This window comes from Eucyclogobius newberryi, unplaced genomic scaffold (assembly GCF_026437365.1).
Source record: "Eucyclogobius newberryi isolate DKJ021-1_F unplaced genomic scaffold, fEucNew1.0.hap1 SCAF_1, whole genome shotgun sequence".
NCBI classification, from domain to species: Eukaryota; Metazoa; Chordata; class Actinopteri; order Gobiiformes; family Gobiidae; genus Eucyclogobius; species Eucyclogobius newberryi.
This window is the reverse complement of record NW_027315723.1, coordinates 7,070,004-7,207,896: the sequence shown is the minus strand read 5'-3', so window position 1 is coordinate 7,207,896 and position 137,893 is coordinate 7,070,004. Positions and strand designations below refer to the sequence as shown.

The 137,893-nt window shown below is 42.7% G+C and overlaps 12 protein-coding genes across 15 annotated transcripts; 3 read left to right on the top strand and 9 right to left on the bottom strand.

The window, feature by feature from the left end:
* Positions 1-706: 706 nt before the first annotated feature.
* On the bottom strand, positions 707-4,582 carry creg1 (cellular repressor of E1A-stimulated genes 1). The gene is made up of 5 exons (XM_072453356.1): positions 4,283-4,582; positions 3,403-3,594; positions 2,188-2,307; positions 1,908-2,021; positions 707-1,810 (listed from the first exon to the last, which is right to left on the bottom strand). Exons 1-5 carry the CDS (start codon positions 4,427-4,429, stop codon positions 1,715-1,717), a joined length of 669 nt encoding a protein of 222 aa, XP_072309457.1. The 5' UTR covers positions 4,430-4,582; the 3' UTR covers positions 707-1,714.
* A 655-nt stretch (positions 4,583-5,237) lies between these two features.
* On the bottom strand, positions 5,238-16,885 carry setdb2 (SET domain bifurcated histone lysine methyltransferase 2). Its single transcript, XM_072453232.1, has 11 exons — positions 16,710-16,885; positions 16,338-16,451; positions 14,754-14,840; positions 14,164-14,225; positions 12,936-13,181; positions 10,863-11,200; positions 9,851-10,065; positions 9,596-9,768; positions 7,765-7,947; positions 7,602-7,690; positions 5,238-5,510 (listed from the first exon to the last, which is right to left on the bottom strand). Exons 1-11 carry the CDS (start codon positions 16,741-16,743, stop codon positions 5,321-5,323), a joined length of 1,731 nt encoding a protein of 576 aa, XP_072309333.1. The 5' UTR covers positions 16,744-16,885; the 3' UTR covers positions 5,238-5,320.
* Positions 16,886-17,345: 460 nt separating this feature from the next.
* Positions 17,346-24,269, top strand: LOC140366634 (uncharacterized). 4 transcript variants are annotated; one of them, XR_011928085.1, is made up of 10 exons: positions 17,346-17,446; positions 18,279-18,477; positions 19,236-19,355; positions 19,455-19,687; positions 21,696-21,830; positions 21,951-22,138; positions 23,292-23,371; positions 23,567-23,650; positions 23,883-24,140; positions 24,190-24,250. XR_011928085.1 is itself a non-coding variant. In XM_072453019.1 (9 exons), the coding sequence occupies exons 2-9, from the start codon at positions 18,294-18,296 to the stop codon at positions 24,032-24,034; spliced, it is 1,176 nt and encodes a 391-aa protein (XP_072309120.1). In that variant the 5' UTR covers positions 17,346-17,446; positions 18,279-18,293; the 3' UTR covers positions 24,035-24,268. The 4 variants fall into 4 exon arrangements, 3 of the variants coding, with proteins under 3 accessions (XP_072309120.1, XP_072309207.1, XP_072309133.1); XM_072453019.1 differs by having other exon boundaries at positions 23,883-24,268; XM_072453032.1 differs by having other exon boundaries at positions 17,361-17,436; positions 23,883-24,268.
* A 569-nt stretch (positions 24,270-24,838) lies between these two features.
* Positions 24,839-39,314, top strand: f7l (coagulation factor VII, like). The gene is made up of 9 exons (XM_072453004.1): positions 24,839-24,981; positions 25,430-25,623; positions 28,594-28,618; positions 30,872-30,985; positions 31,644-31,793; positions 31,870-31,958; positions 38,123-38,243; positions 38,326-38,627; positions 39,044-39,314. The coding sequence occupies exons 1-9, from the start codon at positions 24,915-24,917 to the stop codon at positions 39,308-39,310; spliced, it is 1,329 nt and encodes a 442-aa protein (XP_072309105.1). The 5' UTR covers positions 24,839-24,914; the 3' UTR covers positions 39,311-39,314.
* A 7,603-nt stretch (positions 39,315-46,917) lies between these two features.
* Positions 46,918-49,547, bottom strand: LOC140364477 (putative claudin-24). Its single transcript, XM_072450623.1, has 3 exons — positions 49,341-49,547; positions 48,327-48,703; positions 46,918-47,432 (listed from the first exon to the last, which is right to left on the bottom strand). The coding sequence occupies exons 2-3, from the start codon at positions 48,678-48,680 to the stop codon at positions 47,106-47,108; spliced, it is 681 nt and encodes a 226-aa protein (XP_072306724.1). The 5' UTR covers positions 48,681-48,703; positions 49,341-49,547; the 3' UTR covers positions 46,918-47,105.
* Positions 49,548-55,210: 5,663 nt separating this feature from the next.
* On the top strand, positions 55,211-64,319 carry pcid2 (PCI domain containing 2). The gene is made up of 15 exons (XM_072452989.1): positions 55,211-55,277; positions 55,669-55,718; positions 55,789-55,878; positions 56,649-56,722; positions 56,797-56,862; positions 58,647-58,688; positions 58,806-58,860; positions 58,935-59,038; positions 59,142-59,217; positions 59,296-59,437; positions 59,534-59,634; positions 60,282-60,355; positions 62,142-62,267; positions 62,797-62,920; positions 63,708-64,319. Exons 2-15 carry the CDS (start codon positions 55,683-55,685, stop codon positions 63,795-63,797), a joined length of 1,200 nt encoding a protein of 399 aa, XP_072309090.1. The 5' UTR covers positions 55,211-55,277; positions 55,669-55,682; the 3' UTR covers positions 63,798-64,319.
* Positions 64,320-65,671: 1,352 nt separating this feature from the next.
* LOC140363234 (coagulation factor VII-like) lies at positions 65,672-70,117 on the bottom strand. The gene is made up of 7 exons (XM_072449683.1): positions 69,894-70,117; positions 69,080-69,222; positions 68,810-69,005; positions 68,105-68,236; positions 67,908-67,993; positions 67,107-67,245; positions 65,672-66,780 (listed from the first exon to the last, which is right to left on the bottom strand). Exons 1-7 carry the CDS (start codon positions 69,979-69,981, stop codon positions 65,672-65,674), a joined length of 1,893 nt encoding a protein of 630 aa, XP_072305784.1. The 5' UTR covers positions 69,982-70,117.
* Positions 70,118-72,485: 2,368 nt separating this feature from the next.
* LOC140363226 (uncharacterized) lies at positions 72,486-93,231 on the bottom strand. The gene is made up of 20 exons (XM_072449672.1): positions 93,097-93,231; positions 92,460-92,623; positions 92,306-92,330; positions 87,981-88,094; positions 86,347-86,484; positions 86,135-86,247; positions 85,936-86,056; positions 85,501-85,820; positions 84,693-84,995; positions 84,523-84,575; positions 83,718-83,908; positions 83,094-83,284; positions 82,927-82,951; positions 82,733-82,846; positions 82,493-82,624; positions 81,479-81,870; positions 79,423-79,540; positions 77,909-78,096; positions 74,750-75,178; positions 72,486-72,586 (listed from the first exon to the last, which is right to left on the bottom strand). The coding sequence occupies exons 1-20, from the start codon at positions 93,167-93,169 to the stop codon at positions 72,494-72,496; spliced, it is 3,297 nt and encodes a 1,098-aa protein (XP_072305773.1). The 5' UTR covers positions 93,170-93,231; the 3' UTR covers positions 72,486-72,493.
* Positions 93,232-94,148: 917 nt separating this feature from the next.
* On the bottom strand, positions 94,149-100,707 carry LOC140366113 (coagulation factor VII-like). Its single transcript, XM_072452821.1, has 9 exons — positions 100,430-100,707; positions 99,871-100,115; positions 98,370-98,394; positions 98,180-98,293; positions 97,182-97,322; positions 96,919-97,034; positions 95,339-95,459; positions 94,806-95,083; positions 94,149-94,706 (listed from the first exon to the last, which is right to left on the bottom strand). Exons 1-9 carry the CDS (start codon positions 100,482-100,484, stop codon positions 94,164-94,166), a joined length of 1,638 nt encoding a protein of 545 aa, XP_072308922.1. The 5' UTR covers positions 100,485-100,707; the 3' UTR covers positions 94,149-94,163.
* On the bottom strand, positions 100,603-104,640 carry LOC140366219 (phosphomevalonate kinase-like). Its single transcript, XM_072452918.1, has 5 exons — positions 104,429-104,640; positions 103,971-104,034; positions 103,758-103,910; positions 102,274-102,403; positions 100,603-100,867 (listed from the first exon to the last, which is right to left on the bottom strand). The coding sequence occupies exons 1-5, from the start codon at positions 104,536-104,538 to the stop codon at positions 100,707-100,709; spliced, it is 618 nt and encodes a 205-aa protein (XP_072309019.1). The 5' UTR covers positions 104,539-104,640; the 3' UTR covers positions 100,603-100,706.
* A 9,390-nt stretch (positions 104,641-114,030) lies between these two features.
* Positions 114,031-125,919, bottom strand: cd59a (CD59 molecule (CD59 blood group) a). Its single transcript, XM_072452590.1, has 5 exons — positions 125,873-125,919; positions 118,381-118,449; positions 118,182-118,283; positions 117,133-117,206; positions 114,031-115,137 (listed from the first exon to the last, which is right to left on the bottom strand). Exons 2-5 carry the CDS (start codon positions 118,433-118,435, stop codon positions 115,015-115,017), a joined length of 354 nt encoding a protein of 117 aa, XP_072308691.1. The 5' UTR covers positions 118,436-118,449; positions 125,873-125,919; the 3' UTR covers positions 114,031-115,014.
* Positions 125,920-127,317: 1,398 nt separating this feature from the next.
* On the bottom strand, positions 127,318-133,460 carry eef1b2 (eukaryotic translation elongation factor 1 beta 2). The gene is made up of 7 exons (XM_072452467.1): positions 133,282-133,460; positions 132,324-132,446; positions 131,313-131,448; positions 130,292-130,358; positions 128,862-128,987; positions 128,242-128,309; positions 127,318-127,427 (listed from the first exon to the last, which is right to left on the bottom strand). Exons 1-7 carry the CDS (start codon positions 133,398-133,400, stop codon positions 127,341-127,343), a joined length of 726 nt encoding a protein of 241 aa, XP_072308568.1. The 5' UTR covers positions 133,401-133,460; the 3' UTR covers positions 127,318-127,340.
* Between the last annotated feature and the right edge of the window lie 4,433 nt (positions 133,461-137,893).

Here is a 137,893-nt window from a genome sequence, read left to right as displayed (position 1 = left end):
GACACTGTACTTGAGTGTATGAAACATTTACACAAAATTAAGGAGTATAACAATTAAAACTAATAAACTGAACAAAAGCTATACCGGATAAAATGACGATAAACAAACGACTAAAAATAGTTTAGACTCAAAGAGATTCTGGTGATTCTTAAATATGAAGTAGATTCTACATGTGACAGAGCATGTGTGGGGTATATGTAATTATGTATACGTACAGTATGTCACCGGGGGTCCGCCGTTACCATGGCGACACATGCCTACATTATCAATACAGGCTGATGTTTTAGATGGTGTCATTGGCCATTTTGTCATAGTTTTTTATACTTTGGCACAAGCGCTGAAGTTGGTATTTTAACAAAACTAAATCTTTGAGATTTGTTCGACCAAATTGACTCTTGGAATATACAATTATATATAATATAATAGTATATAACTATTTAACTGTTGACTAATGCTTACATGTATCTGTGATGTAATGTGAATCAACCCAAATCAGTTCTTCATGGTCAGATAGTGCTAAAGCTCAAATTAAAGTCTAACTTGAGTAACAGAGCCTCAGAGCAGTGCCTCCAGTTATGACATTACAGGAAAAGGATCTTTTCTAGACCTTTAGTGTTGAATTAGGGTCTGTTTTATATCATTTCAGGTAGAAACTAGGCTGAAAACGCTGAGAATAAACCTGTCCCATTAAAACACGGAAACAAACTAAAATGCATAATTTTATTTAAGAAAATACAATCAGCACAAAATCAGCACAACCAAACACTTATTATAATCCCTTTCCCTTCTAATTCACCCTCTCCAAGATGAATTTGGAGTGATTCATACATGTTTGAGTAGTATTCTTCTACATTCAAGAGATCATTGCTCCGACTATCACCCTTCGCACCGAAGCCCCAAACATGCCCACTGCTCTGGAATACTCTGATCTATGAAGCATGTAGCATTCAACAGGATCGGAGGCATCTACAGTGATCTGCTGCTCTGTGTTGTTCATGATGACATACAAGACTCCTCTCACTGAGCTGCTCCACAGAAAGGCTGAGGAACTCTTTTTTGAGTCTCGTGCGATCACACTGTATAATGCAGCCACCTCAGGGAGAAGGAGAAGGCTGTCTTAGACAGTGGCTTCATTCAGTGCCTTTAAACCCTAGCACATTATTAACTCCAAAGTATTTAAATTAACTATTTGTGTAGTTACAATTTTGTGGCATGTGTCAACTTCCACTTTTAAAAGTCTTTAAAATGAGGTTTTCTTCATGTGTGACGTGTGAAAGTGAGCAACAGGCCACACTACAAATCCCTCAGGATCAATAAAGTATGTATCTATCAAATGAGACAAGAACATCTACACTGCAGTTTTCAACTGGAAGTCAGCGGACTTTTCTTTTATTGAGTAGTTTTAGATCAATGTTGTAATTCAAAATGTCAAAAATACTATATATTGATCCACAGGTGACGTCGAGTTTAGATCAGAGCAAACAAAAGCATAAATCTTCTTAAAGGTATTTTTAAATTACATTTATTACTTGTAGCTGTTGTTAGCTGTTAAATTAGGGGACATTTACCCAAAAATGAAAGACAAACAAGTTAAAAACATTCCAAAAATGTATAATATTCTAAAAGTCAAAAGTCAAAAATTCAGAAATTCAGAAATTTAAAGTGCTGGAGGTTGGCTGAAGAGCATTTCCCATAATCCCCCTGCACTTCCTGGTCAGGGCCAGTAATTCCTGTTGGGCACCGGAGATGCTTTGAAATATTCCTCTGGACTCACTGTCTTCACCCCCCCGAAGTAATCCAGCACCCAGACCTGAAACAAGACCAGAAACAGGTCTAAACTGGGTCTAAAACAGGACTAAACCAGAACCAGTCTAAGCCAGGTCAAAGCCGGTCAATGTGGGTCTTACCAGGGTGATGTTGAACTTGGCGAAGAACCAGCCGTGGTCGGAGGGCCAGTCCATCATCTCCGGGTGTCGACTGAATAGGGCTTTTTTGGCAAAGTTTGCCTCTGATCCATTAATCTAAAAGACCAGAGACCGGGTCAGAACCAGGACTAAACCATGGATAAAACTATGACTAAACCATGTCTAGACCGGCACTAAGACCAGGACTAGACTTGAGTACACTGTAGGAGCCTAGTGAGTGTAACAGTCGTTAAGGAAATGATAATAATAGTAGTATTTGTACCTGTATCACGGCTCCAGAGAATATAATGTGAGCACACAGGGGGCTCTGAGGGTCGTACCCAGCATCTCTGCAGAAGTCGGTCTGAGCCAAAGACATGGACATGGACGACACCGGATTTACCTGAAAATATCACAGAAAATCTCATTTGAATGACATAATAATTCATCAGCAGGCAAGAGTCAAATCCGGGTTCACCTGCCTAGCTATTGTGTATGTCATTGTACCACGAGATCATACCATGTGATCATGTGAGCAGAGAAATGCTGAGTCGCTGTGACATAAGCTTTTTTAGAAACCTTCATAAAAGCTGAAGCAGATTAGACAGGCTGCACTTGTAAGTTCATGTGATAATTAACTCTCTATTTAAGAGAAAGCCTATGGCATTCAGGGAAAAAGGACACTACCGCCGCCTCCTCCACAGAGCTGTGAGGTCTGAACTGCACTCAGTACTTTTAATGCTTTGTGATTCTCGTGTTCATTTACCTAGAGATGCGAGAACAAGAACAAGAACATTCATTTAACTCACATATTCAGACTTCAATGAAAGCGCCGCAGCCCGACTCCTCTAGACCACGAGCCCTGTGATTTCCTTGCTATTGCTATGAAGATTATCACTGACCATAGAGCATTTAAACATACAGAGCAAAGTCGATGGACAGAGTAAAGTTCTGCTCAGCTAACGTGTTAAAAACAAGCCACGAGAACTGCCAAACAAAGAGCGTTTTGTTCTTACAGCCCGAGATGCACAAATAAACAAACAAACAAACAAACTTCTTATGAAGTATGAATCATAGGCCGTTAGTGTTCAGAACCGCTGCTTATTAAAACAGTTCAGAGAATACAAACTCATCAACAGCAATAGCTATTAACAATAGCGATAGTATTTATCCCTTTACTTTTCATTTAAATGCCTTGGCAAACCCTTCAAACACCCATCAACACGATTATATTTACACAAACTAACATCACAACTCCAATTCAAGACTGGTTCATACAAAAGCCCCTCCAGTGCCTCCTTTTCCTTCACTATAAACAATATGATTTCTGATGTACATGATGTATGTGCAAACTGAATATTGTGTATTGGTTTAAAAAAAAACAGAAAAAGAAAAAGCAGCTGAACAAAAAAGGAACAAGTCCTGGTTCGGTCCTGGGTCGGTCCAGGGTCGGTCCAGGTTCGGTCCAGGTTCGGTCCTGGTTCGGTCCTGGTCTCACCTGCAGGTCCTGCACAGAGATCTCCATTGGGGTCAGGTAGAGGTATGGGACCCCGGAGCTCTGGTCACTGGGTCCGTCGCTGATGGAAAACACATTTGAAAATGGCTGCCCCACAACCGGAACCCGACTGGAGACGGTGGCCAGAGTGGCCCAGTCACACAGGTGGGCCACAAAGCGGGCCACACGAGCCACCTGTGCAAGGACAAAGCAGAACATTCATGATTTACTGTGGTAAGTGGTACAAGGTATAAAGAGAAAAATCTGATTTCAAATGTGGCCTATATTATTTTGGCAAACATAAGGAGAAGTAAAGCTGCTGTTGGAAGAACGGACTAACAAACAGTAGCATTTGTTTGAACTCTTGAGAATTCCCTTTTCAATGCTGAACCAATTTCACTAAAATTCTGATTTACAGAAATGAAAACAGTCCAGATGGAATGCATATAAAAGACCAATTCGACTTTTAAAAATGTTAGCCATATTTTTTCATTTATAGGTCTGGAGTACAAACTGTTGATTGAGGAATGGTTGATTTGCAAGGAAATGATAATGTTACGTCTTTCGCAATTATGTTTTATCAACACCTAGTGGTAGCAGTAAGCCAAATATATTATAAACACACTTTTTCTGTGGTAAACAACAACTCCCCATAAACGTGCTAAACACATTAAAAGGTACAGTGCTCACCTTTTAATGTTTAACATCCACATAAAACTCCTGTACAATATTCTGAAGTCTGGTTTTAACATTTGTTTTGGAACTTTGCAGATGACGTTCCACCTCGAGCAAGTTACACACTTGCAATGAACACAACAAAACATTTACCAAATCAACTAACGAAACGAAATATTTCTAGAATTCAAAATATTTAAATCCAAACCTCTTGGTGAGGGGGGATCTGGAGCCTGCAAGAGGGGACAGAGGGGACAGAGGGGACAGAGGGGACAGAGGACACCCATGATCCGGAGCAGAACCAACACAAAACCCCGAGCAGCAGCGCGAGCCGAGGGCGGACAGGAGCACTCATGATCCGCTGCGAGTCTGAGGACGAGTCGGTGAAAAGAACCGCCGCCGGAGGTCAGAAAGACCAGTGTCCAAACGCGGAGAGAGACGTAAACAAGTCCCACATGTGTCCTCCTGATAAGACACGGGAAGCAGATAAGCACACATCACACTTTCAATGTAAAAGGACTTAAGAGCGCCGGAGAGCGGAGAAGAGGACTGAAGCCGGGGACAGGACTGAAGCCGGGGACAAGACTAAAGCCGGACACAGAACTCACAGTCTAGGGAGGAGTCGGTAAAGAGCCGGACACAGACGAGTATCATAGAGATTATCTTTAACTTTAGCCATAGCAGGGGCACCGGAAATAAACAAAGATGACTTCAAAATAAGAGTGTTATGAAATGTGAACTGCGCCAATTTCCTATTTGGCCATGAGGTGGCGCTAAACCTCCTGCTCCATTCATTCCTCGTGGATAATTAGCGGAGTTTCGCTCAAATAACTCAATCATTAATTAACACAAAGCAGAGTTACAGAGGGATGATTACAGGCAGAATGTTAAGACCTTTACATACCAAGTAAATATGTCACCCTTTTGTGTTTTTGTCCCAAAGCTAAAGGCTAACATACATTAACTTAAATATAAAACAAACTTGATGAAAGTACATAGAATGCAAATTATTTTTTACTCAATCCACTTGCCTACATAGATTTATATTGGATGGAGTTTTCGCAAGATCCATTTTCTTCTTACAGTAAGTAGTACCTGCCGGGTTCGTGTAGATTGGTTAATTTGATTTTCAATTCAAAAAGCAAAATTAAATTAAGACAAGCAGTTCTGTATTGTATTTAGTTTTATTACAAAATGAAACCGTTCTGTCACATGTAGAAAAATAAACTGTATTTTATTCTATTTTTTAGTTTGTATGATTAAAATGCTCTGATTTCTTCAGCTCAGAGACATAGAACCGCTCCTGGCACGTGGCGCTGCGGCATAGACACGGCACTTCCTGGATCCCAGTCTCCATTTCCTGTCCGCTACCGTTTACTTCCTGAGAGGAGGTGGGGTTATAGTCCCAGGTGAGTTCTGTACCTGCCTTCAGAGCGCTGTGGAGAAAAAAATACTTTAGATCTGGTTTAGTCTTACTTTAGTCTCAACTGAGTTATTTGTTTAGTCACAGTTTAGTCCTGGTTTTATGCTGCTTTCATGCGCTTCTCGGGCAGTTCGAATGGGAGATTTTCCTTGGCAAATATATTACAATCTATCTTATTCGTTATTAACTCTATTTTGTCTTCCACCAATCAAACACCACATGAAAGCACCATCGGTTCTGCTTTAGTCTAGAGGCCTGTACTTTGAAGCTGGATGAACCAAGCCTACATACATTTTTCTTACCCAGAGAGACTAATCCAGACATGAGTGTTTCTGGATAATTCGTACACAAAATGGGTTCACAACACAAGATTTTCTGACTGAATCTGTGCGCATTTACAGAGCAGGGGATGATGTTTGCACAAACCAACCAATCAGAACAATAGAGAAGAAAAGGGCAGAATGTTTCCCCATACATTAGGAACTCTCAATTATAATCACGATCATATACGAGGAAATAAGGTAAGGCTGACAGCTTTAGGTCGCTTAGTTGACTAATTAGACTGTGATGTCTTGGCCGACCAAAATTTTAATTGGTTGATTAGGTCAAGAAGCAGGGACCTTCCCTTTCAGCATTAAAAACACATGTCCCTTTTATTATTTGCAAAACACCAAACTAATTGATTGCAAATGTACAGTTATAAGCAATATAATTTAGTATGTATAAGTTTAGGGAGTAGTGTTTTAATGCCAACTTTTCTTACATTACGGTCATTAATGCTCCGTCACACGTGGCGTGTAGCTGCAGCACTGTAGTGATGTGCGGGTCCTGCAATTTTGCAAGGTAGCTTAATTTGGACTACAATTTTTAGTCGGTCTGAAGAAGCACCTGAAAGCTCTTAACTGGCAACACTAGGATCTGCAGCTGAGATGATGATGAGACATTTTAACAAAGGAATCAGCGACAACAAATGATCAATTAAAATGAACAGGGAGTTTGCGTCTTTCCTTCGCATCCTCCCTTTCTTTCAGTGCAGCCGCTGGAGCAGAGCCATGTGGAGGCAGACACAGGTAAATCTGCTCACACAGAGATCATAGACAATGGAGACAGCACAGACATATTCTCTAGATGTCAACAAACCCACTAAAATTCATGGAGAAACGAGTCTAATGAGGAACTGAATTTGGACGCGATGCAACGAAACGAGAGATATGACCAGCCCCAATCCGACCCGCGGGTCAAACGAAAACCCACGAATTGCTACAATGGGACGTACAATGTTTATTTGCGTTTTATTCACATAGTCATAAAATGCAAAGAGTTTAGGTGGATTTGTGTTGTTTATTTGTTTTTAAACTGTGCTGCCAATGTAGGAATCCACGATAATTTAGGCTTAAACGGATGCAGAAAATAAAAGTTTAAAACGTCAAAAGGCCTATAATGTTCAAGCGCAACAGAGTGCAACGGCAGAGATTTACTAGAGACTACTCTCTTCTCAAATAGAATTTTACCATTACAATGTGAATTTTTAACAATATATACTCAAATTTGCTTAATATTTAAATATTGCACAATGTAGGATTATATTTTACTACAAATAGCTCACTCTTTATTAATAATAATGTATATTTTTTCAAAGTCTTACATTTCTACAAGTAAAAAAAGCGTGGACAAAGCGTTGGGTAAGGCATGCTCTTGGTTGACTGATCAACCAAGAGCATGCCTTGGTTGACTGATCTCCAATCTGAACTGCTCAACAAGCACATGGAAGCAGCATAACTGAAAGCTGCATAAGACTGACTGGGAAAGTTCTGAGTGAGACTGGTGAAACACACTACGCCTGAACTCCTGTTTATGCTCAGTCAAGAGTCAAAAAGTCTGGCTTTACTGAAAAAAACCTCTGGGTTCAGTCCAGTTTTAGTCCTGCTTTAGTTCAGTTTTAGTCCTGCTTTAGTTCAGTTTTAGTCCTGCTTTAGTTCAGTTTTAGTCCTGCTTTAGTTCAGTTTTAGTCCTGCTTTAGTTCAGGGTTCAGTCCATTTTCTATAGCCCGAGGTCCAGTCTAGTTTAAGTCCTGTTTAGGTCCTGCTTTTAGTTCTTGTTTTACCTCTTGGTAAAGAAGGCGATGTTGGGGAATTTTTTGTCGTGTGAATCGGTGAAAACGTTTTGTACAAAGAGCGTTGGGTCACACGAGTGCTGCAATAAAACACAAATATTACAACAGGAGCAGAGGAGCAGGTGCGATCTACAGGTGCGAGGTATGTCCTTACATTGAAGAAGCGGCTGACATTTCCCTCTTTACAGGCGTCAATCAGGTAAAAGTCCTCTGACCCAAAAGTCCTGGTCTGGTCCTGCATCTGGTCCTGGGTCTGGGTCCGATCCAGAGTCACTTTGGTCTTGTTCATTGTAGTTTGCTCTGACCCTGTGAGCCCAGATGGGGGCGATGTCTGCTCCTGGAATAGAGAAACGTCACATTTAAATTCAGGACCTCTGCATTTCACTGGATAGTGCATATTTGTCACAGTTTTTAAGGCTGCACCTGTCAGCGAGGCAAGCGCTGAAGTTGCTACCCTATATTAACATACTTCAATTCAACAAAACACATTTTGGAGATTTGTTTGATTTTCCTGATAAATACTTGCTTCAAGTCAGTTAAAAATATTTAGACACATTATGCCATTTTAATAATGTTTTACCGTGGTTCCCTGATCAAAAACATACATAGAGAAGCATTTTGCTTCAGTCACACTAGTTTGAAGAATCTTAGAAAGTCCACTCCCCTCCGAGCGTCAAAAACACTCAATGACTTGCTTGATCTGTGATGTGGCTGTGAGAATCTTCTGGTGAGTCTGGCATAAATCATCGTCATACCCGTACTTGGAATTTTCTCCCATGTAATCACAATCAGTACAACAACAAGATGAATTCTCGCAATTTTTGAAAGTTCACTTGAGAATCACTGATTCGTTTACTGTCCGCACCAGTGGTCGGGCCAATCACATGGCATTTAGAGCCCACAGGCGGGACTGGAGCCAATCAAAGAGCAGCATTGTGGTTTGGGAGGAAATCAAAACAACCAAATCAAAACAAATATGGCGGCACCAACGGCCATACTTCAGAAGAAATTTAGATTCTTTTCTTGCTGCTTTCGCTGTTGTTACAATTTGACCAATCAGCGTGAATTATTTTTAAACCACTTTTTTAACTGATTAACTGTGCAAATGGGTCTAAAATAGAAATACCAGTAGATACACATCCCTGGCCTTATTTTGTCATTTTAGTGCATATGGTAACTTTTTGGTCCAAAAGCTGTGCCTGCATTTTCCTCTTTGGTTTCAACTGCAGCCACTACATTTGAAATTTGCAATTGAACTACGTCACGACTGACCCCCTGGGAGCCCCGCCCTTGTGTCGGATGTGGCGCAGAGGGGGATGAGAACAGAGGGGTCCGAGCGAGCGGAGAACGTCGTGGAGGCACTAGCATTATTATTAGCATGTTAGCATAGGGTGAACGTCAGCTCCTATCCAGATTAGGCAGTCCGACCGTGCAATGTTTCCAGTCGACAGCTGCTGTCAATCACCGGGCTAGAGTCCGCCTCTTCACCTGCCCCCAAACCACCTGCCCACAAAAGGAGCATTTTTCAGATTTTGCTTTTGGCTGAAGAAGGCTCTACCTCGGGTGTTAGTGGCACTTTAAGAACTCAATTCAGAGTGAGCAAAGTTATAGCTTTCTAGCATCTACGATCTTCCATCTTCCAGTTATTCATGAGCCAGTAGATGAAAAACACATTAAGTGCCCAGGGAAACAGCAGAAATACAAATGTAACTTTGTTTTTGTTTTTTACTTTTGGGGTATTTTAGTTTGAAAACATGATACGCCAAACTAAAGGTACACAAGAGCATGTTTAAAAGCTGATAACAATACAAATAATGCCTAATATTTGTTCTTTAATACACATAACTAAACAGGGCAGAGCTGCGTAAATTATGACTACAGAAATAAAAATGGCCAACTTTGATGATCATGAGCTAAAATGTTCTGATATAATTACATTCAAACTGAGAACTAAAGACAGACAGACTGAATGAAGGAGGTTCCACCTGTGCTGTGACCTCACTTCCTCTCTGGATCACAGGTACGTGGGTTGAGTCGTCAGGAGCAGACAGCAGCCACTCGGTGACCAGTTGCACCTCATCGTCTGAGGCCAGCTCCGCCCTCCTCTGCTTCAGGGGCGGGGCCTCAGGCTGTCTGTCACTCTTCTGCAGGACCACACCTTCACAAAAAAACAGGATTAGAATAAAGTGCCCCGACTCAGGTTCAGAGCAGCTCTAAATCAGGTCTAAACCAGGACTCACCAGCGTAGACACAGATGAAGGTTCCCTGGTCAAGGTCATCTTTACAGCGAACGCCCCAGCCCAGCTCCGGTCTCTGGTTCTGGTCCAGTTCTTGTTTCAGGTCTGGACTCAGACTGGTCCTGTAGACCTGAAGGCGGACCCTCAGACCCCTCTGGACTACTCGGTTCTGACACAGACCAGGGTCACAGCCGCACCAGGGTCCACACTCAAAGATTCTGCAGTGACAATTGTAAACTGTTGTTTCAACCAAGATTCTTCACCCACTCCCTTTCGGCGGGACTCGCAGAACTCAATCAAAGCAAGAATAATCTCTGTAGTTTTTATATAAAATTGCCTTCTGTGAGGAAATCCAGGAGCAGAATCTAAACTTTAAAGACATAGGGGCGTGGATAATTTTTTATCTATTTTTATTTATTTAGCCAGAAAAGTTTGAGAAGCTGTGCTCTAAATGGTAAGTCATGCATGTTTTTTGTTCTTTTATAATGTTTTTGACAGCAAACACATTCTCTGGTTAGAATGGGTATATTACCATAACACTAAAAATAAGTGCGTCAGATAGCCTGTACATGTGCGTCACAGTGCTTTAGTTGTGCATGAAGGCTCGGTCTAAATGTACCATTAGGCAGTGGTTCCCAAAGTGGAGGTCGGGACCAATCGGAGGAACTGGAGGTCGCAAGATGATATGAAGCTGTAATGTTTTTTTCCCCTATTTATATTTTTAAACATACAGCAACAAAAACATACATAAAACAAACTGACCTATGTAAAGAAAAATATGCAGTACTAATAATAATAATTAATCTCTCTTAATTGAAAACAGTATGTTTTAGTGAAATTGGGTCAAATAACACAATAAACTACTAAAATAAATACAATTAAGTGGTTTATAGCTTGACATTTTGCTTGAGTTAGTTACAGTTATCTTGGGTCTCCCGGCCTGAAAAGTTTGGTAACCCCTGCCATAACTTATCCTCATTATTATTAAGAAGAGACAAGACAGCGTTTATCGTACCCGTTGTGGTTGGGCATTGGCAGACGCCCGTGCATGTACCCAGGCCCCTTGCCCAGGCCCACACAGGGACAAGCCCCGGCGCCACAGCGCCCCCTACAGTCGCAGAAGGCAGTATACAGGTCTGGAGTACGCGACAGGAAGCAGCCGCGTGGCCAACGCTCACGCCGATATCTGAACACTGGGGGACGCTGTCCCTCGCTCACACACAGCTCCACAGGTGTCAGCTCCTGCCCCCGACTCAGGTCCAGACAAGATACCGGACCAGGCTCTAGAACAGGATCTGAACCAGGACAAAGGGGATCCACAGAGACACAGGGGCTGAAGGAGAACAGGTCCAACTGAAACAGAACAAGACGTGAACATAGTATAAATAACTGAATTCATCTGACAAATGATACGGTACGGCCGAGTAGCGTCCCTAAATGTAGAGCAGCATTTGACTGTCTGCATTCTCATTTAAGACCGTTTAACTAATGAGCTTAACCAACATAACACACTTTTCTAGAGTAGTGGTGATTCTCAACAGTATGCTCAAAATGGTAAAGGAGCATTATTTTTTCATGTTTGATTTTGTTTCAGGACATGGGTCTAGATAAATTAATTTGGTCGGCCAACAAATAAGACTCTACATTTCCCATTGCATTTTAATTCACTTGTCGTGTCGAGGCTTGTTTAAGACGATTGCATCCATTTTCAGTTTCCCTCCATAACATCTGAGCCCCCCCTGAAATCATTTCGCGACCCCCAGGGTGAGAACCACTACCCAAGTGACGTGTTTTTTTTAGACGTTATGAGTAAGTTTGAATCTGTCGGTTCTATCGCAAAGTGATGATTTAAAAGCTGAACTGTAGACTCGCCTCGAGTAAACAAAACGCTATGTTCCATTAGCCCGTACCATTCCAGGAATTAGCCCTAGTGCATTTGCTATGGGGTTAGCATTATACTCAGTAGCATTAAACATCACAAACCATAAAAACAGGGCTGTTTTGGTTACTGACGCATATGTGAGGAAACCAAAGCCCTGTTAGAAAACATTATCTCATGTTAAAGTGTTTTGTATAGATTTTTACCATTAGCGATTAGTTACGAAATTAGCATACATGCTAATAACCTTGTAATAAACATTTATTATAATTTTTTCCATCTATTTTCTACTGCTTGTTCCCTTTCGGGGTCGCGTGTGACTGGAGCCTATCCCAGTGACTTTGAGCCTTAGGCAGGGTACACCCTGGACAGTGGCCAACTCGTCGCAGGGTTAACACAGAGACATAGACATTACAGACAATCATTCACTCACATTCATTCACTAGGGCTAATTTAGAGTCACCAATTTTGCCTAACACATGCATGTCTTTGGACGGTGGGAGGAAGCCGGAGAACCCAGAGAGAACCCACGGTAACACGGGGAGAACATGCAGACCCAGAGAGATCATGTGATGTTGGTCTGGGCCGGGATCTCCTTCTTGGGAGCACTAACCGCCTTTGCCACCGTGCACCCAACATTTATTATTTAATATGTGAACTTTAGAAAGTGGAGGTTGACGTTGGCAAATGTGATGAACATATAAATAACTGTGTTTGTGTTGACTTCAAATGACAAAATATCAGATTCTGCACTTTGAGCACTCCCCCCATGAACTCACCCCCCAAGGACTATGGAAATGAGCTGTTAAGCTACAGTCCAGAATTCCTAAGTCCGCTTATTTACATTGACTTTTTCTCTAAACCGCTTGCAAATTTTGACTGTTGCATATTGTATTTTTTGGGGGAGGGGGCTTGCCTTCTGAGCTTCATACAGGCTGTTATTGTTTTAAAGCTGTTAAGCTGTTATAAGTGCATTTCATTAGAGCTCAATCAGCAACGACACAGCAACTAATGAGATTTTTAAAATTTTGTTGTTGTGTGGCTTGTCACTTGTTGCTCTGAAAACCAGGAAACTCTGTTATAGTCTGGTACAAGCATCTGCCTTTATGCTTAATTAAACATTGTCCTGATGAATAAATAAATGAATGAGACAAGTGATCCAGAACTGAACCAGGAGGGTGTAGACCTGGCTTATACCCGGTCAGGTACCTGCAGGAGGTGGAAGTTCTGAGTCTGAAGCAAGAAGTCCATCACAGCGTCAGGGTCACAGAGGCGGAGCCCGCATGGCGCAAAGTACACCACACTCTGCTCCGATTGGTCCATCTGGTCCACGCCCTGCTCTGATTGGTTGGCTCCAGAATTGGAACGGTAAAATCCGAACACCAGGGGAATCTTCAGAGGGTTCAGTGCCCAAAGCCGAGCCAGAGGCATGCTGGGTAATGTAGGTACACAGGACTAAAACAGAGAGACAAGAGATTAGAAACTGGTATAAAATCTGGTACCTGCGGTAATCACCAAACATGAAATGGTCAATAGGCCTTGATGTTTCTCTGCACTGATCTGTTTGCCCAGGTTTATTAACAGTTAGTCATATCAGACTGTAGACTGTAGTCTGAAATCAATGTAGAGACGCCGTACAGCTTGACAGCCAATTGAAGCCAATCGAGGAGGATAATGTGGAGCCGTTGCCATCTAATCTATTTTGAAATCCATAAGAGTTTTACATGGCAAGCAAAGAACCAATAAGCAATCAGGTTGTTGAAGGTACATGCCCTTTTCCACTTAGCAACAAGTCATGCTTGCCATCAGTTAAAGCTGTTGCTAGCGGAGCAGAAGCAGACCTTGAGAAAGAAGGCTCCCAATTGGTCAGTTATTATTTATATCTTGACTTTCAAAGACAATAAAATTATGATACAAATTCAGTTCTGACTTAAAGGTTGAATAGAGGATTTCCTCATGGCGCGAGTTATTCTCCCACATGTCAATCGTTCCCTGCGTGCTACCGCACATCTGAAGGCTCGTTCTGGTTTGTTCCCAGGATAGTGGCACGTTTCCCTGGCTGCGCATGCGTGGTTAATATGCCGGTGTGTGTTTAGCAAAGCTAGCAGCAAGTTCCTTTAGTGTATCTCCACGCTTCGGACCACTAAGTACAAAAATGGCTGAGGGACAACAGAGAAAGACTGTGTTCCAAGCTGGCTCAGAAGCGACGGAAAACTGCTAATAAGTCACGCTAATAAAGAAACGCACATGTAGCAGCGGGGCTGTTGCGCGAGGTTTGATTGGAGGCAGCCTCTTGGAATGAACGGGAAGGATGGAGGTGAGAAAAAAAGAACTACAGTCGCTCGAGTTCTCAAATCGGCAAAAACTCCTCTATTCAACCTTTAAATTGGGGTTAGGGTTAGATCTTTGTGTGTCAGAAGCCCTCCCTGAGTCAGACCTGGCTGCAGCAGTGTTCCTGGTACACTGGGGGCGCTGGAAGGTCCGGGGCAGGAGGAGCATCTGTGGGGTTAGAGGGCAGAGTGTAAGTTTAAAAAATATATATCATTAAGGGGAGACACTCCCAGCAAAAAAGGTTAGTTTGTCCTCTCCACAATAAACTTTAACCCAAATACATAGGTTCAATCTGTACCTAAAGACATTTTATTATCTAATCCAAGCAATTTCCATCCAAAGATTTATAGGGGTCATTGTAACTTGATAAGGATTTGTTGATATCAAATTCTATGCCTGATTAAGTTTTAACTATTTAATATGTCAACAAAATGAAGTAAGAAATTTAGCACTGGCACTGTTTACAAATTAAATACATTATTTTGATGATTTTTTTTCACCTGCAGGTCTCACTTCAACAAGACAGAAAATACTGAAATAATGAAAAACAAATAATAAAAAATAATAAATGCAGTTTTTTGTTTGTTTTTCAAACAAAACCAAACAAAAAACAGGAAGTTTTCTTGTTTCTATAAATGACAATGTTTTTATTGATGTTTTATTATGAGTCTTTAAACTGACACAGGCGAGACATACCTGAGCCAATCACCACCTGTACGACAGAGGGCGGGTTCACAGACGGCCAATCAAGGGCCTCCAGCAGCTTCAGACTCTGCACCAGATCTGAACAATCACAAGTCCAAGTCAAGACACATTATTCATGAGTTTGAGCATTTTAGTTAGACTTTTTTAAGTATGAGAATAAAATATAATGAGGAAAAAGCCGGGAAAGTTGTATTATTCATAAATGTACACTCAAATATCTAAAATCTTTGTTTCTTGTTATTCTCAGAGATTTTCATTGCCTCAACAAAAAATTGACCTTTTAAAAGTTTGTAAACAAAAACATTCTAAATTCAAGAATGGAGCAAAATGGATTAAGCTCAGAATACCACAAAATTTGGAAAATTCAGACAAACAAAAATCACTCAGACCAAGGTTAAGGTACACTTGTTCTCGTAAGCGAACACGCGTCCTCTGTATGTGCCCCATCCCTCAATGCCGCAGGGGCAAAACCTCATCTAGAGATCCTTGTGCTAGGCTCGGTCAGGACTATTGTGGATACATGCGAGAGAGATCCGAGCCCAATTTAAATACTTATGATTGAATTTTACATAATTTGTTTATTCAATAGGGGAGTATGACAGACACTTTTTTTGAGCCCACAATAATTTTTAATTTTGTCTTCAGATATATTACATACTTTACCAAAAAATATACTTTTTGTGAAGCTCAAATACCATTCTGAAGCTAGAAGGTATTTTTCCATCCTTTGCAATAGAAAAGCTAACTTTGGAAATTCAAACCTGTAACCAAGACTTAATTATTAATTGTGTCCAGTTGCCTCCATTCCAGAACTTTGAATATTCTGATGGGTAAATAGAAAAGCTTAAGGTTAATGTTTGTTATAGTGTATTTACCCCCGGCTCTATCATCATCATTATTCACTCTGATTCTTTCCACCCTTATTCCCTTTATTTGTATGTAGGTTATTAAACTGAAACTTGTGTAAAATACTGGCTTTTGGTAATGTTGAATATTTTTGTAAGTGATATACAGCCTTCTTTCACAAAAACAACTGGAAAGTTTTAGAAGTGTATAAGTAATACAACTCCTTTCCCTCACACAGTCAAAATATGCCCCATATGCAAGTTTTTTATTTCAAATTTCATAAACTTGACCTATGTGTCCCCAGATATTCATAATTTATCAGAATTTATATATAAACCTAACAAATAATTTTACCATTAAGAATTGTAATAATTATTTATTCTTTGTTACAAAAACATTGGACATGATGCCAACATTGTTTATGTTGTAATTTGGTGTTTAGGTTCTCAAGACGATTATCCAATCAGAAAGCAGAATGAGCCTAAAATGAGTTTCTTTTTTTTTAGGTTGCCAGTTCCTACACTAAATCCATTCCAAAACCTGCCTAAACACAGCACCTGTAGCCTATCATGAATCTGTGCTAGTGCAGCCTGATTGCAGTTCCTTTTTTAAACCAATAATAGCGCAGGCTATTAAACATGTTGTGGTTGTTTGAAAAGTGCATGTTTCTAATTCCTAATATAACTTCACAAATAATAATGAAATATATGTTTAATTAAAGTCGTGCACCTTTCTCTGAAGCCGGGCTGGTCTTCAGTCGGGTTTGGAGCAGGTTCAGCTGAACCTGGATCTCAGAGAAGACCACGTCCACATCCTGAGTGGACCAAAACAGTCTGGCCCGGTCTGGACAGGGACAACTCGGGTTAAACAAGAATCAAAAATAAAGATTAAGCAAAGTCTAAAATCAGGTCCAAACCAGAACTAAAACCAGTACTAAGGGTGCATTTACATTTGTTGTTATTTATCCTGATGTACACTTGGTTTGGTCCTGTTCAAGCCCGTTTTCTTGTCAGGGTTTTGTCCCATTTTTGATGTGAGAATATGCAAGTGTGACCGCACCCTAAAATCTGGGGGCTGTTTCATAAAACTTAGATTTCTTACCCATTTGTGACAGTTCTGAATCAACCTCCTCCATGTTATTAATATTAGCAGCTGATGCTAAAGGCTCTTAAACAGTCACAGAATCCGGATTTCAAATGAACAAAAATGACTTAAACCCGTAATTACAGTTTATAGAAACAATTCCAAGCTAAATCGTGTATTAAGCTTGCACAAAATCGTTTACGGAGGTATGGAAAAGGAACAAAACAAAGAAAAACCGAGCCACATTAGAAATCCTCCATTCAGAGCTTGGCCCGCAGCGGCCTCCGTACACCACAGAGAGCCGATTTTTCACAGGATTTTTTTTTAAAAGGCATAACTTATCATTTATGTAGTATTGCCAGCAACCAATGGCATTGCTTTGCATAAATCTAGCAATTAAACATACAATATTACTTGTAACTTTAATTACAATATATAATATTACAATATGGTTATTTGTCACGTTTACGCCTGCCAGTCAATTCACAGGGCAAAACATACACTTTATTGTGGGGGGGAAGGTAGCATTTGAATAGCAAAGTGAAAAGTAAAACACGTTCCTATTGTAATTAAAGAAACGTGTGTCACTGTCGGATGCAGCTTACATGAAGGAGGATTTTAATCTCTTTTTTTTAAACGAAGCTAAAATCATCACAGGGCTCATTTCCTGTCTGCTCAGTCTGAACTTCCGGTGTTTTATAAGATTGAAACAAAAGTTGTGTAACAAAGATCGGGACCTCAACAGGTACGATCAGGTGAGCAATTTTACATCTACAACTCTATATGTACATGTGTAACTGGAGGAAACTAGGGAGATTTGTTTAATTTTAGTGTTCGTAATGTGTTTTTGACGTAATGTGATTGACGCAGACTCAGCATTTCAAAATAAAGAGAAAATATCACAATAATAACACAGCAAACATGCCAGGCTCCTAGTGCCAGTGAAATCACTAAATGAGCAGAAACATAAAGACTTAATCATATATTTAAAATAATAATAATCTGATTACAGGTAGGTTATTGCATGTTTAGGATTAGGAATAACTGTGTCTTTATCACAGATTTAGGATTAGGAATTGTCACTCTTTTTCACAGTTTGAGAATAGAATAGAATGGCTTTATTGTGTACTGAGGTAGACATCTTTACATCAATCTTTAACTCACCACCACATTTGATCACAGATTTAGGATTACCGTATTTTCCGGACTATAAATTGCACCTGAGTATAAATTGCAGTATATATGAAGAAGTATGAAATAAGGTTGCAAGTGTGAAAATAACAAATAATATCACATATAAGTCGCTCTGGAATACAAGTACTACGCCAAAACTATGAAAAAAGGTGTGACTTATAGTCCGGAAAATACGGTATTTAGGAATATATCTAACTTTATCAGATGTTGGATTAGATCGAGGAAAACATCTATATAGAGAATTGTAATTTTAGTCCTGAGCCTGTGTAAAATAAATTTAGCAATAAGAGATTCAATTATTTAATATATTACATTTGTGCATTATTTCAATAAATGTTCAGTCACAATTACTTTCATTTTTCTCTGCTCTTCTCTCCTCTGATTGGCTCACAGGTCTAGCTCGCAAAGATGTCCCTCACTCGCTCGGTTTGCTCTGCCTTCTGGGGCATGTGTGCGGGTGATGCCATGGCGATGCCCGTGCATTGGTTCTATTCTGTTGACAACATAAAATCCCAGTTTGGTACCTGGATCTCGGACTTCAGAGCCCCCAAAGAGACTCACCCCTCCAGCATCATGAACCTGTCCAACGCCGGTCAGAACCTGTTTAGTCCTGGTTTAGTCCTGGTCAAGTCTTGCCTTATTAGTCCTGGCATTGTGCTGGTCACGTTCTGGTTTAGTCTGGTGCTATAGGCCCTTTAAAATACTCATCAGAATGTTTAAATTTCCAGAATGAAAGCAACAGGAAGCAAAATTATTAATCAGACCATACCATTTTCAATAATTAACTGACATTAGATCTAAATGTTAATGATTGTAACTGTTTCCAGAACTACCTGTTATGCATATGATTCCCCAATTTGAGGTGCTGAATTTGCGTCAAAATTACATCACAATTACATCTGCACATGCCCAGATGCTTCAAGTTCAACAAACAACATCTAACATGCAATACCAATCTTTGATCTGTAAACATTTAAACATTTTTAAGTTAAATCTTGAAAACATCTCATTTAACACCTGATAAACTATTTTGAGGTCAACATGTCTGTAAGTATTTAATTATAATGAATTTTGCCTTTATCAAGCATGCCAGATCAGAATTGTCTATAATAATCTCATATTAGATAAACAACCATGTAAAATACATTGACATCTTTAAACCAGGCTCTGACATCACTCACATTACATCATGTTTCACTTCTTAAATGTAGCATGTTTTAATGTAAAAGCTTTTAAATGGTCAATAGTTCCTGATATGGATCGTTCTTAGTGTTGTTTTAAACTTGGTCAGAAACAGACCTTGTTTAGTCTTGGTTCCAACCCAAGTCTGACCCGGTCTTGTGTTTCCAGCGGGCAGTGGTCGAATGTCCTTCAGGTCTCAGAAAGAACCAGACGTCATTGGGACCATAATCCTCCACAACAAGCTCCACTTGTGGAAGAACCAGAGCGGAACTGTGCACTACCACCAAGGTGTAGTCCTGATTCAGTCCTGGTTTAGATCTGCTCTCCTCATGTTTGGTTGTGATTTAGCTCTGCTTTTGTCCTGGTTCTGACCCTGTCCTGTCTCAGGTCTGAATGCGGGAGACAACACTCTGAACGTGCTGGTCTCTCTTCGGGCCGGACTCAGTCTGGTCCAGGGCAAGTTCAGGGACTGTTCTAGTCCTGAGGCTCGGGGCGCAGTTCTAAAGGACTACGTGGACTTCATGACGACTCCAGGGTCTCATCGGGACTCTTATGCCGAGTCTTGGCACCGGGACTTCTTCAAGGACTGGAGCCTGGAGAGACCAACTTCACCTGAGCAGGTAATGAGCTAAAGTTATCAACCCTTAAGCCATATTCACGCAAAAGGATTAGCTTTTACAAACTTGATTGCGGAAATTGCTGACTTATAACCTGATTGATATATACATTTAAAACAATTTAAAAACCCTTATCACTACGGCTTACTTTCCTAAAACACCTGAAAAACGACATCCTGAGCCTAGAGAGATCAGAGTTAAGCAGGGACTCAACAAACTGTGAGGCCGAGCTTTATGCTGCGTTCCAATCATCCTCAGAGGTCGGATTGCCCACTTAGAAATTTGGAACAGGATTCATTACCTGGAAACGCTGGAAACATTTCAGTACTTGAGTTAGAAAATCTAGCATGGCTGCTTTTTGTGCTTTGATAAAGTTTGATATTTGACAGTTAACCTTGAGTGTACTTCAGTTATTTTCCCTGTAGTTGCTCTCTATAGTTGTTGTTATCTGTGAACCTGCTCCTGCACTGCCGCTGAGCTTCTGCAGTTGTAAATCTGCCTCTAGCTTGATCTACAATGAGGAAAAGCGAACACAGAAACTCTGAATAAATGTAATTGCAAGGTCTAAGTTTTGACCTTTTAGGACAACTGAAACCCAGCATAAACCAGGTTCAATTAGTCCAGCTGTAAAATCAGTTATATCTACGCATCTGCAGTTTAGTCCTGGTTCAGTCCTGGTATAGTCCTTTATAAAGTTGTGATGTTCCATAGTCATAAACCATAGTCATATCTTTTCACTGTAGAAAGATTATTAGGCCTGAGCACCACAAGCTGGCGAGAGGCCTATTAATCTCGTAAGGCCGTGCGAAGCACGGCTGCGAAAGTGCGCACATAGTGCGCACGAAATCGAGCACGAAGCGCTCGCCCACTTCCAAACACTCACTAACGCACTCCTTCACTCACGCACGCCCTGTGCATACTAATTAGTAGTAGGAAAATGGAACATTACCGTTGTAAACGGGCGAAGCCCGTGCAAAAGTGCGCACTAAACGAGCACTTTACATTGGCGGTCGTCATCCCCTTATAAAGCACTCATTTGCGCTAAGTAGCTCACGAATATGTTCCCCATCTCTTGCATGTTCTGTGCATATAAGCATGTAATGCAAAAATTGAACATTATTACTGTTTAGAGGGCCAAAAACACAAAGTGGGCGGAGCCCACTCAAAATTAACGAAAGTACCCGTCAGTGACCAGGGACCCACACCATGAGGTAGGAAAGCGCGAGTGCTTTCCGAAAATGTATAGTTTATGATATTTGAAAAATGGGAAACATAGTTTTCGCATCAGAATATTATTCTTTCTTCTTTCTTTCTTTCTTCTCGGGACCAACCCCCCTATTTTTCACCCAGTGAACATTGACGAAAAGTCACAAAAATTTGCACACCTCTAAAAATTGTGCCTCTCTACATTCTGGCTATTTCCCTTTTCTAAAATAAAAAAAATTGGCGCGTCAGCGCCCCCAAATGTACCAAAAATGCATTGAGAGATAGGAAATGACCCAAAAAAAATCTGATCGTAGAATCATGAAATTTGGCGCAGAGGTAGATGGTGACAAGAGAAGTAGAAAATATTATTACGGCAACGCCGTCCGCACAACCAAATATCGGCCATATTGCTTCAAAAATGGCTAAGCATGACTTGGGAGTTTTTCCAAATGTCGTACTTTTACGAACTCCTCCTAGGGCTTTAGCCCTATTATCCTGAAATTTGGTGGGACTCATCTTCAGCAGTGGACCATCAAAAGTTATCCACATTTTTATTCAAAGAGTCACGGTCTCTGTGCGGCAAAGCCGCACATTTTGCCAGGAATTCAAAATAAAATTGCTTTTTGATGGTAAAACAAAGGGGAGAAGATGTGACAGCGTCACAGATTCAGCAGTAGGCGTAATAAAAGGACAATTGGGGTGCGTTTGCGGCGTGGCGGCGTAGCGGCGGCGGCGTGGCGAGGGCCGATCATTGCTGCTTGCGGCTTTAATTATTATTGCATTACCAGCTCTCTGTCTGTTCCAGATCCTGAGTTTTGCAGAGGCTCGGAGTCAGAGGAAGTTGAAGTCTTATGCGGACTCACAGCTTGACGCCATCGGCTGCTTACCCATGATCCTCCCCTTCGTCCTACTAGCTGCATCCGCTAATCAGGAGACAGCGGTGAGTCTCTCCCTCAGTGCCTCTGGTCCGTAGTTGCGTTGACTTTGCTGTTGTCTCTGTGATGGACAGTCTAGAGCAGATTGTGCATGATCCGAACCTGCCTCTATCTTTTGTCCACAGGTGCGCGCGGCGGTCGAGATGGTTACGCTAACCCACCCTCATCCTAATGCCCTCAAAACGGTGGCGCTGTTTGCCAGAACCCTGCACGCCGTTGTGGGCGGAGCCTGTCTGAAGGCGCAGTCTGAACATGCACTGAAGGCTCTCGGCCAATGGGAAACCAGTGTTAGATACAGCAAACAAGCCCAGAGGTAAACCAGAACTGAATCAGCCCTAAACCAGGACTAAACCTTTCAGTTTAACAATTGCCCCAACATCTTTTTTCTCCAAGCTGCTTGCCAGTTGCCCATAGCCCTTTCCAGCCTTGTTGAGGTCTACAATTTTGACAGCTCTTTGGTCTTGATTTGGTGGGTGGACAGGTGTCTTTATGTAGCAAATGAGCTCAAATAGGTGATATTAATTTAGATTAATGGAGAGATTTTTATTTTGTCTCTGAAAGTGGAACTGCCCCTGCGATGAAAATGTCAGACCCCTCCATAAGTTCTAAGTGGGTGAACTTGCAAAATTGCTGGGTGTTCAAAAACTTACTTTCCTCACTGTATAAACATACAGTACATATACGGTTCATGGAATACACACAAGTACATACATATGTAGTACATTATTATATTTTTTATTGTTGTTATTATTTTTATTACATTTTCTAATTACAAATCAAATAAATTAACCCTCATTCTGTTTCACGTTTTTGGTCCAAGTGGAGTTTAGCTGTTGTCCATGGGCCAGCTATTTTATCTCTGGGTCAATGTCCAGAAGAAGAGCAGCTTGTCCCATAGAAAATAGGTCCTGGAAATCTATTTGTTGTTGTTGTTGTTGTTGTTGTTGTTGTTGTTGTTGTCTTACGTTAATATTAATACAAGACCAAGAAACAGAATATTTTCTATTTCTTCACATGAGTCTTGGGCTCTTATTCCACTAAGACAGAACAGTGGACACAGGGGAATCTGTATATAAAACATACTGGACATTTTTTCAATTACAACATTCCAAAATAACTTCCTTTTACAATTAAAAGGGGAGCATAGCCTAGGAATACTCTGTTTTTAGTTCTTTATCAATTCAAAACTAACTCTAGGACTATAGTGTTGCAGTTCCTACTCAAGTAGCTTGGGGGCACCATTGACATTTCTGCTTAAGCCACATAAATGACTTGCAGCGGCCCTGTCTACAGTTAAAATCTTATTGTTCCACAAAAAATAACCAAAATTATGATTACAAACATAATGTACACAGAATGAATATTGACTATTATTTGTTGGACGATGATTATCGTGGCAGGCCTAGACTCAACCAGTACTGAACCAGAACTAGGTCTGAACATGAACTAACCCTGGTCTGGTGCAGGTTCCCGGTTGGGTCCGAGCAAAGACTGAGGGTCCATCAAAGAGCTCTGGGAGAACTGGGCCTGGCCTGCTACAGCTCAGGTAAGTTTGGACCCTGTAGACCAGGGCTTTGCTTTACTCCTGCTTTAGTAATTAGTCCTGACTCTGTGTGTGTGTGTGTGTGTGTGTGTGTGTGTGTGTGTGTGCGCGCGTCTGTGCGTGTGTCTGTGCGTGTGTCTGTGCGCGTGCCTGTGTGTCTGTGCGTGTGCGTCTGCGCGTGTGTGTGTATGTGTGCAGGAGCCCTGAGCAGTCTGTTCCACCTGGCTTATGAGTTCCATGACGATCCTTTAGGAGGCATCCTCGCCAACACCAACTGCGGAGGTCAGAATGTTGAACAATTATTTCTATTGTACATTGAGATTTTTAAAATACATTTTTAAAGAAATAAAGGTTGAAATATTGTGACTGAAGGCTTCAAGATACAGAATATTTATGAATTAAGAGGCTGAACTTTGTGCCAGTTTTTGTTTTGTGTGGATAGGTAATGTCATTGAAATGTTTTGCCATAAACCAGACCTAGATGTGGTTCTAACCCTGGTTTCCGGTTCCTCAGGGGAGAACTGCAGCCGCGGGGCGGGACTCGGGGCTCTGCTCTGGGCCTCAGCCGCTCATAGAGACCAGATCTTCCCCCAGACCTGGACCAGAGCCATGAAGGACGCACAGGACCTGATACCAAGGATCCTACAGGGACTGGACCTGGACTAAACCTGGCTAAACCGGGACTGAACCTGGACCAAGCCAGGACTGGACCAGCACTGAAACCGGACTAAAACGGGACTAGACCTGCACTGAACCAGGACTAAACCTTTCAGTTTAACAATTGCCCCAACATCTTTTTTCTCCAAGCTGCTTGCCAGGAGTGAAGTTGTGCATGTTTACATATAACTACTGTATATTTTTGCTTTTCCTTCACTCCATGTGTTTTTATTCATGCCTGATTGTATATCATTCATATTTATTCAATTAACCATGTTCAGATTATGGATAAATCTAATTAAAGAACTTTTGTTTGTCTGAAATCTTTTGTATGAATTTTAGTGTGTAGTCCAAATGGCATTCCTGGTTTAGGCCCTGATTTTAATCCTTATAACCAGTTTTAGCTCTGGTTTGGTTAAGGGGGAATGAACATTTAAACAAATATGAATCTGACAAAACATTCGACTGATTTCGATCTGCAGGTTATTACAGAAAGTAAGGACTTGATTAAGGCTGTCTTTGGTTTGTTTGGTAGGTAAAGGGTTAAGAACATAGCTAAATAAACAAAGCTGTTTATTTATTTATCGTCATTTGAACATTTGAAATACTGCACAGACAGTAACATAAAATCCCATTTTGCACACCCTTGTTTAGCTGTAAACCCTTGTTTAGTGCAGTGTTAGTCCTGGTTTAGTTTTTGTCACTTTATACAGTGCAGTTTGTTATGAAGTTTGATTGACAGCTGATGAAAGCAGGAAACCGCATATCTTCCTGTTTCTCCATATAAGGCAGTTGGTCCATCTCCTGTGTGCTTGTGTTTGGGCGTCTGTGTCCATATTTGGGCGTTCTGGTGTTGTCTGTTCTGGACCCGAACTTTGCTCATATCAAAATGGCCGTCTCTGTCTCTGGAGCTGTCTGCTTCGTCTTCCTCCTCCCAGCATGCACCTGGGGCTCAGGTGAGTCCTAGTCCTGTGGTTAGACCTGGTTTAGTCCTGGGATTAGTCTTGGTTCAGATCTAGTCCGTCATCAAGACCAGTGTTTACAGTTTTGGGTTCATCTATAACTACTTTGCCGTTTCTGCCAAAGTCCAAAAAAATTGATTTTCCTGTTTTCCCCAGGTTCAAACGATGTCATTGCTGTTATAAGTACTAGTACCTTTACTGCTGCTGCTAGTACTACTACTAATGCAGCTACTTTCAACTTGGTTTCTTTAACCGTTACAAGGTTTAGATTTAGAGCTGTTATAACTATTTCACCATATAAAATCATCTAGTTGAGGTCCTGACCAGGATCCATGTTTAACCCTCACCCAAAGACACTTGTAGAAGCTGTATCAGTAGTATATTATTTAGTAAATCATCTACCTTCATTGACTATGGGAGGTTCTGTCTGGTTTTGTTGCAGTCTTCCTGGATTCGGACCAAGCTCACTCGGTCCTGGGCGGTGCCAGACCTGGCTCAGACCCGGTTCTGGTCCGGACACGCAGGGCTAACTCGTTCCTGGAAGAGCTGAGGATGGGAAACCTGGAGCGAGAGTGTGTGGAGGAAAAGTGTTCATATGAAGAGGCCAGAGAGATCTTTCCTCAGAAGCAACAACTGGTCAGAACCAAGGGGAATCAATCACTACTAAAACCTAACTAACCCACCATAAACGTTAAATACAACTAACCTGAGAACTAGCAGTGTATCATAGAGAGTCAGGGGAATGTGGTCAGACAATGAAGGCTTCCTCATTTATCGTCTAAAACCGTAATTACAGTTGCTTGTAAAAGTATTTGTATCCCTGGAACTTTTCATAATTTTGTCACGTCACAACCACAAACTTAAAGTCTATATGACAGGTTATCCTGTTTTTATAATTATGATTTAGTGTGGTATGATAGCACATGTGGTAAATATTTCTCACAGTTTGACTTCCATTAATTGGCAGTGTGAATGAAAAAAAGAAGAAGTTTAGAATAACATGAAGTGGACTTCTGGGATGATGGCTGCTTAGATCGGACATGTAATTTGGGCTGTGGTTGTATTTGTGGAAATAATCCGTATTTATTACAAGTTCACTAGGGGGGACGTTCACATGGGAGCAGACATATGAAGAGACCCAACACTTAGTTTGTGAACATGTCTAAGAAAAACAAGAAGAAAAACGAGACAGAGAATCAGACTAGCAAATGCTGCATCTAAGCTAAATGTTCGCTCTGCTAGGGCACTATCCTCCACGCACTCAGGCGGGGATTGTGCCATTGCTGCCCCGGCCGCCGCGTCACGCAATCCCTCCATCTCCAGATCAGATTCTCCTGCAGAGAAGACTTGGAGCGGGATAGACCCGGTGAATACGAGAGATTACTAACAAGTTTACAAAGACAGTGGATGCAAATGTGGACGCGGCCCTAGTGCAAATGCATGATTTGAAATCCAAGACGGACGAGCTGGACACTCGGGTTGTGGCAGCCGAGGATGACGTCTCTGATCTGAGGGACACAAACCAAAGTGGCAGAATTGACAAACCAGGTGCGTGTTTTGAAAGACAAACTGGACGACCTGGAGAACCGAGAACGCAGACGTAACTTGCAGATATTCAATATTAAATAGGAGGGCAAGGATGTGGTCATCCAATATATGGAGCCCTGAATCCCCAAATAACTCAAGATTGACCGTGCGCACCGCTCTCTGGCTCCTAAACTAGCCCCGAACCAGCGTCCAAGGCCTATTATACTGAAGTTCTGCAACATCAGTGATAAACGCGCTCTGGATCAACCAAGCCGTAAGTCTCTTTCTTTAACAACCACTCAGCGCAAGTGTTCAATGAACGCAAAGCTTCAGATCTGGTGAAATCCCGCCTGAGAGAGGAAATAAATAAAAAGATACACTTCAGCGGAAGAGGCATTAGAATTTGCCAATAAAATCTCCCCCTTTATTTTCCTTATTTCAATGAAAGGGCCCTGGGCTGTATTGGAGACATGTGAGTTTTTGCCCATTGTCTGCACTTTTTTGGTTAATTTCTTCCTTTTTTCTTTGCAATTTCTTTGTTCAATTCAATTCAATTTATTTTTGTAAGGCAGGGCAAGGCAAAAATGTAGAGCACAATTCATACACAGACTTACTGACTTTAGAGACAGGAGTAAGGCAGGGTTGTGCTTGGTCCGCAGTTTTTTTTGTTTTGTTCATGGAATAGGCCAATATACAATCTGAAACAATCTATCTTGTCTCAGTTAATGGGCTGGAGCATAACATTGCCTGATAAGCAGATGATGTCTTACTATATTTAACCAAACCAGATATTTCTATTTCTAATGTGATGCATTTCCTCCATGATATTGGTCAAATGTCTGGATACAAATGTAATGTACAATAAACTGAAATTCTCTCTTACTGGTGACCCACTCTGTCCTTTAGAAAGACGCATTTAATTGGCAAGCGGAATGCCTTAAATATTTCGGTGTCGTCCTCCATGAAGGGTTTAGGTTAACAATCTTAGAGAAAAAACTATACTCCTCTTTTCTCCACTATTAAGAAAGATCTTGAAAAATGTACTCTTATCCCATACTTAAGTCTAATTCAAAGGATTTAAATTATAAAAATTAATGTTTTCTCAAAGGCGGTTAGCGCTCTTGCCTCCCAAGAAGGAGATCATGGGTTCGATTCTCGGGCCAGACCAACATCACATGATCTCTCTGGGTGGAGTCTGCATGTTCTCCCCGTGTCACCGTGGGTTCTCTCCGGGTTCTCCGGCTCCTCCCACCGTCTAAAGACATTCATGTGTTGGGTAAAATTGGTGACTCTAAATTGGCCCTAGTGAATGAATGTGAGAGTAAATGGTTGTCTGTAATGTCTATGTCTCTGTGTTGGCCCTGTACCCCGCCTAAGGCCCGAAGTCACTGGAATAGGCTCCAGTCACCCGCGACCCCGAAAGGGAACAAGCGGTAGAAAATGGATGGATGTTTTCCCCAGATTTCTCCATCTATTTCAGGCTCTCCCAATTTCCATTCCCAACCAGCTTGTGCACAGGCCTTGCTGGAAGATGACAAGCGGTTGAGTCGTTTGGAAAAAGTTAAAATCTGTGCTTACTACATGACAAGAGGCGCTAATCAAAACTAAACAAAGATGTAAATTTTTCTTAAGTTAATAAAAAATAAAATTACAAATTACTACAACGAACACTAGTACTTATCCAGATGCAATCAGAGAGAAGGGCAGATATTATCCAATCTCCACTCTGGTTCTAAAAGCTCATGTAAGAGAGTGGAACATGAACAGGTCTCTGAATAAGGTCAGAGACTGCGCAGCTGCGGAAGAAGGAGAATCAAGCTTCCCAGTTCCAACAGTACTGCTCAGCGGCCTGTAGAGGCCACTGAAAACACCGTGACTTCCAGCCAAGCTTCGGCAGCACAAGTGAGGGGGAAAACAGGTCCATTTGGATATATTTTAACTATTGAATTGAACAATATTTTTTTATATTTTATTGGTCAAGCAATGATCACCTTGATTTCCCTGACTAAGCCACACCTTCTTTGATCCTCAAAGAAGGTGTGGCTAAGTCTTTTTTCTCTCTCTCTTTGTGTTTTTCAGGAGGCCTTCTGGACCAATTATCAAGGTACCTCTCCACAATGCGACCACTCTGCCATTACGCCATAAAAAAAAAAAAAAAAAAAAAAAATATATATATATATATATATATATATATATATATATATATATATATATATATATATATATATAAGATAAGATAAGATAAGATATTCCTTTATTGTCCCACATGGGGAAATTTCATTGGTGCAACGCAGGTAGATACAGAGGTAGATACAGAAGAACAGATCACTTATAGGAAGTCTGAAAAACACTTTCAGTAGAAGATCTCCTATAAATAAATAAAAACTCTCATAGACAAATAAATACATAAATACCATTGCATGTGATCCCGACGGTAATATATATATATAATAATAATAACTTTTATTTATATAGCGCTTTTCAGTGACCCAAAGACGCTGAACATAATAAAAAAGGGGGGGTATTTACAGACAGGGGGGGACAACACGTACAATACACATTAATATACAGATAAAATGAACAAGACAGAAGAAGTAGAGAGAAAAAGATGGGGATGTAACAGGGGGTAGAAGAGTAGGCAATGGGGTAGAGGAGGCTAGGGGTAGGGGAGGTCATAGGCTTGGGTGAAGAGGTATGTTTTTAGGCGGGATTTGAATGTGAGTGAGGGAGAGTGGCGGACAGGTTGGGGGAGGGAGTTCCAGAGTCGGGGTGCTGTTCGGGAGAATGCTCTGTCGCCAAAAGTTTTGAGTCGGTATGTTGGTGCAGTCAGGGTGAGAGAGGAGGAGGATCGGAGAGCTCGGGAGGGGCGGTGGGGGATGAGGAGGTCAGACAGGTAGGGGGGGGCAAGGTGGTGAAGAGCTTTGAAGGTGAGGAGGAGTATTTTAAAGTTTATGCGCTGCTTGATTGGGAGCCAGTGGAGAGAGCGGAGAACGGGAGTGATGTGTTCACGGGACCGGGTGTGGGTGAGGAGACGGGCAGCGGAGTTTTGGACCATTTGGAGTCTATGGAGGGAATGGGAGGAGATGCCAGTGAGGAGGGAGTTGCAGTAGTCAAGGCAGGAGGAGATGAAGGCATGGATGAGGGATTCAGCAGCGGGGAGGGTGAGGCAGTGTCGGATTTTGGCGATGCGGCGGAGGTGGAAGTATGAGGTCTTGACGATGTGGCTGACATGGGGAGTGAAGGAGAGGGTGGGGTCCATGATGACACCGAGATTGCGTACCAGGGTAGAGGGGGTGATGGTTGAGGTGTCGGTGCTGAGTGAAAAGGGACCAGTTTTATTGAGAGTGGATTTGGTGCCAATGAGGAGGAGCTCTGTTTTGTCACTGTTCAGTTTGAAGAAGTTGAGAGTGAGCCATGATTTTATTGTAGAGATGCAGGTTTCGATGTGGCTGAGGGGAGGGTTTTGGGTGGATTTGGTGGTGAGGTATATCTGGGTGTCGTCGGCGTAGCAGTGAAAGTCCAGGTTGAGTTGGCGGAGGATGTGACCAAGGGGGAAGATGTAGCAGATGAAGAGGAGGGGGCCGAGGACTGAGCCCTGGGGGAACCCTGCGTTACTGGGGAGAGGGTGGATGAGTGACCGGAGAGGGAAATGAACTCTTGCCTGTTGGTGAGGTAGGATGTGAGCCAGTCAAGTGCAGAGCCCTCAACACCCAGTTGGCGCAGCCTTTGTAGGAGGTTTTTTTTTACTATTTATCCTGCCTTTTCCAATTCCCCCCAAAACATTTAACAGATTTGTGCTGTATTATTATTATATATATATATTAGATATAAGATCATTTATTATAAGTAATTAACACGTTTTCAGTACCCTACTGCACCAGGCTAGACAGGGTGTCTATTTAAATTCGCAATTGCCCAGGTAGGCAACTTTAGAAAAGAAAATGGAATTCTAACAATTGAACATTTTAAGGTTGGATTCTGGTCTACAGATTTGTAAAATTAAATATTATATTACATTAAATATTAACAAGAATATAAATAATACATATTTAAATTGGACAAATAGTTTAAAAAAAATATTTTTGAAAATAGATTTGAATAATTTTTAATTTGTTATTAATAATACTGAAAATAATTGTGAAATAATTTACTTATAGTCTTGAAACTAAAATACTAAAATAATATTGTTTCAATAAATAATTAATCAAACTATTCTTTTTTACTTTAGTCAGCTGATGCTCATTTATCCAACCGAGCTTATAACAATTTTTAATTATTATATTTCCTTTTGGTCTATGTGTGCAGAGTCTTGTTCCATGTACACTAAATGCATGTAAATATGTTTGTATCTCTTAAGCTGGAAACCCATGTGACTCAGCCCCCTGTCAGAATGGAGCCACATGCACACGCGTCGTGAGCAGCTTCAGTTGTAAATGTGCGCCTGGTTACCACGGACACCTCTGTGATAAAGGTACTAATACTATTTAATACCACTATGCTTCAATGTAAAATTATTTCCCCTACTGCACCTGTATTTTTCCTGTATTTCATCTGTGTTTCACACAAGTGTTTTGCTTGTGTTACACCTGTACTCAAATATTCCGAAGCTATGCCATCTGCATTTAAGAGACGATTGGCACAAATTAGCAGTTGCATTTGAACAGAAACCAGGAAGAGGAATTAGATTTTTTTGAGTTCACCCAAACAACACAAACCAAAACATGGTGGCGTAGACAGCCGCCGTACTTTGGCCCATTTTAGGAAGAATACCAAGTATTTTCTTTTTCAAAAACGTGCATATAATGACACTTTGTACATTTTAGGATAAGAAAAAGGACTGTGCTTTTCTGAACCCTGTATATAACACAATTTTGATCTGCTGTTGTGACGCTTTGATAAATCAGCATGGAGTATTTTTTTAAAGCCCCAACAGTTTTCAGCAAGAGCCTTCCCAGATTCATTCATGTGAAGAACTCAATTCATGGTGAGACACGGATCATTCGACTTGGGCCTGGTTCGAAGGAACTGGCTGCTCAGGCAACTGTGCGCTCATGTGTCATGCTCCTCTTTGGATGTATTTGTGTCATAGTATATTTGTGTTTTATGTTAGTTATATTTTATATTTCCAGCAAGGTCGTCATCTTCGTCGTCTCAACGGTGCAGACACAGAAATGGCGGCTGTGAGCATTACTGCACAGAGTCCCCTGAGCATGCACTGATCTGTTCCTGCGCAGACGGGTACAAGCGGGACCGGGACAACACCAGCTGCATTCCTAATGGTCCGAACTACAGCCAAAAAGAGCACAGCACACAAAGTAAACAATGTAAACGATGTCTGTGTTTGTTTCCCTCTAGTGGACTTCCCGTGCGGCCGTCATCAGGAGTTGTTCGCGCCCAGAGTTGTAAACGGCCAAGTGTGTCCCAAAGGACAATGTCCCTGGCAGGTACTACTACTACTACTACTACTACTACTTCTACTACTAATAATAATACTAATAATAATAATAATAATAATAATAATAATAATAATAATAATAATAATAATAATAATAATAATAATAATAATAATAATAATAATGATAATAATAATGATAATGATAATAATAATAACACTGTTGTTATTATTATTATATTAACAACGATGGTAACTTGGTAAATTCAGGCAAGGCAAGGCAAGTTTATTTGTAGAGCACATTTCATACACAAGGCAATTCAAAGTGATTCACACAGCAGGAAAAATGCATTCAAATCACAAAGAAATTACAGAAACAGAAATACAATAAAATTAACAAAATTAAAAAATATCAATCCAACTGATTGTCTAAACTAATAAAATCACAAACAAAAGAGAAGAGTGCAAAGAAAAAATCCTTTCAGTCATATGCGCAGCTAAACAAAACTGTTTTTAGCTTAGATTTGAACATTGTCAGAGTAGAAGCCTGTCTCACATCTTCAGGAAGACTGTTCCAGATTTTAGCTGCATAAAACTGAAACGCAGATTCCCCATGTTTTGTCCTGACTCTGGCACCAGCAGGAGGCCGGTCCATGTTTTGTCCTGACTCTGGCACCAGTAGGAGGCCGGTCCCTGAGGTCCTCAGAGTCCGAGATGGTTCATATGGCACTAACATATCCAAGATGTACTTTGGTGCTAGGCCATGGAGAGACTTGTACACAAGCAGAGCTGCTTTAAAGTCTCTTCTCTGAGCCACAGGAGCCAGTGCAGAGACCTGAGAACAGGACTAATGTGATCATACTTCCTGGTTCTAGTCAGGACCCGAGCAGCAGCGTTCTGGATGTACTGCAGCTGTTTTACAACTCGTTTGGAGAGGCCAGTGAGCAGGCCGTTACAGTAGTCTAATCTACTGGAGACAAACGCATGGATAAGTCTCTCTAAATCTGGTTTTGACACTATTTTTGATTTTGGCAATGTTTTTTAGATGGTAAAAAGCTGCTGATGTTATTGAGAGTAAATCTGTGAGCTGTTGGTAAACAACCTTTCCAAAATGGCAGATTAGAGATGGGCCGGTAATGACTCAGTTGTTGTTGTTGTTGTTGTTGTTGTTGTTTTTGTTTTATGGCGGTTGGCATCCAATTGTTGCATTACCGCCAGACTTTATTCCTCAGACTTTTCGTAGTCCTCAGACTGTCATAGTCCGTAAAAGTACTCCTACCATTGCTTTGGTGTTACAAAGCCCATGAGGTCATGATATGTCTTTGTGACTAGAATAGTTGTTGTTGTTGTTTCAGAGACCAACCGGCTTTACACCGAGGAGTCTCCAGTCTGGAGAGACGGGAGATGGCGGAGGAGAGTGGATCGGTGGTCGAAGACGTTCTGGACGGCGTGGAGGAGCAGCCTTTTCTGGCTGCACGTGCCCGGAAACGTAAAAAGTCCCTTAGCTCGTCCGAGGGTTCTGGGAATGAGCAGCAGGATGAGGCTGAAGCTATTGATATCCGGGGTGAGAGCAGAGACTGTAAGGTGATCATAAAGCTTGGACAGGACAGTGCATCCTTTAAGGAGTGGAATTCAGTGGCATTGTCAAAGAGCCTAACTGTAGCTGTGGGAGTGATCAAGAGTGCGAGTGTCCTTAGAGATGGCTCGCTGCTGGTCGTGTGCAAGGACGCGGCTCAGCAACGGAAGGCGATTGGAACTAAACGTCTGGGTGTATGATGCTGAAAGAAACACGGACCCCACTAGGCAGGCACCTCCCTTCAAGTGTTACCATTACCGACAAGCTGTCACATCTTACCCCAGACCGGGTCACCTTCAACCGCCTAGCGTCCAGCACCTTAGCTCCAGTCAAATTCTCCTTAACTTCATCCACAGACGTCGCCGTAGGGACACCTACGATAACTCCTCTGACCGTGTTTCTTTCAGCATCAGACACAAGAATGTCCTTTCCACCCAGATGTTTAGTTCCAATCGCCTTCCGTTGCTGAGCCGCGTCCTTGCACACGACCAGCAGCGAGCCATCTCTACGGACACTCGCACTCTTGATCACTCCCACAGCTACAGTTAGGCTCTTTGACAATGCCACTGAATTCCACTCCTTAAAGGATGCACTATCCTGTGCAAGCTTTATGATCACCTTACAGTCTCTGCTCTCACCCCGGATATCAATAGCTTCAGCCTCATCCTGCTGCTCATTCCCAGAACCCTCGGACGAGCTAAGGGACTTTTTACGTTTCCGGGCACGTGCAGCCAGAAAAGGCTGCTCCTCCACGCCGTCCAGAACGTCTTCGACCACCGATCCACTCTCCTCCGCCATCTCCCGTCTCTCCTGGCAGTACTCAGTACTGCGGCATCAAGACTGCTCTTCTTTAGGAGAGGCTTTATGACCGCAGTTTTTAAAGACATTGGGAATGTTCCAGATTGAAGCGACATGTTAACTATGTGAGTGAATGGTGCTAACAAACTGTTCAACACAGACTTTAGAAATCTGGTGGGTAACACATCGAGGCAGCATGTAGATGAACTCAGACTGGTGATGATCTCATGGACAGTTTTGTCAGTTACTGGTGCAAAGTGAGTTAGCTCTAAGTGTCTTGGTGGTTTTAGGGTAATTTTTTTGCATTGTGGGATTTATAGCATTTTTAATGCCCTGAACTTTGTCATTAAAGAATAATGCAAACTCATTACACTTGGATGTGGAAATGCCGTTAGAATGCCGTCAGTGCATTATATCAGTGGGTTAAACCTACCGTCACTAGTCTGGATACTGATTCTGATTTTAACTTCAAAGCTTACAACTTTTTACCGTTTAGGAAACATTATATTGTCTCTAAATGATACTGAAATAAAACAATTCACACTCTTAATGTCATCAGACTAAGAGCAAAAGTGCTCACATCATCAATTTTAGCCTCCTTACACTGGCTCCTGGTGAATTTTAGAATACAATCTTTTAATTACTTACAAGGCTCTCCATAGCCTTGCCCCACCTAAACCACACCCTATCAAGAATCATGTGTTGCAGGCAACAAGAATTTCCAAAGGACAGAGGAGAAAGGATTGATAATGTTGTCCTCATAATTCATGGACCAAGTCTTTGGAATATTAGAGAAGCGAGCTCTCTCAACAATTAAAACTAAAGTCAAGATTGTGTTTTAGTTAATTACATTTTAAATACTAAAATGTTTCTTTTTTATTTTTTTATTTTTTATTGCTCCATTCTATTGTATTCTGCTCCTCTGGAAAGGTAAGGCAAGGCAAGTTTATTTGTAGGCCGGTCCCTGAGGTCCTCAGAGTCCGAGATGGTTCATATGGCACTAACATGTCCGAGATGCACTTTGGTGCTAGGCCATGGAGAGACTTCTACACAAGCAGAGCTGCTTTAAAGTCTCTTCTCTGAGCCACAGGAGCCAGTGCAGAGACCTGAGAACAGGACTAATGTGATCATACTTCCTGGTTCTGGTCAGGACCCGAGCAGCAGCGTTCTGGATGAACTGCAGCTGTTTTACAGCTCGTTGGGAGAGGCCAGTGAGCGGCCGTTACAGTAGTCAAATCTACTGGAGACAGACGAATGTATAAGTCTCTTCAAGTCTGGTTTAGGCACTATACTTTTGATTTTGGCTATGTTTTTAGGTGGTAAAAAGCTGCTGATGTTATTGATTTGACGTGGTTGTTAAAATTGAAGTCTAAGTCTATTGTTACCCCCAGATTTCCAACTGATTGGTAGGTTTGAGTACGAGACTCTGGCGGTGACTGCTGACACTTTCTCTTTGGTTTCCTAACTGTGTTAGGACCTTAACCAATTTGGGGCAGTGCCAGTGATGCCCACCAGTCCTCTAGTCTCTGTAAGAGGATCCCATGATTGACAGTCTAAAACTTGACTGAAAAACATGCCTGAAAGTGGCAGATTAGAGATGGGCCAGTATTACTCAGTAATGCGGCATCAAGAGTGCCCTTCTTTAGGAGAGGCTTTATGACCTCAAAGACATTGGAAATGTTCCAGATTGAGGTGGCATGCTAACAAACTGTTCAGCGCAGACTGAAAAAAATCTGGTGGTTAACACATCGAGGCAGCATGTAGATGTACTCAGATTGGTGATGATCTCCTGGACAGTTTTGTCAGTTACAGATGCAAAGTGAGTTAGCTTAGTCTATGTGGTTTTAGGGTTATTTTTTGCATTGTGGGATTCATAGCATTTTCAATGCCTTCCCTAGTTCTACATAAAATGAGGTTGTACATGTACAACTTCTCTTTGTAAATCTGTTTTTGAACCTGGAGCTTTGACTTGTGCCGTAACCAAATCATCATTTCTCCATGGTGCCTTCTGCTTATTTTTTTTTAACAATTTTAGCCTTTATAGGGGCAATGGTGTCCAGAACATTCAAAACACCAGATGTAACAACAAATCAAACAAATCAGATGTTCAACAAATAATTTATATTAGAACAAGAGACATTTTCAAAGTTTATTATTTACATAAACAGTGCACTTGTGCATTTATGTGTCTCCTCCGAACAACTGGGACCAGCTGTTGGTGTGGGAAAAACATCTCAATGAAAACACAGAAATGATCAGACACAGCAGCATCGACTACATTGACATTTGAAATATTTACCCCCTTTATATTAGGAGATCTAGAGTGTGTTCTCTGCTGTGGGTGGGGCCACTCACATGCTGAGTAAGACTGAAGGTTTCAAGGACAGCGTCAAACTCTTTAGCGTTTCTGTCACAAATATTATCAACGTGAACATTGAAATCACCTGTAATTACCAAACCATCAAAGTCTGTGCATACAACTGAAAGCATCTCTGTAAAATCATCAATAAAACTTGGGCAGTGACTATTTTAGCTCCATTTTAAAGGATACATACTCAAATGATGAAAACACCCCAAAGGTGTCTTTATGCCTGATTTGATCAAACATTCAAGATGGCTGGGAAGGCCCCTAGGTGAGAGTGGAGATGGGAAGGAGAGTGAGGTATCTGTAGTGGGAGTAGATGGTGTAGGGGGGACCCAGGGTCGCTCTGAGGGCAGAGGCAATGACAGCGATGGCTGTCCTAGATGGGTCCAACGCCTTTGGTGAGGGCCCTATGGGGAATAATTGTAATGACCCCTGCGCTGGCCGCGGTCAAGATTGTTAAATGTTGAATCCTTTGCTGGTAGTGGTGGAGCGGCTGCTGATGAATCCTTTGGGTGGAGGCTGTGATTGTGGTGCTGCTGATGCTCGGTCTTTGGCTGATGGAGCAGCAATTCTTCTCTCATTCTCTAACTATCTGCCCAGGACCCTGTCCAGGCCCAGTCCAATGCCTCAGAGGGTGGCGCAGGTTCTCTGTCAGCACCCTCACTCCACCTCTGTATAGGTGTGGGCCATTTCTCTTAAACAGGTCCTCTCGTTTCCAGAATAGATGTCTCCTCTCTGTAGGCGCTCCTCTCTTAACGCTCCTTGCTGTCTCCTCGCTGTAGACGCTCCTCTCTTAACGCTCCTTGCTGTCTCCTCGCTGTAGACGCTCCTCTCTTAACGCTCCTTGCTGTCTCCTCTCTGTAGACGCTCCTCTCTTAACGCTCCTTGCTGTCTCCTCTCTGTAGACGCTCCTCTCTTAACGCTCCTTGCTGTCTTCTCTCTGTAGACGCTCCTCTCTTAACGCTCCTTGCTGTCTTCTCTCTGTAGACGCTCCTTTCTTAACGCTCCTTGCTGTCTTCTCCCTGTAGACGCTCCTCTCTTAACGCTCCTTGCTGTCTTCTCTCTGTAGACGCTCCTTTTTTAACGCTCCTTGCTGTCTTCTCTCTGTAGACGCTCCTCTTTTAACGCTCCTTGCTGTCTTCTCTCTGTAGACGCTCCTCTTAACGCTCCTTGCTGTCTCCTCTCTGTAGACGCTCCTCTTTTAACGCTCCTTGCTGTCTTCTCTCTGTAGACGCTCCTCTTTTAACGCTCCTTGCTGTCTCCTCTCTGTAGACGCTCCTCTCTTAACGCTCCTTGCTGTCTCCTCTCTGTAGACTCTCCTCTCTTAACGCTCCTTGCTGTCTTCTCTCTGTAGACGCTCCTCTTTTAACGCTCCTTGCTGTCTTCTCCCTGTAGACGCTCCTCTCTTAACGCTCCTTGCTGTCTTCTCTCTGTAGACGCTCCTCTATTAACGCTCCTTGCTGTCTCCTCTCTGTAGGCGCTCCTAACAGAAAACCATGTGTTCTCTTGTGGGGCTGTGGTCCTGAGTCCTCGTTGGGTCCTAACCGCGGCTCACTGTGTGTTCCCCAAACCCAACAGTGTCTTCCACATCACCGTTGGTAAGTTGTGCTCTAGTCCTGGTTCAGTTCTGTGTTAGTCCTTTTATTTGTCTCAGTATAATTCCGGTCCTGATCTTCACAGGAGACCACGACCGGTCTCTTCCGGAGAACACAGAACAGAAGTGCCGTGTGGTGAAGGTGGTGGTCCACGCAGGTTATAACCAGACTTCTTCAGACTCGGACCTGGCCCTGCTCAAACTGGTCCGGAACGTGAAGCTGAGCCGTTTCGTGATTCCGGTCTGTCTCCCTGGACCTAAAGAACAGAACTCAGGTCCGGTCTCAGGTTTGGCCCGGACTCTTGCCTCGGTCCGGGTCTCCACTGTGTCCGGGTGGGGACGAGTGGTTCAGCATGGACAGGCGGCTAATGTACTGCAGCGAGTCAACGTAAGTACTACTGTAGTATTGTTACTACAATACTGCTGCGCTGCTACTTCAAACTGAGTGCCCAGTGAACATACGGCTATACTGCTGCTAACTATATTGGCACCTGGTAAATGTGATTACTAAATATTAATTCGGTCCATCTTTAAAATATAGCACACACACAATGAATTATAAAGCCTGGAATAAACTTGAAATTATAAAATTACACAATTCTCATTTAAAAGAGACCCAAGGTCAGCTGAAAGGGCAGTCTTTATGTGTGTGCGTTTCCGTGTGTGTGTGTGTGTGTGTGCACATGTGTGAGTGTGTGCGGTTTACTAATACTTACATAATATACTACATAACAATACATAATATACTATAATTTGATGCTAGTTTAGTGGAAGTATTTAAGTATAAATACTCTCTCTCCTCAGGTTCCTCGGGTCCGCACTCTGGACTGTCGCGCTCAAACTGGTCTGAACATCTCCAAGAATATGCTGTGTTTTGGGGCCCGCTCCGGGCGCCAGGACTCCTGTGAGGGTGACTCTGGGGGACCCTTGGTGACCCGCTTCAAAAAGACCTGGTTCCTGACCGGGATTGTGTCCTGGGGTCGAGGCTGTGCCCAAAGGGGCCAGTACGGAGTCTACACCCGTGTCCCCAACTACCTGGACTGGATCTACAGCACTATGGAGCGTAACTAGGGCACCAAAAACATGCCGTTTGTGGTGCGTTTGTTGTCAAGTTGCATGTATTCATTTTAGATTCAGCAAAAATATTACATTATTCATCAAAAAGTTGTTTTTTTCCTTTCTTTCTTTGATACCAAAATAATGTCCATCATAACAAAGGTTTGACTGTCCTGGAGTTCAGACGAAAGCTACATTTGAATACTGGTCAACAGAGCAACAGTCATAAGCAGCATAAGTTAGAGACAAAAATTTTGTCTCTAACTTATGCTGCTTATGTCACATGAGAGTCTGTCTGCCCCGAGGCACCAGAGGCAGACATTTTGGATCTGTTTAGCCCTAGTATATAGGTATATGTAATTATAAGCTATATTTACTTATTGTGCTATGTTATTAATTATGTTTTATACATCATACTTAAAGTGAAATGTTTTTTCTAATTATTACTCAGTGAAGTGTGATAGTTCCTGTGATAAATATTTATTATCAGTCAAGCTCATGAAGAACAGTTGAAAAGAAAAATACAATACAAAACAATACAATACAATACAATACAGACAGAAGCATTGAGTTTTCAAATGAAATCTGTGTCATCAAAACAGAAAACTCCAAAATGCAGGGACTTTATTTTCAAATATCACAATATTATAAAATACAACAATAACACAATAGACACAAAACAAAACACAGAGAGTTGGAGCTCAAAAGCAGTCCTAATTTTGTAGTCCGGCATAATTTTCCCATTTGACAAATGTGTCCATTTTCAAATTTTGTCAGAATGTATTAATTTTTTTAATCTCCATTATAATGTCGGTCCCGTCCATAATCGTTTCTTGGTGATGGCTTTTATCGTTGCAGAATATATAGAAGGTATAATGTATAGAAGGTATAATAATATAATTAGTATAGCTTGTTGATTGTTGATGCATTTATATAATTTTGATATAATTTCTCTTGTAATCTCTGATTAAGCCTTAATAAATACTTCAGTCAGTGGATTACAGTGGCCGTTGCTTTGTTTAATTTCTTGATGACTCCTTATTTATCAATACCTATAAAAGTCCTGTTTCTCCAAGCCAAAGGATTCCTTCAACCCATCAAGCTTTTCATCTGATTATCTTTTACAATCTGGAAGAAAATCTATACCTTTTGTTATACAGACTTTAAATCTTAAGTCTGTGCTGTTAGGTGTAAAACTTTGATCATAAACCAAACAGTTTAAGACATCTTTGTTTAGGTTATATGTTTTGACAAGTTCTCTCCAGGTTGTAAGTATAGATTTTACCCAAGGATTGTCCACATCCTCCAAATGACTTAACTGCCAGTAAAGCCTGTACCCCGGCAGTACAGCAACGCTCTGATTTGAGCTTAAATAAAGTAATTTTTCTGACAAGGCAAACCTCAACCTCCTTTTTCTTTTGATAATTGTAACGTTTTGATTCAGATAAGAGGTTTTCTGCCTTGTCATACAATTCTTGAGATTGTTTTATTCTACTCCTCAAACAACCGGTTGTGTATGGAAATTGGAAGAGTCTGGAAGAGATAGAGAAATCTGGGCAAAACAATTATTTCTATTGTTTTAATCCTTCAATTTGGACTCAAGACTTAACAATTTTTTAAGATTTTTTTTTTTTTTTTTTATGGTAGGAAAAAGAGGACCATAGCTAAAGATCTTACATTTAATTTGTATCCAGGCATTGAATCATTTTTTTGAAGTAAGTACATCACATTAGGTATGGGAATTTCTGGTTTGAACAAACACATAATCAAAAACATCATCTGCATAGCAGGCCAATTTATGTTCCGTCCCATCAATACCGTGACTTATTTTCGTCTAATATATTGGGCCAATGGTTCCAAATACAAAACAAGCAGGAGGAGGACCAGGCACAGTGTGATAAAATGTAAATATATGATTATATTTCTGTGATGTGTTTTATCTGCATAATAGTGATATGACGATATTTGTATATTATCTGCATCATTAGTCTAAGAGAAAAAAACGGCATGTGTGACAAACTGCATTTGTGAAAGTGTCGTAAAGATGGAGCAGAGGAATGTTTACTCCTAGGGAGGGGTGTAGCACCCCAGGGGAGTTTAGGTAAACATTACCCATGCTTTATCTCTAAGGAAAATACCAACTGTTGTAAAAGACAAGTGCCTTGATGTGAAGCTGACCAATGAGAATGTGACCGGCCTATTTCATAATTTGTAATAAAACCAACCTGCAAGAGAAAAAACTTTGTGAGACCAAGGAGGGTTGCCAGGCTACTTACAACAGCCTTGGCGACCCGGCCCGGCGGTTTCTCCCATGCATGCTACACAAAAGTCTGACGTTTCATATTCTAAGTTGAATTGTGTTCTAAGGAATAGCATTGGTTTATGTCAAATTTCTTGACACACAGTCCTGTCCCCCCCTCTTTCCAGAGACAGTGGAGCTGTCAGGTGACCATTGATTTTAATTCTTAATTCATGTTGGGCCATCGTAAAGAGCCCCAATATCCTTTTAATAATTATGTCATCCATTTTAAATTTGTTTTGCACTTAAAATAAACATGGCCAGCTTACAGTAAAAAGCTTTCTCAGCGTCCAAACTAATTATTACAACTTCTGTCTGTTTTTGTTTATGATTCATTATGTGTAGGAATTGTCTTAGGTTATCTTGTGTTTGTCATCTATTAATAAATCCTGTCTGATCATTGTATATTGTGGAAATTTTGAAGCCCACCCCACAGTCTCTGTGAGCGAGCGCCAACACAGTGGTGGGCATCAAACGTACTGGATTGGTGTCGGACAAAAGATCAGTCACGAAGAACGTGCGGAACAGCTGTCTTAAACAAGACGAAGCGTGTAAGCTTTTGTCTCCAGATGCCAGGACCAAAGCCTCCATGTTGATCTTGTACAGCTCTTTTGGGAGGACCGTGGTTCCGCCCATCAACAGCAGCACCCGAGGGACTCTGCTCAGAGATAACAGCACTTCCAGCTGCTGCAGCACCTCCTCCAGCTCCTGCAGAGTCTGCTGGCACTTCCTCCAATCCATATCCGCCGCCTGCACAGGTTTCCTAATCAAATCAAATCAAATCAATTTATTTTTGTAAGGCCCAAAATCACAACAACAGTTGCCTCTGAGGGCCACAGGGAGAAATGAATCAACAATGTCTGTGGTGGCGATGGAGTCAGACAATGTCTGTGGTGGCGAGGGACGATGTCCCAGGGTCCTCTGTCCTTAGACTCTCCTTCTCGGCCAGGAAAAACTACAAAAAAAACCTCTTTGGGAAAAAAGCGTAGAAACCTGGAGGAGTTCCAGTGAAGGAGAGATCCGACTCTCACAGACGGACAGACGGACACGAGGAGACTGGAGCTGGACCCACTCTTCAGGCAGATGAGGGACCGACTAAGGCGAACTGGACCCACTCTTCAGGCAGATGAGGGACCGACTGAGACGAACTGGACCCACTCTTCAGATGAGGGACCGACTGAGGCGAACTGGACCCACTCTTCAGGCAGAAGAGGGACCGTCTGAGGCGAGCTGGACCCACTCTTCAGGCAGATGAGGGACCGTCTGAGTCGAGCTGGACCCACTCTTCAGGCAGATGAGGGACCGTCGGAGGCGAGCTGGACCCACTCTTCAGGCAGATGAGTGACCGTCTGAGGCGAACTGGACCCACTCTTCAGGCAGATGAGGGACCGTCGGAGGCGAGCTGGGCCCACTCTTCAGGCAGGTGAGGGACCGTCTGAGTCGAGCTGGACCCACTCCTCAGGCAGATGAGGGACCGTCCACACAGGGCAGGGACCACTTCACCAGGGGAGGGGCATCTGGGTCCACAGGTCCTCAGGAGTGAGAGAAAGAAAAGAAGGCGGTGAACAGTTTGCAAGTGGAATCAAAAAATAAATATTGTTTGATAGCATAAGTAGTCAGAAGAAGAAGAGGATAGTGCTCAAGCTGCCATACTTCCCCCAGCATAGTTACTCCTAGGGCAGTGTAGCTAAAGCTGTGGGTTTATGTTTCTGTTCCTAACTAGTCTGACCATAAGCGATTTCGAAGAGGAACGTTTTAAGCCTGGACTTAAATGAAGAGACTGTGTCAGCATATTTAACATGGGTCGGGAGCTGATTCCATAACACAGGAGCTTGGTAGCTAAACGCTCTACCTCCTACTGTACTTTTAGAGACTCTTGGGACCACCAGAAGGCCGGCATTCTGAGAGCGAAGAGCTCTGTTTGGATGATATGGTTCTATAGCATCTTTGAGGTAGGATGGGGCCATGTCATTTATGGCTTTGTAGGTCAAGAGTAGAATTTTGAATTTGATTCTAGACTCGACGGGGAGCCAGTGAAGAGACTTCAGCACCGGCGTAATGTGCTCTCTTCTTTTTGTTCCTGTTAGTAATCTTGCTGCTGCATTTTGAACCAGTTGAAAGCTTTTTATGGAGCTTTTAGGACACGCTGCAAGCAGGGAGTTACAGTAGTCTAATCTAGTCGTTACAAATGCATGGATAAGTTTTTCGGCATCACTTTTAGGCAGGATTCTTCTGATTTTGGCTATGTTGCGCAAATGGAAATAGGCTGTTTTACAAGCTTGATTTATATGAGCTTTAAATGAGAGCTCCTGGTCAAATAAGACTCCAAGGTTTCTTACAGTAGAACTGGAGGCTACACTGACATTGTCCAGTGTGACTATCTGCTCAGATAGAGCGTCTCGTAGATGCTTAGGGCCAAGCACAATGACCTCGGTTTTTTCAGGGTTAAGAAGCAGGTAGTTTAGTGTCATCCAGGTTTTTATCTCCTTCACACAAGTACTAAGTCTGTCTACTTGATCGCTCTGATCAGGTTTCATTGATAAATGAAACCTGATCACTGTGTCCTTGTCCTGAAGAAATGCAACACAGAGGTATTAGATTGTGACATCTCTCATTATAAGTGATGCCTGAAAATCTGATATGGTTGCAGATATTTGTATATGTAAATCTGACATGGTTGCAAATATTTGTATATGTAAATCTGACATGGTTGCAGATATTTGTATATGTAAATCTGACATGGTTGCAGATATTTGTATATGTAAATCTGACATGGTTGCAGATATTTGTATATGTAAATCTGACATGGTTGCAGATATTTGTATATGTAAATCTGACATGATTGCAGATATTTGTATATGTAAATCTGACATGGTTGCAGATATTTTTCTAAAATCTGTCAACAAGCTAAAAATGAAGAGGTTTACAAATTTTCTTTTTGGAATGTAAATGTTGTAAATGTAAACGGTATAATATTTAAAAGGTGCATTTTTCGTTTGTAAGTATGTGAAATGTACAGTGTTAAGAGCAAGTGGGGGTTTTGCTCTGTTATGTATGGTATCCGCTGTATTGGTCTAGCTATAAGTTAGACCAAATCTATCGAATGAGAGTTAGCCTTATCTCGTCGTCAGTTCAACAAAACACGAAGATACGAACATAATGCCAGCTGTTTGTTTGTGAACTGACAAAGAGGTGGAATTGCTTTTAAGCTTCGGAAAAAACATTTGTATTCACAAAAGCAACACACTTAGACATATGTGAAGTGTATTGTCGCATATAGTGACCTTTGGGAACCTTAAACGCTGTTTATCCATGTCCACACTCAAACACAAAACCGGAGTTTTATCAGATACCCAGCTACGTGTGGCCTTAACCAGCGTTCACACCGCAGCGTCAAAGCGTCCAGTTTACAATCCAAGTCTATGTGGACATTTTGGGCGTCCAGCGTTTTTTTGTTTTTCAGATGCAGCGCGTCGGGGGCGTTTGGTCGTCGGACGCTTTGGATGCAGAAAAGTTGAACAAAGCTGAACTTTTTGCGGTTGAGGTGGCGCAGCAATCTATCAGAGATTACGCTCTAGTAAGGTGCCTAAGCAATACCTGGAAGACCCAAAATCAAACCCCGCAACGATAAAAAATAATCCTCAAGACACAGTTCTTGGAGCAAATAATGATTTACCCACACTTTATGCACATTACGCACCCGGCGAGGAGGAGGTGGACCAGCATCCGGGTTTAGTCCTGGTTTAGACACCATTGTACACATTGTATGTGTATTTACAGTTGTTTTGGAGATGGACTATGGCATGGCACTGTCCTAGCGTACAAGATGGGCAAATGTTTGGTGCTGATCAGTGGCGGTTCTTGGTTGAATTACTCCTTGGGCGGAGAGCCACTTAGATAACACAACTCACAGAACAAATTCATGATATTTGATACAACCATAGATTATGCTTATTATGTATAATAAAGAATAATAGAAAAAAAATCCCTTAAAAACGTATTGTGATGCAGAAAATGTGTTTTAACCTTAAAGACGTAATGGACAATTTTTTGGCCCAAATCTGAGTCCCATTTCCTTCGTGGCGTGGACTGCTGATTAGTCCTGCCACGTATCAAGCATATCCATTACGCCTTTAACCTTAGACCCATGTTCAGATACAATTAATTAAATCCCTGTTTTTCCCTGGTTTAGTCCAGGTTCAGACCTGGCTGGTCCTTGAGGTCTTTTTAGATTCTCTCTCTTCTAAACATACTTCAGTGGGACTAATTAAGGATTTAACGGTATTGTTTTAGTCCTGATCCAGATTCTGGTCTTAGGGGGATCCTGTCTCAGATCCTGGTCCGGGTCTCAGTTTCTATCCACAGCAGGGTTTCTTTGTGCCCATTAGATGGCCCTGCAGACAGGCCCATAGAAACAATAGGAGACTGATCCTAATGACTTTATAATGAGTTCAACACAGAGGCCTTTGTTTCAGGACAAAGAAGCTCAGATCTGTGATACATCCGGAACCTGGACCAGAACAGGGGACCAAGACCGGGACTAGACAAGAACCAGGGACATAACCAGAATCACAACTAGACATGGACTGAACTGGAGAACTCAACTGAGTCTGGGACAAGAAATATGCTAAATAGAATCTGCGCAGTTATTTTTCCGAGGGTGAAATGCTTCTTTTTGCACAGAATAGCCCAGCAGATAAATCTGTACTAATGATTTTTCAGACAAGGAAACAAACCAGATCTGGAGACCGACCAGATCTGGTCCTGATCCTGAATGTTTATCAGGTAAAGAGAACACATTTCTACATTTCTATCATCAGGTGAATACAGGTACATTCAGATCGGCCAACATAGCAGCAGCAGCAGCAGCAGCAGCAATAGCCAATCAGAAGCAGCGTGTGTTTGAGCAGCAGAATGATCAAACAGAAAATAATATGTAACCACTGCCGTAAACATGAAGAAACCATCTCTGCTGTTTTAAACTTCCCATAGTCTGCTAAACTTAAGATGATCTCTCTGTAACCCTCTTCTAATGTGATTAACTGTTCCACAGAGAAGCTTTAGCAGTTCGGCTCTATATTCTGTTCTAATGTAGTGTCTCGTCGAAAACATCCATGGATTGTGTATGTTTTTTTCACAAGTGTATTAGTAATGCACTCACAACACTCTGTTCTACCTTAGGATATCATCAGGCGTGATGCACAAGTGCTCCACTCACCTTCACCAGTAGTTACCAGTAGTTACAGTTTTGTATCTAAAAAAAATGTCTTTGACATTATGCTCAAAGATCAGAGCTGGACCAAAGTGTTTTAAATGATCCCATGCCTAAATGCCGAATTGGTGTTGTTTGCAAAATGTGTTTTCCAAATATAGAACTTATTTCAAGTATGAAATACTCATCCCAAGAAGACCAAAAACATGTTTAAAAGCCACAAGAGTGCATATGTCCACTTTACCTGACAAACCTGACAAAGCAAAATACAGTAGGTTTAAAGTGGTGTCCATATTCAATCAAACGTACTCCTGCCTGGCCCCTCCCCTCTGCACCGTGACCCCACCCCCCAATGTCCTGGCCCCGCCCTCCTCCCTGCAGGAACTCCACAGTGCCCCCGCAGTCAGGATGTAGAGAGAGGCAGAGGTCCAGCCCAGAAACAATCCGAGGCCCAAGTCCCAGCGTGGCGCCATCTTCAGCACTGCATCCTGACGAAACCGCTGCGCCGTTATGTGACCCGCCCACGACACGGGAAATGCCTCCAGGACTGCCGACACCAGGCACAGCACCACTCCGCAACCACGAAGTCTGCGCTTTCGTGCCCAAGAAGCAGCCACGCCCAAACACTGAGGAGAGAGACAAGATCAGCAAGAGGCATTGGAGAAGAGCTAGAGTTGGGTTTGGCACGTGTTTGTGCTGATTACTTTGCAGACTGCCTGTTACACCGAATCTGGTGCACTGTGGTCTGTATTTGACGATGTGCAGATTCACATGGTTAGACAGGAGCAGACTGAAGGGGTGTTCACACCGCTGCGTCAAAGCGTCCAATTTACATTCAAAGTCTATGTGGACCCGTGTTTTGGGCGTCCATCGTCTTTGCTGCGAGAATCCTGCATTTTTTCTGCGCAATTCCTGCGTTTTTGCTGCGCAAATTGTGCGTTTGGAGCATCGGACGTGGCGCATCTGGGGCGTTTGAGTGTCAGACACTTTGGACACTTTGAACGCTTTGGACGCGCAGCCAGAGCGTCCAGAGTGTCCAAAGCTTCCAAAGCGTCCAGAGCAGCCGAAGCAAAAAAGTTGAACTTTTTTGCAGCAGACACGACGCAGCTGCCAATCAGAGATTATGATCTAGTGACGTGCTAAGCACTAACCGGAAGAAGGCATCTGGGGCGTTTGAGTGTCAGACACTTTGGACACTTTGAACGCTTTGGACGCGCAGCCAGAGCGTCCAGAAAAACAAAGCAGCTCTTGGAGATAATATTGATACCTCTGAAGTATCTACGGGTCCCATACAAGTCCCGGAGCCCATCACCTCAGTTTTTGGACTTTGTAAAGTAAATACACCAAAGACACTATCTCCACCTGTTCTGCCATCGCACAAAGCTGGTGAGTTTATTTTTTGGACACGCATCCGGGACATACATTCAAATGTACAGGCGTCCAACTCGGGCATCGGGCGCAAATTTGGACGCAACGGTCTGAACGTAGCTTGAGGCAGACAGGAGAAGGAAGGGGCAGACCTTGGGCGTATGCAGAAGGCTCAGTCCTAGCACAGTGACTGCGATGGCGGCGGCCCCGCTCACTAGCGCCCCCAGCAGGAGTCCTCGCCCTAACAGAAGGGCAGGGGGCAGGTCCAGGAGCGAGTTGTGGGCTTTGCAGCTGAAGACCGACTTCTGGACCACACAGTCAGACCACAGACCCACCTGGACCCGCTCCAGCTCCACCAGCTCCAAATGATACTCCATCCAAGGAGAGAGGCAGCAGCACAGGGCCAGGAGCCAGGTGAAGAGCAGGGACGCCAGGGACAGGAGCTCCAGGAGAGGCCAAAGAGAGAGGAGAGGGGGGGAGGGGACAGCTGCGTCTGACCAGGGCATCTGGGTTGGAGTCTACAGACCAGCTGAGAGACACAGAAAATGTAATTGTGCTATGGTTAAGAATTGAAGTGACTGACATGTTCGATTCCTTTTACTGAAACATTTTAGATATTTAACTTAATATTTTTCCAAGAAAAGTTGAAACTTTATCCAGTTAAGCAAATTTTTTGATTTAATAATTTTACGTTCTGAATGTAAATCATGACATCACGGTAGAATTTTTTTTTAATTCTAATAAAAATATATGAAAACACCCTTATTTTGTTGAATTATTGTTTGAATGGAAAAATGTGTCTCTTGTAAATTGTGACTTTAAGATGGAATTCTAAAATTCTGACTTCCTGTCATTTTCAAAAAAAAAATCAACTATTCTTAACTGCTGTTTAAGATTTATATTTACAACACGTTTTATCCCACCAAGCAAAGTAATATTTGAAAATCATAAAAAGCTGTCATATACACTTTATACTGTTGTTATGCTGTCATTGTGTTTTGTTACAGCGTCTAGTGTTTAAAACAGAACTTTATTAAATGAAAGTAACAGCAAACTATGAAAGCAGCAGGCATGGCGCAGCATGCAGTTTTAACATACATAACATTTAATTTATCCGCTATAGCAACCAATAGACAGTTAGACGTTAGACTTTGTAATAGACTTACCGCAGACACAGCTCTTTCAGTTCAGGGCGTTCTTCTTTAAAACTAAACTCTAATAAGACTTCATCTCCATAAAAAGGAAAATAGGGTGAATATAAATGTCCCTGAGAGAATCAGAAAGAAGCTCACGATAAAAATATATAGTTTGTGTTCAACAGAAGAAAAGAGTGGCAGAGTCTAGTTCCGGGACTGAGACAGAGACTGATTCATTGGAGACAAGGGAGAGAGGGGGAAAGGAAGAGGGAGGAGAGGAGCAAGAGGGAAGAGGGGGTGAAAGAGAGATGAGAGGAGAGAGAGGGAAGGAAGAGGGAGGAGAGGAGCAAGAGGGAAGAGGGGGTGAAAGAGAGATGAGAGGAGAGAGAGGGAAGGAAGAGGGAGGAGAGGAGCAAGAGGGAAGAGGGGGTGAAAGAGAGATGAGAGGAGAGAGAGGGAAGGAAGAGGGAGGAGAGGAGCAAGAGGGAAGAGGGGGGGAGAGAAAGAGAGATGAGAGGAGAGAGGGAAGGAAGAGGGAGGAAAGGAGCAAGAGGGGGTGAAAGAGAGATGAGAGGAGAGAGAGGGAAAGGAAGAGGGAGGAGAGGAGCAAGAGGGAAGAGAAGGAGAGAAGAGAGAGAGGGAAGGAAGAGGGAGGAGAGGAGCAAGAGGGAAGAGGGGGTGAAAGAGAGATGAGAGGAGAGAGGGAAAGGAAGAGGGAGGAGAGGAGCAAGAGGGAAGAGGGGGGGAAAGAGAAAGAGAGAGGAGAGAGAGGGAAGAAAGAGGGAGGAGAGGAGCAAGAGGGAAGAGGGGGGAAAGAGAAAGAAAGATGAGAGGAGAGAGAGGGAAAGGAAGAGGGAAGAGAGGAGCAAGAGGGAGGGAAAAATAAAGAGAGATCAGAGGAGAGAGAGGGAAAGGAAGAGGGAGAAGAGGAGCAATAGGGAAGAGGGGGGTAAAGAGAAAGAGAGATGAGGAGGAGCAACAGAGGAAGAAATAGAAGTGGGAAGACTGGGAAGAAGAGGGGGAGAAAAGAGGGGGTTGAAAGAGTAGGAAAAGATTATAAGATAAGATAAGACTTTATTTGTCCCACAATTGAGAAATCCCAGTGTTGCAACACAGAGTAGGTACAGAAGTAAATAATAAAAAGCAGATAATTTAATAATAATAAAAAAGAGTCTTGCAGAAAAAAATCTTATAAAAAAACATACAAATATAAGGAATTATGGTAATATTTACTTTTTTTATCATGAAATCACAGGATACAATGCCGTTTGGTGAAAGTTTCATGTTAAAACGTGATACTGAAGAAACAAAAATAACAGGGTTATGGCAGTAAAATTGGGGAAATGCTTGTGTGTAAAATGGCTGGCGCCCTCTGCCTTGGTTAACCTCTGTAACCACGTGGGTAAAGGAGCTTTTGGACCCTAGGTGAGCAGAGGAACCAGAATTAGAATCAGAATTAGAATCAGAAAAGATTATGGCCATTGTCAACAGAATTCACAAACAGGAAGCACCTTGCTTTGGTGATTTGGTCCAACATAAAACAATGAACATTGATAAAACAACCTGTATAAGTCAAAAAGAAAAACAATTAAAATCTGCTATAGGACAAAAATAAAAATAGGCTTACTATGTACAAAAATTTACAGTTGAAATTAAGCCTGTGTAAATTCAGCCTGGAAGACCTAACTCCACATCTACGTCCACTGCTACGCCAGGGCCACTGCTCCCCAACGCACCCAAGTCGGGCGTCCGCCGTCTGCGAGAGTCAGATCTCTCCTTCGCCATGGAACTCCTCCAGGTTTCTACTTTTTCCCAAGGAGGTTTTTCGTAGTATTTCCTGGACGAGAAGGAGGGTCTAAGGACAGGGGACTCTGGGACATCGTCCCTCGCACCTGCTCATCATCCTCAATCAACGCACCCAAGTTACTCCTCCCCGTGGCACGGCGCACCTCCTCCGCTCCCAATAAGTGCACAGTCGGCCCCATTTAAACCTCATGCAGTTGGGTCGGTCGCTCAGACCGTACTGCGACCCACCACCTCCTCTCCTCCTCCTCTGCACTCCTCTCAGCCTAATCGTCCTTTCTACCTTCTCACCATATCTACCACCACCAGTCTCCAGGCCCTGGGGGGAGACACCGAATACAATAATGGAGTGCCCATAATCTCAACATCGTCCGCCGGGGTCTGAGTGCCAAATAACCCACGTAATAAAGCTTGCTAAACAGTCCTTTCTGTGTTTGTCTTAGTCTCTCCAGGGTGAATTTACATATGTAGTGCAGAAAGTGAACAGTGCAGTGGCTGATTAAATTATGGTTAAAGTGACAGTGTTAAAGAAGTGTTCATGAGTCCAACGGCAGAGGGAAAGAAACTGTTCAATGGCCTGGAGGTTCTGGTCTGGATGGACCGTAGCCTCCTGAGGGGAGTGGAGTAAGAAGGGTCAGCTGTGATCCGACCTGCTTGTCCCAGAGCCCTGGAGACGTACAGTGATGTTGGCCAATTTTATTCAAATACCATTGACATTTCTACACGTACATACATACATACATACATACATACATACATGCATGCGTGCATACATTGATTTAAAAACTATGAAACATAGACCTACAAACATATAGCACAAGAAAAATTTATTCTGTCATATAGACTTTAAATCTTAATTTCACTCATCCTTAAAAGGTTTGTGAGGCGGAATAACAACGTCCTCTGGCGGACATGGATGGCCAACTTATAGTTATAGTTATTTATTTATTTTAATAATGAAGAAATAATTATTCTCTGTTTGCTGTGCCAGTATGAATTTCTTCTATAATATTCCAAATTAAAACTAAAATAAAGAAACAAAGACTCGGATGTAACATCACGGATAGATCACTGGAAGAAGCAGCTTTGGGACGATACTTCCTGAGGCCCAGATGGAGTCAGATACTCCAGTCAGGAGCATTGGCATGTGGCCACAGTGTGTGGAAGGAAGAGAAGATGCGCGACATGCGGAAAGAATGATTGTGAATTTGAGAAGTGTGCGGAAGAGGAAAGTGATATAAAATATTTGCACTGCAATGGGAATCATCATGTGGGAACTATCAGCTGCCAGAGGAGGAAACTTGAGGGAAAAGTGTGTAAAGTGAGGACTCAAAGCAAGCTGTTATTGTTATGATCCCGGTGGCAAAAACTCAAAAGCAGTCCGGATAAAGGCAAAGTAGAGTTTATTTAACAAATGTTCAAAATTCAAAGGCAAAGCACAAAGGTTCAGAATGTCCAAAAAATGCGAAAACACAAAATACCCAAGAAACGCCAAAAGGCAAAAACGCAAAAGATTCAAAATTCCAAAAAGTCAAAACAGGGAAGCGCCAACTTAACTCAGGTAGACAGGCAGGAAAACAAAGCAGGAGCAGAGCAGGGCAGGAGATACTAGCAGTCTTCTGGACAGACATCAAATGACGAACAGACACAGAACAAAGGGGAGACTGAACTTAAATACCCACAGAGAAGCAGGTGCAACGACATGTCACAGCCTAAAGAATGAACCTAAAGAATAAAGCAGTACATCAAAGAAGGAGAGGAAGACGAAGAAGAGTCAGCCCTGGAATAAAGCCGGTGGGGCGGAGGTGGAGGTTCCAGGTGTGGAGGCTGGCGGTAATGCGACAGGACTACGATAAAACACCAAAGAAGAAGAAGAAGAAGAAGAAGAGCTAGTCTCCGGTCTGGAGAGACGGGAGATGGCGGAGGAGAGTGGATCGCTGGTCGAAGACGTTCTGGACGGCGTGGAGGAGCAGCCTTTTCTGGCTGCACGTGCCCGGAAACGTAAAAAGTCCCTTAGCTCGTCCGAGGGTTCTGGGAATGAGCAGCAGGATGAGGCTGAAGCTATTGTTATCCGGAGTGAGAGCAGAGACTGTAAGGTGATCATAAAGCTTGCACAGGATAGTGCATCCTTTAAGGAGTGGAATTCAGTGGCATTGTCAAAGAGCCTAACTGTAGCTGTGGGAGTGATCAAGAGTGCGAGTGTCCTTAGAGATGGCTCGCTGCTGGTCGTGTGCAAGGACGCGGCTCAGCAACGGAAGGCGATTGGAACTAAACGTCTGGGTGGAAAGGACATTCTTGTGTCTGATGCTGAAAGAAACACGGTCAGAGGAGTTATCGTAGGTGTCCCTACGGCGACGTCTGTGGATGAAGTTAAGGAGAATTTGACTGGAGCTACGGTGGTGGACGCTAGGCGGTTGAGGGTGACCCGGTTTGGGGTAAGATGTGACAGCTTGTCGGTAATGGTAACACTTGAAGGGAGGTGCCTGCCTAGTAAGGTGTTCATTGGGTTCATGTGCCATGACGTTAGGCCATATGTTCCACCGCCCCTGCGTTGCTTTAAGTGCCAGCGCTTTGGGCATATTGCAGCGGTCTGTAGAGGGAGGCAAAGATGTGGTAAATGTGCAGGAGATCACGAGTATGGGAAGTGTGACGTGGGTGCAAAACTGAAGTGCTGTAACTGTGGGGAAGAACATAGCTCTGCCTACGGGGGATGCAGGTTTAGCAAAAGAGCTGCTGAGGTGCATAAAATAAAGGTCTCTCAAGGTATATCCTATGCAGATGCAGTCAAGAAAGTTTCAAGTAACAAGTTTAGAGTAAATACAGAGAGAGGAGCCAGCGCTGCTCCCAGCCAGGGCGAAATGAGAAAGGCCAGCGTGGCTCCCAAGAAGTGTGAAGGTTTCAAGAGTGGAGGTCCCAAGTGTGCAGGTTCCAGAATTAATGAGAATACCCTGGTTGTGGATAGAGAGGATTTTGTACTCTTTATGGTGGATGTTGTAAACTGTGCTGCTCAGACTCAAAGCAGAACTGAAAGGATCAGGATCATTGCTAAAGCTGCAGGGAGATTCCTTGGAACAAAGGAGCTTGATTGGGCAGATATAGAAAACAGGCTAAAGGCGCTAAATGGGAGTCGGAGTGATGGGGGTCTGCTTTTGGGGAGTCAGAGTGATCAGAGTGACGAGATGGGGGTGGGGGTGGTCTCCTGTCCTCGCCCAGTCTCGTAGACGCACGGCTACCAAGCAGCGACATCAGTGGAAATATTAAAGCCTATAGAATGAAGCCTGAAGAATAAAGCTGTACGGTGGAAGCACCGAACGTCAAAGAAGGAGAGGAAGATGAAGAAGAGTCTCCCTGGAATAAAGCCGGTTGTTGTTGTTGTTGTTGTTGTTGTTGTTGTTGTTGTTGTTGTTATGGCGGTTGACATCCGAGTGTTGCATTACCGCCAGTCTGAAACAACAACAACTATTCTAGTCACAAAGACATATCATGACCTCATGGGCTTTGTAACACCAAAGCAATGGAAGGAGTACTTTTACAGACTACGACAGTCTGAGGACTACGAAAAGTCTGAGGAATAAAGTCTGGCGGTAATGCAACAATTGGATGCCAACCGCCATAAAACAACAACAACAACAACAACAACACATGGCACACAGAAACAAACATGGGAGCACATGACAAACACAAGGGGCACATGGGAAACAGAGTCTCAGCAGAGCGGATACCAACAGTTATAATGCTGAAGCTGTAAAGAAAGTTAAGGAAGGTGTGGAAAATATCAAAGAAACAAAAGTGTGCAAAGATTCCATCTCTGTGGATAAAAAAAAAACATTTTTGGCCTTCATTGTTAAGATAAGATAATCCTTTATTGTCCACACATGGGGAAATTTCGGTAAGTGCTTGAAAATTGTAATTGGTAAGTGATTCTTGAAAGTCACTGGGAAATTGTGCTAAGGGTGGAGTGAGCGCTGTATATAATACATAGCATCAAGTGAGACGCGAACAGTAGATGGCGGTAATGCGCCTGAATGTTGAGTGCCACTTGCCATAAAACAAAACGAAGAAGAAGAACGTCACGGATCCCGGAAGTTGTTCTTGAAGTGGCGCCGTAAACAGAGACAGGTTTACGTATGTTTCTCCAAAAACTGAAAGAAACTCGCTAAAAAGGTACGTGACGCATAATAGGGTTTGCGTGTGCTTTATAAATGGAATAGTATTGTTTTAAAACCTTGATTAATACCAGAAAAGGATTTTATACATCACTCTTACAGGTTATTTTTAAAATTTGTTTTAATAATCAACATAAAATATTACAAATAAACAAACCATTGAATGGATTTAGCAACATACAGCCAGGATTACGAAGTGCATTGTTAAAATGTTAACAATTCAAGATAAATTACCTTAAACTAGGATTAATGCAAACACACGCTCACGATTACATTTTTAAACCCGGCTTTTTAGCTGCCAAATTGTTTTCTGTCACTTGGAAAAAACACTTTGTTTTAGTATTACTATTTTGTTTTATAACGGAAAAGAGAATGTTATATTTTTTCAGATCAAATTTGAACCATGGCTCACATCACCATCAACCAGTACCTCCAGCAGGTGACAGCTCTGTTGTAATTAGTAGTATTTGATTCATATGAAAATCTCTGAGCCTCTGTTTTGTCCCCAGCTGTACGAGGCCATAGACAACCGTGATGGAACATTCTGCGCTGAGCTGCTGTCCTTCAAACACCCGCATGTCGCAAACCCTCGATTGCAGGTACTACTTTAATAACACATACATGTTGAAATGGTATATATATGTTTAAAATTACAGCCACTGCTGACTCAAACAGATAACACAACGAACCATGGTAAATAATACAACTATGTAATTATATTGTATGTCAGAACCAGCAACAAACCAGGTGGAACCCACAACTACAGGTACAAGAGAAAATACTGTCTATTAGATAAATATAATAATGACGCAGTTTAAAATCTAAACCTGACTAAAGGCCAATGCACTCTGGGACACTGATATCCAGGAAAAAAGTAACCTCCATTCTTTTGTTTGAACGCGCACACCATAGGCTTTGCTGAAAGCACATGATGCTTTTGACATTTCTGCGGTGAGTACAGACAGACTTCTGTTCTGTGATCAAAAAAGCACAGCTATAAACTTTGGGGAGTCGAGGAGAAGAGCTGCAGACAAGGCAGAGAAAGCACCACCTCCTCCCTTCCTCTCTTCCTGCCCAAAAAAACTCACTATTAACCTTTTCATTTCCTCATTGTCCCTAATTTTATCACTAATCTGCAGAGAAGGCTAGTTGTGTTAAAGCTTTTTTTAAAAGTCAGGACATGTAAAGACCAGTGTGTGCTTGCGTTGGCCTTATAGAACAGTGTGTCTTTACAAACTTGGGATGTTGGGCACCAGACTTCTGCCCCAGGGCGACTGAAATCACCATTTCATACTATTATCAGCTCAAAACCAAGACTGAAGTCCGAACATGGTCTACATCGGCTTAACCAGGTCTTGGTCTGTTCCAGCTGCAGAGTCCGGAGGAGAAGTGTCAGCAGGTCCTGGAGCCTCCGTATGACGAGATGGTGGCGGCGCACCTCAGGTCGGCTCTGAATCTAATTGGACTAAACCTGGACTCTGGGACCTTACTTCACTCCTATTGGTTGTGTCTTTCAGGTGCTGTTTTGCTGTGGCCAATCACGACTTTGTAGAGGCCTATAAGTTCCAGACACTAGTTGTCCAATATCTTTCAACTATAAACTGCAAACTTATGGTTACTAAGTGGTTACTTGACTACTAATACTACTACAATGACTGATTTACTACTTTACCCATTACAACTACCTCAACTTCTACTGCCACTATCTTTCTATTGTTCCAAGAGGTTTCAAAGGTAACCATCTGGGGGTCTCATACAAAGGGTCCGTACATACTAAAGAAACTTACATGATTTTCCACATTAAGTTTGGGATGTATAAAAAGACAACTTGACGTGGCATTGTGCGGTTGCGTCCACAAACTCTGCACCCTGCTTACGGAGTGGACGAGGCAGAAGTTTAGCAGCGCTCAGAGAGGAGAGAAGGAGCCAGTTTGAGGACGCAAATTTAGATTTAGCATTTAGATCCATTTACTATTACTCATTTGATCGCAACTGCCTGTGAGGGAAATAAGGATGGTGTTTTGTATTAATTTCATGTTTTGTCATTTTGAAAACAACGGGACAGCACGAGGGGCTGGCTCATTTTGTTTTATTATTAAAGCAGAGGCTGGAGATGAAGTCCACGCTACTGCAGACCTGCCGTTCCTCTTGGTCTGCGTATGTCTGTCAAACTCGCTCATTATCAACTCATGTTTAGGTAAATTCACTTCAAATCACTTTGCATCGTCCTTACATGGTGAAGTGGAGGAGGTGTGACGTGAGGCGGGATCATGTGCACAGATTTCTGCTTCAGGTGTGATTTGTGAGGAGAAAATGACCCGTTGGAGGGCGTACGGAGGGTTTTATAAATCTGGCTACCGGTATATTTCTACATATGTGAAGTTTGGGTTTTGTCCCCATGTGGTATTTTAGTCAGTTTCTTTATTCTATATTTCTAGCTTTTATAAATGAGCCCCTTGGACACTGTATTTGACACTTTATCCTGCCCTGACTAAGCCATCTTCAAGGAGAAGTTTTCTGAAACACACTTGCCTTTGTTGATCAGTTTATTTGTTTTCACCCGAAACAAACCCTTCTTTTATTACCCGTCAGCCCTGTTAAGTGCCATCACAATCCTATTTTAATCTTTAATCTCCCTCACCATTGTTAAGCACCCAATTAACAAACCTTAAACCAGCATCTATGATGTCAGGGAATGAGACATACACCAATGCTATTCCTTAACACACAGAGAACACAATTCAACTTAGAATAGGAAAAGACACAGAAATATCAGACTTTTGTGTAGCATGCATGGGAGAAAACGTCGGGCCGGGTCACTCAGGCTGTTGTAAGCAGCCTGGCGACCCTCCTTCGTCTCACAAAGTTTTTTCTCATGCAGGTTGGCTTTATTAGATATTATGGAATAGGCGGGTCACATTTCTCATTGGTCAGCCTCACATCAAGGCACTTGTCTTTTACAACAGCTGGTATTTTTCCTAGAGATAAAGCCTTGGGTAAACATTACCCAAACTCCCCTGGGGTGTTACCCCCCGCAAACATTCTTTGGCCCATCTTTACAACACCTTCACAAATGCATTTTGTCACATGCTGTTTTTCTCTTGGACTAATGATGCAGATAAAATACATCACAGAAATATAATCATATATTTACATTTTTTCACATGTTCAAAAAGGATTATCTTTTCTTTAGCAGTAGGACGACGTCACCATGCGCAGTCTGACTGAACTGATCAGCTGACCTGACAGTTCACAGTAACACCCATGACACATGTTAAGGTACAACACTAGACAAAGAAATTCTAAACTTAAAGTGTGAGGAGTGAGGAGAGAGTTGTAGAGTTCTTGAATTTCCTTAACTGTCCACATCGTTCCTGAGGGCGTTCCAGTCCCACAAAGAAGAAAACTGGTGAGGCTCTCTTGATTCTTTTTAGTCTAAATATTAGACTATATATTTTTCAATAAATAACTTTAAATAGTAACTGAAACATAAAGATGTGGTGTGTTTAATCTAATTGTGTTCCAGGGCTCTGTCGCTGATGTTCGCCGTGACCCTCGACCTCCGGATCTTTGCCAACAATGTCAGAAACAAAGCTTTAGTTTTATTTGTTTGTTTATTATTTATTATCACTCACAACTGTGGTGTTTGCTCCAGGCAGAGCAGCAGCTGCAGAAGAAGGGCAAAGGTCAACCCGGAGAGATGTTGGAGAAATCGGCAGAGCAACTAATGAGCTGCTTCAGAGTCTGCGCCAGTGACAAGTGAGAACTGAACCAGGGTTAAACCAGGCCCAATCCGGGACTAAACCATGACTAAACAGACTAAAAACCAAGCGGACTAAAACCAGGATTTCCTCTGTTGCAGTCGAGCAGGTATCGACGACTCTAAGAAATGGGGCATGATGTTCCTGAGCAACCAACTGTTTAAGATCTACTTTAAGGTGAGTGCTCCTGACACACAGGAAGGGCATCTGACACAGGGATACAGGAGGATGCATTAACAATGACTGATGTTTCAGATCAATAAGCTGCACCTGTGTAAGCCTCTTATCAGAGCCATTGACAGCTCCAACCTCCGAGCCGACTTCAGTCCTGCTCAGACCGTCACCTACAAGTACTACGTGGGACGCAAGGCCATGTTTGACTCCGACTTCAAACCCGGTAAAGTAGAATACTAATACTACAAATAGGACTATATTGTTTGTTTGCGTATATTTATTGCATGTAGTCATCTGTGTTGTATTTGCGTCCTTCCAGCGGAGGAGTATCTGTCGTATGCGTTCAATCATTGCCATCGCTCCAGTCAGAAAAACAAACGGATGATCCTGATCTACCTGCTGCCTGTCAAGATGCTCCTGGTCAATATACACTTTTTAATGATTACTAAGTCGCATTTAACTTTAACTACTCCTGACAACTGCCCCGTATTTAACTTAAAGGGTGAATGGACAATTTTTTTTGGCCCAAATCTGAGTCTTATTTCCTCGTGGCGTGGACTGCCGATTAGTCCTGCCACGTATCAATCATAAAACGCACCTACCGCTCACCTGCAGCCGCTTGCGCATTGATCTATCGCGCTGATAAACAAACGCACGTGTGTGTTGTATCAGTCTGCAGGGGGGAGTGCGCATGCGTACTTCGCCTGAGTTCTCAAATCGCCGAAAAATCGTTCATTGCGCCTTTTAAACTTAGGGTGCATTCACTCTTGCACATTCACCTCATCGTAATTGGGACTAAACCAGGTCTAATCCCGAAATTAAACAGAATCTAAACCAGAACTAAACAATGACTAGAACCAAACCAATTTCAACCTAAGCACTAAAATGGGCTCAATTGAGGACCAAACAACGACAAGTGTGAACGCACCCTTACACTCGACCTGTTCCATCCCAAATGTTACTACTGTTTAACATAAACATAAGATTACATATTAAGAATTCCCACATTCGGAACAAAGCTAAATCAACTGTTTCTCCGGTCCACATTTACCTGTTTATATGTCCAGTGTCACATGCCGACTCTGCAGTTACTGAGGAAGTACGACCTGATGCAGTTTTCTGACGTCACCAAAGGAGTCCGGTACTACACGTTTTATTACTACTATAAATACCACCACTACTACTTCTACAAACTTACTAACACCAAAGGAGTATAAAATGTGTTTCTCTACTACTAAAAAGCATAGGTGAGAGGCAATTTTCACACTTTAATGTACCACAAACACTTGACTTAGGGCATGACTCAACTTGACTTGAGCTGCATGACTTGAAATGACTTGGGCTTTATAGTATAATTATATTTGTAAACTATAATGCACATAAATGTGGTGGCTGTGTCTTTATATGAGCCAGGTCGGTTTCACAAACGCAGCTATTCAGATCCCTTCAGGGGATTAAGGGGGGGGAATGTGCACATCTTTAGATGGATTAAAACTATTACAACATGTGTCAGTTAAGAAATTAAGACTGTGATAAGAAGGTTATTGTTCACACAACAACCTTTATCAATAACATTCACTACTGGGCGCAGACAGCTCCCGATAGAACTGCAGTGAAAAGGGCAAGACTCCAATTTATCCACGCCTTCTAGTTTCACAGAAAGACTTTTATTTTAAGTCAATTTAACCTAGTTTTGTCTGAACTCACTAAAAAATATCCAACCGCAGACTTGTAATTGCTGTCATCAAAAGTGTTGCAAAGCCACGCAGTGACATTGTTCTCAGCGGCGCGCAACAGCACAACTCTCTAACCTCTTGACTGCACATATTACACATTTAAATAGTTTTAGACTTCAAATCTTCAAAGAAATGTACAATCTATGTTAAAATTAACAAAATAGACTATGCATATTTTATTGGTTTTATGGTTCCTGCTACTGCAGTGGTAAATGGATTCACTAAGATCTGCTTGAATTTTATTCAATTTGTTTGCGTTTATAAATCAAATGCTCTATGTGGTCCCGAACATAAAATTATGCAACGCTCGCACACACAATCCCTTGACCCATTTGACCAGGAGGCTGTGACTTCAGCTAATTATTATTTTAGTCATTGAGTAATCTATTGATTATTTTCTTTGATTATTATTTTTTTTGCATTCCGTAAACCATTTCTAAAAGCATATACTTTTTTTAAAATAAACATTTACAGTTTATTGAACTTATAACAATTCTTAAAATAACTCATTTTATTTCTTAAACAAGTAGGTCTCCAAAACAACAATGTTTCACTTCACCTATCCAAATTGTGCTGTATATAAAGGACTAACTGTTTGTAAACAGTTACAGTAACTATGAATTTATTTTCGTTTTATGTCTTATAACTTAAAATAAGAAACTTGTTTGTGAAACGTAGTTAGGCCAGTGATACTGGTGTTTTGAGCTGTAACTCTGCACTCATTTCGCAGCTTTAGCACCGTGTGCCGTTCACTTTAGCCTCTGTTGCTTCGTCCTGTCATCGCAGACTTTCTGTTTCATAATTGCGGTCCTCTGTGCTCTTTCACTCAACGAAACTCTGCTTCCCTGCCACATTCGTAAGTTTAAAATACGCCACGCTCTCCTCTGTTATATTTAAATTAAATATTTAAATGAATAATAATTTATTGAGGTTTTTTGTAATCAATGTACTCAATTTTAGTGTTTCAGCCATAGACTTACTTGTGACTTTCACATAGGTGACTTCCCACCTCTGATTAACGACACTGTAATAAATTGGACTTCTACTACATTCTGAAAAGTAGTCTATTATTAACGCTGCCGCTGCTGCTATAGCTTTACTAATCCACAGAATGTTTGGTCCTATGCTCTTTCACACTTTTGTTTACTGTGATTTTGTAATTGAATTTGTTCATATTTTCATGCTTTTCAGAGAGGGGAACCTTCTGCTCTTGAACGAGGCTTTGTCCAAACATGAGACATTTTTTATTCGCTGTGGAATCTTCCTCATTTTAGAAAAACTCAAGATCATCACCTACAGGAACCTCTTCAAAAAAGTGTAAGGGTTAATACTAATAATAGGGGGAAAAGTATTGGAGGGGGCGGTTTGGTGAAAGAAGTAATCAAGTCTAAAGAGTGAAGTTTAAATAATGAAGTCCAAAGAATGAAATCTGAAGAAGTCTAAATTCTAACTCCAGTAGGTAGCGGTAATGTAACACTTGGATACTAACGGCCATAAAACACCAAGAAGAAGAAGAAAAAATTCAGTTGTAGTCACCTTGTAACTGCTTTTTAAAAAAACTTGACATTTAGACTCTCATCCAAGAGTCATTCTCAATCTGCAGATCGAGTCTGGGAACTCGGATATTTATTCTACTCGGAGTAAGCCCTGTCCACCAGGCGGAGCCTTCTGATAATGGTTGTTTAGTTTCACTTGAGACTACGCTTTTTTTGTATCTTAACAGCCCCGAAATGGGCTATCCAACCTATTGTAACCTGGCTGTTGCTCCCTCAATCTAAAGTGAAACTAAACAGCCATTTTCAGGAGGTTCCGCCCAGTGGGCCTGACAGTATTTTTGCTGTGACAGGTACCTGCTGCTGCAGACTCACCAGCTCCCCTTGGAGGCATTCCTTATCGCTCTGAAGATGATGAAGGTGGAGGGAGTGGACCTTGACGAAGTGCAGTGCATCCTCGCCAACCTCATCTACATGGTATTTTTTACATCATTACAAAAACAACTTGTTTTCACTAAATGTATAGCTTATTGAAAATTATAGTACAAATACTCACAAGACTAACGGTCATCAATAACCAGGAACTAAAACGGGACCGCTCGTGCAAACTTCGTTCTAGAAAACAGAACCTTTCCAAAGCAGCAGAGAATGTGCTGCTCATACTAATATGAAATATAAGTGTAGCAGAATGAGTGTGCACCACGAGTCAGCTCCGAGCAGAAAGCAGTCCGTGTGTGACGTCGTGGACCCGCAGGGGTAAAAGTGAATCACACTGACCGAGAAGTAACGCAAGTGCGTCTTCTCTTTGCTTCAAACGCCTCATTCACCGCAGTGAAGCGCTAATTCTGCGCTGTCCCACTGCAGACGGGACTAACCTGCCCTGTCTGTGCAGGAGAAGAGGCAGAGGAGAGAGCACTCAGAGCAGTGAGACTGTGTTGTGCCAAAGCTTCAAAGCACAAACCAAAGAAAGCAGTCTGTCTGTGAAAACTCTAATTATTACTGTTATTTCATTCTAATGCGACTATTTTGTTGCAATTTGTATTGTCTCATTTTATCATACTTTATAATTTCTCGAGGCTGTGGGGGGCGTGGATACATTTTTTATCACCCAAGGGGGGTGCGCCAGAAATAGTTTGAGAAGCTCTAATTTAGACAGACTTGATATATTTATCTAACGTTGCCTCCTCTCTTTTTCCCACTTCATCTCCTTTCCCCGTCTCTTCGTCTCCTCCCTCCTTGTCTCCTCCCTCCTTGTCTCCATCAGGGTCACATTAAAGGATACATCTCTCACCAACATCAGAAACTGGTCGTCTCCAAACAGAACCCTTTCCCCTCACTGTCTACTCTCACTTAGACTACATTACCCATGATTCTCTGCTCCAGACTCATTCTGCCCACTGTGGATTACAGGGTGGGCTATAAGTTTCCATACATAGGTTGGGCGTGGTCCCGTGGAGGGGCCTCCCAGATCCCCTGAGCTCTCCTCTTGATTTCTATCTTTGGGTGCACTTGAAGGCCATGGGTGTATCAGGTAAAGAAAGATACAAGACATAAATCATCTCAAGGAAAGTATCATTAACGCCATCACAAGCATAACTCCAACTGTGCTCATGAAAGTCCATCAACAGTGGAAAATGCGTATTAAGATGTGTTTTCAAAACAGTGGTAATCCTGTCGAGCACATTATATAAGTACAAACTTTTGTCCAACATGAAATGTTTATTTTTCCTATGTATGGTAACTTATGGCACCTGTATAGTTCCCAGGATGCACTTCTACTCCTCAAAGGACCACACAGACTTTAACCAGGGATTAAACCAGGACTGAACATGAATTATGTGTTTTGTAAATTGTGAAATAAATTCTGTCTTTTGTACTTTGTGTTTTATTGTTTTGGCTGAGTCTGATCCAAAGACCACTCCTCTTGCCCAAAAGTAGGTTTAAAATATATTTATAGCAAAAGTATTCGTATACCCCTGGAACTTTTCCAGGTTTTGACACGTCGTGACCTTTTGTGAAAGAGCAACACAATGCGGCCTGGAAGGAAAAGTATACATGATTTACAGATGTATTTCTTTTTGATTTAAAATACTGAAAAGTGCAGCGTGCCAAAGTATTCAGTCCTTTTCCCCTGAGCCAATTGCAGTCAGAAGTTGCCTTATGAAAGGAAGATGGAGCTTGAGCTGTTTAGCAAAGAAGATTGGGCTAATATGTAGTCTGTGGGTGAGCAAAACTGAGTCATACCTCAAAAGACTTGCTGAGAAATGTGGTTCCACAAAGTATTGACTCAGGGGGCCGGAATGCTTGTGCATGCTGCGCTATTCGGTGTATTTTTTTTTAGTAAACTGAAAATCATGTATAAGTTTCCCTCTACCTCACAATTGTGTGCTCCATTGTGTTGCTCTTTCACAAAAAAAAATAAGTTTGTAGTGACAAAATGTGTAAAAGTTCCAGAGGTACAAATACTTTAGCAAGGAGCCAAAGAGCTCCGTCAATATTTTTGGTCAGATTTTTGAGCATTTTCCCAAAAAATATTGGAAATTACTGCCAACTTTATTTCTGTCTTTTCTTATCACTGCTTTGCATAATGAAAGCCTTAAATGAAAAAAAAAGTAATTTAAATTATTTGACATGCACAACCCTGTTTTACTACTTACTCATGCTAAATATCTGTTAAAGTGTTTTAAGTAAGTCATTATGTATTTATTTACTTTAAGCAATTGATCAGACCAAACAAAAAATTCATGGTAGAGATTTGGTGCCAGCAGCGGAAATTTTGGTTCAATATATCGGTCTATATATCAATCTCTAGCTACAATCCTAACATTTAACCCAGGACATTTTTTGGTGAAAGGCCCAAAACCTTATTTTCTCCATGGAGATATTTTGTCTTAAATGTTTCACAAAACTGATCAATCTTCATGGGTTCGAATAGTGACTCCAAACCAAGAATGTTTTGCCAATAAAAGAGATTACAAAAGAAAATTATTATACTTACTACCTGAGCTACTCAAGGATTACACAGACATCTTTCAGAGGATAGATAACTTTATATCATACTTTCGAACATTGTGGAAATCAATATTTTCATGAGACAAGCAAGTGACGACCCTCCACCATAAAAGTTATGTTGTGAATCTTTAAAATACAAACTGGACATGTGACCTTGGCTTTAATAAACCTACATTTCTGTCTAATTAGAGCTGAGAGAGCAGAGTGCGCGTCCAATTATGGCTGAGGGAGGTGTGTGACCTGTGGAGTCATGTGACCCACACGCTGCTGGAGCCAGGTCATGTGACGTGACAGTTTGGTGAGGACCAGGATGTGCGTGCTGCCTCCTTCTGGAGTCGTGGACGTGAGCAGCCCCACCAGGTATGCTGTCCCCCGGTCCACACTTACCACCGGAGTCCCTGGGAGCAGATCCCAGGCCCTGGACCGGTCGTGGTTTGGACCTGCGGGGACCTGATTGTCCTGGTCTGGTTTATTTGGGTTCTGCTGGGGATTGACTTTCTGTTTGTCCTGGTCCAATTGGGTTTGGGTCCTGTTTCTCATTCCCCTGCTCAGTCCTGGCTCGGTTTGGTCCTGATCGTGTCCATTTTGTCTGGGGTCTGAACTCTGGTGGTCACTGGTTCTGATCCTAGTTTGGAGATGGGTCTGAATCAGGTCTGAATCAGTTTGGTGCTGTTCATTTAGAATCCTTGGGCGAGCATTTTGTGTCACACCTCCTCCTCGGTTCTGTCTCCATTCTGTTTCATTCTTTGTCCTTTTTATAACGACTCCTCTGTTCTGTTCTCGTCTTTCATGGTTCTGGTCTCTGGTCTGCTCTCGGGTCTGCTCTCGGGTCTGCTCTCTGGTCTGCTCTCGGGTCTGCTCTCTGGTCTGCTCTCGGGTCTGCTCTCGGGTCTGCTCTCGGGTCTGCTCTCTGGTCTGCTCTCGGGTCTGGTCTCGGGTCTGGTCTCTGGTCTGCTCTCTGGTCTGGTCTCTGGTCTGGTCTCGGGTCTGGTCTCGGGTCTGGTCTGGTCTCAGTTTTGGATTAAACTTTGTTTCCAGACAGAACATCTTGTTGGTAAGGCTGTGGTTAATGTTCTTCTCTCTGCACTCCCCCAGTGACACAAATGTAGCACCGAATCCGTACCCACCCACAAGCAGCATCTTCCCATCATGCATCAGAACGTTCTCAGCGTGGTCGCGGTGGGCTGGGACGCACAGGTGAAAGAGGGCGGGGCTCATGTGTAGGGAGTGGGAAATCTCCAGCAGGGCGAGGTCATAGTCATGACCCAATGAGAAACGCTCGTGCACCTCCACAGCGAGCACCTGGACCACCCTCTGCTGGCCATCTGCGGAAGTACATGGAAAAAAAGCTCTAAGCCAACGTGGAGTTAATTAGAAGTAAACCAGGTCTAAACATGGACAGAACCAGACTGAACAAGGATTTGACCAAGACAAAACCAGGACAAGACCAAGACTGGACAAGGACTAAACCAGGATTAAAATAAAGTCTTATTCATCATGCCGAACCAGGTATAAAATCAGGGCTTTAGTTTAATCTTGTACAAAACCAGAATCAGACCATGAATAAAGCAGGCCTCGGAATTAGATCTAATTGTCTAATTGTTAAACCTTCGACAATTGTCTCATGTTTAACTACCATCCCAGTACTCACTGAAGCGGATGAAGACCTGGTTTGGGTTCAGGTCTGGTCCCAGATGAGACTGCAGGCAGTGGGCAGAGGTCAGGATGGACTTGAGTCCGAGAAGTGCGCCTTTACAAAGCTCCAAACCCCTCCTGTTAAACACGGAGACCTGCAGAGAGAGGCAAGAACCAGGACTGAACCAGGACTGAACCAGGACTGAACCAGGACTGAACCAGGACTGAACCTCGGGTGACCACCTCAAATTGTTGTAAATATGAAACAAGTTTTGTAGTGTGGTGGAAACAGTGGGCAGTGGGCCGAACAGAAGTCAAAATGCTATTACACCATGTCATTTTCAGTTTTTATTAGCCAACCAACTAATTATCTAATTAAGCGATATCAAAAAGGTAATAGCTCATAACATTTTACAGCCAAAAGAAGCCAGATTGCCAAAAATGTTTTCACAAGGATTATTTATTAGATTATTCTTTATATAAATGTCACATTTTTCTTCATGTGGCATCAAGGAGAATGTTGGACATTCTCTAAATAAGATGAACTGCCGGGTGTCACGGGGGTTGCATGTTGGTGTATGAATGAGTGTGTTTGTGAGAGTAAATGTGGGACAACAAATGAAAATGAGCCCATGGCTACAATCCGTCATGTTTACATAATGTGTACGTATGTTGTTCATTGACATGCACTGTTCCGACCAAATAATAACAAATAATGATGATAATAATAAGTGGGACGAGAAAGAGAGGCCTAAATGGCTGTGACGACCTAAAGCGGGATAGATGGCCACCCTTTCTAAGCCAGTACCAGTCTTACCTGCCAGGGACAGTGCGCATTGGTGCAGAGAGATTCCGAGGAGTTGAACTGAAGCTGGTTTGGGATCTGCCCACAGGGGAACTCCACTGAGACACATACATTAACAGGTGTAGTATTTTTATTATACTGTTGTAGTAGGTGGTAGTAGTTGTGGTAGTAGTAGTAGTAGTAACATGAGCATTAGGTTTTTTTCGTACCCTCTGGCTTACAGGTGCGGCCATCACTCTGTAGTTTAAATCCCAGTAAACAGGAGCAGGTGAAGCTGAACTCTGAAGCGGTGCACAGCTGCTCACATGAGGACGGGCCGTGGGTCGGACACTCTGCAAAATCTGTGTCAGGAATGAATTAGAAATTGACTAAAAGACTTTATACCAGGACTGAAAGAAGATTGACTCAGGACCAAACTTCAAGCACCAGTCTTCTGTGGATAAGCGAGTCTTATTTAGCATAATTTGGGTAAGACTAAGATAAGATAGCCTTAATTAGTATTAAGCTAGTGTTTTTAACAGCTCAAGGTCTGATGTAGGACTAAACAAGGGACTAAAAAAGAGGTTCAGGTACTAAGTTTGTGGGTGCATTCAACTCATCAAAATTATGACTCAACCAGGCCTAAACCTGAAACTATACCTGGACTAGATCAGGACTAGAACAAGACCCAAAAAAGTTCAAATCAGGATTAAAACTCGATCAATTAAGGACCAAATAACAACAAGTGTGAATGCACCCTAAATCTTTCCATAGATGATGAGCCTGGTTTAGTCCTGGATTATGGAGCCACAAGGACACAATAAGAATCGCTTATTGACATGAGACTGAGGCACACGGGAGGGGCCATGGAGTGAACCAGGACTGCACTTGGACTAAACCAGCCCTCTACTCTCAGAAACCTGCTCTGGATTCACCTTTGAGCTGCGGCGCTAAGTCCTGGTTGTGGTCTTGGTTAGGTCTAGATCCTGGTGCCAGTTCACACATCTCTCCAAAGAAAGGGGTGGGGCATGCGCAGTAGAACCCGCCCGCCAGGTCAGTGCAGTTCCCTCCATTCCTACAGGGGGAAGACTCACACTGGTCCCCGTCGTAGTACTTGGCCCAGAACACGGCCTGGTCCGGATGTGATGCAGTTAGACTGAGTTTATTAGGGAGGCTATAGGTTCATGCTTAAATTTGATTTTTACCGTCTGATGGTGATCCTCAAACACCTCCCGCGCCTCCTCATAGCTGCATACCTCCTCCAGACACTCCCTCTCCAGGTTCCCTTGAAGAACCTCCTCCAGAAGAAACGAGTTGGCCCTCTTGGACCTGAGGAACAGACCTGGACCTGACAAACAATGAGTAGTTAAGATGCAAAGCTTTTGAGAATTCTGTGTTTCTGGGGTCAAGATGGACCCTCCAGATGTGATGTACTGGGTTTGTATAATGTTAGATGCATTCAAATATTTTCAATCTTGATACGATTGCCATGTGTCGATAATCAGAAAAAGCTGCCCCTCGTACGTCTCATTTCCATGCAGGATTTCCATGTTGGTAGTATAATCCAAGCTTTAGCTGAAGCGGATCTGGAGCCGAAGAGAGTTAAACAGCTTTGGGAGGAAACTCAGGGTCTGCATTGAATCACTTCACTCAAGAAAGTGGAGACACTTTCAGACCGTACCAATCGGCTCCAAAGTGAATCAGTGGAAATAGGACTTTTGAGGCCAGACATTGTCCTTGACTCTAACCCAGGACCTTTCTGATGTGAGGTGCTAACCACTCCACCCCTCCCTATGGAGGCTGTGTTAAGATTGGACACTGGACCCCACATTGAATACGTATCGTTCTTAAGATAATTTCCAGCGCAGTGCAGCCAATCACACAGCTTCCTTTTGTTTACATAGTCCGTAAGGCCCTGTGCTTTCACCATTTCTGAGTTTAGATTTTCTTGCTTTTTCTTTACATCCAGCTGGAGATTATATGTTAAATATTATAAGTGTCTATTAAAATCAGTCTTACCTCGGTGTTGTCCAAAAACATGAAGAAAACCCAGAGTGAGCAGCAGAAAACAGGACAAGACCCAAGTGGACCTGCTCCTCTGCGCCATGACGTCTTCAAGTGTCAATCACTGAAGACCCGCCTCCACAACTTTCAATCACATAAAACCCGCCCACAACCGTCAATCGGTGTAGATGCAGAACACCTTACCTAAATCGACGGCGAGATTAGGCCGGTCCGTAGATGTTGTCAGATCGTCCCCCTGAGCGGTTGCAGCTTCCTCACCACCTTTAACACGACTATTCAGACACAAGACCACCCTCCTCTCAGGCTCAGCTGTCACTCAGACCGGCCTGCCTCCTGTCATTACGCCCCTTCATTTAAACTCTATAAATGTCCCTTTTACTTGGTGTTTTTTTTAACTAGTTCTTGTTAATTGACAGAGCCTCTGGGTTCTGAAAATAAATTCCCCAGTTGTTTTTCCCAAAGATATTTGGATAAATTAATATTTTTCAATTGAATTCCTTGATTTTCATCATGTCACTTTCTGCTGGTCATAAAGCAGGGTCGTAGTGATAATATCTTCCGTTCATAAAGTTCAACATTTCTAAAAAGAAGCTCATTTAGCTTTCACCAAACTTTTAAACTTGCATCATGAATGTAAAAGTTTAAACGTTTGTCTTTGAAGTGCGAGCAGATTTTGACTGAAGTGGACTTTGAATTGTTGGACAAAAACAAACGGAAACATCGATATTTTGTGTTTGTTGAATTCTGTACACAGAAGGTTTATGATTAACTGTAAAACCCGGAGAAATTTCATGAGGAAATTCATGAATCACACACCTCACCAACTAAATAAAAATAAAATCTTTGTTTTAGAGTGCAGTTGCATTGTCAGTGGAGCTGCTGGATCTCTGTGGAAATAACACATGCGCAGAAAAATTCACAGTAGTCAAATTAAACCTTTTATTCTTGCGTAATATTTCCATTAATGAGCATTTTATGAAAATGAATTCACTTTTAGCCCTTTTATAAAGGTGTTCCCTCATGATTCATTTACTCAATTGTGTATTTTGTTTCCTGAGTATTGAGTGCATTTGAAAATTCCTTTATTCACCTATCCCCATCCCCGCCCATATCCCTGTACGTAGTTACGATTATTTGAGAAATTAAGTTAATTAATCAATTAGTGATACACATAAGGTTCCAAAATGTAAATGACAGGGCTTATCAGTTCTGCTGGAAGTCAATGTACCAGTTTATTTAACAATATTGATGCCAAACGTCTCAGTATTGAGGTTTACAATAAACAATGAATCTACACGTTATAGTTCCATGTTCTAGTATAATTGTACAGTACCTGAAAAAAGCATATGTTTCTAAGGCGTTGTACCTAATTTTTCCAGTCTTAAAAAAAAAAAAGTTAATTTTAAAGTCTTTGCAGCAGTACAAATGTATTGCTTGCTTACCTAATAGTATCCTAATTATTCACCGCAATATGTCTAAGTGCTTTTCACAACAATAAGTTTTGCTTCACTGTAAAGCTACCAACAACTAGCATGCTAACAGCGCACTTCCTGCTTCCTGGAGAATAAAACACTATAATGAAATGCAGGAAATACACTGAGTTGTCACTTTCTGAAGAATAATACTTTTACTATATATCTGTACTACGGCAAAACAGATGTAACTTAATTACATGTGAAAAATTGGGTTCCGCTCTTTTAAGGATATAAAACATGTTGAAATGATTGTAATGATAGGTGTTGAATGAAGTCCTGTGGAATTGTTTTATTCTAATTTGTTGCTCGTATCACAGCAGAATTTAAACGTTAATGAGCCAATATGAGCAGGCGAGAGTGAAATAACCAAATGTGGAACTTTTCTTCACTTTTCTTCTTTGACAGAACACTTCAAAAAATACAATTATATACAGGTTAATATGAAACATTGGTTTAATGAAGTCTACTCTATGACGACCGTAGATCATTATGCTGCATTTTGAAATTCTTGAATTGCAATATTGAACTATGTTAAAAAATTAAGGCAACTTACATCCGTGTTGTTTGCATCTGCCACTTTACATAGTTCAAGATTGTGAGCAAAACAATTTTTTTAATTTGTGCCAAAATTGCTATATATGCTACTGGATCCTACTTATGTCACGGTTTAAGAAAATCAAAGAGCTTGCTGTGCAGTGGCCGAGTGGTTAAGGCACAGCACATGTATGTTGGGCTTCAAGTGCAGTGAGTTTGAGTCCTGAGTCCTCTCCTGATCAATAAAGCCTAAAAAAATAAAAAGAAGACCTGGACTGAAGGAGCAATTGTGTCTTGTCTACAGTTGAATATTCTAAGATTAATCACCAATTAATGATTAAATGAGAAGGGGCAACAATCGTAATATGGTTATATAACTATAAAAGATCTCCTTTAAAATACATATTTAAGCTAAGCCGGCAATCGTGCCACAAAAAAGGAAAACATTCAAAATGGCCGCCAAATGTGACAAACGAAATGGAGTAGTCGGAATTTCAAAAGAACTTTATTTCTGACACAAGAATTATTCCAAAAAGTGCTTCTGATCTAGTCCTGGTCTAATTCTTGTCTTTAGTACTCATTTGGTTACAGATATAAGACCTGGAAACCTCTCACTCTCCGCTGTGGTTCTGGGCCGCTCGGTTTGGTCCTCTCTGGATCCTGATCCAGTCCAACAACCTGCCCAAATCAAATGAGTAACTCAGTAATTAGAAAACTTAGCCTAACCCTGGGGTAAGTTGTGTATGTGTGTATATACATATATATACACACACACACATACGCACAAGCACGCACGCACACACACACACACACACACACACACACACACACACACATACACTTTTAGATTTAGACGTTAACTTATAGGAAGTTTGAAAAACACTCTCTGTAGAAGATCTCTTATAAACAAAAACTCCTATAGACAAAACCTCCCATTTCCCAACAAGGGATGGAGGAGGAAAATAATAAAGATAAAAATAAATAAATAAATACCATTGCATGTGATCACGACAGTAATTACACATGAATTGCACATCCTGAAGGATCCCTCAAAGGGTACAGTCCTATCCAAGTATTGGCCAATAATAACCTGTCGTTCCACAACATGGAACCTCATGTCAGGCATCATTGCGGCTAAGATAAGTGGGCACATGGATCAATACATGAGCAAATATAGGACATCGGCAAAGACACAGGAGCCAAACACCAACTCCTGGTTGACAGAACAATCGCTTAAGAATGCAGAACCCGACATACCAATCTCTGTACTGCCTGGATTGATTGCAAGAAAGCATACAACTCAATGCCTGTGAATACACATGGATCACTGAATGACAATCAGACTCTAAGAGCCTTCATAGCAAGCCTGATGTGGAAAACCACCCTTGAGACCAATGGTAAACCATTTGCACAAGTGTCCATCAAATGTGGCATATACCAAGGAGACGCCCTGTCTCCACTGCTGTACTGTAGAAGTTTGAAGTCTGAAGATGCAAAAGCTTCTCACCATGCATGGAAGGTTCCACACCAAATTCAGGACCCTAGACTGTACACTAGCCATAAGGAAGGAGGCCTCTGACTCGTGAGTGTAAGAGCCACTATCCAGAATGAAACCCCCAAGATCTACAAGTACATTAAGGACAACAACAGATGATGTGCTCAGTGAATGTCTTAGGCAATGGGGAAGTGCGGATTTGGTGTAGGAGGAGGGACTATCATCGGATCTACCACCGTAACATAACTGAAGAGGCTGATATGAAGAAATCCTACCAATGGCTGGAGCGGGCTGGTCTGAAGGACAGCACAGAGGCCCTGATCATGGTAGTACAGGAGCAGGCCCTGAACACCAGTGCAATAGAGGCCCAGATCTACCACACCAGACAAGACCCAAGGTGTAGGCTGTGCAAAGAGGCCCCTGAGACAATCCCGCACATAACTGCAGGTGCAAGATGCTGGCAGGGACAGCATACATGGAGCGCCATAACCAGGAGGCTGGCATAGTGTACAGAAACATCTGAGCAGAGTACGGGCTGGAGACCCCAAGGACAAAGTGGGAAACACCTCCAAAGGTGGTGGAGAACGACCGAGCCAAGATACAGATTCCAGATACAGACAGACCCAATGGTAATGGCCAACCAACCAGACATTGTGGATGTTGGATAAACAGCAGAGGAAAGCCTTTGTGGTTGATGTGGTGATACCAAGTGACGGCAATATCAGAAAAAGGAACACAAGAAATTGGAGAAATGCCAAGGGCTCAGAAGAACTGGAGAAGACGAGGAAGGTGAAGGTGAAAGTGGTGCCCGTGATCATCAGACATCTCAGTCCAGAGAAAAGTCCAGTGCTAGGAACAGCAAAGATACTGCAAGCTCCCAGGACCCGAGCTTAGAAAAAACGGACGAGAAGGATTTTATTTATTTTTTTTCAAATAAAAAAGCAATAATACAATTATAGTTCAGATACTGGCCTAATTTATAATAATATAGGAAGTTGATCCGCCAAGAACAAGAAAATTATGGAAAATTACATTGAATTATTACCTTTATAGTTTTTACATGTCTTTAGTTGAAAATTCGTATTCTGGGGGAACATATTTATAATAAAAATAAAACATATTATATTTATTGTGTCTGTATAAAAGTACATATATGTTTTGTTAATTTTAGTGCAAAGGTCAGCTTTAATCGTGTAAGTTGACCCCAAAAAAATTTGCTCACAGAACCCTTCTATCCCTAATGCAAAGAAGTGGCTCAACTTACTGCCATAAATAACAGCAGGTGCCACATTAGATACCACGTTCCTGCTGTCTGTGTGTGACATGCCCTTCCCTCTCATCCTGACCTGTTGTGGTGGTGGTACACTCCTCCTCCTCTTCCTCATTAACTGGTCTTGGTTCTGGCCAGTTTTCTGTGGGACTAAGGCTCTGATACCCTCTCGTATCCAGCCGATGTACTTGGAGACCTGGGTGTAGACGCCGTACTTTCCACGGCGCGCGCAGCCCTCGCCCCAGGAGACGATGCCCGTGATGAAGTAGGTATCTTTGAAGCGTGTGACGTGGGGCCCGCCAGAGTCTCCTTGGCACGCGTCCTTCCCGCCCGTCTCGTACCCGGCGCAGAACATCCTCCCCGAGATCCGGAACTGTGTGGACTCCATGCAGCGTGCCCTCTCCACGTACGGCATGGCCAGCCTCTGCAGGATCGACGAGGGCCGCGAGAACTCACCCAGACGCCCAAAACCTGAGACAAGACCATCACCCTGCCGCATCAGAACCTGGACAGGATGAGACCGGGGTGAGACCAGGTTGAGACCAGGGTGAGACCACACAAGTGGCCACTTCGAAGCAGAGCCACCAATTCAAAAACGTGTTAATATCATTTCAAACGCTGTAAGTTGCTGTCCAAGCGGCCTAATGCCCAGCAACATACGCTCCGCTGTTTGCACTTTGATCACTGGCACCCTCGGCTCTGCACCGCAATCTGGGTTACTCCTGGCGTGTACGATCGTTCGGTTAATTATCCTGGTAAGCAATCTAATTATATTTCATTCATAAGTCGTTACACGCGCCCTACAAAATAGTTTGGTCGGAATCGCTAGCGCTAGCGCGCACTAAGTAGCGTGATATTCGACTGTTCTTTCACCTGTGCATAAATTGCTAGTTCCTAAACATTTTTCTATTAACGGCCCGGTTTTATGTGTGAATGAGAGAGTGCATGGTTTATGATCTGCTTTTAGAATATTGGTAATCAAAATGTGTCTTATTTAATATCTTTCAAAATAAATAATGTAATTTTCATACTTCCTGTCTCTGACCAGTCAGTCCTTTTACTTTGGTGCCCCAATTATAGTTCAAGAGAATTCAAGAGAGAGACTGCGGTCTGCTGCGCAACCTGTGACTCTTTTTTACATATGTCGTGGGGCTGTTCGAAAATTGCCCCTGAGCGTCATAGAAAAGCAACGGGAAACTATGGGAAAAGCCAGAAAAACCTTTCTGAAATGGCCCATTTCTTCATCGGCCATTTCAGGGTAGTAGTTACGCCACGGGGCTACGCTGTTTACGCTGGAGACACAGACATGTGCGCGTGGCGTAGGCGGAAGTGCCACACGCCTTGTTTTCTGTGTTTACGTCTCAAAACTGCTTCTACAGACGTCTGTACAAAAGGTACGTCCAAAATGATTCAGAATGAGCTCCTCGGCTATTTGTTGGCTGTGAATAAAAACAATATTCGTGTTGAAGTGAAAGCGGCTGATTTCAAATCAATCCATGTGATGTGTCAAAGAGGAGTGGTTTTTTTTAGTTTATGACCTGGATAAGGCTAACGCTAAGCATTACGTATCGCTTAACTTCTATTCATACAAATATGCTTTTGTTATTAGAAAACCAATGAAAGAAAGCTATAAATGACATGTCTTTAAGAACAACTTTACATACAACAATAATGTCTGTCATGATTAAATATAAAAATGTAAAATGTTACACATGTAGTTCAAGGTAACTAATGCCACTTAGAAGCCGTTTTATGAAACAGGCTCTTTACAGTCTGATATTTTATAAAGTGTAAAATGTAATTTTATGTCAAAATATTTTATTATTTTTACAAATTCTTTGTATTATCTTTACCAAAAGAGGAAATAAAGTGTGTTCACTTAATTAATTCAGTTGCAAATGTGTGTTTAAAATATATATTCATACAGTCAAAGTAAAATATTCAATTTTGGACATTTAAAAAAATGTCGAATAGCCCCCCCAATATTTTGCATCACCAGCCGCCACTGAGTTGCAACATCGTGCGTGTGGGTGTGAATGAGTACACTTAGATTTGTAGCAAATGAATTGCTTTTGTACATTTAACTTATGAGTCTAATTGACACATTGGACTAGAGTCACTAGACCGTTAATTAAAGGCCGTGGCTGCAGAGCTGCGGCGCGGTCACATAGCCCAGCAGTTTCAGAAACCGCGGCACTGCCGTATAGCCTCATGGCTAACCCTAACCCTAACCCTGACCCTAACCTTAACCTTAACCCTAACCTTAACCCTAACCCTAACCCTAACCCTAACCCTGACCCTGACCCTGACCCTGACCCTGACCCTGACCCTGACCCTGACCCTGACCCTGACCCTGACCCTGACCCCGACCCCGACCCTGACCCTAAAACGGCGCGGTCAAATAGCGCAGCAGTTTCAGGAGCTGCGGCACAAAATAACATGGCAGTTTTGGCCGCGCGCCGCGGCTCTGTAGACACTCAATGTAGACATTTAACCTAAATTAAAACAAAGGGAACAAACATTTAGCCTTCTTGTTTATAATTTCACTTCCTGATCCACAACTGTTACTTAGCAACCGGATTGTAAACAAGGGCCAAAGTCCAATTAAATCATACTCTATATACGATTTGACAAATAATTATTATATTATATATTATTTTATTATTTAAACTGTCCTAAAGCTGTGTAAGTTGCAGGCATTCAAACATTTTTTCTCAGCATTTTTGATGGAATGGTGCTGTTTGTCTTTTGTTCATCTCAGTTCACCAAACCGGGGTGGCGTTTTCTAAGTCGGTGACCTTGTGGGTCCAGTGGTCAAATTCTACTCTTCTAATTCCTACAGATACCACATTAGTAAGAATTTAGGTCAGTATTAACATTACTCGTCTTCTGGTTCAGTCCAGTTGAAGTCCTGGCCATGTTCCGTCTTGGTAACATCCCTACTCCTGGTGTCACAGACTAGCTTTAGACCGTTTTTAAATTCCCTTTAATGTTACCTTTCCCTTTGGGAATTATTAAAAGTAATTCTGATTCTGCTTTAGGATGGCTTTAGCCTTGCTCTTATCCTGCCGTAGTTTTGCTTTAAAGTAGACCTGCTTTAGTCCTGCTTTAGGGCCAACTTTAGTACTGCTTCACATCTGCTTTAGTCTTGCTTCAGTCCTGGTTTATTCATGTCCTGCATTTGATTTGCAGACTTGCTTTAGCTCTTGTCCGCTCCCGGTCCAGTCCTTAGTACCTTCTCGGCGAAGTCCCTCGTGGGCAGACAGACGGGGAGGATGTATCTGGAGAAGGTCACAGGTGTCCTCAGTTTGATCAAGGCAATGTCATTGTGGTATGTGTCAGGTCTGTATTTCTGATGCAGCAGAACTTTCTCCACCTGGTGCATCGCCTCGTTCCCATGCTTCACCTGTGTGTCGAACTCACCTGAGGACAACACCACCCAGATGTATGAAAATGTTGAATTTGAACAACATCAAGTTAAAATACCATGATCATGGAAGCACTCCAGTTAAGATCTAATAGATGCATAGTAGATTATTTTTACTTTTGGTGATAAATTTGTTTTAAGTAATCTCAACAAAAGAATCTCCATACGAGCCACTTTACACCGTTTTCCAACGTGGCACTTAAGTTTTAAATCACAGTGGTTATCACATCTAAGTGCCTCGCTCAAGGAGAAGATAATGAGGTCCCCAAAAATAGCCTGACAACTAATTGCTGACAGCAGAAGCCCTCCCATGACTCGCATAACGCGCAGTGCACATGTAGGGCTCCGACGGGCACCAGCTTGACCAGGTATTTCAGATTGATTGACAGAAAAGGCCAGTTGTTCAGCAGCTGCACTGTTCATTTTACAATTAAAGGGGTAGGCCTACTTTGTCTTTAAATGTTTATAATTTAAAACTAGGACTGTGACATCGCCTCTCTTTTTCCAAAGCGGGTTTGAGATGCGCACGGGCAGCTCCATTGTACAAGCCACAGTTCAAACAGACTGAGACAGATCAGGGGCACAGCTGGGAGGATTTTGGAATCCACATACGTATTCTACAATCCACAAGAAGCAAAACAGAATTAAAATGGTTCTAGAAGTTAACTAGAAACAGTGAAAAAGAACGAATGAAACAAGCGGTGCTTCGAGCTAGCGTGGCTAACATAAGGATCTGAATCAACAATCGAAAGCTTCAATAGTTTACAGCCTGTAATGTTTCCTAGAGCCTTGATCTGTTTTGCAGAAGAGCAGGAGAGGCCTGGAGCAGGGGCGGAGCAAGAAAGATTTAGGGACTGTGGAGGGTCCTCATAATAAACAGTAATGTTGCCGATAACGTTACATCTAAAATGCACCAGAATACAGTGCATTGTATGATCCCTGACCCTATTTAGGATTGTCATTTAAACAATATATAAAATTAAATAGCCAAAATATGTTTAAAATGTATTGAAATTAATTATTTCTGCCTTTTGATCGATATGTAAGTGTAAATGCATATGAATATGCGATACAGTGGAAAATAAATTTAATTCAATTCATGTCAATTGATGACAAAGCTAGAGGGATTCCGTTTTAGAACTCGGCTCTACTGCTTGTAATTTTTAAGTTTTTCTTTTCTTCATAAACTTCAACTGCTGTAAAACTATGATACATTTACCACAGGTTTCTAAGTCATCATTTGAAAAAACAGGAGAGTCTGTCATATAGACTTAAGATAGCAATACCCTATTCAGATATTTTGCTATATCCATGGAGCTTACCCAGGACCACATAGATGTGTCGTGATTGGTTCATGCAGTGGGCGGCAGTCAGAACAATGTAGGCATTCAAAATTGTTCCCCCACAAAAGCCTCTGTGGTCCTCGTTCAGCAGCAGGGCCTGGAACATAACAGAACCAGACTGAGCAGGCCGAGCCAACTGTTTAGACCGGATTAGGCCTGGTTTAGTCTTAATTAGACCCGGGGATGGACTGGGTTTTGTCCCCGAAGTCAAGTTCTATAAGTTCTGGGTCAATTCTCTTTATTTTTGTAGCACCCAAAACAGCAGGGTTTTAAAAGATTGAGAAAATGAATGAGAAATGTAACAATGAAGCAGTCATTACTAGGGCTGCAACAATTTATCTGAATAATCTTGACTATCAAAATAATCATAGTCTTTTGATTCAGTGTCAAAAGTATTCACACCCCTGGAACTTTTCCACATTTTGTCACCTCCCGACCACAAACTTGTTATAGGCATTTTTGGTGAAAGAGCAACACAAAGTGGCACACAATTTTGTGGAAGGAAAATTATACAAGATTTCCAGATTTTTTGTTAATAAAAAACTGAAATGTGCACCGTGCAAAAGCATTCTTTGCAATTACAGCTGAAAGCCTTTTGGGTATATGATTCTGCAAGCTTTGCTCACCTATAGACTGACATGTTTGTCCATTTTTCTTTGCAAACCAGCTCAAGCTCAGTCAGATTTGAAGGAGAGCATTTGTGAACATTAGTTTTCAAATCTTGCTCCAGGTTCTCGAATGGATTTAGGCCTGAACTTTGGCTGGGCCATTCTAACACATGAATATGTTTAGTTTTAATCCATTCCAATGTAGCTCTGGCTTTATGTTTAGGGTCATTGTCCTGCTGAAGGTGAACCTCTGCCCCAGTCTCAAGTCTTTTACAGATGCCAACAGGTTTTCTTTCAATATTTCCCTGTATTTGACTCATCCACCGTCCCATAAACTCAGCTTCCCTGTCCCAACTGAAGATAAGCAGCTCCACAGCTCCACAACGGCAAAAGGGACTTCTTATGGATGTTTTTCTTTCTTTTCTTTTTTCTTGTTTTGATATAATGCAAACAAAATCAAATGAACGAACAAAACAAGGAAATAAATGTAAGTTCAAAGTAAAAGTCAGTTTAGATTGTTTTGATGTTTTGAGTATTTTTGTCTTTGGATGATTTTTCGTATTAGTCATCTCTCAAAGTGTTTGTCTCCTTGTTTTATGGGAGTTTTGTGGGAGATTTTTAGAGCAAACTAGGTAGACAAACGAAGTAGACATGCGACTTGATCACTCAATGGCTTTCTTCTTGCCACTCATCCATAAAGGCCAGATTACCCACCTAAGATGTGGATCTCTGCAGCTCCTCCAGAGTTACCATGGGCCACTTGGATGCATCTCTGATCTGTGCTCTCCTTGTTCAGTCTGTAAGTTTTGATTGGTTTGTAGTTATTCCATACTCTGCTCTTCTCCATCTGAGATGGCCAAAGCTTGGGGAATGTTTTTTATAAGTTAAGCCTGCTTTAAACTTCTCCACAACTTTATCCCTGACCTGTCTGGGGTGTTCCTTGGACTTCATGAAGCTGTTTTTTCACAAAAAATCTTCTGCGACCTTCACAGTACATCTGCATTTATACCCAATTCGACTCTATTGAATCACTAGGTCAACATTCAATCTTTCAGCAATATTCAGGACACAAGAAAAAATGTGGAAATGGTGTATGTAAGTTTGTGGTCGTGGAAAAGCTCCAAGGGAATGAACACTGTTATTGGTATTGTTATTGCACTACACATACTCTAAAAAACTATTATAAGACTGTGGGATTATTGAAACAGAATGTAAATACAAATAAACAATTTGGGATTTTCCTCAATAATACATTTTATTGAAAAATATTTATCTAAAAGCCTTCAGTCACCATATTTCAACCTTTATTTGGTTAAGAATGTCTTTATTTAGTCTCATTGTACAATAGAAATAATAGTTTTACAAGTTAACATCTAAAATAATCATTAGTTGCATCCCTTATTGGTCAATAAAAGAGAGTTTACTACCTGCCAGGGACACTCTCCAGGGGGACAATCCTCTCCGTTGACGATCCGAGTCCATGAGGCCATCTGAGACGTGATCAACTCCTCCTGGACCAGGTCTAGATTCAGGTCTGGATTCTCTGGGCCAAAGTCTAGACCCAGGCCTAGGTTTAGACTAGGGTCCAAGGGGAGCTGCTCTTGGTGGGACTGCGAGGGGACCATGGAGGAGTTCTCGGCCGAGTCCAGGACGTGGATTGGACTGTGGACTGTGCTGGTTTTGTAGGAGTCCGGTTGAGTCTCGTTGAACCAGGTCTCGTCCAGGGTTTGTGTTTGATTCAGGTTCAGGCTCTGGTTCCGGTCATACCTGAAGACAGTCCTGGTCTTGTCCGAGATGATGACTCCACATTTGAAAGTGTCTGGACTCAAAGTCGAGAGGTTATAGAAGTGCATATGACTTTTGGTGTTTTTGCAAACAAAATATATATAAACCCCTTAATCTGAGGAGCCACCCAGTTCACACAGCAACAGTGGCTGAAAGTGGGTGTAACTGGCTATAAAATGTATAATATAAATATAAAATAATATGCACGTCTCTCAGTTAATTATACCAAAGTTGGCTGTGGCATGTAAATGTGCATCAAATGGGAACAAAAAAAAAACTGAATGAGAAAAACAATTCTTCCAGTGCAAAAACCCTTTTGTTTAGTTGGGTAATACCATTGTTACATTTTAATCATAATTTCTTTTGAGCTACTGCTCTCAAGTATTTTCTTGCATGGCTCAATCGTGTTTGCCTTTGTCCGAGAATGACTGAAGCTTATTTACCAACAATGTCCGTGTTGGAAAGGTTCATGGTTTGACTGAAAAGTACCTTCCACAGAGCAGGGACTAAAAAGTTCTCAAAGTCTAGTCCCAGTCCTTAGTTCTTACTGTTAGTGAACGTGCATCATGCACTTATACTAGAACTCCAGTCCAGGACTGAGATCTCAGTGTGAACTGAGATCCCAGTCCAGACCCTGAAGGACCTGGGCGACTGACCGTGGGAGTCACATGACTGCTGGTCAGCTGACAGGAAGTATCCGTCTGCACACGAGCATTTGGCGCTGCCGCGTTCCACCTCACAAAAGTGATCACATCCACCATTTTGGTTCTCACACAGCTCTGGGATCACTGCAAAAGACATCCGAAATTAGTCCTGGATTAGACTTGGTTTAGTGTTGGTTTAAACCAGGTTTAGACCTGGTTTGGTACTCGTTTTGTCCTGGTTTAGTTCTGTACCTATCTCACAGCTGGCTCCTTGGAATCCAGTTTTGCAGAAGCAATCGAAGCCTCCAACGGTATCTTTGCACACACCCTGATGCAGGCATGGACTGGACTCACAGGCGTCTCCATCTGGACCAGACCCAGATCATTAACAGACCCAGATCATACCCACACCAGAACCAGACTTTTCAAATAAAAGTGAGTCTTACCAACATATTTGGCCCAAAACACATCCTGAAACAAAAACACTGTTTGTTAGAGAATTTATTTTCTTCCAATTGTGCCACACAGTGGAGACACTGGGTTCGGTATTTCAAGGTGCCAGGTCTAAACCTGGTCTAAACTAGGTCTGGACCGGACTCGTAGCTAGACTCACAGTCTTCTGGACATCTTCAAAGATCTCCCGGGCCTCCTCGTAGTCACAGCGTTCCTCCACACACTCTCGCTCCATATTTCCTTTCTTCATCTCCTCCAGGAACGAATTTGCTCTCCTGTTCCGGACCAAGACCTGCTGGGCCTGCTGTTGAGACACAAAGACTGGCCCTAAACCCAGACCTGGCCCGGGACCTGGGGAAGATCAGGAGAAGAACCAGAATCACAACAGCATTCAAAACAATGTATACCAGGAAAGGTACCTAACTAGGACTGAGACTAAACCAGGACTAAATCAGAACTAAACTAGGGCAAACCTGGGCTAAACTGGGAGGGACAAAAAGGACTTATGCAGGATTAAACATGGACTAAATTATCACAAAACTGGGACTAAACCAGGACTATACAAAAACAAGACAAGACCCGGAAAAAACAATGCATAACCTGCACTGAAAACAGGACTAAACCAGGACTTGACTCACGTAACTTCAAACCAATCAATAAACGAAAGTCTAGACAAAAAACAAAGCTCTGGGTCTGGACTTGGTCTGAAGAACCAACAAACTGTGTAAACTGGGTCTAAACCAGGTCCAGTCTGGCTCATGTCCAGTTATAATCCAGGTCTTACCGTGAGTCCAGACCAGGTCTAGGAGCAGCAGAAGCCCGTAGATCCACAGCATGATTTTCAATTTCTCCTCACCCTCGTCTCCTCTTTTTCCTTGTGTCCTAACTCCTTGTCTCCTCCACAGCTTCCTATTTCCTTGTGTTGGAGTGGCAGCACAGGGCTTTGTCCCAGAGTTCACTGACCCAGACCAGGTCCTGAAAATAGGTCCAGGTATGAAATAGGTTTAAATTAGGTCTAAACAGGACTAAGTCAGGTTTAAAACAAGACTGAACCAGGTCTAGAAGAAGTCTAAAACAGCTCCAAAACGGATCTAAAACAGGACCATACCATGTCTAAAAAAGGACTGAACCAGGTCTTAAACCGGATCAAACCAGGCCTGAGGATGTGTCTGAGGATGTGTTCCTACTTGTTCTTGTTTTATTTATTTATATTTATTTATTTGGTTCGTGTTTGAGCCCAGTTTCAGTCCTTATGTAGACTGGTTTGGTCTTGTTCTAATTCTGGTATATTCCTGGTCTAGTCCAGGCTTTGTCCAAGTTATGATGTGTTTAAGTGTGAACGCACTTTATAAGGAGACATTACAACAAGTAGGTCTAAACCAAGACCAAACAAGGTCTAAACCACATCTAAAACAAGACTAATCTAGTTCTAAACCACATCTAAAATAGGTCTGAAAATAGGTCTTAAACAGGACTATAAAGAGGCCTAAATTGGATTGGGGTAAAACCAGAAACTGAACCAGCTCAAAATAGACTGAACCCCAGGACTTGTCATAATTAAGTTTTCTCCAATAATACCCAGGTTTTACCCCAAATGCCCTCCCCGCCCTGAAACAGTGATGCCCCCATTGTGTTTGGCCCTCTTGTTGACACATTAGATCAGGACACTCGTCTTTATTAATGATACAACAGTGAAAAGAATAACACAGGTTAAGAAAGTCCTGGTCTTGGTCCTGAGACGTGTCTTATCCTGGTCCTAAATGTGCCTCTGCTCCAGCCCTGCAACGGTGGGGCCTTGGTCCTGGTTCAGACCCTGGTCTTGCAGGGTCTTGTGGATCCAGTCAATGAAGTAGGCCACGTTGGTGTAGACGCCGTAGAAGCCTGGCTCAGCACAGCCCCGCCCCCAGCCCGCCACACCCAACAGAAAGTGAGTAGAGCCAAACTCTGTGATCAAAGGGCTGCCGTCGTCTCCGCGGCAACTGTCCTGGCGCCCACTCATGTACCCGGCGCAGATCATGTGATCTGTCAGGTTCAACCCAGACTTTTGGGCGCACAAGGAGTGCTGTGGAGTACATATAGATATATGATTGTTAATTATCCCACAGTGGCACTATGGAGACAAGATAAATATACAGGATTGTTTATTATTGATTTAGCACTAACACAGTGAACCCATTAGGGGCAATGTATGAGCACAGGGAGCTGATTAACACTGATAAACAACACAAAATAGGCCCTTGTCACAATAGCCTTCTGGTTGCCATAAAATCTTCACCTCTCTCTCACACTAGAGAGTTATAGATAATCACTAGCAGCATGTTAAGACTTTTAAAATATTCTATTTTGCTTAATATTTCTATGGTGACAAAGCTTGTAGCAGTGCACTGCATCCAGTGTGTTTCATCTGTTTACTGACAAAACTCCACTTCACCCAAAAGCAATGACAAAACAAGAGGATGTACGGGGCAGTTGAGTACGAGGCACGGCCATTCGATTCCATTTGCAACTTTAATTAATGAATATTTTCATTCAACGTTAAGTACTTTGTAGCATTTGTACTATAGTACCTGTATGATTGGCACCTCCATCTTCCTCATGTGCGTCCCTCCAGGTGCACTCTGGGAGTTGTAGTTCTTGTTTCCTCCGCTGGTCCTTTGGCCCCAACCTAAGACCGTGTGATACCGGATCTGGACCAGCTCTCTCTCAGTCAGGTCCATATTCGGGAGACAGACTGGGACCACGTCTCGGCTCAGAATCAGGACTTGGTCTAACCGAACCAGAGCCAGGTCCCTCTGCCCAGTGACCCAGCTGTACTCAGGAGCTAGGACCACTGACTGGACTGAGACCCTCTGCTCAGAACCCATCCAGGACTCCAGGTCCAGAACCCCTAAAAGAAAACAATATCACAGGGCAGATGGAGTTGATCCTCTGCTTGTGTTTAGAGGCAGGTGTGACGTGTGTGAGCCAGGGGTCTCTTAGCGATGTGTGTATGGGCATGTTACCTGCGACCACAGACAGGTTCTGCGAGGGCAGGTTCACCACACAGTGAGCTGCGGTCAGGACCCAGTCCGGTCTGATTAGGACCCCTCCACAGTGAGGCGTTCGGTTCAGCTCCACTAGCACCTGGCACAAAGGGGGCAGGGGCAGTTTCAGAGGGCGGGGTCAGGGTAGTTTATATATAAATTTGGCCTAATTACACACCTGCCAGGGACACTCCCCTCTGGGACACTGGTTGGACCCAACAAGTCTGGTTTGAGTTCCCAGAGTCTGGTTTAGTCCAGGGTCTGAGACCAGCTGCCCACACGGGAACTCCACTGAAACAGATGACAATAAATGTTCAGATCCTGGTCAAGACCTGTTTAGATTCTCCTCTAAACCTCCCAGTCTAGACATAGTTCCGGCCCGAGTCTCACCCTGAGCCATACAGCTGCGGTCGTCCTCTCCAAGTCTGTATCCATCAGAACAGGAGCAGCGGCGTCGGGCCCCGGAGCCATCACAGAAGTGCTCACAGCGTCCATTTTGGTATAGGCACTTCAGAGAGTCCTCAAAAACTGAAGGACAAATATTTAAATAATTAATTCAGAAACAAAATAACATACAGAACAGGCAGCGGTTAGAGGTTAGCGTTTAGCGCCTCCCAAGGAGATCGGGGGTTCGATTTCCGGGCCAGACAAACATCACATGATCTCTCCGGGTGGAGTCTGCATGTTCTCCCCGTGTTACCGTGGGTTCTCTCCGGGTTCTCCGGCTCCTCCCACCGTCCAAAGACATGCATGTGTTAGGCAAAATTGGCAACTCTAAATTGGCCCTAGTGAATGAATGTGAGAGTGAATGTTTGTCTGTGTGTCCATGTGTTGACCCTGCAACGAGCAGAACCCTGTCCAGGGTGAACCCCGCCTAAGGCTCAAAGTCACTGGGACCTAACGGGAAACAGGGGGTAGAAAATGACTGAATGATTGAATGTATAAATATAAAATAATATACAGGCACTTCAGAGAGTCCTAAGACTAAAGGAGACATTTTTAAATTAAATCAGTACGAAAATAAATCCAGTCCTTTCTACAAACTCAATAGATAGATGCAAATGTTACAAAACAAATAGTCTACAGAAGATGCACTACAGGAGATGTATTTAAATGTGAATGAAAATAAAAAAAACTTTCCTGCCAAGACAAGAAGCAAAAATATGCTTGTATTTGTATATAATGGTGTAAACCATCCAAGTTTTACTAATTTCACTCTTTGTGAGTGTGTTCCATGAATTTTGTTTTTAACAGCTTTAACATTTGCGCCCAGTAGAGGCTCTGCTCACAACGCATCTTGTGAAAAACACACGTAAAAAAAACAAAAAACGTGGTAAAATATTATTGAAATGTGTAGTTTTTAAAGCTATAATATATTGCAAAAGGTACTGGAATAAAAAATGTGTCCAGTTTTTCAGCTAACTTACTTACATTGTGGTTGAGGTCATGATACAACGAGAATTTGTTTTTGTTTTTTTAAATATGCATAAAATCATGTAACAATCAGAGAAACCGTGCTACTATGTGGAAATTAGTATTTATTTACAGAAACATGATTATAAAAAGGGTATTACACTTCCATACCATGTGCATTTATTGTGCCACATGTTGGGCACTCTGTAAGAACCTGCAGGCTTCTCTGATGCATTTAATTGTAGTTTGATTGATTTAAAAGGAATCTGATCATTTTTTATTCAACCAAGATTACTCTACTGATGCAGGTCGGTTTTTCGTTTGACCTGATTCAACTCGGGACTCTTACGATGTGAGGCTGGAGGCGATGGATCCACAAGTTTAAGACATGCGGAAACAAAAGGACTGATAGGGGTTAACATTTAACATTTTGGTGGTGATACTTGTATGTATGTTTAGAAAATGCTGGCTTTGTTACATTTTCTTACTACTAATCTGTGATCCCAATACATTAATTCCTCCTTTAGAACTTAGATTCTTGGGCATGTGTATAATTCAGATTGCAGTATTTCACTTGATACTGGTTACAATATTATAGTAGGTTCTGGTACCAGTCTGGCAGTGGCGTCCCTCGAAGCCCTCAGGACACAGGCAGGAGTAGGATGTTCCCGTGGGTTGACAGGTGCCATGGTTTTGACAGGGGTTTATGGCACAGGGGTCAGCTCCTGAAACAGAAACTCTCATTTTATACAGCACTTTGAGCTAAAAGACTCTTTACACTCACTGCATCATTCATTCCCTGGCAAGTGTCTTGCCTAAGGACACAATGAGAGATTGCCACCTGTGCCTAAGACACCGCGCCCCAAAGACCTCAACAGCTTCAGGCCAGTGGCTCTCACGTCCCACCTGATGAAGACACTGGAGCGGCTAGTCCTGGACCACCTCCGCTCCACCGTGAGCTCAGCCATGGACCCGCTGCAGTTTGCATATCTGTCTGGCATCGGAGTGGAGGACGCCGTCATCTCCCTGCTGCACCGCTCTCTCTCTCACCTGGAAAAGCCTGGCAGCTCTGTGAGGATTCTGTTCTTCGATCTTTCCAGCGCCTTCAACACCATCCAGCCGCTGCTCCTGAGGGACAAGCTGGAGACGGCTGGTGTGGAGTATGACCTGGCAGAGTGGATCCTGGACTACCTCACAGACCGACCCCAGTTTGTGAGAGCCCGGAACTGTGTGTCTGACACTTGGACCTGCAGTGTGGGGGCGCCCCAGGGCACTGTCCTCGCGCCCTTTCTCTTCACCCTTTACACTGCAGACTTCAGACATGACACGGACAGCTGTGTCCTGCAGAAGTTCTCTGATGACTCTGCCATCATCGGACTCATCACGGACGACGATGACGCGGAGTACAGAGGACTGGAGCAGGACTTTGTGGACTGGTGTCAGCGGAACCACCTCCTCATCAACGCGGGGAAGACCAAGGAGATGGTGGTGGATTTCCGCAGACGCCACCCCACTGCCCCCTCACCAGTGAACATCCAGGGACGGGACATTGAGAGAGTGGACTCATACAAGTACCTGGGTGTTCATCTGAACCACAAACTGGACTGGACTCATAACACAGACGCACTGTACAGGAAGAGCCAGAGTCGGCTCTACCTCCTGAGGAGACTCAGGTCTTTTGGAGTGACAGGGCCGCTCCTGAAGACCTTCTACGACTCTGTGGTGGCATCGGCCCTCCTGTATGGTGTGGTCTGCTGGAGCAGCAGCATCACAGAGAGGGAGAGGAAGAGGCTGGACAGAGTCATCAAGAAGTCCAGCTCCGTCCTGGGCTGTGCTCTGGACTCGGTGCAGGAGGTGGGGGACAGAAGGGTCCTGGCTAGATTCACATCTATGCTGGACCATGAGTGTCACCCCCTGCAGGACACTCTCTCCGCTCTGGAGAGCAGCTTCAGTGAGAGACTGATCCACCCTCGATGTGTGAAGGAAAGGTTCCGTAGGTCTTTCCTTCCTGCTGCTGTCAGACTTTATAACAAAAACTGTTAGTACTGAACACTCGCAATACTGACCTAACCTAATACTGATGTGCAATTCTGTCATATGTGCAATTACTGTGAAATTCATGTGCAATCTATGTGCTGTCGTGACACATATTCATGTGCAATTACTGTCGGGATCACATGCAATGGTATTTATTTATTTATTTGTCTATGGGAGTTTTTATTTATTTATAGGAGATCTTCTACTGAAAATGTTTTTCAGACTTCCTATAAGTGATCTGTTCTTCTGTATCTACCTCTGTATCTACCTGCGTTGCACCAATGAAATTTCCCCATGTGGGACAATAAAGGAATATCTTATCTTGCCCCCATGTTGCCTTTGGTATTCCAGCGGTCTAGCCCTGCTTGGCTTTAGAAGTCAGACCAGTGGCCTCATTTATAAAGCTTACTTGCGCACTCCGCAGTTTGTAGGCTGCCCTCGGCGCCATTTGTGGTATTTAAAGATTTTGCATATCCCACGCAAACTGAGAGACTCAGTTCCGCGCAAAGTCTTTAGACATGGGGGGGACACAAGGGAGAAAGTTTTTTTATAAGGAAATAGGAAATCGTCAGAAAATTAGCACAGAATATGTGCAGTCCGGGCAAACATCTCTGCTTATAAACTCGACTTGTGATCCATAAACGAGGATGGATGATCCTAAAGTGCACACCCCCAGACTGCTGCGATGACCCACATTAAGGCCAAGTCATACTTCATAAGCAAGAAGTTTGTTCGTGCACCTCGGGCTGTAAGAACAACATGACATCATGATGTCATGTTGTTCTCACAGCTGGTTCAGACACACCAGACACATCGGCTGAGCAGAAATTTGTTCGGCAGGGCTGTCCTTCAACTAGGTTATGATTGGCTAAACCAGTGGTTTTCTCCACTTTTTATTCTCAAAACTGTTAATGACTGATGAGACCAGCCACAGCTCCATGGACGTGTGCTCGCTCTCGCTCTGCGGGTGAGTTTATGTTTGGAACCAGAGCACCTGCCTTCAAATGTACAGGCATCTAACTCAAGCGGCCAGAGCAAATTTGGATGCGGCGTGTGTAGCGGCGCTGCGTGTGAGGAAAAAAATAACCACATAAAATGTGATTGTATTCATTATTCTACAACTTATAATTTGTGTTTAATATTATAGATTATTTATGCCTGTGAAAGTCCATATGGAATAGTAGACTCCAGTGCACTGAGTATGGAAGTTTAGTTATACAATTCTGGCCGTTCACAGAATGCAAAGGCCTTGCTTTACTCCACCTCATATTTTGGAATACTGTATCGTAATCACGCCTCTTGTTCAGAATTTCACCCCCTGTGCTGTCATCAACTGCAAGATGTGACGAAATGAGCTCCGCTGTGCCCACGTTAACGCCATCTCCGGGGGCAAAATATTTGAAATGTGACATAAAATGCAAATTAATTCATAGCTTCTGTAACTGTTTACAAACACAGTCAGGTTTGGTGAAATTAAGAATACAATGTTATTTTAGGAGAAACTTGTTATTTGTGTATTACTATGAATTATAGCCATAATTTTAAAAATGTAATATGCTTTTTAAAATGGTTTACAGAATGTCAAAATATTAACTATTACTCTATTGATGGAAGAAAATAATTGATAGCTACAGCCCTGGTTTCATTTGTCTTTGGAGTTTGGATCGATTCAAATGATCCAACCCGACCCCGACATATATCCCAGTGTCCGAACTTGACCCAGACCCAGCGTTCTGCTCATTATTAAAGGGCCCCCTGTTTAAATAAATTAAATGCCTGTGCCAGATCCAGGCACGCGTACTCACAGAAGTAACCAAACACCAACACCACTCTCAGTTTATTGGCAGAATAAAAGCGCCTGACAGAGCTTCATATGATACATGTCTTTTGTTTTTTGTTGTTCCTGCACTTGTCTCTGCAGCAAAAGCATTTGTCCCGCTGCTGCTGATCCATCCATATCTCCTGCTGCTTCCGCTCTGTCAGGAAGTGTCACTCACGCGTGCTCACTGCCCCCTCTTTTTACCTCAGCGTGCACGTATTAATGTGCGTGAACATGGTCATGGTCAAACCTAAAGCACATCTCATTCAAACAGAAAAGTCTCAAGCGCAAGAACAATATCTGCAAAAATACTGCCTGCATAGTATTACGTGTAGACGATTTAAACACACTTCTCTTATACTCTTACTACAATTCTGTTACAATCACTTTAATTCTGTATTTGTCATAAAACCCTAGATGTGACTGCTGCTGCGTGCACGTCTGCCCCTCCCTCTCTGTCCCACGTGTCTCGGTCTAACCCACAGATTATTAGCTCATGTTTATGTAAATCTCATTCATAAGTCACTTTGCATGGTCCTTTAATTGTGTTTCGGTGGAGAAGCCGTGACGGGATGTGGGTTCACGTACGCAGAATCCAACTGCAGGTGGAATCTATAAACACAATGTTTGCGGTGGACAGCACACAATGTGTTTTATAAATCAGGAGTTTGTCCGATTTTGGTCCTTTTTAAATCATGTTTATTTTGTTCTGTTGCTGAGGCCTCAGCAATTCTCAGTTTAAATGTAGTTTTATCCGAGTTGGACTATGTCACTGTTTATTCAAAGAAAGAGAAACAAAAAATATTGTTTTAGCTCATGATCATCAGAGTTAGACGTCTTGTATCTGAAGTCAAATTACAGTTTAAGTATGGTTATTATAGAAACTTCAGTACTTGTGCTTGGATCCCTGTTGTCAGCGCTGTTTAATTCTCTTCACATTTTGCCCTGCTTTTGACCTTTTCTGGCCCCTGTGTGACCCCCCCTCGGACCCCTACTGTGTCGGCGGCTCTGATTGGACGGTTTTGGGGTTCAAGTTAAAGCAAAAGCAGATGTTTGTGAAGCGAGTGTTGAAATACTCACGAATGTAAGTCTTCCAGAACTCCCTCTGAAACCACAAGAAACAACAAGACCTGGTTTAGATATGGTTTAATCCTGGTCCAATCCTGGTTTAATCCTGACTTGTCTTGTCCTGTATGTATATTGTGCATGTATTGCAGGATAGGGTTGTTCTTACGGTCTTGGTTTCATCCTCAAACACCTCCCTCGCCTCCTCGTAGTCGCAGATCTCCTCCACACATTCTCTTTCCAGGTTCCCCTGCTTCAGCTCCTCCAGGAACCCGCTGTTGGCCCGTCTGGACCGGACCAGAACCAAGTGGGCCTCAGAAGGGTTCACAAACACTGGGATGGACCACAGACCGGGGTTAGACCGGGTCTATCTAGTCCTGGTTTAATCCTTCTTTCGTTTGATTAATCCCAAGCAAATCAAAATTGCAATTTAAATGGGCACACAACCAATTGAAAAGACAAGAATACAATATCATACCTCTGCAAACAACAAAACATTAGTATATACAAAAGCTTTAACCGTTTAGTTAGACCAATAAAAACATGTTCTGAAACGCATGAGTTTAAAGTTCAGATTTCAGCCTTTCAGATGATTAAGCATCTGAAAAAGTCTTTGAAAAACATCTGAACTGTGACTGAATCTGTAAAAATAAAGCACAAACATAATTGCTTGTCAGATTAGCATTGATTTTAGATGTTTTTCCTGATCTAATCTTTCTTGGTAAGTTCCAGTTTAGTACATGATTTGTCTTTCACAACTTAAAACAGGAATAAAAGAGTTACATGTGTTTAATATAAGGACTGACCTGCAGCGCTGGAGAAAGATCCCAGAGAGACTAAGACAAGAACCAGGACCGTACAGATCCTCGCAGGAGACATGTTGAATCTCTGAGTCCTCCTGGGTCTAACTCTGAGTCCAGGAGTTGGGACCTCTGCGTCAGCCAATCAGGTGAGAGAGTGTCGGGTCAATGGTCCAATCAGAGGCCAGGCTGGTCAAACACACTCTGACCCTGTTTTTGGTTAAGGTTTTTAGTTTTTACACAAATGATAATTTCCACTGCATGTTAAATGTGTTATACTTTATTGCGTGAATTGCAAAACATGAATTAAGCTAAGTTTCTGTGATTTTGTGATCATTTAAGGGGAGCGTGTATGTTTGACAGACCTTATGTGAGAACCACGCTGAGGGAACATTGTTTGTCTAGTAAAGGAGTTAAATTATGGAATAGTTGTTGCGACGAATTAAAAAATGCCACTTCTTTATTTCTGTTTAAAACTAACTTTAAGAAAATAATCATAGAAAAATATTCAGCAGAATAAAAATGCATGTTTGTTGTTGTGAAACTTGGAATGCTTGTGGAGGATACTTGTGAGCAGACTGTCCCGTGTCATGCAGTTTTGTTTTGTCGATGAACTGTCCACCAATGAGTTTGAGAGAAGGGTCGGCACAATAAGCCTTGGCTTCTGCCTACACCTGGTCAAATAACATAAAAGTATCTCTAATTTTGTTTTGTGCTTGAATGTTGAGCGCCTTTTGTTTTTGACCAAACCACAATAAATAAATAAAAAAATGTCCAAGACTGGACCAAAACATTTTAATATTTTTTTACCACCTTAAAAACACAATTATTTTATACATTTTCTTAATTTTTACTTACAGGATTGAATATGAATATTGTTGCTAAATAAACTAATTATAAATAAATATAAAGAAGAATATTCATCATCATTTCTTATTTTTATTTTAACAACACAGAACACAGTGTACATGCAGTGACAGACTCCTTTTTTCTCTTGGACTATTCTTCAGTGATCCTCTTAAAGCTGGTTCTGGTCCTGGTCCTGGGTTCTAGTCCTGGGTTCTGGTCCTCGTTTAGCCGTTTTGTTTTGTTTCGTTTTGTGCATGTTGTTGGTCCGGTATTTGACTGTTGTTTTGGTTTGAAGTTATGGTCTCATTGTTGAAGAGGTCCACTTCCGACCAGGTCTGGTTACGGGCCTGGTTTTGAATTTGACCAGCTGTGGTCTGGTTGTGGTCAAGTCCTGGATCTTGGTCTGGTTCAGTTGTTGTCTGGTTCAGGACTTTATTTGGTTTAGCTGTGGTCTGGTCTTGACCCAGTTCACTGTTCTTGTTTTGCTCTTCCCCTCCCCCAGGTCCCAGTCCAGTCCTGGTCCTGATCCAGTCCAGATAGTTAGCGACGCGGGTGTAGATGCCGTACTGACCCGGTCGAGCGCAGCCTCGCCCCCATGACACAATCCCTGTCAGGAACCAGGTCTGTCTGAAGCGGGTCACCAGGGGCCCCCCAGAGTCCCCTTTACATGAGTCCTGTTGGCCCCCCAGAAACCCAGCACAAAGCATGTTCTGGGTCAGAACTAGGCCAGTCTGGTCCTGGCAGGTCTGGTTCCGGACCAGAGGTACCTGAGGAGACAGGGTTTAAACACAGGGTTTAAAGTAAAGTACTACTACTACAACACATGCTGGACTCTGACCTGGGCTCTTGTCTCGGTCTGGTCTTACCTGGAGTCTTTTGAGGACCCTGGAGGTGGGTCCGGCCTCGTGCACACGTCCCCAGCCACTGACCATGTGCATGCGCTTGCTGTGCAGTTGTGTGTGAGCGTGCGCGCTTGTGGGCAGACACACAGGCACAGCATGGGCTGTCACAGCGATTGGCGTGGCCATCCGCAGCAAAGCAATGTCATTGTCCGCCGTGCGCGGATTGTAGCTTGTGTGCACATGGATCGCCGACACCCGGACTCTCTGCTCTGAACCCTCGGACAGGTCCACGTCATGCTCCCCTGAAACAGGACAAGTACCAGGTCCAAACCAGGACTCAACCAGGGGTGAAACATTTCAAAACCAATTGTATACCTCTGCTCCAAGTCCATTCCATGCTAACCTGAAGCAGAACCAGGTCTAAACCGGGTTTAAAACAGTTTTATACCAGGTCTATTGCAGGACTAAACCCTCCTTGTCATACTGGCCTGACACAGAACCAGATCTAGGTCTAAAGTCTTAGTCCTAAATCCTGTTTTATTGATTTTGTGACTTACCGACCACAGCCTCCAGGTGGTGCTGCTCGATGTCCTCCAAGCAGTGAGCTGCGGTCAGGACCCAGTCTGGACCCAGGAAGACCCCTCCACAGAAGACCCGGTTTTTGTACCGGAGCAGGACCTGAAGACAGGACAAGAACAGGGTCTGAACCAGGACTAAACCAGAACGGAATTAGGTCAGCATCCGGGCCGGACACGGTCCCAAAACGGGATCAAGTAAGTATCACATTTTCCCCAAATGGGACATTAAGCCTTTGGATAATGAAATGAAACATGTGAACTGGAAAGAAATGGTCAAAAGTAAAAGCAGAGATAAAGCATCAGGAGAGCTAAGAAAAAATATCCAACAACTTGTTACCAAATACTCAAAAGTTTCTAAAGCATCAAGGGAAAAAATACCTTGGTTGAATGGTAATCTATGGAAGATTATAGAAAGATATTCTGCATTAAAGTATTTAATATGTAAAAATGGACCACACCATGGACAGACTAATTCAATTAATTCACTTAATTTCAATAAATTAACCCTGCGACGAGCTGGCCCCTGTCCAGGGTGTACCCCGAGCACAAGCTTCTGACTACTTATTCTATCAAACAATATTTAATGTTTAATTTCACTTGCAATCTGTTCAATGCCTTTCCTTCTTCTTTTCCCACTTCCCCTTCAGGAGTGGGAGGGGCACATCGATGACCTGTGGACCCAGATGCTCCTCAAGTCCCTGGAGAAGCGGTCTCTACTCCATATGAACGGTTCTTCACCTGCCTGGAAGAACTGGTCTATCTTGCGTCCGCCTGTCGATCTGAAGGAGTCAGATCTCTCCTTCAATGTGGAACTCCTCCAGGTTTCTACTTTTACCCAAGGAGCTTTTGTACTTTTTCCTGGCTAGGGTCTAAGGGCATGCCGGGACATTGCCAAGTCCTGGTTCTGTTTTTCACAGTCGCCCCCTGAGACAACTGCTGTTGTGATTTTAGGCGTTTCAAAAATGAATTGAATTCTGTCTCCTGCTGCAGAAAAATTATACTTTTACCCAATCATCATCTGACGGTCTATGAACGTCACGTTTAGTCCGTGCTTGGCTTAACTTGGCCCGAGGGGAAAGAGGGTACTAAAGAAGTACCTGGGGCCTCCTTTATAAAGCCCGGTACGCACAAAACAAAGCCCAAAATGTGCGTATGCATTTTATTCAAACATTAAAAATAATATTAAAAACTCTGGAGCTTGTGTGGAAGCTGTGCAAAGTTTGGGAAGAGGTGGACACAGATGAAATAGTCACACATATGGCAGGTCAAATGGGACCATTATCAAAACAGTTAATTCAGTATAACCAACAGTAAAATGTGCTTACAATCTTTATGAAGGTACGCACAAAGGGACAGACCTTTCACGCGCAGTGTGCAGACCCGTCACGTATTTTAACGTTTTTAGGTCGAGTCGGTACTAATGGAAAAGCGGCAAAAAGGAGTGGTAAAAACAGATGACTTCCTCTTCTATCATGGACCACTCCTGGATGAATGTGGGTTAATTTTTCAAGCAACACGTAAAGAATAAACTTAAAGTCTGAATCTGCTGCAGTTCTTACCGTCCAGGGACACTCTCCCCGTGGACACTCTGACCCGCCCACGATCCTGGCTCTGGGGTCCTGAGGAGGAATGGACCTGCCCCTAAGAACCGGAACCATGCCACAGGCGATGGGCTCTGGAGAGACAAGACCAGGACTAAACCAGAACTAAAGAAGGACTGAACCAGGAATAAGACTAAACCTGGATTGACTATGAACTAAACAAGGAGTTAACAAGGACTGAACCAGGACTAAATCAGTTTTCCTGTGCCTCTCCTCTCTACCTGAGTTGGAGCAGGAGATCTGGTCCTGGTCCAGGTGGTACCCGTGGGCGCAACTGCACTTAGGCCCGGCCTCTTGCTCCTCACAAAAGTGCGCACATCCTCCATTCTCCACAAGGCAGCGCCGTCGGGCTGCGTGGTCGTCTGCAACACAGAAAAACTACAGCTCCCAGAATCCACCAGGAAAACTCTCCTCTGGCCTCAGGAAGTATGTAATTCCCCAATTTCAGAACTGAATTTGCATCATAATAGGTTTGCACATGCCAAGAACAAATATTGGTTAATACGGCAACACATACACGTACAAACTAATATTATATGTAGTCAATATATTTTACGATTTTAACATGCTTATTTTAGGTTAAATATGAACATTTGGGAAAACACAAGATTTAACTGTAAATAAACAAACAGATCAGTGCAGAAAAATAACAAAAGCAACTAAATTTGTTTGGGGATTGTGGCAGATACCAGATTTTACTTTGTCTTTATCTAAAAATAAACCTTACAAAACTTTATTTTCGAATCTGCCAAGTTCTTCTTAGCTCTGCTCAGTTCCTAATCAGTTCTGGTACATGCTGGATGAGTTCTGTTCAGTTCTGGACCGTTATAAAGCCAGATACGCACAAAATGAAGCCCAAAATGTGGGTATGCATTTTTCAAGGAGTTTGATCTATTAAAAAAATACTTGACGTGACAATGTGCAGACTTCCGCACAAATTCTGGAGCTTGTGTCGAAGGTGCGCAAAGTTTGGAAGGAGGTGGGCAGAGGTATAATAGTGACACTCATGGCAGGTTGGTCAAATGGGAACATTATTTAAAAAGTTAATTCAGTAAAACCAACAGTAAAATGTGCTTTACGATCTATGTGAGGGTACGCACAGTCAAATGGGTGACGGACCAATTTCTTTTCTTTTTTTGTGGTCCTGAAATTGTGTCCTTTCTGGTACGCACTCTTTTCTAAACGAGACCCTGGTAAGGTGTCAGGGAATGTTCCGTACCCAGTTGGCAGGTGAGACCGGAGAAGTTGGGGGGGCACAGACAGGTGAAATCCAGACCCAGGTCCACACAGGTGCCTCCGTTAAGACAGGGTCCAGAGGAGCAGCGGTCCTGGACTACAGAGACCAGAGGATTGCGTTACCCAGCATGCACCACTACAGAAAATGCTCAGTACAAAAGCAAGACTCTCACCTTGATAGGTTTTCCAGAACTCATTCTGAAACAAAAGACAAGTTAGAACTAGGACTAGACCAGTTCTAAACTGGGTCTAAACAAGGACTAAAATAGGATCAAACCAGGACTGAACAATAAGGACTAAATCAGGTATAAACTAAGACTAAACCAGGATTAAACCTGTGTTCATTTTGACCATTTTGAGTTTAGTTTCAATCAATATTTATTAAAACAATTAATTTTAGTCGACTAAATTTCAAATGCATATAGTCGAGCAAGTTTCGAATACATTTAGGTAAAAACAAATATGTTTTATTCTATTGGAGGATAATGTTCATGTACCGCACATTAAGGTCCTTTAAGGTCAAGTTTATCTTTGGTCTGGTTTGAGGTTCAAGGTTTTAAAAGTTATTGTTATTGTCGCTACAATTGTTATGTTTGGCCAGGGGTAACATGAAATTAAAATGAAAAGAAAAGGTTATTAAACACGACAGCCTAAATAGAGCATTAATAAATTGCACTGTATAATCATTATAGACTTATAGAGTTGTTTTTGTGGATTATTAATTGTATTTGGAAGGGTCTTAAGTGTGGGCCTTTATAATTACACTCGGTCCAGTCGTGTAGTGTGGACCCTCCTCAACATTTTGAATCTCTCACAAAAATCTCTTAGAAAAGTTGTGTAGCGTGTCCCCAGCTTAAGTGTATGGAAGTACTTTGGATTCAACTAAAGACACTACATTACCATGTCAGGGTTAGGGTCGGGCCCATCTAGTCTAAAATGTAAGTGACTTTTGTTGTTGCTTTGTCTATGTTTTAAAAGTGTGAGTTTGGGTGTAAATAGGGTGCAAGTGCGTTTTGTTAATCCTAGTATATAAATGTAGCTCTAAATCAGTTTTTGTGTCACTTGTTTATCTCAGTCAGTTCACTGCGTGAAGTCAGGTTAATTCTACTGAGGTTATCTGGACCTAACCAAACCAGGTTGGCATTAGTTAGTGACCTTGTGGGTCCAGTGGTAAAATTTTAGTAACACAGTATGATTCTAACAGCTACCACACACAGAATAAACTGCCTGAAGGTGGATCAACTTTTAAAAGGGTGCAGTGAAAATATGCTCATTATTTTATGCACCTCAAATGAAGGGGAAAACATTAAAGTGCCATGTGAATGCAACCTTTTGCACCCCTGTAGATCTTGGCCTGTGTAATTACTCATCATTATGATGACCATTTATTTAGTCTTAGCAAAAATGCTTGATCAATCTAAACGTTTGTTTAAATTAACACTGGATTTAAAAAGTCTTATTTAGTATCATTTATTCATCAGTACCAGAATGAGGGCCGGCAGCAACACATTTTCATACCACAGTGACCCTGGTTCAGTCTTGGTTTATGGCGCCACAACAACGGAATAAGACTTCACTTATTCACAAGTCTGGGGCAGGAGGCAGAGGCTTTGGTGGAACAGCTACTGTAGTACTATTAGTACTATTAGTAGTAGTAGGAATATAATTACTCACAGTAGTTTCGGTGTGTTCAAACACCTCTCTGGCCTCCTCATAGCTGCAGATCTCCTCCACACACTCCCTCCTCAGGTCTCCTCTCTGCAGCTCCTCCAGCCAGCCAGAGTTATACCTGCGAGTCCGGACCAAAGTCGGACCGGGATCTGGGTCAGTACTAGAGCCAGGACCTGAGCCTCTGGTAGACCACACCAGGACCGGACCAGACTTCAGTACCCGGTGAGCCTGGTCCACATCCAGGAAGACTGAGACCAAAGAAACATGAACTAAGAAAGAGTCCAAAAGTGACTGAACCAGCACAAAACCAAGGACTAAACCAGGAGCAAAGTATAGAACTAATGCTGTGTTAAACAAAAGGAAACTCAAGGACTAAAGCACAACTAAAAGAGGGCTAAATCGAGAGGAAACCAGGGACTAAAACAGGACAAGCGCAAGGACACCTAACCCCAGGACTGAATCTGGACAAAAACAAGACTGACCCCCAGAGTTAAACCAGAACTCAAGCAGAGCTAAATCGAGTCTCACCTAGGACTAAATCTAAGCGAAATGAGAAACTTACCTGCCGCAGACCAGGCTGAGGACAGTCCCAAAAGAACCAGTAAAACCAGGTCCATGATGAATCCAGACCTCACTGTGGTCCAGAGGCCAAAGTCTGGTCAGCTGACCCTCAGGAGCCAATTGGAGCGCAGAAATCAGTCACATGGACTCATAATCAATAATGTCTAAGTACGACTAATCAATTAATATTTATTTTTAAAAACATCACACAAAATTATCACAATTTTATTACAAATCCAACTTCACTCATCAGTCTGTGACTGTATGCGAGTCCTGCTTTAGTTCATGTTTAGTCCAAGTTCTGAGGCAGCCTTCAAAGCCAGGTCTATAACCGGTCTGAGCTGCTCCTCGAGGTCCTGAAGGTCTCCTTCATTTAAGATGATCCAGTCCCAGTCTAGACAAGAGTCCAGACCACATTCGGACTCCGCATTGTCCACCCCTTCAAAATAAAACACAAGTCAGTGTGAACCAGGAATAAACCAGGCCAAAATCAAGTCTAAAGCCTGCACATTAGAGGATTTTTGGCCCAATTTTAAGCCTGATTTGCCTCTCCATGACTTTAGGGTGGCATGGCCCGAGCAGCGATTCTCGTAAGTGATCAGACACCTTCGGGATAAGCAAGACCTGCGCAGATACGGTCAGTGTTGATTAAAGATGATCTGAACGCGGTGCATCTCGGGTCGGTTTGTGTTCAACTTTCCCCCAACTCTGACATCACGAGTTGAAGGCCGCCGTATCTCCTGTGCCTTATTATAATTATAAGCTTAGTTCTTTATTCACTAGGCAATGGTTCAATCTTATTTTCATCTAGGCTTAAGCATTGAACACTCTGAAACAACCCTTATTCTGTGGCTCAAATACCTGACCTTAAGATGCTCATGATTATCTTCACCAAGTTGCCAGTTGACTATGTCATCAATGAGGGGATAAAAAACATGATTTCAACTCATTTGAAGTTGTTGTTCATCCTGACTGCAGACTTTCAGCTGTCAACTCTCATCGATCATCCAGGCAAGGCACAGCTAAGCACGAACATCCCTAATATTTGTCGCGGCGCTCCAATTCTGTGGGTTAGGGTTAGGCTGCGACTGTTACAATTATTTGTCAAATCGTAAGGTTCCAATATGGCCAACGTGGCCAACTTTACAACAGCCAATCAGAGCAGCCATTCAACACCAGGCTTTGTTGCCAAGTGACATTGGACATCGACATTGAAAATATTGGACAAAAAACAGGTTTGTAAACGTTTTAATTTCATCATGGCTACAATGAGTCAGTGTAACCAGCTCCTTGTCTCCGGTGAATACAGCGCTCTCCTGTGCCCTTTACAAGCAGATTTAATCCACACACGTATCATCGTTTTCTTTTTTCTAAATAAGAGCACATGGAAAGGCAGCTCACATTTTGTATATTTTGTATCTAACACATTTTGCTGTGTATTTGTTTTCATTACACCCCGTTCGGTCACGCAGCACTTTTGCTGTCCTCAGCTTGAAACAAATCTTTCCTCAAATTGGCAAGTGTGTGGTGTGGTTGCGCTACATGCAAGTCAAAAACAAATTGCCCAATGTCCTTATGTCTGCACTTTTTTTTTGGCACGTCTTAAAATGGCAGATGATAAAATCCTCTACTTCTACTGTGCAGCCGGCTTTAACCAGGGCTAAACCAGGACAAACGCAAGACTAAACCACAACTAAACCAGCGGCTGAACCAGGGCAAAACTAGGTCAAATCCAGGACCAAACAAGGTCTAAATCAGTACTAAAGCACATGTAAAAAACAGGAATAAACCAGGACTAAATCAAGGACTAAATCAGAACTGATCCAGGTCTGAACCAGGACTCACCTGCAGCAAAGCTCCACCCGCGGCTGGTCCTGGTGTAGTCTGAACACTGGACTCTGATGGACCGGGTCTGAGCCGGATACTGCGTCCTGAACCATGTCAGGTCTGAGGTCCTGCGGGCGTCGCTCACAATCTGAACACACACACACACACACACACATTTACGATGCAGAAGTGGATCTATTACCTCTGATTTTGACGCTAGAGGATAGAGGATGCACTGTGCTTCAGCCTTCTAGCAAGATAAGATATTGTTTGTGTTAGTTTTGGGCCAATCTGAGGAATTCTACAGTTAAATTGTAAATTGAGCTGGTTGACTGGGCACTCCGATGGTGATTGTGTTGGGTGTGGGGGTGTGTGCGTGTGTGTGGATCTGCCATGCACGTTCTTGGAGTTGCGCTGTTGCCATGGGTTTGTGTTATGATTTTAACCTTCTTTTATTGTTAAGTTTATTTGGCTTATGTACGGTTTTCTTGGTGTAACAATTCTGAAATTACCCGACTCGGTTTGATGCACAACGCAGGACCTACAATTTGATGCGTCATGATTTTCATGTCATTATTCCTACTTTGGTGACAAAACATTGACAAATAATTCATTTTGTGCACAACTATTGCCAAGCATTTCATAAACAACTTCTTCACATAGTGTGTTTACACTGAAAAAATTCCACCAGCCGCCACTGAAAAGTAGTAGTTGTAGCAATAGTAATAGTAACAGTATTTTGGGGCTGTAGCAACATATCGATATATAATATTTTTTGATACAATATATAACTGTAGAGGCTAATCTTAGATTTTGTTTAAATGTGCTGTGATCAGTGTTGTCCTACACCAACCATCTTTCATTTATTTTCAAAGTTCAAGCGCAATAGTGGGCCCCCCCAATGTCCGAATCATTCCCCATTTTTCAAAATCATCATACAATCATGTACATATTGATATGGTTTAAAAAAAAACACACACACATTTTGTATTTCATATTAAAGGCGGTATGGACGATTTTTCGGCGATTTGAGAAAGCAGGCGGAAGTGCGCATGCGCACTCCCCCGTGTGGACTGATACAACACACACGTGCGTTTGTTTATTAGCGCGACGGAGCGCATCGCATCTCTCGTCTCCCGTAGATTTCTGTCCACTTCTGCGTCAGCTCGAACTGTCTTTCTCCGTCTTCATTTTGCCCCGTACACTGAGGGAACTATATTATGATAGATCCATGCGCTTAGGCACGCGGAAACGTGGGGACGAGCCTGACGCGGCTGCAGGTGAGCGGTAGGTGCGTTTTATGATTGATACGTGGCAGGACAAATGATTTATCCACGCCACGAGGAAATATGATAAAAAATTGCTGAAAAAAATCGTCCATACCACCTTTAAGTATGTGCAGGTGGTATAAGAAATACTTATTGTGAGTCGTGTGCTGCGTGAGGAACCCTGCTATTCCAGCCCTAATTGTATTAGTACAGGTGTAGCACTGTGTGTCGTACCCAGACGGGCTGAGTGGCGCCCATTGTTGCGAGGCGACAAAAGAATCCCGGGTCGCTCCTCCGCTGGTCCTCACCCCACTGGATCATCTGAGACCGAAACTGCTCCTTATATGGACCAGGACCCAGGAGCAAGTCCAAGTCCAGATTGTGATCCTTAGGAGAGGACGAGTGTTAGACCAGAATCTGTTTTGGACTAGACTCTGTGGGACTGACCTGAGCAAACTGCTGCTTCAAAGGACCTGAGAGCCGCACGATACATGAGACTTCAGGACCTAGACTGAGGACACAAGGAAACAAGGAAAAGAGGAGAGGAGGACCCAACGAAAGAGGAGACAGGGAGAAAGGAGAAAGGGAGAATAGGTTACAAGGAGAAAGGAAAAAGGGAGAAGAGGTTCCAAGGAGAGAGGAGACAGGGAGAGGAGGTTACAAGGAGAGAAGAGACAGGGAGAGGAGGTCACAAGGAGAGAGGAGAGAGGAACAGGAGGTTCCAAGGAGAGAGGAGACAGGGAGAGGAGGTTACAAGGTGAGAGGAGACCGGGAGATGAGGTCACAAGGAGAAGGTAGACAAGGAGAGAGGAGACAGGGTGAGAGGAGACGGAGAGGAGGCAAGGAGACATGGTGAGTCTGTGTCATTTTAAAAGTTGCTGTAATAATTCTGACCCAGACCGCACCGAGCCTGCAGCAGGTCCGTGATGTGGTCCTTTCCAGATTTCCTCTTCCCACTGAACACCAACACCAGCCGCGGCTCTGTCCCGTGTTCTGTCCGCTTTGTGTGTGCCATTTTCAGTCAAATAATTTGCCGTTCAGGCTCCAAGCGTATACCAGTAATTCATCCAGCGCAGCAGAAGGTCTGAACATTTAAGTCTAAGGTCTGGATAGGGGAAATTCAATTGATAAAAGATAAATTACTAAAAATAGACTTAAATCTAATATAAGGTGACTAAATTTTCAAGATTATAAAATCTGTGAGATAACAGGGTTGGGGTGGAGGGGTAAAAATACTATTGCTAAGAGCAGGTAAAGAAGTTATTCCATCTTTTACAACTTACATGTGAAAGAAAGTTCATTTTCGGTGTTCTGTTCTTTTTTAACCACAGTGTTCTATATTTTCTATAAGAAATTACAATATATTGGCATTATGTCACTCTCTACTCCCAAAAATTTAGACAATTAGCAAATGATATGTTTAAAACTGAGACAGATCACTCAATGGCTTTGAAAAAGGATACAACACCACTATTATTTAGAATAAGTGGCTCTCACTGTTGTTATGATGCATAGTGTAAACGGAAAACAGACCTGCAGATAAGGAAGACTCGGTGCATGGACCCACAGACCTGGAGCCCGATAATAAAATAGATCCATGTCTGGAGCAGGACGTAAACAAGACCACGGTGGCTCCACTCTGAGCCGGGGCCGTAACTCTGAGACTAAAGATACGCTCAAATCTTCGAAGTCACGTTTTTTTTTTATCGCGAACAATTTCGTTCCAATAACAACAATAACACAAAAAACTGAACCTTAATATTGTCTGAAGAAGTGTGAATATTGTATTGAATTTGCGCTGTAAATGGTGGAAACGGCACTAAGAGAGTTCCTCTTTATCGTCATTACGGTAACACGTGATGTTCGCCAGAGGCCGGGCTGCACCACTGCAAGGATCACGCGGGGGTCAGAAATGTCTTTAAACAACTTAATTTGACATAATATGTATGTAAGTGCACACTGATTTGTTCTGCAGTTTTAATTTATTTAACGGTGACACATATAGGATCCCGCTGTGTCGTGTAGTAATTTGTGCACAAATGGGTAAAATAAATTCCACCGCTCACTCTCCATCGTGACACTACGCCATGCGCTGCACCCACACCAGGGTTGGGTTTAGATCAACCCCCCGCTGCCTCACGGAAGTGACGCAATGAAAGCGGACGAGGAAAAAAATCAAATATGGCGCGGACGCAAACGTAAACAAACTGGTCTGGCTGACGACCGCATTTGTGATTTTCTGTGCTTTTGAATCCCCAATGATTATGAGTTTGATATTGATGTTAACCCGAGATCATAGAGGCCTACTAATAACATAACAAACACAGTACTACCACCGGTAACTTTGTCTCACAACAAACTAGGCCCTATTTACTTTCAATTCACTTTGTCGGTGTAATCCCTCATTCGTCCAGGCGTGTTCCATAGTAGAAAAAGCTTCAGTTGTAGTCATCTGGACTCAGTTAGAAAAAATAGACGTTTCGACTCTCATCCAAGAGTCATTGTCAATAAAAGAATTTAGGTCGAGAACTCCGATATTTATCCTATTCTGTGGTAAGTCCAGCCCATTGGGCGGAGCCTTCCTGAAGTAGAAAGAGTTGTTTGTTTCAACAGAAACTCCCCCCTTGTATCTACCGAGCTAGCCTATTCAGAATTTTAATGGGCTATTAGAATCATCTTTGTCTTTGTGAGACCCTGGCTCAACCACCCTGAGTACCTGATTAGCATCTAAATGTCCTGGTCCTGGTCCTCTACCTTTCCAGGGGTTCAGTATATCATTATAGATACCAGGAAGATTGAATTTTAGCCCTCCATTCCTGTTTAAATGAGCTGGACTTACCACAGAACAGTATTAATATCGGAGTTCTCGACCTAAATTTGTTTATTGACAATGACTCTTGGATGAGAGTCGAAACGTCTATTTTTTCTAACTGAGTCCAGATGACTACAACTGAAGCTTTTTCTTCTGTTAGAGAGCGATGTGTTCCACTACATGTTAGCACTATATTGTTCGGCGTAGGGATACGCTCTGTTCAATTAATAAAGGCGGAACCTCCTGTTCACTTGACTCACGGGACCGGAGCAGTGAACAGTGCGGCTACCGATAAAACGACACACGAGTCTTCTGTCCTGCATTATATACCTGGTGTACCAAGACTGAGTATTCTGCAAAGATGTCACAGTCAGATGGCACGGGAGAGAGTGCACAAGCTGAGCAAAACGCTGCAATGAACCCAACAGGTTATGGGCCCAGGCAAACCCCAGGTACAGCAATGCACGGACGCGGACTACCGCCGAGGTTCGACGGAGACGAAGCCCGCTATCACATCTGGGAGGCAAGATTTTTAGCGTACTTGAAAACAATTGGCCTAAAAGACGCTATCCTCGGAGGTCAGGAAGCTGCAGCGGCTAACCCACAAGAGGCGGCGGAGGCCGGTAGGAAAAATGAACTAGCATATGCAGAAATGTGTGGATGTTTGGATGATAAGACACTTTTGCTAATCCTATATGAGGCGCCAGACGATGGAAAGAAAAGTTTGGAAATACTGAGGCGCCATTTTGAGTCTGAAGAAAAGCCGCGGATCGTGGGGCTTTACACGGAGCTAACCAATGTGCTAATGGCTAATGGGGAAGAGCTAGCGGACTATCTAGCACGTGTTGAGAAGATAGTGGCCGCACTAAACAGAGCTAAAGAGACCCTCAGTGATGCACTCTTGGTATCTATGGTGTTAAAAGGACTCACAGACGAATACAATCCATTTTCTGTGCATGTCACTCAGACAAGAGAAGTTTTAACCTTCAACGAGTTCAAAGCCAGGCTGAGGAGCTTCGAGTGCTCGCTACGCTACCGCAGCAGACCACGGGCCGACGAGGTAATGACCGCAAACTACAGAGCTGTCAAACCAAAGTTTAAAGACTACAAGGAGAAGAAATACTTCAAAGGGGAATGCTTTATTTGTGATAAAGTTGGGCACAAAGCAAGAGACTGTAGATACAAAGAGAAGAAAGCACAACGTGACTTCAGGGCTCCTGCTACACCAAACAGCAAGGTGGCCGCCATAAAAGACACTGGGCAGTACAGTTCTCGCACTAGAGACAACCAGAGAACAGAGGAGGAAACCTTCTTACTCAAGGCGACGGAATGGCAACCTCACAACGCCCAGCCGGAGGGACTACTTGTGGACAGCGGTGCCTCTGCCCACATCATCACCAACGAAGGAGCTTTCACCAGATTCGACGAGACGTTCTGGCCAAAGAACCACGTCATGCAGCTGGCAGATGGATCGCGGATCACTGGCAGCGTGCTGAAGAAAGGCGACGCCCAGATCAAACTTGCTGACAGCAGCGGCGGAGTGGTCAGTGTCAAGCTTACCAACGCCCTTTTGATCCCTGGATACCCACAGAACATCCTTTCTGTGGAGGCAGCAGCTTCAAAAGGAGCTAAGTTCAACTTTGAGATGAACAATAACAAAATGATCCTTCCTGATGGTACCACATGTGACATGAAGGTAAAAGACAGACTATACTATTTGGACGTTGTGGAAGAGAGCTGTAATGATTCTTGTAATGCATGTTTTGATCTGAAAACTTGGCATGAGATAATGGGTCATTGCAACTATGGTGACATATTAAAACTTGAAACGGTTGTAGATGGCATGAAAATCAAAGATGGAAAGTGCAAACCAAATCAGTGTGAAACATGTCTTCAGGGAAAATTCATCCAGAGCAGAAACAGAGAGGCAGATGTAAGAGCCAAAGCCCCTTTAGAGCTCATACATACAGACCTTGGTGGGCCTATTGCCCCAGAGTCACCTGAAGGGTACAAATATGCGATCACTTTCACTGATGATTTTTCTGGTGCAATCTATGTGTATTTCCTTAAAAACAAAAACAAGGCAGTAGAAGCTACAAAACAGTTCTTGGCCGACACAGCACCTTACGGTAAAGTGAAACGCCTGAGATCCGACAATGGGACAGAGTTTGTTGCTGAGGAGTATCAGTCACTACTGTTGGACAATACTATTAAGCATGAGAGGTCAGCACCATACTCTCCCCATCAGAATGGGACTGCAGAGCGGAACTGGCGTACACTGTTTGAAATGGTGCGCTGCATGTTGATAGAGTCAGGACTACCAAAAGAGCTATGGCCCTATGCGGCTAGAACTGCAGCCATCATAAGAAACAGGTGTTACTGTAAGAGAACAGGAGAGACACCTTATTACCTTTTCACTGGCAAAAGACCAGATTTGTCAAAAATGAAAAAGTTTGGTTCAGATTGTGTGGTGTATGAACAAAACCGGAAAAAGCTTGATCCAAAAGGCAAAAAGGGAATTTTTGTGAGTTTTGACCGTCATTCACCAGCTTATCTGATTTATTTTTCAGAGACGAACAAAGTTCAAAAACACAGATTGGTCCACTTCATAACAAAAGAAGTGACTGAGAGGCAGACACAGACTGACATGGACCAAGCAGAGGACCACTACGTTGAGTGGGTAACGGCACCAACTGAAGTGACTCTACCACAGACTGACTGGGAAGAAACAAACGAGCAGGTTTCTAACCCAGACAGTGACGCAAAGACTGATACACAGACGCCACTTATAGGTAAGTATTTGGATGACTATGAATGTACAGTGCAGAGCAGTGAGTTAACTATCGACTACTGTTACAGAGCTACAGTTGGGCTGCCACAAACCTTTAAAGAGGCTCTGGCATCACCAATGGCTGACAACTGGAAAAAGGCAATGAGAGATGAAATGGAGACGTTTAAAGAAAATGACACCTTCTCACTTGTACCGTTACCAGAGGGTAGACAGACAGTGGGGGGAAGGTGGGTTTATGCGCTCAAAGAAGATGACCGGGGAAATGAAACATACAAGGCCAGATATGTGGCAAAAGGATACAGTCAGGTGGAGGGACTGGACTATTCTGAGACATTCTCACCGACTGCTAATTTGACTTCCTTACGTGTGCTGATGCAGCTGGCAGCACAGCATGATTTGAAATTACATCAAATGGACGTTAAAGCAGCTTACTTGCATGCACCTATTGACTGCGAAATATACATGGAACAACCAGAAGGTTTTCAGGCTAAACCAAAAAATGGTGCACAACTGGTGTGTAAATTGCATAAATCAATCTATGGGCTTAAACAGTCGGGCAGAAATTGGAACATTATGCTTCACAATTTCTTGCTTGAGAAGAATTTTGTGCAAAGTCAGGCAGACCACTGTATTTACACAAAACTGTCTGAAAATGAAAATGTAATTTTGTTAGTATGGGTTGATGATATTGTTGTGGCTGCAACCAATGAAAAGTGTTTAAAGGAGGTCAAAGAGGAACTAAAAAGTACATTTAAAATGAAAGACCTCGGACAACTTACTCATTTCTTAGGGATTGATTTCACACAAAAAGAGGGTTCTATCACAATGAACCAGACCAGATACATTGCCAAAATTTTGGAAAGATTTGGAATGTCTGATTGCAAATCCAGAGCAACTCCTAGTGAAATAAAGTGTGATTTGACTCCAGACGGGGATCAAACTGATCAAAGAAAATACAGGGGGATGTTGGGCAGCCTCATCTATATCATGACTTGTACTAGGCCTGATGTGAGTTGGATAGTGAGCAGATTGTCACAATGTCTGTCAGATCCCAGAGAGAAACATATGACAGCTTTAAAGCATGTGTACAGGTACCTACAAGGGACAAAGGACTATAAGTTGTGTTACCACAAATGTGACACTAAACTTCAACTAATGGGATATTCTGATGCAGACTGGGCCAACGACCCAGAGGACAGAAAGAGCATTACAGGCTACTGCTACAGTCTAAGCCAGAACGGTGCGATTGTTTCGTGGAAAACAAAGAAACAGCAAACTGTTGCACAATCAACGTGTGAAGCAGAATATGTGGCGCTAGCCGCTACTATTCAAGAAGCACTTTACCTCACACAACTTTTGACGGACATGGACCCTAACTTTGAACCAACAACAAAGGTCTTTGAGGACAACCAAGGGACTATACGTCTTGCGAGGAATCCTGTAAACCGCCAGCGGAGCAAACATGTAGACATTAAATACCACTTTATCAGGTCTAATGTGTTGCAGGGTAAAATACTCCTTGTGTACTGTCCTACTGAGAACATGGTCGCAGATGTGTTCACAAAATCTGCCACAAGGGTCAAAATTGAAAAGTTTTGTGATTATATGTTTGGTAACTAATGCTTATTGAAATGTGAGTGGCACCATCGAGTGGGGGTGTTAGAGAGCGATGTGTTCCACTACATGTTAGCACTATATTGTTCGGCGTAGGGATACGCTCTGTTCAATTAATAAAGGCGGAACCTCCTGTTCACTTGACTCACGGGACCGGAGCAGTGAACAGTGCGGCTACCGATAAAACGACACACGAGTCTTCTGTCCTGCATTATATACCTGGTGTACCAAGACTGAGTATTCTGCAAAGATGTCACAGTCAGATGGCACGGGAGAGAGTGCACAAGCTGAGCGAAACGCTGCAATGAACCCAACATCTTCAATTCACTTTGTCACTTTAACCCTTAGGCTACAACAGACAGAGTAAATGGTAAATTAAATGGTCACATTTATATAGCGCTTTTCTACCGTCAAGGTACTCAAAGCGCTTTACATCAAGGAACCAGTCACCCATTCACACACACATTCACACCCCAGATGTACGCAGACACTGGGGGGCAAGTTGGGTTAAGTGTCTTGCCCAAGGACACAACGGCAGTATTCACATGAGGCAGCTGCGATCGCACCACCAACCTGCAGGCCAGTGGATCTGACCGCTCTGACTGAGCGGGGAGTCGAACCGCTGACCTTTGGATCAGAAGACGAGCACTCTACCACTGAGCTACTGCCGCCACAGAGTAGATTAGTATTGGCTAATAAAACTAAAATTAACCAAGATGATGTACTTTAAAAAAGGGCCTGGTATACTTTTGTAACAGTAATTGTCAGGCCTACAATTTTATTTCTCCAGTTTAATCGAAAGTTAGGTCGACTTAATTGAATAGGCCCTAGTGCCTTTTATCCAGTCATATCCAGCAGGCATAATAAATTAGGCCTACTTATTAATCATAATCATGAAATAAAACAGAAATAAATTTGACAACACTTAATGTTACAGTCATTGAATAATTTTCTCTTGTTTTTATTCGTCGTCCACTTTGTGAGGCAGCGGGGGTTGATCTAAACCCAACCCTCACACCAGCAGCGACTTGAGAGACCAGCACAAGAGACCAGCACAAGAGACCATGAGAGACCAGCACGAGAGACCAGCACGAGAGACCAGCACGAGAGACCATCACGAGAGACCAGCATGAGAGACCATGAGAGAACAGCACGAGAGACCAGCATGAGAGACCATCACGAGAGACCAGCATGAGAGACCAGCACGAGAGACCATCACGAGAGACCAGCACGAGAGACCAGCACGAGAGACCATCACGAGAGACCAGCACGAGAGACCATCACGAGAGACCAGCATGAGAGACCTGCACGAGAGACCAGCATGAGAGACCAGCACGAGAGACCATCACGAGAGACCATCACGAGAGACCAGCACGAGAGACCAGCACGAGAGACCATCACGAGAGACCAGCACGAGAGACCAGCACGAGAGACCATCACGAGAGACCAGCACGAGAGACCAGCACGAGAGACCTGCACGAGAGACCAGCATGAGAGACCAGCATGAGAGACCATCACGAGAGACCAGCATGAGAGACCAGCATGATAGACCAGCATGAGAGACCTGCACGAGAGACCAGCACGAGAGACCTGCACGATAGACCAGCACGAGAGACCTGCACGAGAGACCAGCACGAGAGACCAGCATGAGAGACCAGCACGAGAGACCAGCACGAGAGACCATCACGAGAGACCAGCACGAGAGACCAGCACGAGAGACCTGCACGAGAGACCAGCACGAGAGACCAGCACGAGAGACCAGCACGAGAGACCAGCACGAGAGACCAGCACGAGAGACCAGCACGATAGACCAGCACGAGAGACCTGCACGAGAGACCAGCACGAGAGACCATCACGAGAGACCAGCACGAGAGACCAGCACGAGAGACCAGCACGAGAGACCAGCACGAGAGACCAGCACGAGAGACCAGCACGAGAGACCAGCACGAGAGACCAGCACGAGAGACCATGAGAGACCAGCATGAGAGACCAGCATGAGAGACCATGAGAGACCAGCATGAGAGAGCCAATGTGATTTAAAAAAAAAGGACAGAGCCAAACATGGGCTGCGGGTTGTGGAAGTGAAGGAGAGCGACGATTCGTCACTCCCCCTGCCAATCTCATGTCCGCACTCTCCTTCACATCTCTAAACTATGACATTAAAAAAGCAAATGCATGTAAAGAGGTTATAAAGAGGTTATCGCTGTGTTCTTGGATATTGAGAAGGCCATGACATGCTGTGGAGGGAGGGGCTGCTAATAAAACTATATGACGCAGGCATTCCAGGTCATACTTTAAATTGGATTAGGGCATTTATACAGGACTGTAGTATTCAGGTCTGAGTAGGCAGCACTTTATCTCAAATAGTGAATATTGATGAGTGCAATTAGTCCAGTTTTGTTCAATGTGATGGTCAATTATATTTGTATAAATGTAGGAGCAGAGTATGGGATGTCTGTTTGCAGATGATGGGGCTGTGTGGAAGCGAGGGAGGAATGTCAGATTAGTTTTAATAAGTTAAAAACTAGAGTTATAGAAAGGGTCTCCTTCATTTTAGTTCCTGCCCATGTCGGGGTGAATGGTAATGAAATGGTTGATTTGCTGGCTAAAAATCGCCTAAAGCTGCATTCAATTGATGTGCTGGTTGAAATAGGTACATTTGAAGCCAAGCCTATTATTAAGAGTCATGTATGTAAACGTTGGCAGGATTATTGGAATATTTGTGATTCTGGATGGCATCTGTATCAGATACAAAGTAGTGGTGATCCATGTAGATCCATGGGCAGAGACGCAGGGGAAGAGGGCCTTTACTCGCATGAGATTAGGCCACACTGGACTTAACAAGTCACTGAATAGGATAAGCAAATACCCTACCGGTTTGTGTGGTCGCTGTCAAGAGCCATAAACTGTTAAGCATGTGCCGATTCACTTTACAGCATATAGAGAGAGAACTGAATTTAGTTTTATGGTTTTAAAATAATAAACAGAAATTCAATCTGCTGAATCTTCTTACAATCCAGTCACAACAAGTTTGCAAGGCTATAGTTGCTTACTTAAATAACACAGGATTAACTAGAAGATTATAGTGATAATAGCATCTTTGTAGTGAAACACAACCACCCTCATTTTAGTATTATGGTTTCCGTTGATCTCATGTCCACACTCAATCCAGCAGGTGGCGGTAAATGCACCTTGTCAACTGTAAAATTACATAGACTGAATAAGTATTAGTGTGGCTGTGAAATTCAATTTGTTGATGATAAAAACAGACCCAGTTTGTGGCAGTGGTTTAATCTCTTTATTTTCAAATTCAAGACTGTAATCCAACAAAAAATAATGAAGACTTCATTTAACAGAAGCAGCCAAAGTCAGGTTTTCGTCTTAGATATTTATAATGACCAGCAGTTATTACTGTAATTGTTTATTGTTTAACATCGTTTTATGTATTTATATATTGGACCCCATTAGCCTTTATAAAAGTAAAAACTATTCCTCGGTTAAAACACAGGATTCTAACCATCATTTATATTGACAAAAATAAAAATTGCATACAAATCCATACGTGTCAAAGTGCTTTGTTCTATCCTTGTAAATCTTGAAGTTTGTGAGAAATTTCCCTTTGACTTTGAATTAAACTGTAAGAAAAATAACAGCTGAATGAGCATCACCTTTAACTGTCCGTGACTGAAAACAAGAACAAGGATTAGTGCAGCGTTTTGCTTGTTAGTAGTGTTAATACTGATATTTGTGTTTTATACTGAAGTTGCACAGCAGTTTAAGGGCCTCCACAGAACACTTCATTGGCGCTGCTGTTCCGCTTCAACCAATATTAGGCAGGGAATTCAATTACTTACTTTTGTCACTGTACATGCATCAATCTGGCTTGAGCCAGGTTAGTCCCTGCCCTGGTTCAGACTCTGGTCGAGTCCTGGTTAAAGGCATGTACCTAACATTTACCTTGTAAAGTAAACTCCCCTTTCTGCAAATCAGTAAATTGTACAGTATAAATGTGTGACAAACAGGAGCACTGTGTGCGTCTGCATCGCTTATGAACCCTTTTAGTATTTGGTGAACTTATAACTATACGCAGAGATTGGGTGATGTTTTAAGGACAAACTCTTTTCAGTGGGAAAACTTTACATCCTTCTTCCTCCAACGCTGTTTGAGAAATGGGGTACATGGCCTTAAAGATCTGGTTTGGTCTGGGTTCAGTCCTGATTCATATTTAAAGTGTTAGTGGGATTACATCCTCTTGGGGCGGGGGTTTCTCCTTATTAGTAGGTGGTCCACCACATGGCAAGCAGTGAGCAGAGCAGAGCAATCAGAACGCTGGCTGAAGTGGCGGCGGTGGAGTTACACAGGTCTGAGGTGCAACAGCTGAATTTGTAGCTGGAGATCTGAGACGGAGAGAAAGAGAAGAGTTATTGGTGACCTAAACAGAGCTGTGACAGTCATAATCATGTAACTTTTATTTTACCAGGCAAAACAACAAATGTTGAGAGTGTGCAAGAGGCACCTAAGGAGAAGGGAGAGGGGGAGTGAACACACAAACAATCCAAACAATCTAATACCACAGTGAGATTAAATCATTTATTTGTACAGCATTTACTAATAAATTACTTAAAATGTAATTTTGGTCACATTTAAAAAGGGAGAGAAGTCATAGATTCCAGTTTGAGCAAGTTCATTAGCGGCAGCAAATCAAAATGACATGACTAGAAAGAGAACCTGGCTCTGGGAACTTTTAGTTTGATAATCTGTGAAGAATGAGTGTTATATCTGGAGGTGGACTCTTTTATGTATGACACGTCGAACATGTTGCGCGACTTCACTGAGGGCCAGCTCACCTGAGATTAGAGCAGACAGTGATATGTCCTGTCCAGTAGGGGGCGTGTGGACTAAACAAATTGCAGATGGCATCTCTGACACTGTGTCTCCATGGATGTGTTCACTCTTGTACAATCACCACATCAAAATTGGGACTAAACTGGGACTAAACACTGAATCAAACCTAGACTAGACCAGGCCTGAACCAGAACTAGAGGTGTATTTTTAAAATCATAGAAGTTACTGTAAGTCCCCTTTGTTCCTATCCAGAGCCGTCTCACCGCTCTACATCTTTCTAAACCAACTCAGCACAGCACCACATGACCAACTCTGATTGAACAGAGCTCAGAGAAAATGAGGATGTTGGTTTAAAACAACTTAATTCAGCATTAAAACTGTTAAATTAATAAAGTTCACAAGTGACCTAAAATGATTCTCAAAGTTACTAGTAACTACTTTTTCATACATTTTACTTAGTAATTAATACTTTGAGTGAAACAAAAAAGTCTTTATTGGGCAGAATGTAGACCTCTCACTCCACCTCTTGAAAGAGGTGGAGAGAGAAAACAACGAGGCCAATAGAGGAATCAAAGGCGCCGGTCCAGCTGGCAGCCCGGTGTAAACGCTCCGCTCTTTTCTCACACTTTTTTCACACTTATTGTGCTTTATCTTTTAAAAAAATTCTACTTTACTTGTACAATAGGGACACGTGCTGGAATCGCTTTAATTTAACTTGTTTTGACTTTGTTCGGCTGGATTATTGAGTGTTTTCGTGTCATCGCGATGTGCCCTGGCTCCGAGCCCCCCCGGCCCCCCTGCGCCCCCCCCCCCCCCCCCCCGGCCAGCGCCGTACCGCGTTTACACAAAGGAGGAACTCATGAAACTGCGGAGAACAGTCGTCTAACCGGAGATCGTCACGTTATCCCGGCGGACATCCTAAGATTTTTATGAGAGATCTTCTACTGGGAGTGTTTTTCAAACTTCCTATAAGTTATTTGTTCTTTTCTTCTGTATCTATCTCTGTATCTACCTGCGTTGCATCAATGGAATTTCCCCATGTGGGACAATAAAGGATCATCTTATTTTAAGATTATCAGAAAGATTAAGATGAAAATAATAAAAAAAACTAATGTTAATTTGAATTTGCTTACTAAACCATGACAATAAGATTAAAAAGACTGACTCAGTGTCTGTAAATCTTTCTTGAGTCGCCGCACACTTTTTGCGTTGAAAACATACCATGGCACACAACCTACTATAACATTTAAACCTCTTAGTTAACAAATGTGGGATGCATTGTGGCAAATAATGTCAATGGTGATTGTTTTGGCTTTCTTATTTGGCCAAATCTGTTCAGGCTCAAAGCAGGCACGGAGTTATGTTTTAAGTCACAAAATTGTAAGCGTTTGGCCATATTGCCCAGCCTCAACTCTTTCCACTACTGGCTAATACTTGGAAAAATGTCTGTGTAAAAGCTTTAGTTCAGACCTCTACAAACATATTCTGAAACACATGGGACTAGTTTAAAAGTCTGGTATATGGTAATGAATAAATGGATATTTTACCGTTGGATAGATGACGTCTAACCTCTCAGGCTCACACTCTGTGTACTTGATACAGGAGCGGTACGTGTCTCCACCTGAACAAAGACAGAGCCAAGGTCAGAGTGGCCAGTGCATCCCCCCATACTTAAATGGAGAACAGGTCTTGCAGCTAAAATATGATATAAAGTAGATTAATGTAAAATGTCCAATGTTCATGTGATAAACAACACTGCACAGATTGCCTGGCAGGCCTGAAAACGGCTTTTTAGTCTGTGTAGATCTTATTTTCTCTCAAGGTCGACAGCTCCTAAATAAGTCCCAAGAGAAACATGAAGAGCAGCAGCAGCAGCAGCAGCAGCAGCAGCAGCAGCAGCAGCAGCAGTAGTAGTAAAAGTAGCTGTAACAACAGTAGTAGCAGTAGCAGTAGTAGTAGTAGTAGTAGTAGTAGTAGTAGTAGTAGTAGTAGTAGTAGTAGTAGTAGTAGCAGCAGCAGTAAAAGTAGCTGTAACAACAGTAGTAGTAGTAGTAGTAGTAGTAGTAGTAGTAGTAGTAGTAGTAGTAGTAGTAGTAGTAGTAGTAGTTAGTAGTTAGTAGTTAGTAGTTAGTAGTTGCTGTAACAACAGTAGTAGCAGTAGTAGTAGTAACAGCTGTAGTAGCAGTAGTAGAAGCAGTAGCAGCTGTAACAGTAGTAGTAGCAGTAGTAGCAGTAGTAGCAGTAGTAGCAGTAGTAGCAGTAGTAGCAGTAGTAGCAGTAGCAGCAGCAGCAGCAGCACTACTAGTAGTAGTAGTAGCTCTAACAACAGTAGTAGCAGTAGCAGTAGCAGTAGCAGTAGTAGTAGTAGTAGTAGTAACAGCTGTAGTAGTAGTAGCACTAGTAGTGAAAGTAGCAACAGTAGAAGTAGAAGTAGTAGTAGTAGCACAAAAGTTGTAGTAGTAGTAGTAGTAGTAATAGCTGTAGTAGTAGTAGCAGTAGTAGTGAAAGTAGCAACAGTAGAAGTAGAAGTAGTAGTAGTAGCACAAAAGTTGTAGCAGTAGTAGTAGTAGTAGTAGCTGTAACAGTACTGTAGTACCCCTGGCCTTGAGGGTGAGGCAGGCGTCGTCCTGAGTGCACTCTTTGGTTGTGGTGCAGGAGCCAGTGTAATCCTGACAGCTGACGCACTTTATCGACTCTCCTGGAAACATCAGCAGAAGAACATGATTATAGAAGCCTGGACAGGACTAGACCGGGGTGAGTGATCCGAGAGGCGCAAGTGAGAGAATCAAACATACCCACACTCAGCAGAGCACTGAGCAGAACCAGAGCCAGACCCAGGGAGCGCTTCATCTTCACTTCCACATCTGCAATACAGCACACAGAACGAGTTAGACTGGGCCGCCAAAAACCGGCTCTAGTCCTGGTTCAAACCCTGTGGCTCCCTTCAGTGTTGCAAAACCATGTACAAAATACTCTTTGTTTGAGTCAGCTTTGATTGACAGCTGACACTCGATGACATCAGCACCACGCCACTGAGGCCGTGCCCTTGGGCGACAAAAAAAAAAGTATCCAAGTCCCCCCACAGCCTCTGGGACATCACCCAGCTTCACTTCTGTAAATACAGCGTAAATACAAGGAGAAGACGCACTCACATGATTTCCCGTCACCGCGAAACACTTTTACCACAGCAGGTACACGACAGTCACACACAGACTTCTTCTTCTTCTTTGGTGTTTTATGGCGGTTGGTATCAAAGTGTTACGTTACCGTCACCTACTTCGGCGCGGAGCTGACTCGTACTGCTGCGTTTATGTTTCGTTCTTTTCAAAGCTCAGGGGATCAAAGCGGAAAGGAATCGAATCGGATTAAAGTCTAAAGAATAAAGTCTAAAGAATAAAGTCTAAAGAATAAAGCCTAAAGAATAAAGCCTAAAGAATAAAGCCTTAAAGAATAAAGCCTTAAAGAATAAAGCCTAAAGAATAAAGCCTTAAAGAATAAAGCCTTAAAGAATAAAGCCTAAAGAAGAATAAAGCCTAAAGAAGAATAAAGCCTAAAGAATAAAGCCTAAAGAATAAAGTCGGACGGGGAGACGAATTACCAAGAGTAAAGTCTGGAGAATGAAGTCTAAAGTCTAAGTATAACTGCAGTGGGTGGCGGTAAAGTAACACAACTATAAAACACCAAAGAAGAAGTGGTAAACGTTTATAGAAGTGGGGGGTGTTGGAGACTGAGCCGAGGATGAGGAGCAAGAGGATGTTCTAACGCGCTTGGACTTCATGGGCCTAGAAACGCCAAAGTGATGGAAGAAGGACTTCTAAAGGATAAAACGACAAAGACGTCCCATGACCTCATGGGCTTTGTAAAACAACAAAGACGTCCCATGATCTCATGGGCTTTGTACTTCCAAAGCACCGAACGTCAAAGAGGGCGAGGAAGGTGAAGAAGAGTCTCCCTGGAATAAGGCCGGTTGGTCTCTGACACAACAACTATTCTAGTCACAAAAACACATCATGACCTCATGGGCTTTGTAACGCCAAAGCAATGGGAGGAGTACTTTTACGGACTACGACAGAGTCTGAGGACTACGAAACGTCTGAGGAATAAAGTCTGGCGGTAATGCAACACTCGGATGCCAACCGCCATAAAACAACAACAACAACAACACTTCAATGGTGGGTGGCGGTGGTGTAGCGCTTGGATACCGGTAGAGGGGGACGAAGAAGAGGAAGAAGAAGAGGATCTCATGAGCTTGGAATTCGTGGGCTTTGAACTGAAGAATAAAGTCTAAAGAATAAAGTCTAAATAATTAAGAATAAAGTCTAAAGAATTAAGAATAAAGTCTAAAGAATTAAGAATAAAGTCTAAATGGGAGTCGGAGTGATGGGGGTCTGCTTGTGGGGAGTCAGAGTGATCAGAGTGACGAGATGGGGGTGGGGGTGGTCTCCTGTCCTCGTCCAGTCTCGTAGACGCACGGCTACCAAGCGGCGACATCAGTGGACATATTAAAGCCTATAGAATGAAGCCTAAAGAATAAAGCTGTACGGTGGAAGCACCGAACGTCAAAGAAGGAGAGGAAGATGAAGAAGAGTCTCCCTGGAATAAAGCCGGTTGGTCTCTGAAAAGTCTGGGCAGGAACGCGTGGGAGGAAAGGGCCTTCGCCCGCATGAGGATTGGCCATACTGGACTCAATTGGCCACTGAGTAGGATAGGCAAACATCCGACCGGTCTGTGTGGTCACTGTCAGGTGCCAGAGACTGTCGAGCATGTGCTGATTTGCTGTGAGGCTTATGATAGGGAAAGGGCCGGGTTGGCCTTGTGGTTTCGGAATAATGGGCGGGAGTTCAATCTGCGGAACGTTCTGGCGATCCAGTCACAGGGTTTGTGTCAGGCTGTGGTTGCTTACTTATGTAGCACAGGGCTGGGTAAACGTTTATAGAGGTGGGGGGTGTTGGAGACTGAGCCGAGGATGAGGAGCAAGAGGATGTTCTAACGCGCTTGGACTTCGTGGGCCTAGAAACGCCAAAGTGATGGAAGAAGGACTTCTAACCGAACGTCAAAGAGGGCGAGGAAGGTGAAGAAGAGTCTCCCTGGAATAAAGCCGGTTGGTCTCTGACACAACAACTATTCTAGTCACAAAAACACATCATGACCTCATGGGCTTTGTACGCCAAAGCAATGGGAGGAGTACTTTTACGGACTACGACAGAGTCTGAGGACTACGAAACGTCTGAGGAATAAAGTCTGGCGGTAATGCAACACTCGGATGCCAACCGCCATAAAACAACAACAACAACAACAACAACAACAAAGTCTGAGGAATAAAGTCTGGCGGTAATGCAACAATTGGATGCCAACCGCCATAAAACAACAACAACAACAACAACACCACGTTCACCCGGTCTGCGACGAACAATACCTCGTGCAAAGGGTCTGAGGAAGAACAAGCCCTGGACTAAAACTGTGAGGAGACCTTGCTCAACACCCGGTCTGGAGAGACGGGAGATGGCGGAGGAGAGTGGATCGGGGATGGAAGATGTTCTGGACGGCGTGGAGGAGCAGCCTTTTCTGCCTGCACGTGCCCGGAAACGTAAAAAGTCCCTTAGCTCGTCCGAGGGTTCTGGGAATGAGCAGCAGGATGAGGCTGAAGCTATTGATATCCGGGGTGAGAGCAGAGACTGTAAGGTGATCATAAAGCTTGCACAGGATAGTGCATCCTTTAAGGAGTGGAATTCAGTGGCATTGTCAAAGAGCCTAACTGTAGCTGTGGGAGTGATCAAGAGTGCGAGTGTCCATAGAGATGGCTCGCTGCTGGTCGTGTGCAAGGACGCGGCTCAGCAACGGAAGGCGATTGGAACTAAACATCTGGGTGGAAAGGACATTCTTGTGTCTGATGCTGAAAGAAACACGGTCAGAGGAGTTATCGTAGGTGTCCCTACGGCGACGTCTGTGGATGAAGTTAAGGAGAATTTGGCTGGAGTTACGGTGGTGGACGCTAGGCGTTTGAAGGTGACCCGGTTTGGGGTAAGATGTGACAGCTTGTCGGTAATGGTAACACTTGAAGGGAGGTGCCTGCCTAGTAAGGTGTTCATTGGGTACATGTGCTATAGCGTCAGGCCATAGGTTCCGCCGCCCCTGCGTTGCTTTAAGTGCCAGCGCTTTGGGCATATTGCAGCGGTCTGTAGAGGGAAGCAAAGATGTGGTAAATGTGCAGGAGACCACGAGTATGGGAAGTGTGACGTGGGTGCAAAACTGAAGTGCTGTAACAGTGGGGAAGAACATAGCTCTGCCTTCGGGGGATGCAGGTTTAGCAAAAGAGCTGCTGAGGTGCAGAAAATAAAGGTCTCTCAAGGTATATCCTATGCAGATGCAGTCAAGAAAGTTTCAAGTAACGAGTTTAGAGTAAATACAGAGAGAGGAGCCAGCGCTGCTCCCAGCCAGGGCGAAATGAGAAAGGCCAGCGTGGCTCCCAAGAAGTGTGAAGGTTTCAAGAGTGGAGGTCCCAAGTGTGCAGGTTCCAGAATTAATGAGAATACCCTGGTTGTGGATAGAGAGGATTTTGTACTCTTTATGGTGGATGTTGTAAACTGTGCTGCTCAGACTCAAAGCAGAACTGAAAGGATCAGGATCATTGCTAAAGCTGCAGGGAGATTCCTTGGAACAAAGGAGCTTGATTGGGCAGATATAGAAAACAGGCTAAAGGCGCTAAATGGGAGTCGGAGTGATGGGGGTCTGCTTGTGGGGAGTCAGAGTGATCAGAGTGACGAGATGGGGGTGGGGGTGGTCTCCTGTCCTCGCCCAGTCTCGTAGACGCACGGCTACCAAGCAGCGACATCAGTGGAAATATTAAAGCCTATAGAATGAAGCCTGAAGAATAAAGCTGTACGGTGGAAGCACCGAACGTCAAAGAAGGAGAGGAAGATGAAGAAGAGTCTCCCTGGAATAAAGCCGGTCGGTCTCTGAAACAACAACAACTATTCTAGTCACAAAGACATATCATGACCTCATGGGCTTTGTAACACCAAAGCAATGGAAGGAGTACTTTTACGGACTACGACAGAGTCTGAGGACTACGACAAAGTCTGAGGAATAAAGTCTGGCGGTAATGCAACACTTGGATGCCAACCGCCATAAAACAACAACAACAACAACAACAACAGAAGAAGATGTACAACTATAGTTGATGGTGGTAAACCAGTTGGCTGCCAACCGCCAAAAGTAACAACAACAAATTGCAATGGCAACTGTCCATATTTTTCATCACTTAAAACTAGTTTCAGCAAGTTTGGCAAAATGTCTAATTCTATATAAGATAAGATAATCCTTTATTGTCCTATATATACCTCTAAGTATTGCGATTATATTTGCAATGTATGTTTCAGTCATAAGATTCTAAGGAGATTTTAAACTAATCCAAGAAGCCCATGTTTTTAAGAACATGTTTGTAAAAATCTAAACTGGGTCAATGTTTTTACACGGAGTAAGACAGGGTATTTTATTGTTTCCGAAGTGTTTCCAATGATAACAGCCTTAGCGATTTGCTAATTCCAACCATTCAACTTGTGATATATCCTGCAGCACTTCAAATCCAGAGAGTGAAAACAAGATTTTCAAGGTATTTGTACATTTAGAATCCCTTTTTCAGCTTCTAGTCTCACACAGACTGTACTTTAAGCCGGCCCAGGTTCGAGAGTCTTGTAGACCCATTTTCGTTGAGTACTGATCCAGTCCTGGTTTTAGGGGGGCGTTCACATTTGTACACACAATAAACTGGGACTAAACCCAGACCTAGCCCTGGACTAAAGGAGAACTGAACTCTTGGCCTGGTTTGACCCGGACTCTTGACCCGTCCTGTGATGTCTCCTTTGTTCTGGTTGGACAAGGCCCTTGAGTGTGGCCCTCCAGCCTCAGGGACAGTGGCCCTTCTATGTCTGACCTCAGCTGACCTCAGCTGACCTCACGCAGGACCCACATCCAAGACATAAAAAGACCACGATCCAGTCCTGCTTGAGTCCACCTTTCTGGATTAATCTCGCCTTTGACTGTATTTAATAAGACTGGTTCAGAGGACAGACCATAAAGCCGCACTAACGAGGGTTAAGGGCAGAGTAATAACAACCTGCTGGTGTTGTGCATGGCAAAACGAGTTAAATAGTTTAATCCTGTTTGTGCATTTATTGATTAAAGAGGAAATAAACAGTCTGCACACACACCCGTCTCACACAATACCCCACCTCTGCTTTGCTGCCACTGGGCTGACGCGTTTCTGCAGAAATGTATTATGCATTAGCAGAAGGTAAATGTCACTTCTGTGTTAGTGTTACAGGCGCCGTTTCCTGTCTTAAAAGTGGACAAAACAACACCGTATAAGGAGATCAACTAGACAACGGCCGTTGGATGGAGCCTGAGGCATGACCAGATTCTACTGTCATGAATATTCATTTTGTCTTGTATTTATATGTCAGCGCCAGGGAAAAACGGAAGTTGGATGTCAGAACGCCTGCTCCACTTCGCGCATGCGTCTGTATTAGTGTAAGTGTTAGGCATTAAAATCTTTTGAATTATACGACCATCTCTTTGTCTTGTTTACGCAGAATAAATAGAACCCGAGAGGGGCATCCCTCCCATTTCAACCAGGAGGGCTGGTATTGAAGTGGTCCAGAATGCACCACAACACACACAAAGGGCTTTAGCCTGAATCATATATCCAACTTGACTAGATTTGTTTAAGCTGCATTCCCATAAACAATAATACAATAATCTAGCACTGACCGGACCATAGAGACCATTAGCAAAGTGGCTTTGTCTGCCCCCCCAGTTACTACCAGAAAGACACCGCATTACATTAATTGTTTTATTACATTTATCTGCCACTTTTCCAATGTGTCCTCTCCATGTTATCTTTTCATCAAAATGGACCCCAAAAATGTGAATGATGCAACCCTTTCCAGCACTTTGTCATACAACTGCAGGCCTATATTTCTCATCTTCCTCTTTTCCCCAAAAGCATAAACTTAAGATTTCTCTACAGACATTTTACAACCAAAATGACTTCCCCTTTCTATAATACTAGTTAATGCACTTTTTAACTTATTAAAACTAATCTGACATTCCTCCCTCGCTTCCACACAGCCCCATCATCCGCAAACAAGAGACATCCCATACTCTGCTCCTACATTTATACAAATATAATTGACCATCACATTGAACAAAACTGGACTAATTGCACTCATCAATATTCACTATTTGAGATAAAGTGCTGCCTACTCAGACCTGAATACTACAGTCCTGTATAAATGCCCTAATCCAATTTAAAGTGTGACCTGGAATGCCTGTGTCATATAGTTTTATTAGCAGCCCCTCCCTCCACAGCAAGAACACATCAACAAGAACCTCTTAACATGCATTTGCTTTTTTTAATGTCATAGTCTAGAGATAATACTGACTCCATGGTACTCCTCCCCTTCCTGAAGCCATAGGGGACAAACCAGTTCTCCTTCTCTAACTTATAGACGAGTCTTTCTGTCTCCATCCTCTCCATGATCTTACAAAGGACTGATGTAAGAGCTATGGGCCTGTGACCCTGGTTTCTTTCTGTGGTTGTTGTTGTTGTTTTATGGCGGTTGACATCCGAGTGTTGCATTACCGCCAGACTTTATTCCTTAGACTTTGTCGTATATTGCACTAGAGTATTGTATTGTCATTGTATATGCTGTATTCTACTCCTCCTAATGTGAATGTTACAGTGTGAAATAGAGTTGTCGTTATTAGTGCTCACCAATAGAGGGCGCACTTGCCTTGTTGTTGTTAAGAGTTCTCGAGCAGGTTATGCACCGCATGTACTTGTGCTAAAATTGGATTAAAAGAAATTGAGATGTTGTGTTCTTCTTTATTTCGCCCAAGATACAACACTTTCCCTCCTTTTCTGGTTTAAAAATAGGGAGAACTACAGCCAGCTCCCAAGCATCCGGAACACACCCTTCTGCCCATACATGATTTACCAACGCAAGAACTTCCTGCAGTACATCCAATTTATGGTTTTTAAACATGTCATACTGTATGATACATCAGCCCATCTTTTCCTGGAGCACTTGGACCGCCTCTGTTTATCACCTTAAAGCAACTCTTTCATGGAGAAAAACAAATACATAGGATCAGAATTATCCATGTTTATTTCACGTTTGTACCGCTGGTTATCCAACATTGTGTTCCTCCGACTGATCCTTACATCCCCCAAGTTTGCTCCACAGAGGGATTTTAATAATTTGGTTTTAAAATAGAAATACTCACGCAGTTTAGTCGCGAGCAGCTGATCCTCCTTCTTTCGTTTCCTTTTGTTGTTTCCTTCTGTTTCCGTCAGTGGCGCCCCCTTCAGTCTAGGCCTGGACCAGCACCACAGGGTCGTCACAAATTACTCTAGCATTAATTCGTTACCTCAAATTAAAGTTAAAATGATAGTAATCTTAACATTAACATTTTAAGAGTCTATTGGCCTGATGTTAGAATCCAGTTGAACTTACTCAGAGGTTTGGAGTAACTTCGGAGTTGACAAAACAATGCAAACTTTAGGTTCTAGTTTTGCTTGAAGCTGGATGTCGACCTAATAATCAACTTATGATCCATTAACCGATTCAGGGAATGTTTATACAAAAAATATCGTTTTTTTTTCATAAAGTACTATGGTTTTTGGTTTTATCCCTGAAGTATATGAAAGATTCTTTGAAAAGGCTACAACACTTAACCCCAGCCACAACAAACTTACGCTTTCCTCTTTTACATTTCAGTCATGCATTTATATTCCTTATTCATGTATATTCCATGTCATTTGTTAGTCTGTACCCTTTGAGAGCTGCGTCAAAGTCCACAGCGTGGTCTGTCCCGTCTGCAGACCATTCCAGGGGTCACCTGTAGGGGCGCTGTTCATGTCTGTAGGTGCACCGTGTGGCTTAGGTCAATGGTCTGGTCACTCTAGGTTTTTATAGCTTTAGTTTTATGAGAATTATCTCTTTTTACATTTTATTTTTGATGTCATATAATATATGTCGCATTGCATGCTTGATGATGTAAATAAGAGGGTTTACTTTACCATTATTACAAAGTCTGAAGAATAAAGTCTGGCGGTAATGCAACACTTGGATGCCAACTGCCATAAAACAATAACAGGATTTGTCTTATGCCAGCTATTTTTTTCCTCCCTCCATTCCTTAGGATATGAGAGGTCCTGTTTACAGGAGTTTTGATAAGTGTTCCTAAGAGTTCATCATCAAGTGTTTTTTAAAACTTCCTATACGTTATCTTTTCCCCCTGTATCTACCTGCATTGTAACACTAAAATTTCCCCATGTGTGGACAAAAGGCATATCTTAGGTCTTAATATTAATAATTAAGTCTCCAGTGGCACCTAGGTTATTTGCATTCCTTCCAAAGACCTAAGGATGAACCCTCGTGTGTGGATTTCACATGAGAACAAGCTTCTCCATCGCTCTCTGCCATTATAGCTCAGAGTTTGATAGTTAGTACAAATCTGGTTTGGCGCTCCACATCCTGCGTATCAGACACCAAATGCCTCATTGAGGGCCATCAGTCGAAGTGGATTTTCCCCAGAGACTTGGATCCAAATGACACTGATGCCGCTTTAATAAGTAGGCACAAGTCATTAAAAAAAGTTATTGAAGATTTAGACTCGTTTAAAAAAAAAAAAAAAAATAACACATTTCACTTTGTAAAAAGACAAACTGAGTGAAGAGCTTTTATTAGTTTCAGATTTTGTTGAATGCAGCAACATCGACCGACTGAACCAGGTCATCAAAAGCTGTGATCAGCTCCTCCAGGATGTCTGTGCCCACCTGAAAACACAGAAAAACACGTCATCCTCTGACCAGTGTCAAACTTTTACCAAACTGTTCAATTTAAATGTACAGACAAGACAATTTTATGACCAAATAGACTTGTTAAAAGTAAATAGAAATGTAGACAAGAGCAAAGTTCTACTTTTCAATCCCAGAGCCCTAAATCAGACCTCAACATCCAAGACCACATTTCTGGGTGACTAAACATTTCGGATTTAACCCAACAAAATTGACCAAATCCTGACTATGAGTCAAAAGACTTTGACCACGGGTGTCCAAAATGTGGCCCAGGGGCCAAATGTTGCCCACAGCCTTCCTGTTAAATTTGCCCACATAAGTGGTACATTTCACTGTAAAATTGGAAACAGTCTGCAAATCATAACTTAAACATTTGATGTGATACAGAAGATTAATGTTCCAAGAGCCATAAAAAAAAAAGGTGTGGCTCATTAAAACTACCTCAAGCGCACCATTGAATTGAATGATCACTTAATTGTCGGGTCTTCTGTCACCTATGGAGCGTATACATTTCAAAATGAGGTTAGGGCTGGGCAATGAATCGAAAGAGCGAGAGTTATGTGAAATTGTCAGTTTGGAAGGGATGGGGTTTTGGGCAGAGGTCAGACTTGAGAGAAAGAGCCATTTTAAGATATGCAATTTTGATAGTTTTCCTCCATATTTCCCAGCCCTAAATGCAGCCCTCTAACAAGGCTTGGAGACTCCCGACTTGGGCCAAAACTAAATTAAAAGCAAGTCAGAAATTAACAGTGCATGACACTCCTTAGCTCCTTGAAAAAAGTTTAACCGTTACCTTGTCATCCTCCACCACACAGTTGATCTGCAGTTTCTTGATTCCGTATCCGACTGGTACCAATTTGGCTGAAAAACAAAAGATCTAAATTTAGAACTGGAACTAGAGTATGACACCCTTCCCTAAAACCAGTGCAAGTCAAGAGGATCAGATCTTAAAGCGGCATCACCAAAAATCAGCCGAAAGATGGTGAAAAGAATCATCACGTCCTCAGAATGAAAAATCTAGAACTGTAATGAGATTAGATTTCTGTTCTGAGTTTTTAAAATCCAGATTGAGTCATGGATTTCTTAGTCCAGGAGAGTTCTCAGACTGATATCTAGGGCTGAATCCTAACACATTCAGAAGTTAACATTTACAGCAGAGTGGAATATGAAAGGCTATTGCAATATTGGCTGATGTTTAATATTTTAATAACAAAAGGCCTTCATTTAACGGAATTCATGAAAATTGCAGATTTGATTAATCATTTTCCTGAAGTTCTAAATTAGCCTGGATTTAATCTTAGTTTTGCGTGATAAGCTTACTTAAATGTATTAGTTTAATTAAAGAGGGTATGCATATTTCAGTTCAATACAAGTGAAATTATAGATGATAGGGAGCACATGTCGTGTCCTTACACTGTCCCCAAATCAGTCCGTCCATCTGGATGGTCCTCACACACTCTTCCATTTTCTTCATGTCAGTCTCATCATCCCACGGCTTCACATCCAGGAGGATAGACGATTTGGCGATGACAGCGGGTTCTGTGGAAGAGAACCAGATCAGAACGAAGGGCTCAGAATAAGCGGTATTGCGTCGCAAAATGCCATGCAACTTCTCAAATGCAATGCATAAATGTGTTTTTGATTAGCAGCTTTGGCGATACAAAAAAAGTGTGTTCAATTGTATAAACCAAGTGGCAAAATAAAAAATACAAAATTTGCACTGATCACTCGTCAATTGCGTGACACAATGTAGGATGCTGTGTTGACTTGACTGAGTGGGAGGAGCCGTCGGCGCGTGGAGGGGCTTTGACAAGCGCCACGTCTCGCTATTAAATATCATGACAATAACTGTGTGCAACACATAACTACAGGTAGGTGAGATTAGAGACGCGGCGCTCGTCAAAGCCCCTTGTTGCCGTCCTCTCGCTCTCCCGGATTCCAGGATTCTGTCGAATTCAAAAAGGGGTCAAACTCACTCATGCCCAGGACAAAATCAAGACTTGTGTCTGGAAAAAACAGCTGTAAGAGAAGTCATTCTGATACAGCTCATCATCTGATGACAAGTTTGGTGGCGATATGTGACTTGTGAGTGTAAAGACAATTAATATGCAAATAGTCATCTGATGATAATGATAATATGGAAGAAAGTTGTAAATAAGGCCATCTGACTTTGTTTTAATCAATTTGTTCAGCCACCAGTTTTATTTGCAAGTTTTCAGTTTTATTTAGAAAAAATGTAAGTGTTTAAAAGTTAATTTGTTAAGAGTTTAAAAATAGAGTATTATTTAAATACATTTGAAATAATCTTGTTACATCAATGGAAAATATTGTTAGTCTTTCGTGTTTTGCTCTGCTATTATCACATTGCTACACAAATTTGAAAAAAATAAATAAAAAATGTTTAGCAGCAGCTGTTATACAAGAGAAAATCCTTAAGCTGAGCCTTGAACGAGGTGCAAGCTAGATCTAAATGCTTCGCTCAGACTGCAAAAGGTGCAGCTACTGTTGGAGCAATGCTCTTGTAGGACAGTGCACAAGAAGCCCGGTGCCCTTGTGGTCACAGGCCTCACCACATGCCCATATGATAACTTATCATTGACGTTGTGAAAAGGCTTGTAAAGTTCAATCAGAATTTAGAGCACTGAAGTGCAGTCAGAAGTCTTTACTGTTAAACTGAATGCCTGGGGCCACTGCAACGGAGCTGCACGGCGTGCCGTATGCGAGGGGTAACACTAGGGTCAGAAATTTGCCTTAAACTAGCCCAAAACCAGGAATATTTTCTGTAAAATCTAATTCTTAAAAATACAGAACTCTACGGAGAGGAACACAGTAGAAGTACTCACTCTTTGACTTTTTCGCAGCATATGCAGCCAGTCTCTCCTCTTTGACACGAGCAGCCTCTTCATCCTCCTGAAACAAAAATGTATATACACATTACAATCCACAGCATCCCGCTTTAGTTTTGGTACAGTCTTGTCGACTGCCTTAAGTGAACTAGATCTGTAATTTTAATGCATTTTCCCCTGTTGGGTGAAGCACTTTGAATTTCCTAAAAAATAAACTAGTCTTACTGTACCAGCCTGTTCTAGCAATTTAAAGTGGACCAAGCGGCACTACCTCCCAAAGCAGTTGACAGAGCTGCACAGAGACTATGCAGACGTGGCCAAAACTAGGTGACAAAAAGCAGAACCCAAAATCACAAAATGAATGATTTTAGCTTGGGATAAACTGCCATATTTCCAGTGATGCAACTTGACATGCTTTGCAAGATAACGCTAGCCCAGGTTACTCTTCGCAGTTTCCGTTTATTGACAAGGGGCCCTACACCAAAACTACTATTTCCAGTGCACAACGCATTTAACATTACCCAACCCCGATGGGTTAATCAACCCGAATCCAATACTGCAAAGTAGTGAAATAAATGCACCCCCAAAAAAAAAAAAACTTACCATTGACCTAACCAAGCCCGAGGACCAGTTAAAATGTGGCTTTAAAATTAGGAATTTTATAACAATCACCTCATTGATGGAGAAACATGCCCAATTTGAAAATAAATGTAGACGCGGCTAAATTAGGGTAGAGCTGTAGCAGAGTGTAAGAGGGTAAAAAGACAACCTGAACATCTTCAAGTTTGTGCCGCAGAGACAAAGAACAAACTTTACATTATTTTTACGTCTTTTTTTGGTTAAATCAACACCGAATACTATGCATTGGACACAAGGAAACAAACTAGCCACTTTCCACCAAAACTAGTAAACTGAGATCAGTTAGTCTATTGCTCTATATAACAGTGATTAGGGTAATGTCCAAAAAACACATTTAAAACAATCCACCTAGACTCCAATAAAACCCCTTCAGACCCACCTCTTCATCGGAACCGAACAGGTCGAGGTCATCATCCTCATCCTCGTCTTTTTTGGCTGCCGGGGCTTTGGAGTCTGTGCTGTCCGCCACACCTGCTGGACCGTACTGACCCAAAGGCTTCTTCACTCCAGGCAGGCTGGACCAGGATCGTCACAAACAGATTCAGCGCCAAGGTCAGACGGATTTACTATAGGGCTGCAGCATTGATTAATTTAGTAATCTAGCAGTTCCTTCTTCGATCAATGGAGTAATGAGTTAAGTTTTTTGTACATTCTGTAAACCATTGTGCGGTGTTTGCTCATGTCGTCGCGGACTGTCCGTTTCATAACAAACTATAACATGGCGGTCCGCCATGTTATAGTATGTAATTCTGGGGAGAGCACTGCAAATTACTCCTTTTACTTGAGTAATCGTTTCAGCCCTAGTTTTCTAGCTGGTTAACAGGACCACCATTCTGTAATCCGTCTCCTCAAAGCCTGAACCTAAACTCAAGAGATGGTACAATTCAATCCATTCTGGCCTATAAATAGATTGGTTATTGACAGGTTTGATCACTGCTTCAAGGATCAACAGTCATTCTCAAATTTGGGCCACCAAAGATTCTTAAGAGGGTTCCCAGGATAACAGAAAATAGAGCCAAACTTAATTGTAATTCTCTGAATCACAATGAAAGGATGGAAGTCATTTATAATCATTTCCTTCAACATTCTTATTAGCCAGAAAATGTGTCTTAGCTTCCCAGGTAGGAGAAGGGTGTTTGGTAAAGTCCTCAGAAGCAATGAAAAATCTAGAACTGTAATGAGATTTTCTGGGAGAAAAAAAGTTTGGAACGACTTAAAGTCTAGATTAGTGTGCATCGTATTCCACACGTAGTTTGGGTTTCACACTCCCATTGTAATCATATTTCGCATTGTCGTTCATTCCTCAGCCCAGGGGTAAACCAGGACTACAGACTATAAGCATCCAGAGATTTACAGATGACCGGCACAGGTGTGATGGTCAGGTGCTTACCCAGCCTTCTGGTTGTTGTAGGACTTGATGTGGTTATACCAACGCAGAGCGTGGCAAAAGTCAGCAGGGGGCGCTGCAGAGAGGGCATCAAACACAGCTACATCGGCCTGAGATGGAACAAACCTGAAACAGACCACCACTTTAGACATAATGCACAGACAAAGTAAATGGAGATGGATTGGGTGCTCCGGGTGAAACTGGAGTATAAAAGTTGCAGGTGAGTCTACACTGGGTCTAACTGGGGGCCCAGGTGGGTGCATTTCTGAGCAGAGGATCAGACCTGAGTGTCATCATCAAATTCAGCCGAAAGATGGTAAGAAAATCATCATGTCCTCTGCCCACAGCTCCCAGGCCAAGGGGCCAGCCCAGCAAACCCCTGTTTCACTGCAGTAAGGGCAGAGCCTGCACCCTCTGATTAGCATTAGATTCATTTTTCAGATTTGGCATGCTCAGGTGGGTGGGACTGGGGTCAAGTTGAGCCCTGTTGTCATAACAAAGCTTTAGATAAGTTAAAGTTACTATTGACATCTAAAAAGCGCGAGTTACTGCCCTACATGTTATGCAGATGTCACACTTGTAAACAGCAGTGACAGACCCGGGTGCACCGCTGTGCAAACTGAAGCCAGCCCTCGCAGGCCCCCGGAGCACGCACGGATCAGCGCCATGTGGCTCCGCTCAGACCCGGGCCTAAATGAGCCTCATTCGGTTTACATTTCGGTCCAAACTAAAACTATTCCGGACTAACCCCCGCGTTTAAATATCTCCCGCTCTGCACAACGTAATTTTCACCGTCAATTGTGCTTTACTTCACGATTAACACGAACTTAAGCCGCGTCTGTGCCACATGAGCCAACATGGCGGCGCCGGGTAGCGGGATGGCTCCTTTTCATTCACCTCTAACGCGTTTCTGTTGCGGTACTACCGGACCCGGATTATGGCCCGGGGGTTCGGTACTAACCCCTCGATGTAGCTGCGGCTCAAGAGGAAGTCGTTGAGGACTTTGAGGCCAGAAGCGGAGCGGAGATCACCGAAACCCATAGTCCTGCGTGAGGTGGTGGAGAAAGAAGGGAGTGACATCGGGGAGGAGCCGGTTTTACTCAGAGGACAGGCCCCTCCTCCCGGGAAAGCACTGCCGCTCCGCCCTAGATCCATGGCTCCGCCCCGCTGCCTGGCTGCGAGACCAGTGTGAGACACACCTCCAGGTCCCGAGACCAGGGACCCAGACCCATACCATGGATCTATTAGAAATATTAAACAACTGGGCGAATTTTTTTTCTGTTGGATCCTTCCGACACTATGTACATTTCTCAGTCAATCATTCATAATATCGAACTACTCCCACCCACCACATAACTAATATAATAGATCCATGCACATAACTTATCTGAGTGTATTAGATTATTTTAATTAAAGGTTGAATGGACAATTTTTGGGCTCAAATCTGAGTCATTTCCTCGTGGCGTGGACTGCCAATTAGTCCTGCCACGTATCAATCATAACACGCACCTACCGCTCACCTGCAGCCGCGTGCGGCTCGTCCCCCGAGAGCAGCACGTTTCCGCGTGTCTAAGCGCAATGATCTATTATATGATAGTTCCCTCAGTGTACAGGACAAAATGAAGACGGAGAAAGACTGTTCGAGCTGACTCATAAGAGACGGAAATCTACGGGAGACGAGAGATGCGATGCGATCCGTCGCGCTAATAAACAAACGCACGTGTGTGTTGTAGTCCGCACGGGGGAGTGCGCATGCGCACTTCCGCCCGAGTTCTCAAATCACCGAAAAATCGTGCATTACGCCTTTAATTGAAGGTACCTATCTACACAGACAGCGGTTTACAAACCTTTTCAACCTTTGGCTTTATAGTGTCTTAAATTCTCAGGTTAAAATTCAGTTTTTGATTCAATCAACTCTTTTTGAAGCGAAGGAGAAACTAAAAACAATCAAGTTATCTTGACTTTGATTTTAGTGTCTCAAATAATTCCTTATTAGTGGCTAATTAATTCAAGAGTGAAAAGTGATATCTGATTTCATCATATATATATTTAATTGATGAAGACAAATTACAAAACTTTGTTAGACATTGTCACGTACAAACAGAATCATCATCTAGGCCATAAGCTCTCAAAAAGGGCCTAGAAAATGACTTCCGTCCCATGGTCCTCGGAAATACTTTTCGTTATGGTTTCTATCAAGTAAAATAGTTAAACTTCTTCCATTACGATACGGAGTCACAGTATCGATATTTTTTCTATCAAAAAAAAAAATTAAATTGAAGTTTTCTGGCCCGTAGGCTTTAAACGAGGTGGAATAGTACTTTTGATCTGCTGTTTGTGCCGCGCTCCTCTCGGTCGAGGTGAGAAGGAGCTGTGGACCTGATCAGAAGCTGATCTGTGTAGAAGATGCTGCTGCAGCATGTTCAGATCATGCTGATTGTTTGGCAAGAAACATGCAATACTTTACTAGAATGTGTTCCTTATATTTCTATTTGGATCAGTTGGTTGGATGTATGATGTTATTAGAGCAGAATGGATAAGTAAAAACATGACCCGTTTGGTACATTTTTAAGACCCTTTTTAAAAAAATGTATCGAGATACATATCGTAATGAGGGAATTGTATCGGAATATACAAGTATTAGGTAATACGTATTGTATCGCGAGGGTCTTGGCAATACCCAGACCTACTCACCATGGGGCCTAATTTTTCACATGCTACATTTCAGATTCGACTTCATAGGCCCCTTAACTGATACTAATAACAAAATATTAAAATATCCCAATTTACACAAATTCAATAATCAAACAGTTAATATCACTAGCTCCACAAATAGGCTACAAGCAGAAAATAGTTTGCCCATTCCTACAGAATTGCATTGATGATCCTCCAATGTGTTTTGGATTAGGAACATTTTTCATGGACCCAGAAGTTCATTATTCAGTCCAAAACAAAATCTTAAAATTGAGGCTCTTTGAAAGGACTTTTTCCTGAGCCGAAAATCTAAATCAATTCAATAGCAAAAATATTTCTTTAGAACTAGTTAAATTCAATAATTCTCTTAACAAAATTATGTGTACCTGTAATTGGAGGCATTCAATGACTCGTGCTTCAGCACAATTTTCCTGAAGGTCTTTAGAAGACTTTAGAAGAACTTGGTTGTCCAAAATCCTCTTGATAATGACAGTATCACAGAACATCTTGTATGAGACATCAAATGGCTTTCTGACTCTGTAAAATGCATCATAGAATGACGATTAGTTTACAAGTTAATAACTCTAGTCAATAATTAAAGCAATATCTAAGGAAAATAAGAGCCTTGGATAAAAATATCAAGATTTAGTGGCTTGATTAAAATTTAAATATTCTATAACAATTCCCTCAGCAAAGTGTAATTCTATCAGGTGTAAGTTCACATTGTGTGAAAAAAATATTTGGGGGATATACATGTCTCATGAATACATACCTTTCTGTTTCAGACTGATTCCTAGAAAGGAATCTAGTATATGCTTTGTAGCAGCTACAGTGATATCTGGCCTCCACTGCTACACAATCTTTCCCACGTATCTGCATCAAAATTGTCTCATCGTGCTTCAGCTCTGTTGCCTCCCGTAGTCGTCCTGAAAAATGTCATTCAAATTCTATAATATAATAATATAGATAACGTCACTCCTTCCAAATATTATGGCTAAGCATGGAGGAGCTAATCAGCTGATTGTGCACGTGGGTGCAGTGGACATGCGGCGGGAACAGACTGAAGTTTTGAAAAAAGACTTCTTGAAGTTATTCGACGTGCTTGATAAAATGGAAATCAAAACTTTCATAAGTGGACCTCTTCCAAACATCGACAGGAGGATAAACAAGTTTAGCTGGCTTCTTCAGCTGAACACATGGCTGTCCAAAGAGTGTTCCCCGAGAGGACTACACTACATTGCGAACTTCTATCTATTCTGGAAACGAGAGGACCTGTTTAAGAGAAATGGCCCCCACCTATGCAGAGGTGGAGTGAGGGTGCTGACAGAGAACCTGCTCCACGCTCTGAGGCATTGGACTGGGCCTGGACAGGGTCCTGAGCAGATAGTTAGAGAAGAGAGGAATGAGAGAAGAATTCCTGCTCCATCAGCCAGAGACCGAGCCAATGTTTCAACATCAAAATGACCACAACCTCAGCCTCCACCAAAGGATTCATCAGCAGCTGCTCCACCACCACCAGCAAAGGATTCAGCTCCAGCTGCTCCACATTCACCTCCACCGCCTCCAGCAAAGGAACAATCTTCAAAGGCCTTGGACCCATCTGTGACAAGCCCAACAACATCCCTGTCATCGCCCCTGCCTTCACACCAGCCCTGGGTTCCCCCTGTAACATCTACTCCCACTAAAGATTCATCATTCTCCTTCTCATCTCCACTCTCACCCATGGGCCTTCCCAGCCATTTTGAAAGTCTGATCAAATCAGGCATTAAGATGGCTCCACTCACACCCAATATAGCAAGGGCTATGTCAATACTTATCAACTCTTCCCTGCACAAGCCGACTACACCAACAAAAGCCTCACCCCCCCTCCCCCCTTGCCTCTCACCTGGTCCCAAACTCTCCTTGGCTACAAAAGCCCCCCTATGTAAAAAGAGCCCCCCCTAGTGCTATTTCTGTAGTCACATCATCACACAGCTGGAAAAACAAAATGCGAGTCAGGCCCAATCTGAGAAATGTGATTCATATTCCCTGTGAAAAGATAAAGCCCAGTCCCACTGAAACTATTCTGAAACTTGCTGTGCTAAATGTCAGATCCTTATGTAACAAATCTCTCTTAATTAGTAATTTTATTTCTTCTTATAATCTTGATTTTATGTTTTTAACTGAAACATGGCTTGACAAAAACACAGGAAATGTAGTTCTGGTAGAATCTGCTCCACCCAACTTTAAGTTTGAATCTGAAACACGAGAAAACAAAAAAGGGGGTGGAGTCTGTGCTGTCTTTAGAGATGAAATAATTACCCGCAGGTTGTCTTTTGGGGTGTTTTCATCATTTGAGTATGTATCCTTTAAAATGGAGCTAAAACGGTCTCCATCCATTCTCTTCATTGTTTTATACAAGCCTCCCCAGCACTGCCAAAGTTTTATTGATGATTTTACTGAGATGCTTTCAGTCGTCACAGACTTTGATGGTTTGGTCATTACAGGTGATTTTAATGTGCATGTTGATAATATTTGTGACAGAAACGCTAAAGAGCTTGATGCTGTCCTTGAAACCTTCAGTCTTACTCAGCATGTGAGAGGCCCCACCCACAGCAAAGGACACACTCTAGATCTCATAATTACAAAGGGGGTAAATATTTCAAATGTTAATGTGATTGATGTTGCTCTGTCTGATCATTTCTGTGTCTTCTTTGACCTGTCTGTTTCTCCCAAAACACCGGTTGGTCCTGCAGTTGTTCAGAGGAGACACAGAAGTGATGGCACAGGTGCACTGTTTATGGAAATGATACACTTTGAACATGTCTCATGTTCTACTGTAAAAGATTTGTTGAACTCTGTTACATCTAGTGTTCTGAATGTTCTGGACACCATCGCCC

Bases quoted from the DNA above. Each gene is read 5' to 3' on its own strand.
- LOC140366113 (XM_072452821.1), bottom strand. From the start codon at position 100,484: ATGGACCTGGTTTTACTGGTTCTTTTGGGACTGTCCTCAGCCTGGTCT. The intron at 100,116-100,429 runs GTAAGTTTCTCA...CTTTGGTCTCAG, and splicing joins CTCAGCCTGGTCTGCGGCAG to TCTTCCTGGATGTGGACCAG. The intron at 98,294-98,369 runs GTGAGAGTCTTG...TGGTCTCTGTAG, and splicing joins GTTCTGGAAAACCTATCAAG to TCCAGGACCGCTGCTCCTCT.
- LOC140366634 (XM_072453019.1), top strand. From the start codon at position 18,294: ATGTCCCTCACTCGCTCGGTTTGCTCTGCCTTCTGGGGCATGTGTGCG. The intron at 18,478-19,235 runs GTCAGAACCTGT...TTGTGTTTCCAG, and splicing joins CATGAACCTGTCCAACGCCG to CGGGCAGTGGTCGAATGTCC. The intron at 19,688-21,695 runs GTAATGAGCTAA...TGTCTGTTCCAG, and splicing joins GACCAACTTCACCTGAGCAG to ATCCTGAGTTTTGCAGAGGC.
- f7l (XM_072453004.1), top strand. From the start codon at position 24,915: ATGGCCGTCTCTGTCTCTGGAGCTGTCTGCTTCGTCTTCCTCCTCCCA. The intron at 24,982-25,429 runs GTGAGTCCTAGT...GTTTTGTTGCAG, and splicing joins AGCATGCACCTGGGGCTCAG to TCTTCCTGGATTCGGACCAA. The intron at 30,986-31,643 runs GTACTAATACTA...TTATATTTCCAG, and splicing joins CGGACACCTCTGTGATAAAG to CAAGGTCGTCATCTTCGTCG.
- creg1 (XM_072453356.1), bottom strand. From the start codon at position 4,429: ATGAGTGCTCCTGTCCGCCCTCGGCTCGCGCTGCTGCTCGGGGTTTTG. The intron at 3,595-4,282 runs GTTTGGATTTAA...GTCCTTGCACAG, and splicing joins AGATCCCCCCTCACCAAGAG to GTGGCTCGTGTGGCCCGCTT. The intron at 2,022-2,187 runs GTACAAATACTA...CTGGTCTTTTAG, and splicing joins TCTCTGGAGCCGTGATACAG to ATTAATGGATCAGAGGCAAA.
- cd59a (XM_072452590.1), bottom strand. From the start codon at position 118,435: ATGAAGCGCTCCCTGGGTCTGGCTCTGGTTCTGCTCAGTGCTCTGCTG. The intron at 118,284-118,380 runs GTATGTTTGATT...TGATGTTTCCAG, and splicing joins CAGTGCTCTGCTGAGTGTGG to GAGAGTCGATAAAGTGCGTC. The intron at 115,138-117,132 runs GTAAAATATCCA...TCTCCGTCTCAG, and splicing joins TAGACGTCATCTATCCAACG to ATCTCCAGCTACAAATTCAG.
- eef1b2 (XM_072452467.1), bottom strand. From the start codon at position 133,400: ATGTCACTCCCTTCTTTCTCCACCACCTCACGCAGGACTATGGGTTTC. The intron at 128,988-130,291 runs GTGAGTACTTCT...TCTCTTCCACAG, and splicing joins TGCTGCGAAAAAGTCAAAGA to AACCCGCTGTCATCGCCAAA. The intron at 128,310-128,861 runs GTAAGGACACGA...TTTGTTTTTCAG, and splicing joins CGGACTGATTTGGGGACAGT to CCAAATTGGTACCAGTCGGA.
- LOC140364477 (XM_072450623.1), bottom strand. From the start codon at position 48,680: ATGCCCTGGTCAGACGCAGCTGTCCCCTCCCCCCCTCTCCTCTCTCTT. The intron at 47,433-48,326 runs GTCTGCCCCTTC...CTCTCTCCTCAG, and splicing joins GCCTTCTGCATACGCCCAAG to TGTTTGGGCGTGGCTGCTTC.
- pcid2 (XM_072452989.1), top strand. From the start codon at position 55,683: ATGGCTCACATCACCATCAACCAGTACCTCCAGCAG. The intron at 59,039-59,141 runs GTGAGAACTGAA...CCTCTGTTGCAG, and splicing joins AGAGTCTGCGCCAGTGACAA to TCGAGCAGGTATCGACGACT. The intron at 59,438-59,533 runs GTAAAGTAGAAT...GCGTCCTTCCAG, and splicing joins TGACTCCGACTTCAAACCCG to CGGAGGAGTATCTGTCGTAT.
- setdb2 (XM_072453232.1), bottom strand. From the start codon at position 16,743: ATGGAGGAGGTTGATTCAGAACTGTCACAAATGG. The intron at 14,841-16,337 runs GTGCACGACTTT...GTGATTGTTCAG, and splicing joins CAGCCCGGCTTCAGAGAAAG to ATCTGGTGCAGAGTCTGAAG. The intron at 9,769-9,850 runs GTGAGTCCTGGT...TTTTTTGTGAAG, and splicing joins CTTCATCTGTGTCTACGCTG to GTGTGGTCCTGCAGAAGAGT.
- LOC140363226 (XM_072449672.1), bottom strand. From the start codon at position 93,169: ATGTCTCCTGCGAGGATCTGTACGGTCCTGGTTCTTGTCTTAGTCTCT. The intron at 83,909-84,522 runs GTAAAACCTGGG...ACCTATTTTCAG, and splicing joins GGGCGGGGAGGGCATTTGGG to GACCTGGTCTGGGTCAGTGA. The intron at 72,587-74,749 runs GTCAGGATGAGA...TGATTTGGGCAG, and splicing joins GTGTACCACCACCACAACAG to GTTGTTGGACTGGATCAGGA.
- LOC140363234 (XM_072449683.1), bottom strand. From the start codon at position 69,981: ATGGCGCAGAGGAGCAGGTCCACTTGGGTCTTGTCCTGTTTTCTGCTG. The intron at 69,223-69,893 runs GTAAGACTGATT...ATTGTTTGTCAG, and splicing joins TGTTTTTGGACAACACCGAG to GTCCAGGTCTGTTCCTCAGG. The intron at 67,246-67,907 runs GTAAGACTGGTA...CTCTCTCTGCAG, and splicing joins ATGCGCACTGTCCCTGGCAG to GTCTCCGTGTTTAACAGGAG.
- LOC140366219 (XM_072452918.1), bottom strand. From the start codon at position 104,538: ATGGCACACACAAAGCGGACAGAACACGGGACAGAGCCGCGGCTGGTG. The intron at 103,911-103,970 runs GTCAGTCCCACA...TCCTCTCCTAAG, and splicing joins TGAAGCAGCAGTTTGCTCAG to GATCACAATCTGGACTTGGA. The intron at 100,868-102,273 runs GTGAGTCCTGGT...TTTATTTTGAAG, and splicing joins CGGGTGGAGCTTTGCTGCAG to GGGTGGACAATGCGGAGTCC.